Source organism: Crotalus tigris, unplaced genomic scaffold, assembly GCF_016545835.1.
Source record: "Crotalus tigris isolate CLP2741 ecotype Arizona unplaced genomic scaffold, ASM1654583v1 scf7180000018239.1010054, whole genome shotgun sequence".
Lineage (NCBI taxonomy): Eukaryota > Metazoa > Chordata > Lepidosauria > Squamata > Viperidae > Crotalus > Crotalus tigris.
Window position 1 is genome coordinate 767,330 of NW_024096901.1, and position 144,179 is coordinate 911,508.

The 144,179-nt window shown below is 37.3% G+C and overlaps 2 protein-coding genes across 4 annotated transcripts; both read left to right on the plus strand.

Annotated features, from left to right (window-relative positions):
• Positions 1-1,051: 1,051 nt before the first annotated feature.
• On the plus strand, positions 1,052-5,787 carry HNRNPA0 (heterogeneous nuclear ribonucleoprotein A0). Its single transcript, XM_039349268.1, has one exon. It carries the CDS (start codon positions 1,393-1,395, stop codon positions 2,317-2,319), a length of 927 nt encoding a protein of 308 aa, XP_039205202.1. The 5' UTR covers positions 1,052-1,392; the 3' UTR covers positions 2,320-5,787.
• A 2,783-nt stretch (positions 5,788-8,570) lies between these two features.
• KLHL3 (kelch like family member 3) lies at positions 8,571-63,536 on the plus strand. Of its 3 annotated transcripts, none has more exons than XM_039349269.1 (15): positions 8,571-11,597; positions 26,242-26,355; positions 31,926-32,032; positions 36,080-36,201; positions 39,023-39,185; positions 45,177-45,286; positions 46,611-46,727; positions 48,274-48,423; positions 49,528-49,645; positions 51,998-52,195; positions 52,791-52,892; positions 53,591-53,719; positions 55,042-55,182; positions 56,447-56,590; positions 59,733-63,536. In XM_039349269.1, exons 1-15 carry the CDS (start codon positions 11,245-11,247, stop codon positions 59,759-59,761), a joined length of 2,097 nt encoding a protein of 698 aa, XP_039205203.1. In that variant the 5' UTR covers positions 8,571-11,244; the 3' UTR covers positions 59,762-63,536. The 3 variants fall into 3 exon arrangements, with proteins under 3 accessions (XP_039205203.1, XP_039205204.1, XP_039205205.1); XM_039349270.1 differs by lacking the exon at positions 8,571-11,597 and adding an exon at positions 11,667-12,175; XM_039349271.1 differs by lacking the exon at positions 8,571-11,597 and adding an exon at positions 11,667-12,170.
• Positions 63,537-144,179: the final 80,643 nt, after the last annotated feature.

Here is a 144,179-nt window from a genome sequence, read left to right on the forward strand (position 1 = left end):
AACAAGAAACTTCCTTCACTATAATCTTAATCTGAAATATAAACTAATCTAATAATTTAGACAAATTTAATAACATTAATAATTTAGATAAATCACAGATAGACAAGTTAAACATTTATTACTACCTTTATTTCTTGACATGACTGACTGGAATGGAAAGTTAGCATAATCAGGTATCAGCCACATTTTTATAATATATCTACAATCTCAAGTATAAAATCTGTAGCAGTGAAATACCATTATTACACAAGCCATATTATCTTCAAAATTCTGAATAAGTACTGCGTAAAAGAAGTATATTTTTCAATATGGAATTTCCAAATAGAGAAACTTTTTTTTCTTTTTCTTTTCTCCCTCTAAGTTTTGAGTCTTTCTTTAACCCAAGTTTTGGGAGATTATTTCTTTACCCTTGGGAAAAGAATTTGTATCCTTCCCAACTAGAATGTGGTAGAATTTGACAATTCTAGCACTCTAGTTGGGAAGGATCCAACTCTATTCCTCCCGTCTTTTTTCTCTCGGAATTTTTTTTTCCTGAAAAATTGAACATTTGTACGTCATGTTATGTATTTTTAGCTGATATAATACAGGCACGGCTTTAATATGGATTTTTTGGCCAATGCAGGTGCCTTCGCTTTCATTCGTGTTCAAACTAGACTCTTGCTCGGAAGGAGGCTAGGGAAAGGCAGAGCGCGGCATCGTATAACGGCCAACGAGCTCAATCTTTCAAATAAACCTCTTTATCTTCATTGCGCTATCAACCCCTCCCAAGGGAGAAGGGGGATCTCCAAGAGAAAGCGCGCGCTTACAAGCGGGATAGCCTATTGGCTGCTGCCTTTGGCCATGGGCTTATCGGCGTGGCTTTTGTCTCCTTTAGACTTCGGCTCAGTACGTAAATTGCTTGTTTTATGCGCGACTGCTTCAAGCAGAACGTGATAAGTTCTTTCCTAACGTCAATTAAGGATTCGCTCCGCCTCCTACTTTTTTAAAATGCTCATCGTCGCTCGGATAAAAAAGGTGATTGGTTTTGAGATCTATCATTCAGTAGTGACGTTGGAAGGCAATGGCGGATGGTTGTTGGCTCAGTCGGCACTCCTGGAAAGGAGGTGTGTCTCGCACTGCCACGGAAGGCGGGCCCTTTGGCGTTTCCTTTGTGTGTGGGCACCACTGGCTGGCTGCGAGCGCGCCTGAGGAGGAGTAGAAGTCGCCGTCGCAGCCGCCATTTTGTACGTTTCCTTTCCCCACCCCCTTTCCCGTTCTCTGCCGGTGGAGCTGGGCCGAGCTGTCCCACGACGGAACATTGCCTCGTAGCGCCTGTCGATTTTTGTCCGGCAGCAGCTGCCCCCTACCGGCGGCAGCAGCAGCGAGGAGGCGTCTGACGGCCGCGGCTCCGGCATGGAAAACTCCCAGCTTTGTAAGCTGTTCATTGGCGGCCTGAATGTGCAGACGACGGAAGCTGGGCTGCGAGAATACTTCGAGGCCTACGGGACCCTAACCGACTGTGTGGTTGTGCTCAACCCGCAAACCAAGCGCTCCCGATGCTTCGGTTTTGTCACATACTCGGCTGTGGAAGAAGCCGATGCCGCCATGGCTGCCTCCCCGCACGCTGTCGACGGCAACGTGGTGGAGCTGAAGCGGGCCGTTTCCCGCGAGGATTCCGCCCGGCCCGGCGCCCACGCGAAAGTGAAGAAACTGTTTGTCGGGGGCCTCAAGGGGGATTTAGGGGAGAACGACCTAGTGGAGCACTTCAGTCAGTTCGGCCCCGTGGAAAAGGCCGAGATCATCTCCAACAAGCAGAGCGGCAAGAAGCGGGGCTTCGGCTTCGTCTACTTTCAGAACCACGATGCCGCTGACAAGGCGGCCGTGGTCAAATTCCACCCCATCCAGGGCCACCGGGTGGAGGTCAAGAAGGCCGTGCCGAGAGAAGACATCCAAGCAGGAGGCGGCGGCGGCTCTTCCAGGTCGAGTTGGGGCGGACGAGGAAGAGGAAGGGGCGGAGGTGCCGGCAACCGGGACCACAACGGGCTCTCCAAAGGAGGCGGCGGCGGCGGCTATAACAGTTACGGAGGCTACGGAGGAGGCGGAGGCTACGGCTCCGGCTCGTACGGTGGCGGCTCTTACGGCGGCGGTGGCGGCAGCGGCGGCGACTATGGCAACGGGTACGGCGGCTTCGGCAGCTACAGCCAGCACCAGTCCTCCTACGGCCCTATGAAGAGCGGCGGTGCGGGTGGAGGCGGTGGCGGCAGCTGGGGGCCCCGCAGTAACAGTGGACCATACAGAGGCGGTTATGGCGGGGGAGGTTATGGAGGCGGCTCTTTCTAAGCGGGAAATTCCCACCGATCCTTCTGGGGACGTTAGTTTTGTCTGCATGGAGTATGCTCTCCGTTTGTACCAGGCCAGGCTTTCAACACTTCCCCTACACTTCGCCTAAAGGCACCTTCATACAAAAGGTTCCAGTGATGCGAAGCAGATCTCGAATGTTCCTGGTGGGGTCGCTCTGCTGCCTGTGTCACTTTCTGAAGATGTACTGGGTCTTTCACACAACGATTTTGTGTTAGTCATTGATGGACTCTATTTTTTTATTGCTTGGACATTAGTCGTTTTTTATACTAGGAACGAGATATTGTTTTAATTTTGGTTTATTTGGGGTTGGGAGGGAAAGTCATGATTCTGAAGTAAAACTTGGGAGGGAAAGGGGATTAACTTTGTAAGGACTTGGAATATCTACACGTTTTTTTCTACAATGATTCCATGGCTGTAAAAGGGGTTAAATCGTTTTTACATTTTTATTTTTTAAATAAATCATTGTGTTCATTGACCTTTACATGTCTTTTTTCCTAGGGTTCATTCCGTACATTTCAAACAAAAGTTTTTTAAGTGGCTACATGTGTTAAGAAAAGATTGCTTTATTTCAAGCAAAGAGCCCAACTCTTGCTTCCCCATTACATTGATTTTCTTACTGCTAAAGAGTTTGTGCCAGTTTTTGAAATATGTTGGTGGATGAAGTTGGTTAAAATACCTTATTCTACATCCACAGTTTTGCAGTTGGGCATTTGCCTTGCAAACACAGTTGGTCTGGTTTTTTTTAATATAGGGAGTTATTCATAAAAATGTTCTAACTCATTTAAAGCATGTGCTTTTTATATATATATATACATGTTCAAAATGTCAGATTTCTTAGTTTCACATTGTGTTATTTATTGGCTTGTCTGTAACAATTCATTTTTAAAGGGGAGAATGCTTCCCCTTATAAATATTTTGTTTGCATAGTGAAGTCATTTCAACTGGATACTATCTTAATTGTTCTTATTAAAAAAGCCAAGTATTAAATAGAGTGCCATCTGCTGGCAGACTAGTTGACTTTTGTGTAAGTTTTATTAAAACAACAAATTGGCTCTCAGAACTGTAGACCACTAGATCTTTAGATGGCAAGGGTTAAATTAACATGCCAATAAAATATATTGGCTGAAATGAAATATTAAAATACAAGAAAGTAAAATTATTGATTGAGCAATTTAAGTATTCAATTTTTAAAATTTGTGCTCGGTGAACAATACATAAGCCAGTAACTTAGGCCAATTGTAAATCAAAATTTCTGTAGTCTGCTTGATGTATTTGTAGCCCTTTCACACAGTAGAATTAACGTTTGTTCTATTAACAATGTTCTAGAGAGAAACTGACTTCCTGACTAGAAATATAGGTTATGAATATTGCAAATAAAGAATTGAATTCTTCACATGCTTCAGTGAGTATGTATGTAATGATTAAAATATTGATTTTTTAACTATTTAGATTTCAACCAAAGTATTATTTTACTTGAGCTGCTTTATATTTCAACATTTGCTAAATCAAAATTTTACATAGCACTAAGGTGTTAAAGTTAAACTAGGTTATATTTAAAAGTTTATTTGACCCAGTAGATTTTGTTAAATAAAGATTGATAATTTTTAATAGGTGATAGTTATGGTTGAAGATAGGAGCTAGCTACTGAATGAGTATCCTGATGTGTCTTTGAACACACATTTTGTCATTTACTCTTGAAGGTCAGTTATATTAAATTGAAACAATAAATTGGCTTTCTTTTTATTTGATGCCTACACTTTTTATATGTACAGTTATCCACTTGACTTCCACAGCAAATATTCAGTGTGATATGGAAATTAATTAAATTATCTTTGTTCTACATAAACATTAGCAAAGTTCTAATTGAGCTAGAACTGTGCACATATTTTACCCATCAATATGTTCAATTTTTCTAGATTTAACAAAATGAAAATTTTTTATCGGCTTGAAAAGTTATGCTGACCAAAATCTTGGGTTAAAACAGTTTGAAACAAATTGGAACTTGGAGCAGGTGGCTTAACCATGTTGAATAAAAACTATTCTGATTCTTTAATTTCATTAAACTTGAGTAATTTACTGGTGCCTTTATCTTTTGGGGGAAGATAAGGTACTCCTTAAGTCAGATCTCTGGGACTGTTACCATTCCCTAGAACAAAAACTGGCTTCTATTTGCCTTGTAGCTATAACTTGTATAGTAACTTAACCTTATTTTTGACTTTTCAGGACCTTAAAAATGCTTTATTTTAGGCTTGATACAAACGTAGGCTGATTATGCCAAAATTAAATGCAAAAAAAAAAAAATCCAGTGAAAAAATAATGACATTGTCTTTTTGAAATACCTGTGTGGTTGGTTGCATCATTTTCTTTAGCTTCAGCATTAGAGCTTACATTTTTTTTTCGCACCTGAGTATGTTTGCCTAAAAGAACCAAGACTACACATAGCTCTCAATGATATATGTGAATACTCCCACCATAAGGAGTAAATAAAGCTGTATTAACAGATTTGGTAAAGATATGTAGTGATGTTCTTAAAAATTGTTATGTGTAGACCTTTGCAAGATATTTTTTTTTGGAAAGTAAAATTTAATTGCTGCTTATAATGCTTTTCTGTTTTCGAAAAGCACATCATGGTGATAAAACACTGTTATAATAGTAAAAACAGTTGCATATTACCTGTGATGCTGTCCTCTCATATTATGATCTTTCAAATCTCTTGTGAGGTAATAATCTCATATAATGAACTATAAACTTTTAATACATAGTGATTCTTAAATAACAGGTGCTATACACCCACACTGAGGTTGATTACTAGCAGGAAATATTTTTTTGAATCCTGAATGTATAAAATCTATGTATGTGGAAATGTGTACATGATTCAATCATACTGTTCATTACTGTTTGGTTAGATCAGAATATCTGGTTTGGTCTAGTTTTCGTATGACAAGAGGCAGTATTTGCCAACTTTTATACTTCATAATTTGCTCTTGAGTATTACAAAAATTAACAAAGACTAAAACATTTTAACAAATCATAAATTTAAATTCCACTATCTGAAGCTTCAATGATGTATTTTATTGCATATATTGTAATTATATAAGCCTACCTTGTTTTGTATTGTATGCAAGAAGCTTATCCTAATATTTTGTACTTTATGAAAGAATCAGTTAACATAGAACATTGAAGACCACCATTTGGCATTAATAATGGCAAATCTGAGAACTGTAGCTAACCTGAAACTTTTTAGTATGTGAACAGTATCATAGAATCCAGTGACACTTTGCTTATTTCTTTTTGCAAGTGTTTCAGGATAAGCTGTAGGCTGTTCATCATGTATTGAGTCTTCACTGAAATGAGGGGCTGTGTCTTTATTGCTCATAAATTTGAACTGTTGTCGTTTTGGAAAATAAGCCTGGTGATGTTGAAATAAATTTGCCAAATCAACCTTAATTCTATTTTTAGGCCCGTGACTGTTAATGTCTACCTGGTGAATTAACAGAATTATGTTTGCTTTCTCTGTATTTTATTTTAAAACTATGTTGAAAGAGTATGCAGATCTTTTCACAATTTTGTACTCTCCAGATGTTGTGGACTTAAGCTCCACTGATTTCCCAGCGTCGAAGTCCAACATATCTGAAGGCAGAAGGTTTAGGTAGTCTGGATGGCAAGCATAATTAAACTATAAAGATACCAGATTGAAATGCCTTATGTGTCTAAGTTCTATGGGCCTTTATAATCTCTGACCATATTTCTGCAGTTTTGGACACTTGTCTATTTTAGCAGACTGATCAGCCATAGAAGCACTATGTTTTCTTCTAGCTTGAAACCCCAAATTTGTAATCTGTATGATTGGGAGGGAGAGAGAGAGAGAGAGTACTTAAATTTCCTACCCAATGAGTTATGCAGAAAAAGGTTTTATTAACAGTTCATTGTGACACATTTCATACAAGATGATGTAATTTCAACATCCTGTCGTGGCATCCTGAAAGAAAGGTATAGTTTGAGTTCAAAAATTAAGTTAAAAATCCTACTTAAAACTTATCTATGCATTATGTGAAGTTGTATCTTTGAACTATTTATTATGTGTGATTATTAGCTTTCAGTATTTTTAAACCTTTTGATTTCAGATCTAACATAACCTGATAGCCTCAAAGAGCATTCGCAAGATTGGCAAGTTTCATTGCTCAAAATCCTATGAGTATATGTATATGTCGTTATAGTGTCTTCAGTTGAATTATTTATATGCTGCTTCTCAGAGGCTTGGTGAAATAGTCTTGGTGCTTGTTCATAAAGTTGTATTCTAAAATTCAGGCATCCTTTGGTTACATTGTATGTTTCAGTTAATCCCTAAGTGAAAAGTGACACAGTTAAATAGTACAAACAACAAATTTCTATAAACATGAACACAAATATCAGTGAAGAAAATTGAAGCCAAAAAAGTTTAGTAATAAATTATTTGAAGTATACATGCAAATAACCATGAAATATAAGAAAAGGCTTATCAGCGGGGAGATCTCATGCTCTTAATATTTCTAAGGGAGAATGCATCTGTAAGGAAGAGTGAAAAATTCCAAAAGCAATTATAGAGAGACTTAAATGCAGTGACATCTGGTTGTGTGAAGAGTGTTTAACAAAATCAAGATGATTGCAGTAGGCCCATCAAAGCCCAGTATAAAATACTGTTAAGTGTTGTGGTAAAGCATTAAGGTATGGCTTCATTTGTTTTGTGACTGTCACCTGGACTTTTATTTGTTTTATATTATCTCTATCAGACACTGCATCTTAACTAGCTACCAAAGACATTTTAATGAGTTTTTACTTTATAAGTAACTCAAGATGGTGAGCGTACTTAATACTCCTTCCTCCTACTTTCCTACAACCCTGAGAGATTGATTGGTCGGACAAAGTGACTGGCCCAAAGTCACCCCATCTGGCTTTCATGCCTAAAGTGGGATTAGAACTTAGTCTCCTGTATTCTTGAAGTTATTTCTGCCAAAGGAAGGTGTTAGAGACTACTATCTAAAAGGATGTCCAAACCTTTGCAGCGGACAAACTATTGATTGAAAAATTCATCTAAATAACAGTATTAATGCCTTCAAATTTACAGAATGATTTAACTCGACTTCATAGAGGTATTAGCTTCTATTCTAAGGATTCACTAAAACAATTTTATTATGGTGCCTAATTTTGCCTGCAACTACATATGAAATAGTTTAAAGTCATTTGATTCACTATCAAAGTGATTTATATGGATTTAAAGCTGCAGGTAATGGACATTTTAAAAGGAAGCAATATGGTCAATCAGGTTCCTGTAAAGGAATTCATTTAAGTTGTTTTACTAAAAATGTGAATGTATTGTAAAATTTATTAAACTATACAAAAGCAACTCATTACACAGGATAGTTATTGTTAAGTCTTCTGCTGTGCTTGTATAACAATTATTTTTAGTGCTACATAACCATATTCTAATGCTAGAACTTAATATAACCAGACAATATTTATTTATATCCTGCCTTTATTATTTTTATAAGTAACTCAAGGCAGTGAACATATCCAACACATCTTTTTCCTCCACCTTCTTCCTATAACAGCCCTGTGAGGTAGGTTGGACTGAGAGAGTGACTGGGCCAAGCTTACGCAGCTGGCTTTCCTAGCTAAGGCGGAACTTGAACTCACAGTCTCCTGCTTTTTAGCCTGGTTCCTTATCTTTTAGACCAAACTGGCTGTTTATGAAGACAATTCAGTAAACCTTTATTTCAGTTGTCCATTAGTAGTAATGATCTATTTTAAAAATGCAATATTACATAGAAAAATAGAGCAAATCAACATGCCTATAGCAGTGGTGGCGAACCTATGGCACGGGTGCCAGAGGCGGCACTCGGAGCCCTCTCTGTGGGCACATATGCCGTTGCCCCAGCCTTGCTTCCACCCGTGACCCCCTCACCAGCAACCTCCCTGGAGGAGAGTCGCTCCTGAGCGTGGCCCACATGGAGCAGCGCATCCAAGGACATGGCAGCCAGGCAGCGTAGAGAAGACTCTGCCCTCATGCCCCAATGCGCATAATTGATGATGGGGGTGGGCAGAGAGCGTGGCCACACCATGGTGCTGCTGGGTTGCCTGGGCGATCGGCGGGCCCTAGAGGCGGTGAGTGGCCCTGTGGGCAGGCAGGGTAAGGCGGAGTGGGGTCGGGGCCAGTTTTTGAGCACTGGATCTCTAAAAGGTTCACCATCACTGACCTATAGCCTTGCTTTGCTTTATAGATTTTATTACAGTATATGCATGTATGGAGCAAACTCTACTGGCAGCTCAGTATTACTACATTTGTAATCTTGACTGTTGGCCAGATGCTAGGTAACAAAATATCTTAAAGATGCTTCTGCAGGGAATAGAATATTTTTGTAATATCTGACAATTTGCAGAACAACAAATCTACCTACCTCATTAGAAAAAATGTTTTAATTTACATTTTAATTTAATTTAAAAATGTGAAATTCTTAGGATCCTAAGACAGCTTTATTTTATCTAAAGCTTTCCATAGGAACCAGTATGGTAAAAGTAGGGCATATGTATACTAAGCTTTTATTTTCCAAAGATCTGGGCTATTGATTATTCTATTGCTGAGTTTCACTATAATGCACCCCTCTGCCCATGTCAAACATGTTAATGAAGATTTTAAAGATTGAACACATAGGTCAGGATCACATACTGAATGAAGTTGAATGAATAATCTGTGAACTTAAACCAGGGTAGATAAACATTTTATACTGGTAGATATATATGTGACCTGTTTGTGGATAGTGTCTGGTTGTTGTTGTGAACCCGTTACCAGAAAGTTGGTGAGATTGCTCCCTGCCAGCCCACGTTCCCTTTGTTTTCTGGGCAGTTGAACACATAAAGCACTGGGTTGTGCTCATCTGTTATTTTTAAAGGGTATCTGTAGAGTACATGTGCTCTGTGGCATAATTGCAAATGAAGACGCCAGAGGGCAGATGATTGCAGTATGTCACCTTTCCTTAGTAAAAGAATAATCAGAACCTAGCAAATACTAAGGTTCATATTTATCTCTGTACTCAGTTATATATAAATATCAATTTTGGTTAATTCACTTGCTATGTTGCCAGAATGGCATGATCCATATACATATACATGTAATTGTCAGAAGGCTAGAAAGCAAAAGGTTGCAGAAATATAAATTAGTTAATTTGCCTGAGAGACATAAAGTATAAATTCCTTCAAAAACTAGTGAGTAAGCAGCCCCAAGTGGTATGGATTGTCATTTATTGGCAAGAGCAACAGGAGAAGACATTAGGCACATAAAGGTCACATTTGTGTACAGCTAGTCCTCACTTAACAGACTGCAACTAGGACTGGCAGCTTCATTGCTACTGTAGACAATGCAGTTGTAAAATGAAGCATCATGTGACCATGCCTGACTTACATTGTCACTTTAAGGTGTCATTAATCAAATCAGTGTTAAGTGCAATGTTACATGACCACAACTTGTGACTTCCTGTCAGCTTCTGCACTGATTTTGCCTGTTGGAAATCAGCTGTGAAGGTTGTAAATGGCAATCACATGATTGGGATGCTGCGATCATTGTAAATGTGCACTGGTTGTCAAGTGCCTGAATCACTGTCATGTGACTGCAGTTTCAAGGAGCCATCATAACTCACCCTTTTTCAGCACCACTCCAACTGAATGGTCACTGAATGAATGCATCCATATTTGAGCTGGTAATTAGTTGTATCTTTTCTAGTTTTATAACTGTTCAGCTAATAAATACACTAATATATAAGAATTGCATGAGATGGGATTATGAGTGATTATAACTCACTATGTGCTAATCCAGAAAAATAAGGTTGTTTTTTTTAAAGCACCTGGTTTGAGCGTGTCAAGTAAATACCAAGATGTAAGAATTGTAACATTTTTAAAGTATAGTTTCCAATATGAAAAGCATATACCAACTAGCAGTCTGGTTTATCATTTGTATTTGTATGATCAAAGCATTCAGTAAATATTTAAGCAAGATGTTTTTCAGTCTCCATTCTATTGCTTTAAATCAGCCTGAAGTATATCAAGGCATCTATATAATTTCAGTTGAACATGTGGCATTTAATCCCTGTTATGTCATGTCACTTGGAGAATAAAGGTATTAAATAGCCTATAAACCCCATTTTGATTCTGTGTCTTGGGCTTGTGATTTAGTTGAGCTTAAAATGCACACATCTAACTATTTTCTTTACTCCTCTGATCCTGACAGTCTATCCGAGATGTAAGTTACAGTATGTGTATGGAAGAGCAGAGAATAAATAAGATAGTTGGTACTTTAAAAAAACCATATGCTATTATTTCAGTTGTAAAGGAAGTCCCCTCCCTCCAATCCATGGTCTATATTTAACAATCTGTATACAGTGCTGACACTTACAAACACGAATGCCTTTATCTGGGTTGCCAAAAATGATTTACCTACTTTCACTTAAGCTGAAAACTGACCCTAGCGAGGGAAAATGGATGTGCGAAGCTAATCGTTACACTCACAAGAGAACACATTTTGCCTTAACAAATACCTGCAACAACCCTGCCGGTTTTTAAAACTAGATTTGTTCCAAAGAATGCTGGAATTTTTCCCCCCCTTTTAAACACATCTTTTAAACGTATGGGTTTTATAGGCTACCCTAGAGCTTTGGAATAGGGCGAGAACCAAATCCAAACAAGTGCGATGTAAGGAGCGTGCGTTCCGAAGCAGGCGTCCCTTTCCTAGACATAAACCACGGGACCAAGACAAAAATCGCTCCCTTCCTTTTCCGCCCTGGCTGCATTTACTTCGTCCCCTTTGTCGGTCTTTTTAAACGCGCAGAACCCCGCCAAAAAGATGCCTCGGGCAAATGCAGCAGCCGGGGCGGTGCAATGTACCTATCCGCACAGCTGGTGTTGCCAGGAGACCGAGTCGCATGCTCGGAGCAGGAGAAAGAAAAGCAGAAGGGAGTGGGCTGCCGAGGCTGGAGGCAGAGTAGCAGCGGCAGCGGGGACCTCTGGGAAGGGAGTGTTCTGGCTGCTGCAAAGTTAACCTGCCGCTGTTGCTTTAGGCGTGAGAGGAAGCGGCGCAGGGGCGAGAAGGAAGGCGTCCAGCTGAGCGCAGCCAAATCAGGGCGCCGAGCGGTTCGCTGCGGCAGCGCTGGAGAAGCGAGCGGGCAGGAGGCGAAGGGCGCATGCAGCAAGGCTCCAGCTCCGCTCCGGCGGCGCACAATGGACGACGAAAGGTTGGTGCGGCTCGCTCGGCGTGGCTCGGCGAAGAGGGCAGGCGCCTTTTTGCTTGCGTCGGGCGGTAGGGGTGGGCGCGTGGGCGCGGAAGCCTGGCGGAAGATGTCTCAGCCGGATTCGGTAGCATCCCCCGAAAGTTGGCTGCGGTAACCTGCAAGCGACGCCGTTTATTTGCGTCTCTTTCTGGGTCGCGGCCGCGGAGGTTGCCCCGCCGCCGCCCCTCGTTGGGAGACGGGTAGCTCTGGTGAATCTTCCCCCTTTTTAGGGGAGGCGGTGGCGTTTGCCCCGGGTGACTTTTTTTTAAATTTTATTTGAATCAAGGGTTCATTCATCGCGAATCTCTTTCATCAGTTTTACAAATCCCCTTACACACACACAAACACACGCACACACACTTCCTGTCTCGGGTGGCCCTTTGAAAGTGTCTCCCTCTCTCCTTCCGTTCCTCTGGAGAGCCTCAATTTCTAGGAGACCTTCGAAAGCGGTAGCCGATTGGGAAGCCGATTCCTTTTCGGTGGGGCAAAGCTTTTAACTTCGTGCTCCGAGTTTTAATAACGCTCGTCGGAAAGATGGTAAGGTGAGGAGTGCGTACGTGTATGGGTGTGTTTGACCTGTGAGTGAACATCCTAGGCATTAAGATACAAGAGCAGTGATTAGATTCAGTCCTGCCGATTCGTGCATGAATTCGGCTTTCCCTTTTGCCTCTGTTCCCTCTCTCCTCCCTTCTTTCCACTGTTGTTCTGCAATTCACTTTTTAATCCACATATATATGCCTGCTTAGTGGCTTGGCACGGCAATTACCTAGGGTGAAAGGTTAAATTGTTTGGGTTTAATGAATCTCAAGCTGCAGGAAATATGTGTGAGTGGGTGCCTTTGCCGTTACTATGGGAACATTCTTGTGCAGCTACACTGGGGAGATTCACACAATCTGCTTTCTTAGTGTGGGATGCTAGTGGCTGCTGTTCTTTAAGAGTTTTATCATGGTAGTTGCTGACTGAATAGTAGCTCCGAAGTGGGGAGCAATTTCCTATTACGGATTTCCAAGAGAAGCTTCCATATCATCCATTGGAGGCTCCCTAATATTTAACCATAACCATAAGGTATGACTTAAATACACTGTGCATCACAGTGAATGTTTTTGCTTTGCACACTACTCAAGGACAGTAAATTATGCAATTCATTACATAAGTAAAGAGCTGAACTCTTGTTTCCAGCTGTGTGCCAAATGATGCCTTCCAAAACATTGTAATTTTTCTACTTTTTTGATGTTTGGCATTTCTTTGATGTTTATTTTGGATCTTCTTAACCTGCACATTTTGAGAAATCTAAGAAAAGTACAGCGTGTTTATAAAGATATTATTGGAAACACAAAGCCAACACTAGCTGTGACTTGTAAGATGCCAGATGAAGAAGCATTAACATCTAATAAAAAGATGACTAATCTATACCTGAAGGCATGAGTTTTGGGCCCAAGGCCATGAGTTATGAACTCAGAGCTAACTCTAAAAGGTTGCTAGGGCCAGAACAATGACTAAATTTGATGTAATTTATGTTTATGTTTAATTACAATTAAATTTAATGAAAGTGTTCTTATGATGATTCCCTCTGCATTTAACGTGCCCTATCATGTTGCACCTTTGGAGGGAGTCTGAAGGATCCATTTAAAACTTTTGGGTCAGTATGCAATTGTGGGAACTTACATTACAGTGCTATTAAATGCTCAAGATGTAATGTATGAAATATGATGGGAAGTTATATTGTTATTTCCCAGTAGTCAAATTAGAAAAGTGGTTTTTTTTCTCACTATGGGAGAATTCAGATTGATGAAACAGATTACTATCCAATGCGAACTCAAAGCTTGCCTCTCTTGGAAAAAAACAGGATATGTCAAGCACTTCCTTTTTACATTGTTAACTTGGACTTGTTTAGGAAAAAATAACACATAGAGACCGCTGTGCAGTAAGGCAGAACAAAACTATTGAAGTTGGTAAAATGCAATCTCTTTTTATCTCTTTCCATGGCCTGGTTCACTAAGGGAGGGTAAAAATGTTTTGGGTGCAGTATATTTTGCAAACCTTTTGACTGATATAGTTTGTGACAAGGTACAGTGTGAGAACCCAATCAGTTGTGGTTTATTTGGCAAATTGTGATCTATAGTTTGACAGTGGAGTAGGCAATATTTAAACAATTTCAAAAGCATGTAATTAGGATAGTTCGCTACTTACAACCATTCATTTAGTGACAGTTTGAAGTTACAACAGCACTGAAAGTGACTTGTGACTAGTTTTCACACTTGCAAGCATTGCAGCATCTCCTTGGTCATGTGATCAAAATTCAGGTACTTGGCAACTGGCATGTATTTGTGTTAGTTACACTGTCCCGGGATCATGTGCTCACCATTTGTAACTTTCTCAGCTGGCTTCTGACAAGCAAAGTTAATGAGAAGCCAGATTCGCTTAACAACCACATGATTCACTGAACAACTGCAGTCATTCACTTAACAACTATGACAAGAAGGTAAAATGGGGCACAACTCACTTAACAACTATCTTGTTTAGAACAGAAATTTTGGGCTCAGTTATGGTCTTAAGTTGAGGATTACCTGTACTCATGAGACTGCTGTCATAACACATGTAGTCCATCACAAAATTCCCACTTACCAGAAGAGCCAATGGGGTATATTGGTTAAAGCACCAGAGTAGAGAGTGGGAAATTGAGTGCTAGTCCTGCCTTAGGCGCAAAGCTATCTGGGTGACCTTGTGTAGTCCCTCACTCTCAGCCCTAGAAAGGAGGCAGCGACAAGCCACTTACAAAAAATCTTTCCCCAAAAATGGCATGGACTTGTTTAGGCAATTGCTAGAAGCCAAAACTGATTCAAGGGTGTGCACTCATATACAGAAGGAAAACTGCCTTCCCAGAGAGATCACTCCTAGAGGACAATTAAACATTAAAATGAACAAAGATAGATAGATAGATAGATAGATAGATAGATAGATAGATAGATAGATAGATAGATCGATCAATGCCTAAACCCCCTAAAAACTTTTGTGAAATGACAGGTTCAGGATTTCAGATCCTGCTTCTGAGTGGGGAAGGGTGTTTATATTTATGGAATAGTCTTCCCTGGAAATAAGATGGACCACATATATTGGCTTTCTCTAAGCTTTTAAAAATCAAATTGTTTTGGAGATCCTAAGGAGGAAGAAATTATCTCAGCGATTTGTTCCATAATTGATTTTATTTTATAATTTTAAATTTTATGTTGTGATTTTGTTATTGTAAGTTTATTGTGTTATTGATTTTGTTAACTGCTGAAAGTTGAAATAGTGGCAGGTATAAATCGAATAAATCAATAAAAACCAACATTAAGTATTTTAGAACAAGCAGTGATTTTACAGATGTACCATAGTTAACTAATTACATAATTAACATGGAACAATAGGCATATGGGCACGTGAATAAAAAGCAGTTATTTACTTCTCCCTTCAAATTCAAATAACTAAATGGATTGCTCATTTCAGTGATTAAAATAACCTTTTGCATTAGAATGGTAACATTCATTTCCTTGAAAGTACAATAGAGGATAATTGTGTTTTAATCTGATAACTGAAAAACAGATTCCTGTCAGATTCTGCTATGAAAGGAAATCCATACTTTGGGTATGAGAATTGGAGAGGGGGAAGAATCTTATTGTTGTCCACTCATTTTTTTCTAGCTGGTGGCACTTTGAACCTACCCCCTCCAAAACTGGTGCTACTGTATATAAATGGGCAGCGAATCCCGTACTCATCTGGAATTAAAATGTTTCGTTATCAGGGTGCCCCTTTCTATGACTGGCAAGGTAAAACTATATAAACAGTCAGAAAAACCCTTACTCATATACACTGATGGCGTTAACCTAGTTGGGTAATGAAAATGATAAATAAATCCGAACACCGGGATGAAGTATAAACAAAAACTGTTGTAGATTAAACAGTTTTTGTTTATATTTTATCCAGGTGTTCGGATTTATTTATCATTTTCACGACATACATACATACATACATACATACATAATTACTATGATAATCCCTTGCCTCAAGAGCCTGCAGTTCATCTTCACCAACTGGATTTTCTGGTTTTGGTGGAATTGCTTTCTTGTTCTGGCAATTACTCTACTGACTGTTGACAACAATTACCGTAGCATGTTACACTTAATTTTATTTATTTATTTATTTATTTATTTATTTATTTATTTATTTTATGAGACTTATATACTGCTTTAAGTGCAAGCACTCTCTAAGCGGTGTACACCAGTAAGCAATGTATATATATATTTACATTGCCCCCAACAATCTGGGTCCTCATTTTACCTACCCCGGAGGGATGGAAGGCTGAGTCAACCTTGAGCCGGTGAGATTTGAACCGCTGACCTGCTCAACACAGTCAGCTAAAGTAGCTTGCAGTACAGCACTCTAACTGCTGCGCCACCTCGGCTCATATTAAGGCTTATATTAGCCTTCAGGTAGAGATGGATGACTTGTCTTCTAGAATTCACATTTTAAAATTAAAATAGCATATTTTGTAATAAAGAAAGCATTATTTGGATAGAAAAAAAAGGTTGCTCTTCAACATAGCTTGATTATCCATGCAGTTGTCATGGCAAGATAGGGAATGGCTTGCCATTGCTTTCTTCCAGGATGACCAGGGTGGGTGAGGTTGTTTTTTTTTATTTCCCACATTAACAACTCTGTACTATCACATTATTAATGCATCTTGTTCTGAGTGTCTTATATGGCCTCAGTATATTTACCACTTGAGAAGTGAAGCCACTTTTAGTGAAGCTACTTCTACAGCATTTAGGTAATTCCAAATGGATGTTTTTCTAAAATGTTTTGGAGGAGCTGAAAGAAGCTTGGTTAGAGAAGGAAGAACACACTTTTGTTTAATTTATCTGTTTTTTTTCTTCCTTGCCCGTTACGCATAACTCTTTTTTTAGTAAATAGACATGTATGCCGCTATGCTGCTCTCATTCTGGAGGGGAACAGTTTCCATTATAGATATATGATATAGATATAAATCTACATTTAATCAGTTCATGGCAAGAATCCTAAGCTTGTAGAAGGGTGATCCTCGTTGGCTTCTACCACCATTTCATGTTACTCTGAACTGACATTCCAGTGGAGTGTCTCTGTACATGGTTTATTCCAGTAGAAGTTATGCACGGCATGTAGATTGTTTTAACACATATGCTATCCTCGGAATGTGTTTAATAGCTATGCACACATGGATTCTACCCTTCATTGAAATGGATTTTTTGTTGATTATGCATTTTGTAGTCCAAGGTATATTTTAATGTTGCCAAAAATATTGGCAGGTTCCCTGCTTTTCAGTGTCGAAAGCTAGTTAATTTTGCTTCTAGCAATTTGGAAAACTGACCGGTGCCTAAAGCTGAGATTTCTCCTTTTCTGGTAATTAATAATATATTATCACAATTAGTGAATGCAGGAAAAAGAGGCAACTACCATAGTCTCCTTATTTGTAATGAAAACATTTTTTAAACTATTTAATGTAATTTTAAATTTATTTGTTAGATCTGCCTTTTGTTCAGCAGCTGAGAGTGGTAAAGTAGCACTGGATGAAAGTCCTTCCGATTCAGATATTTTAAAAAAATAATGTCTTCTCTCAACTTTTAATCTACCTTTCTAATAGCTTTTTGTTTTGTTTTGCAATCAGTTTTCCCTAACAATCTTTTCTGTTTCTTGATTAGCAAATGATTTACTGAATTATCCAGTTAATCAGTTATATATTCTTATTAAAAGCAAAGTCATTAATATAATGTAATTTATCATTTATAAATTATTTCTATGATTTTAGCAAGATTTAGGACAGTGGTTCTCAACCTTTTTAATGCCGTGACCCCCAACCGGTCGTAAGTCAAGGACTACTCAACCAGTCGTAAGTCAAGGACTACTCAATTGGTGCAGCACTGTTTGCAGAATGGGACTTTTGGCGGGCCCAGCAGGGCAGAGACAATCCTGACAATTCCTATTGGCTTTTGAAAGCCAATAGAATTAGACTCTATTCAAGAGAGTCTATTCTATTGGCTTTCAAAAGCCAATAGAATAAAAGGGAGTAGCACAGCTAAGGAAAAGGGGAAAAATGGCGGATTGCGTTGTTTGGCGACCCCCGTGAAATGGTCGTTCGACCCCAAATGGGGTCCCGACCCACAGGTTGAGAACCACTGATTTAGGACCTAGCCTATTGGAAGAATCTCTTTAGAGAATGCAAAGCACCTCCTGATAGAATAAGCACATACTGCTTTTTCTACATATCCAAATAACACAGCAGAGTACTCATAATTGTTAATTTCCTTTGATTGTTAGGATTTGTTTGCTAAAGCATTCCAGTCTATGACTATCTGCTGTCTGGGATATGTTTATTGTCATCCTATATTATGATATCTCCAAAAAACATATGTTTTCCATTGTCTTTTAGTCATGTTAGTTTGTTCAGGAGGAGGATATCTGAAAAATTGTTGTAAGATGATATTTCTATTAGAGCTGTTTTACAATACGAAGAAACTTTTCAAGTTCTTCAGAAGCACATGTGAAAGGAGAGGGAGAAAAATACTACATCGGAATTTTGTCCAAATTTTAGTCTGTAATACTATTCAAACAATGGATAAAGTCTTTTGCTTGGTGGATTGGTATAAATAGAGTTGTCTGTTTATTTTCAAAAGGTTATTAGTTATCAGTAAAATACGCTTTTTCAGGTAAGAGTATGTTTTTGGTGTTTAACAGGCTTTTAGTTTCTTTCTATGAGTTCATTATATTATTTATTTCTGAGTTTGGGAACTGAATGCTTCTTGCTTTTTAAATCCATTTCTAAATCAGCAGTGGTTTTGGTACACTAGCTATATTTTTTAATTCAAGTTATGGTTTTATTCTACTTCATTTCTTGCTGTGAGCCTTGAATGCATTGTTAGAAAGGTATTTAAAGTGTTTTGGTTCTTTGTTTTACTTTTATTTGAAATTCACATGAGCAGTATTTTGATTTACTTGTTGCTATCATTTTTACATTTTCCTAAAACATATTGAGAAAAAAATTAATCCTAATTAAGTCTAGGTGCCTTTGAGGCGATGAGATTGTCAGAATCCTGGAAGATCTGGACTATTTTAAAATTGGGTTATAGGAGGATTGGTACTTGGTAGCAGAAAAATGTCTGACTGCTGCTATAGGATACGGCAAGGATTGGCAACTATTTTGTGGCAGTCATGAGCTATTCTTTTAGTTAGTATTTTTCTGCTTACATCATGTTATGATGGAGTATATCATAAAAGAGTGTGAGGCTGATTCCCCCCCCCCCAACTTTTTATATGGTGTATGGAATCTTGGTTCTTGTTTTTCAACAGTTGAAGCTTAAATCTTAAAATATTGGAATAATATTCAAATGATGGACCACCACATTGCCAATTTTCAATATTTTCTAGTTGCATTTCAGTAGTGTTTGTGAGCTGCAGATTGATTGAGATTAAATGCTTCTACTCCAAAGAGGCATATTTCTATTTTAATACCCTTTGTAGCATTGCTTCAAATAAGCCTTGGGATGAAAAAGTGAATTGTTTCTGCAGTCGGTAATGGAGTTGAGCATCTATTATGATCTCGGCAGTATATACATTAGGGCTGTCTCTATTCCTGAGATTATAAATAGTAAAGCATAATTTATTTTTTCCATTGTTTCTTTTTGTGTTTTCGTCTTATTTTTGTATGTTGTGGATTCCTGCTGTGTAGATTGTGGACATAAGGTCAAGGTTTGGGTGGAATCTACGAATTTGAATCCCACCAAAAAAAAAAATTGCTTTGCTAGGAAATGAGTATACTCTATAAATCATTTCCTTTTTACTCATTAGGGGCTACAGTCTGATAGGGAATTATGAGAATTATGGGCTTAGAAAATATGTTTCTATCCAGGGTAGAACAAATTGCTTCTCAGTTAGTGTTCCAAAAATTAAAAATATAATGTTCATATTGTACTTGGCATTTCTTATTTTAGAACTCATCCTCATTTGCTTCCTTCCAATTAGTTCATCTGTTCAGTTCTCTTGCATTTTATTCTTGGCCCAGGATGGAAGCTGTTGGGTTTGTTATGGACAAAGCAGCACACTTTTAAAATATGTTTAAATTTGCATCATTTAAACTGAATCTAAGTTCCTAGCATTGAAATGGTCACAATTAATTGCAGGTAGTCCTTGACTTACGACTACAATTGAGTCCCAAGTTTCTGTTGCTAAGCAAGACAAGTTATTAAGTTTTGCCCCGTGTTTTGACTTTTCTTGCCACAGTTGTTAAGTGAATCACCACAGTTGTTAAGTTAGTAACATGGTTGTTAAGTGAATCTGACTTCCCCATTGACTTCTGCTTGTCAGAAGGTTGCAAAATGAGACCACAGGACCCCAGGACCCCTAATTAAATGCCGGTTGCCAAATGTCTGAATTTTGATCATGTGACCATGAGGATGTTGCAACGGTCATAAGTGTGAAAAACAATCAGAAGACATTTTTTTCAGTGCTATTGTAACTTTGAACAGTCACTAAATGAACTATGGAAGCCGAGGACTACCTGTAATGAGCAAACCTGTTAGGGAGATCAGTTGGAAGAAAAAGGCTTTATATGTTAGCTTTACTAAAACTTTTGATCTAATTAGAAAGGTGTTTTACTTGCCTTTCAGGAAAGTGCTATAAATAACCTGAAAGCACATAAATGTAACTTTAAAGCTTTCAAAACACAAATGTGGGGAAAAGAGCTGTTTTTCTACCTCTTGGCTAAGTGGTAACATTTTCCCCACTTTTCTTCCACAACAAGCAAAATGTTCAAAATGTTTTATGGGTTAGGCCAGGGGTAGGCAACCTTAGCTCTTTTATGACTCGTGGACTTCAACTCCCAGAATTCCTGAGCCAGCTTGGTTAGGCCCTACTGAAATATATCCCATTTCTTCTCATGCTTAGGTCCTGTGAATCAGTTGCTTTCAGGTCAATAGCTGTGATTGAAATTTCGCACTCAGCTCTGATAATCTGCTTTGAACATCTTGTCTGCTTTTGTTATTGGTGTTGGCTCACCAGCAAATAAGACCCAGATTGATCTACTGGTTAAAGTGCTGGCCTAGAAGCCACAGGGCTGTGAGTTCTAGTCCTGCCTTAGGCGTGAAAAATTGGCAGGATGACCTTAGGCCAGTCACTGTCTCAGCCCAATCCACTTCACAGGGTTGTTGTGGGAAAAATAAGAAGAGGAAGGAATATTAGGTAATTTTGCCACCTTGAATTACTTATAAAAATAATAAAGATGGGAAATAAACAAACAAGCAAACAAATATATCAATGCCTATTTTCTAAGGGCCTGAATGTCCAGCTGCACTTCCTTTTTCCCTCTAGTAACCATCACTCTTTTTTTGTAATATTTTATTGATTTTCTAATTTTACATTTAAGTATTTAAAAAGCAGCGTGGTGGCTGGGTTAATCGATAATTCAATAACATACAAAAATCTTTAGTACAAATCCTAAACTACCACATCAAATATTTCGTTTCTTTTTCCCTTAATATCTACTGTCTCATATTTAAGCTAATACATTTCTTATTATATCAACTAAGTAAAAACATGTTTATTACATTTATCAACATTTTTAGCTTATATATATCTTAATTACTTTTATATTCAATCTTTATAGACAATCAATATCCTATTTATTTGTTTTCCCCAATTTTTAATTTCCCATCAATATTCAAGTTTAACTTTTAATATTTATACTTCCAAGTTTTAAGTGACCAAAATTTTCTTTATCTCAATTCATAACAAAATCTAGTATTAAAAATACATACCTTGTCTATTTGAGTATATTCTATTTTAATTAGTAATCTTCTCTAATAAATCAAAACCCCAATTTTCTTCAGCTTTATTCTAGTTTTCTTTCTTTGCCAGCTCACCTTCCATGTCAGTGTCAAACTGCTGTCCCACGGGCCGGATGCAGCACCAGCAAACCACGCCCACCCCATTGCCAACAATGGGAAAAAAGCTCCGATACAGCACGTGATGTCACATGATGTCGCGAGTTTGACATGTCTGTTTTAAGTCATCAAATAGATCTCCCTCTGTTGTTATATATATTGAAATAAAAGAGACCATCCAGTCACCATTTTTTTGGAAGGGCTAGCGCACAGGTCGGCAACCTGCGGCTCCGGAGCCGCATGCGGCTCTTTGAGCCTTCCCCTGTGGTTCCCAGCCTCCTCTGCCTTTGCAGAGAGAGACAGAGACAGAGAGAGGCAATTGCGCTTCTCTCTCTCTCTCTCTCTCTCTCTCTCTCTCTCTCTCTGTGTGTGTGTGTGTGTGTGTGTGTGTGTCTCTCTCTCTCTCTCTCTCTCTCTCTCTCTGTGTGTGTGTGTGTAAAAGAGAGTGCACTCACAGTGTTCTCCGAGGAGCTGAAAAGCTTACTGGGCGGAGCTCCTCCCTTTGCTGCGTCTCTGCAGGAAGCAGGAAGCAGGATGGGCAGGAGAGAGCTAGCTAGCCCAGCTAGGCTGACTCAGGAATTCTGGGAGTTGAAGTCCATGAGTCATAAAAGAGATGAGGTTGCTTACCCCTGAGCTTGTTGGACAACAGCTTGAAGCTTGCCAGGTGAGCAGCAGATAGGAGGGGGGGAAGAAAGAGAGAGAGAGAAAGAGAGAGGGAGGGAGAGAGAGAGAAAGAGAGAGGGAGGGAGGGAGGGAGAGAGAGAGAGTGGGAAGAGGAGTGGCAGACCAAGGGCAGATAGAGAGGGAGGGATGGAGAGAGACAGAGAGAGAGAGACCCTTTTGACATCTAAAATGAAGATAACACTGCATATATCCTTTTTTTAACCTTTGTGTGTATGTAATTTTATTCTCTTAAAGCATTCTCTTGGTGATCATTGTTTTAATAGTATGGATATTCCCAAGAGTCATATTTTTACTTTTATTTTTAATGTGTGTGTGTGTGTGTGTATACACATACATACATACACACACACACACATGCGCGCACAAACACCTATAATAAAGGTAAAAAAGGATATATGCAGTGTTATCTTCATTTTAGATATCAAAAGGGTTTTGCGGCTCCCGGTGTTTTGTTTTTGGTGGGAAACGGGCCCAAGTGGCTCTTTGAGTGTTTTGGGTTGCCTACCCCTGGGCTAGCGAATCATCTCTCTATTATTCCAGATCCCCATAGTTGTTCTGATATGTTTGTCTTCTCTTCGGTCTGTTCTTTTTCTTGCTCCTCAAGTTTCTTCTGGTTTATATACAAAGTCTTTTTCATTTTCAGTGTTATCAGTCTCTTTTCTGGATTTTCCATTGACTGTATTTGTTTGTCAGTTGAATCCTCTATCATAGTATTTAATTGTTCCACTTTTTCTATTATCTTTTGCGTAGTTGATTCTTTAATTGTAATCAAAATTTGGGTTCATATATCTAGGCTGACATCTTGTTCTTTTCTGTAGCATCTTATTTCATCACAAGCTGAAAGAATGGTTTCATGTATTGCTTTCAACATAAAAAGAATCTGTTTCTAGTCTTCATTCATATTCTCTTAATGGTGTGTTAAATTGAGGGCTTTAAAGACAGAGAATGAAAATAATTTTATAACTGAGTATAGAACACAGCTGAGCTTCTCACAGCTGATATTTGTCAAGGTTGAAAAAGTCTTGTCTGTAGTCTGGGCTTCAAGCCAAGTCTCCTTTAGACAATAACAAGTTGTAATATCAAATTTGGCCACAAGATGTCACCAATGCCGTTTAAGGTTTTTTAAGTCCAAAATTTTTATAATCCTTTTCCCAATTTAATTCCTTTTTGTAAATAAAAACCAAAGTCTTCAGTAAAGATAAGAAATCTTTTGGTCCCCAAATTTTAGAAGCATATAAATCCAGTTAGATTAAGGTTATTCTTTCAGTGTTTTAACTCCCCTGGATAGTCAGTTGTCGCTATTCTTAGAGGGTGGGATATACGTTCCCTTCCCTCTCTCCTCACAGGGGGAAGATACTTTGGGCAGCTTTTACAGGAAAAGAAAATACTTAGGATTGAAGAGAGGTTCAGATCTCACCCAGTCTCATCCGCACTGCTTTAGAAGTGCCTGGTGGTAAGTTTGACTTTGGCTGTCTGCAGCCTAGTGACAAGCCATATTTCTTTGGCTGGTCTTTTGTCCACCAGTTTGGAGGGCTGCCGTGGATTGAGCAGAAGGGCTACCGCCCTCCTGCAATCAAACGGGGCTCCCCTCCTTTCTTGTCGCCCCTACAGGGTGACTCTCGATTCTTTCTAGGGTCTCCCAGCAGAGCAAAACCGAACGCGGAAGATGGAGCTTGCCTTCCAGTGGCTGCGGTGGCCGCGATGGCAAACCGGAAGTCCTAGTAACCATCACTTTTATTTGCCATTGTTGCCATCTCTTTTTTCTCCAATCCAAGATTATCATTCTAGTCCCACCAGCCAAAGTATATATCTTGATTGCTTTTCCCCCCATCCATTGAAGAAAGCCCCATTGTGGGACATTTTGCCTGGTAGCCTGTGCTAGTACGTTGTACAAGCCTAGGAAGGGTGAAGGGCGAGGTTTGGAAGATGCTGTAGAAGTTACCTGAATGCCAGACTCTTTTCTCCTGTTAAGGAGAAGCCTTGAAGGGAATGCCTGATTTTCTTTGGAGATAGGGGGAATTGAATACAGGTAGTCCTCAACTTACAACAGTTCATTTAGTGACAGTTCAAAGTTACAAAGGCATTGAAAAAAAGTGACTCCTGACTTTCATACTTACAACCGTTGCATCCCCGTGGTCATTTATTTATTTATTTATGAGACTTATATACCGCTTTAAGTGCAAGCACTCTCTAAGCGGTGTACACCAGTAAGCAATGTATATATATATTTACATTGCCCCCAACAATCTGGGTCCTTATTTTACCTACCCCGAAAGGATGGAAGGCTGAGTCAACCTTGAGCCGGTGAGATTTGAACCACTGACCTGCTGAACACAGTCAGCTAAAGTGGCCTGCAGTACTGCACTCTAACTGCTGCGCCACCTCGGCTCAATGTGATGTCATGTGATCAAAATTTGGGTGCTTGGCAACTGGCTCATATTCATCCTAGTTGTAGGGCCATGTAATCCCCTTTTGCGACCTTTTTACAACCAAAGTCAACGGGGAAGCCAGATTCACTTAACATGTTAATAATAATTGCAGTGACTCGCTTAACAAGTGTGGCAATAAAAGTCGTAAAAGGGGGCAAAATTCACTTAAGGAATGTTTCATTGAGCAACAGAAATTTTGGGCTTAATTGTGGTCGTACGTTGAGGACTAGCTGTATTAGAAGAGGGAGTCAACCAGTGGATTATTTCCAGGGAAGATTGGAGAGCTAACATGAAAATGTGTCTGAAAGGTAGGCTGGATAGGAATGAGGGCAAGGAGCAGTTTCTTTCCTTAAAAATCCCAGAGGAGCAGCAGGAAGGGTTCCAGTACCTTGCATACATAAGCAAAATCACCCAGTCTTCCCAGTTCTTAGTCTTTATTGATGGTGGCTGAGGGCCCAGTTTAAAAGTGAAAGCTGGATTTGTGAGAATGCCATGTGGATAGGTTTGCTGCTTCCCCAGGGTCATGTGGCAGCATCTCTAGGGACTGGTTCAATTAGCCTTTTGTCTTTTCAGGGAGTGTTTACCTAGAGCTGAAATCGCCAGCGCTGTGAGTGAATGTGTTTTTTTGTTTTGTTTTGATGGAACTGGTTTGGCAAGATCCTGTGTTTGTTTCTGGCCAGAGTGTAAGTAGAAATGGCCTTGCTTTAGAGCTATTAACAGATGCTTTTGAATTAGGTAGTACATTCATGCCACTAGTCCTCTCCATTTGACCTTGAGAGTGCACTAAAATATTGGGAGAAAATGTATGGACTGCTTTTTTATATCTGTGAATGAAGTACTGAATATTTTACTTCAGTTTGTGGCTACAGAGTGATTGTTGTTAACTGTATTGCCTTTCAGATTTGTGAGCCTGTGAGTGGTTTCAAACACTGGATGTGGGTATTTCATGGGAGAAAACAAAAACATTTCCTAATAGTGTCTTTTTTTTCAGGTTCAATAAATAGATCAGTTGTAATTCCAATGACTCTGACTTTCTACTTTTTAATCCGGATGACGTATTGTATTTACCAAAAAGGATGATAACTGCATTTTCCTCAGGAAGATTTAGACAGAAAAACTGATCTGCCTGCATTACCTTATTCTTAGTAAATCTAAGAGTCAGAGGGTTAGACACATTACTTTCCATGTGAATACTTTAAAAAAAATTACACATACATATGCATACTTCTTTTTAAAACCTCATGTATGCTATCCACAAATGCTTGTATTGATTAAGCAAAGAATTTGTGCATGTGTTCTGAGCACATATTTCACATAGTTACATCAAAAGCATTCGCTTTGGCCTACTTGTGATATTAAAATAGGATTCCAGTTATACTAGGCAGCCACAGTAGAGACAGCTGGTTGTACTGTATAAGCTAAACATTTGTGATCACTTACAATATGTGACAACCAATGAGATTAACGATTTCATGTTAAATTTTTAGGTGGTATTTTATCTTGTAAATTAAAAGGGAATGTTTATTTGCTTTTCTTTCTTGTCTTTAGCATCAAGAGGTGGCCCCAACCACCTGAGGCAGATGGAGATAAGGATCAGCGGACAGTGACCATCAACTCTTGTCACACGGGAAAGGCATTCAAAGTCATGAATGAATTAAGGAGGTACTTCTTCATGTTCAGTTTTGTATCTCTGTGCAATTTATTAGACACTTGCTGGCTGGAGTTGGAGGCATCTAACATGTAGAACACTTTTTTTTTGTATGGGGAAAAAAAGTTAATTCAAATCAGTTGCTGTACTTTGTATGAAGTTCCTCTTTGGAGCCCCCAAATCATATGGTGCTTCACATTTGCTAGTGCTGTTATATAAAATAACAGGATTGTTTAAGCAGTTTGTTGGACATTGTACCTTAGTAATATTAATATACCATATTTTCTGGCGTATAAGATGACTTTCTAAGCATGCAAATTGGCTCCGAAGTCAGGGGTCATCTTATACGTCGAGTCGTCTTATACGCTGGAAAATACGGTACTTTTTATTATATACAGTAGATTTTGTATGCTGCCTGAGTCACCAACATAACTTTGGGAATCTGCAAACCAGGACTTCTTTAGTTTTTACAGGGGCCTTGGTAGCCTTGTTTGCCTTCCGTCTCCGCTACTGGATTTCCTTCCTTCCCTACTTCCTCCTTGCTAGCCACATATTTGCTTCTTCTCTCCCTTCTCTATAGCTAGTTTGATGTTAGTTGTAATCAATTACAGAACTCTAGCAAAAGGGGCAGGGTGATGCTCATCTAGAATGTAACATGATGGCAGGAACAGGTGCTGAGGGTATGTGGACAGCAGCAAGCACTGACTTGGCTCAAGAGGATCTTGTGTCTGACTGGGAACATTCAAACAGTAGTGTGACGAAAGGCAAGAACTCTACAGCACTGCTTTCCATTCCGAGATAGTGCAGTTAAACTGCAATAGTGTACAATTGAATGGAGCAGGCAAGACAATTTGGTCAATAATGGCAAGGTGGTTACTCTGCAGCAATCACAGGTGGCTGCCTTTATAGTAAAGTACAATATTGTAGAATGGTACTAGCTGAATTACCACCTACTGTCCAAGAAGGGTCTATGACATCTTACTCCGGCAAAGTTGCCACGGGACAACTCTTAATGGCTAGACATTGTGGGACAACTTGCTACAGGACAAGAGTTAATACTAATATTGAAGAAATAGTGGGATAGAATCATTAAAGAAAGGATGCCAAAGCAGGGACAAAATGAAATGTGAATGGCAAAAATTAAAATATTTTTAAAATTATTTTAAATACTTAAATTGAATTGTTGAATTGTCCCACAGCGAATTGTCCCATGTGGTGAGTTGGCCGCAGCAAATTGGCCGTAGCGAGTTGGCTGCAGTGAGTTGTCCCATTCTGGTCCAAGAAAATGGCCAGGACATAGACCTAGTCCTTTCCAGAGATACCTCTGTTGCATTTGTCCCAAGGATGCTTTTTCACAAGGCAATTGGATTTTCTTTTTTCTCTTTGAAGATGTTTTGCTTCTCATCCAAGAAGCTTCTTCAGCTCTGACTGGATGGTGGGGAATGGAAGGATCCAGTCAGAGCTGAAGAAGCTTCTTTGAAACGTCTTCAAAGAGAAAAAAGAAAGTCCAATTGCCTTGTGAAAAAGCACCTTTGGGACAACCATGACCTGGATGACTGAGGATCTCCATCCATCAAACCACTGTCAGATGAGTTCAATAAAAGTCAGGAATCTAGCGTCCATACTTTAATAAACCTTGTTAGTTGGAAAAGGTACTACCAGGCTCCTTTTTTTCCCTCCCCCCAGCCATTGCTTAATAATACACAGTCCTTGCTTTATAACACAACAGCCATGCCATGGGATGAACACATGGAAAAGCATTTGTATGCCTTGTCTGGGAAGATGTCAGTCCTGAGTGAATTATCTTTCCTGTGTCCCTTGGTTTTGGTGTCAACTTGCTTTTGCCCCTTCTTTGATGGCATAGAACATGAAAGACTGGAGGACTGTGGATTGTTTGGTGCAAGGCAGATTAGTATGATAAAATACTAGATTATTCTATTTGTAATTTAATGCTGTGGGGAATAATGGGAGAAGACTGACAGCTTTCCTGTTAGAAGCACTAATAATATATGTTACCTGTGACGTCCTTCTAAGCAAGCTACACTGCAGCTGTCCTGAAACTCCTCTTATCTCTTCCCTTTCCTGCTTACTGCTGATTTATTCTTACTACTATTGCTTCTGCTGCTGAGACATCACAGAACTAAAATAGGGCACCTGTTGAATACTTTAAAGTGGTAGATGACAGCTGATTGCCATAGCAGGGTTATGCAGAACGGTGTTGAGGGGCCAATGAATCAGTGTGGGGACAGGAAAGCGAGAAAAGCCCATCTGCCTCTGGTAACATTATTTAAGAAAGGGATATACTGTACCAATAAAAGGAGGAAGAGTCTTAGCTGGTGAGAGTTGATCTTCCCATATAACTTGGGATTCCTTAGTGCTGGTGACATTAAAAGTCAGCTGCACTCTTGAGTCTTCCCTGTGAAACAAACTCGTCCAAGAATGGATGGTTGATTTGACCTGCCAGTTTATTAGTGCTGGAGATAGAAAATTCAGACACCATTAAATTATGTTTACTTATTGATTATCCTGATCTGACAATGTTTGTTTATCCCCAGATGAGCCCAGGTAAATGCAATATATATGGAACAAGTTTTTAAAAATGAAATCTATACTTTTGAGCCTTTATGTAGATAAATAAGAAACTTGATCTTTGTATCTTAAAAGTCCAGCATATGGGTAAATGGGCAATCGAAATAGGAACAATATTAATTGTGTTTTAAATGAAGAAACTGATGCTACTCAAGTCTTTTTTTTTTATTGAAAATTTTTAAAAAACTTTTACAAAGACAGAAAAAAAATAACAACTACAATAAGACAAAAAAACAAAAAACAAAACAATACAACCCTCCCCCAACCCCTCCCAAATCACCCCCTCCCTCCCCCCCCCGAGCTTCCCAGACCAGAATATAGGCTTAATTAAAAGAAATTAACAAAATTATAAGATAATTAAGAACAAAATATATATGAATAAAGAATTATAAACCTTAAAAAGAAAAAATATTTTAAAAAAAAGCAAAGCAAAGAAAAAAAAAGTAGAGTTTTTATACAAGTTATAAAAAAGCTAAATGGTATTTTTTCATATCCAATTTAAAGTGTATAAAATTTATCCATTTTTCCCATACAGCAAAAAATTTCTCTTGCATTTGCTCTTTTAAGAAAGCCGAAATCTTTGCCATTTCCGCCAAATAAGATACTTTAAAAAACCACTCTTGCAAAGTAGGCAAAGATTCCTTCTTCCAATATTGACCTACTAGCAGCCTTGCGGCTGTAATTAAATTCAACATCAATATAACCTCCTTAGCATCACAATCAGTAACAATACCAAGCAAAAATAATTGTGGAGTAAATTTTACCCTCTTTCTAAAAATTCTCTGAATATTCCACCATATCTTAATCCAAAAAGCTTTTATATTTTTACACGACCACCAAATATGATAATAAGTGGCATCCAAACAGCCACATCTCCAACATTTAGGCTGTAAGTCAGGATACATGAGAGACATCTTTTGTGGATCAAGGTGCCATCTATAAAACATTTTATAAAAATTCTCCCTTAAATTCTGGGCTTGTGTAAATTTAACATTTCTCACCCAGATAGTTTCCCAGGTATCGCTACTCAAGTCTTGTAGGTTGAGTAACAGTGTCATTGGGGGTCATCCATTTTAGCTTGCAGCACATATGCAATTCAAATTCAAAATAATATAAAAGTGGATGCTAAATATACTGATGGAAGTACAGGTAGTCCTCGATTTATAACAGTTCATTTAGCGACTGTTCAAAGTTACAACAGCATTGAAAAATACGACATGATTGTTTTTCATACTTATGACCTTCACAGCATCCCCATGATCATGTGATCAAAATTCAGGTGCTTGGCAACTGGTTCATATTTATGACCTTTGTTGTGTCCTGTCCTTCTGAGAAGCAAGGTCCATGGAAAAACTAAATTCACTTAACAACCTTGTTACTAACCTATCAACTTCAATGATTCACTTAACAATCGTAAAATGGACAAAATTTACTTAATGAATGTTTCATTGAGCGACAGAAATTTGGGCTCAGTTGTGGTTGTAAGTCAAGGACTACCTGTACAGTTTAAGGAGGGAAGACCATACAGTCATGGAATTGGATAATGCCGAAATTGGCTTCATCTTTATTTTTGGCCAATTGTCCTGCTCTAAACTAAGCTTTAAAAACAAAACTGGTAACTAGATAGTTTTTAGAGACAGATGAGGATGAGATAATGAAAAATTAATCCAGAAAGATAGAGATTGTAGGGATTGGGAAACTACCTATTTTGGATTGAGTTTTATACTAGATTTTAATCTGGATTGTACTTCTGATGGGCCATATACTAACTGGGAAGTCTAAGATAGCAGTTAGATTGATTTTAGCTGCCCATGCTTTATAGTGCAGCCTTCTCCAAACTTGCTAGGCAGTGGCCAGGCTGACCAAAGTGGCAGGTGGAGTGCTGGAGGCTTGGGGAGGGAGGGAGGTGAAGCGGGCGGGCGCCCTGCTGTCAGCACCCATGCTGGCTGCCCCTTCCCCGTGAAGCTGGAGAGTTTACCACACCACTGCACAGATACCCTTGCTTCCCCCAGGAATTTCATTTCTTTCCTTACCTGACTTCCAGCCCCGTTCCATTTTTCCTTCACATTTCTCCGCTGCCGTGTGCAGGGAAACAAATGAAGTTGTTTTGGGGAAAAAAGGTCAATCAATCAATTCCAACTTTGCAAGATCTTTTTCGCAAGAAGTTGGAAGTTGTAGGGGCTGACCTGGCACGGGAAGGGCATGCGCCCTGCCCGTACCGGTACCATAACTGGTCCGCCACCACACTCTCACCGTTGCATTGCTTCTTCACGCCATGCACAGGCCCTGCCCCATCCCTGCGCGCTCACTGCCTACTGATACTGGCAAAAAGGAAGCCGTCCCTGGAAGTAAATTCTAGTGCTTACTTCAGAATCCAAAAGAAAGTAAGACCCGGTCTTACTTTCGGGGAAACACTGTAGTTGGCACTGGAGGCCTGCTTTTGTGCTCATTATTCATTTCACCAGATTGAACAAGGGATTGCTATTTCTCAGTTGTGACTTGCTTGTAGCATTGCTTTCCATGTGATGTTTGTTAGACCTTATCTCTCTAGTCCTCTTAAACCTTACATGACTATCTTAGCCTGTAACTGAAACTGAATTTGGTGAAGGACACTGTTGTGCAGGTTCTGAGGTTTTGCTTGATAAAAAAAATACAGGAAACCAGAAGTTGCCTTTAAGCTTTACGTTTTTATTCAGCTGATACTTCCTATGCTGTCTCCTAATTCCGGGTCAACAACACTGCATACATGGCACTGACTCGTTTGAATTGGGGATTGGTGGGTTATTGTATAATTGTTTTTCTTATTACGGTGTTGTTATATTTTTGCAATTTTTATTATCTGGGAAGATTTATTCTAATAAGTGGCATATACTGTAGATCCTAATAAAAAGGTAAACAAGCATCGCAACTGTAGCCTACATTTACTTACTATTTATTTAATAGTTCTGTATTTGCCAGATTGGTTCTGAAACCATCACTGTTGATATGTTCACAGCAAGCGGCTTCTTTGCGATGTGGTAATCGTTGCTGAAGACATTGAAATTGAAGCCCACCGTATTGTCCTAGCAGCTTGCAGTCCATATTTCTGTGCAATGTTTACAGGTAACTTTGTTTTCCAAACAAATAACTACTGTTATTTCGGGAAGAGTAAAGAGAATGTTACTTGGTGATGTTACATGGGATGCTGTTATATGAATGTGTGATGAGAAATGGAGGCACAGCCTTTATTAAAAAGAAGGAAAAAGGGGCACAAAGTACATTGCTTACAGTATAAGCCAATATTCCTCATTGTTAGTGAATGTCTCATGGCTGTGGAGTTTCACATTATGGATTTTATTGTGGAGATAGTGTAAGTTAAAATCAATATACTCTTCTTAGTATAGGTTTTTTTTGTCCTTTGCATAAAGGCTGTCATTGGACTGGCTTTGATAGTAGAGCATGGGTGTCCAGCATTTTGGCTTGCCTGAGCTGCATTGACTGAAGAGGAATAAATAGTCCTTGACTTACAACAGTTTGTTTAGTGATTGTTCAAAGTTACAGTGGAACTGAAAAAAGTGACTTATGACTGTTTTTCACAGTTACGACCTTTGCAGAAGCCCCATGATCATGTCAACAAAATTCAGATGCTTAGCAGCTGGTTCATATTTATGACGGTTGCAGTGTCCCAAGATCATGGGATTACCTTTTGCGATCTTCTGACAAGCAAAATCAAAGAGGAAGCCAGATTCCCTTAACAACCGGGTTACTTACTAATCAACTGCAGCGATCCACTTAACAACTGTGGCAAGAAAGGTTGTAAAATGGGGCAAAACTCACTTAACAAATGTTTCACTTAACAACGGAAATTTGGGGCTCAATTATGATTGTAAGTCAAGGACTACCTGTAGTTAATGTATATAAATCACATAATATTAAAAGTTTACAATCTTGTAGGACCGCATTACTAGAAGTCTAGGCTACGGATTGGACAGACTGTGGTAGAGGGTAAGACCCTTATTTGAGCACAAAGGTGACAACCGGTACTTATCCATTTAAAACAAACACAAGCTCTGTGATCTTTTGTCTCTCTTCTCTCCATTTTTTTTGCCTTTCTTTATCGTTTATGGTAACTGGGGTTATGATTTTTACCTCAAAAATAGAAAAAAATCTTTCAGAGTGTAATATCACCCTTGGGGTGAATCCTCTGCAGACCACAATTCACTAAGTATCTTACTTGTGACTATGTTTCATCTGCATAATATTTTACAATTAATAATGAGCTCTTTTGACTTTTTGATCACAGTCATTAAAAACCCATGGTTTCTTTTTGCTTGAGCAAATGAAGAAATAGAAGTGTACTTGTGCATGTGTGTGACATTTAATAGATACAGTTCAGGTATTTTTAAAACATTTTACTTGTATGAAGTGATCTTTAAAACACTTAAGTATTTTTTAATGGCTGTAACATTGCAATTGTACAGACTGACTCGGTTGCCTGCAAAGCGCTAAATAAGAAACCAATCTCCATTTCTTTGTTGTTCAAAGTACATGAGTACAAAAGTGTTAATTGATCTACTGCTAATTAATCATACTTGTCCTATAAATTGTTACAATATTTTGCTACCAATGGGGGGGATGTGTATGAAAGATTATATTCTTGCTATTTAAGAAATATTGTCACTGATAATGCTTGTAGTTCTTTCCAAACAGTATGTGCCAATTTTATAAGGCCTTAAAAAAAAAACCCAAACCCTAGTTCCTCTTTTTTGTGCATATGCCCATAAAGACTGTGCAGATTCAAAGGGAAAAAAGCTCTGAAGCATGTTTGGTGCTCTTGTTCAGTTTGTCAGCAAGTCTTTAAAGCAGGTGTGTCTTTTCCCTCCCACCCACGTATATTCCCCATTGCCTTTTTCTCTTTCTCAAATCTACTGTGTACCATTCTTTGAAAATGAAAAAGCCTCCCCAGGTAATTACATTAGATAATAAATTGCCAATCTGCAGTTGTTGTTTTTTTCCAGATCAGGCAATGTTGCTAGATGTCACACATTACAGGTGACATCAGCCATGGAGCACAATAGTGAACAACAGTAAATAGTAAAATATCCAAACTGGAAAAAGTGTTTTCTCCCTTTAGGGGTAAAAAAGTTGAAATAATATAGACGATTCTCTTAATATGAATTATGATAAAGATTAATGAGTTAATTGAAGTATATATTATTCCCCACAGCAAAGAGAAGCAGAGATGGCCAAATTGATTCTTTTATTTAAAGAAGAGAAAATATATCTACCTTGTTTCTATTTTAAAATTGCTTCTGGATTTTGTGCTTGCAATAAAAAAAATGAAACTTTGATTTTGTTTTTGCTAATTAGATAGGTTTATTATTATAGAAATGGCTTGTACATACTGTTGTGTAAAAGTAAAAGTTGCAGTTGTAATCTTATCTTCTACTACTGTGCTAAAGAGAGTCAGAAGTTGGTGCCTTTTTCTTTTCTCTCTTTACACCATTTCCCCCTCTCCCTCCTCCTAGTTTTCTATTACTTTTTTGAATTTCTCTTTGTATTTTATATTTTGATAAACGAATAAACTATTACTAAAAAAATAGCAAACAACAGGGATAGTTTCTGTGCTGAAATGCTTTGCTATGACAAAGTACTGTATGATAATGCAGATTATTCAACTGCATGGGCAAATATTTTACTACTTGGTGAAAGATTTGCTACATATCTGAATGTGTGATAGAAAAAGAATAAAGTTCACACATCATATTTAAGTGATTTGGTAGAATATTTGCTGAGTAAATCCATTGCCAATGATAGGCTACTAGAATTATGTTGTCCTCCATGATTAAAACTCACTAGTGATAAATCCAAAGGAATTATCTACTGTCAGGAATGCAGGGATTTGTCCTCATTTTTAGTAATAGGCAGAATCACTTTTTGTGAAGAAAAGGCAAGAAAATATTTTTCTCCTTCCCAGGAACATCAAGCTAGAAATATATTTGGGAGAAAAAGGAAATAATTTAAGTAATGGATAAGTGTCCTGTCTTCTTTTTCAAGTCAGTTTATTTATTTATTTATTTATGAGACTTATATACCGCTTTAAGTGCAAGCACTCTCTAAGCGGTGTACACCAGTAAGCAATGTATATATATATTTACATTGCCCCCAACAATCTGGGTCCTCATTTTACCTACCCCGGAAGGATGGAAGGCTGAGTCAACCTTGAGCCGGTGAGATTTGAACCGGTGACCTGCTGAACACAGTCAGCTAAAGTGGCCTGCAGTACTGCACTCTAACTGCTGCGCCACCTCGGTTCTCCCAGTTAAATTTGAGATGAGGACTGTAAATAATAAAACTCTTCATTTATGAAACAGAAATTACAAAACTTGGCAATGTTCATATATAGCAATAAGAATGTATAATGGAAAGATACAGTTTGGATTTTCAGATTTAATCATACTCAGTGCTTTTTTTCTAAAAAAAGAAAAAAAAAAGGTGTCAGAACTCACACACGTCATACAACCTGCCTTGCCTACCCTACAAGGTTCCATCCAAAAAAGGTGCCGGAACTCCATTCTGGGCGTTCTATGAAAAAAAAAAGCCCTGATCATACTATCCTCAGTTCCCTTCTCCTAATTTTCCCCCTAATTAAAATCCATCTCCAAAGATATATGGAATATATCCCCAAATGCTGTATTCTTGTCCACTCTGGTTTTACTCAGACTATCTATTCTGAGGTTTGGCTATAAAGGAATACAGAAACGGAAGAACTTTTCACTATGACAGTCACAATCATTGTGTTCTTAATCAGAGGATAAGCACAGTTACCTAGTTTTGTAGGCATAAAAATACTCAATTTATCATTTTAGAAAAGAATCAAAAACATGTTGGTTTTGGCTTTTTGTTTTTGTACAAAATTATGTAGAACACTACAGATTGTAAGAGATGGAAGGGACTTGGGAGATTGTCTAGTCCTAACAGCTGACCATTCCATCATCCTCAAAACAATAGGTCCCTAATAATTGGTTCAAAAAGAGATTTGTTCACTTTCCCAAATGTATTTTTGGCTATGCAAAAGGTTGTTTTTAAAATAAAAGGGAACCTAATGGCAACTCTCCCAGCTCAGACTCATGACTGCCGCTTAAACTAATTTCTAAAATTGCATTTCAGGAGATATGACGGAAAGCAAAGCAAAGAAGATAGAAATCAAAGATGTTGATGGACTAACCTTAAGCAAGCTAATTGATTATATCTACACAGCAGAGGTAGAGGTCACAGAAGAGAATGTCCAGGTGAGGGAAGTTGGGAACGAACCTCTTGGTTCCTCTGTGGTGTTGGCAGATCATTGAAGCTTCCTGGCCTGCAAATTATTTTTTAATCGGCTGTAGAATGCTTTCCATCTTACAAGGCTTTTGATGATGATTTTCTGCTGGTTCTTAACTGTATTATTTAATTACAACAAATCAATGTATCACGTTTCCCCGAGTATGAAATATGACAATGTAAGAAAACAGTTAAATGTTTAAAAGTACATAAATTTGAAATCTTAAGAAATAGAGCCATTTTAAGCATCCATATTCAATATAACTATGCGAAATAGCAGGAAGCTTAAGAGGTAATATATTTTCAGTCTTGTGGATATAAGTAAAACACAGAGATTAATTTTGAACAAGCAATATTTATCGATAGCTAGGATTGAAATGAGGGTCCTTGGTGCACTCTGGACTTGGTTGTTTTCTTGCAGATGTTTCATTGCCCAAACTAGGTAACTTCATCAGAGAGTACCAAGGATGCCTCAAGCAACATTTAAAGAATGTTTGAGTTCTCTTTGTTTACTCTTGAAAAAAAACTCCTGCCGCCAGTGGTGTTTCTTGTGTTGTTCAAATCATTGATCTGAATACATGTTGCAGGATCCAATTTGGCCCCAGAGGATCAGATTGGATCCTGCAACATTATACTGGGACACATATATTCGCCTTCATTCCTGAATATATGTATATTTTAGTTCTGTAAAATTTTGCATAAAAAAATACTATGTGTAAATTATTGGGAACGGTGGTCAACAAACCTATGATAGAATTTATTAGCAGATATGCTTTTTATATTTTGTTTCTTCTCATTATTTTCTTGCTGTTAGTACCATTTACAGTATCATCTTGTACACATCTCAGTCAAAAGAGCCACTAATCATAGGAGGGTTTATCAAAAGTAGAGAAAAAGGATTATTGCTTTTTTTATGTAAGCCACTTTGGAAAGTTTTCATTTTTTAATGTTAGCTGTAAAAAAGTAGTAAAAGTACAGAATACGTTTTGGGTTGAAATTTAAAATGAACCATTGTCATTTGATTTATTATACTCATGTGTGCATGAATGTTCACACACAAAATTGGTACTGTCTTTTCGAGATTGAGCATCTCTGAAGAGATTAAAAATACAGAATGTACTTTTGGAACACTACATTTGACATGACAGTGAAAATACAATAGCTTGGTCTAGTGCAGTGTTTCCCAAACTTGACAATTTTAAGGCATGTGGATTTCAACTCCCAGAATTCCACAGCCAGCAATGCTGGCTGTGGAATTCTGGGAGTTGAAGTCCACATGCCTTAAAATTGTCAAGTTTGGGAAACACTGGTCTAGTGTGTTGTTTGTTGTTTCAGTTCAGGTGTCAGCTGTCCTCTGGCAGCTGCTGATAAACTCCAAACACAGAAGGAACAGGTGACCAGCAAACTTTAATGCAAAAGAAAAGTCAGCACTGGGAGTGAATTGTTCCAGTGCTTTACATAGTTGTGCTCCACCCACCAACCCCACCCCACTTAGCAAGCCAGCATCCGGTCCATATGGATAATAGGCGTAGTGTACCACCACCATAGAGTTTAATGAGGATAATGAAATCTAAAGATTTTAAATGAAATTTACAGTCCATTGCAGTGTGAGTTTGGATGCTCAAAGGTTAGTATTCAGTTCATATTTATCTGTTTTTGTACATCCCAACTCCTGGTGTTACATTCTAGTTGAGATCACTTTGAGGCCCTCTCCAGGCATTATAAAATAGGAAATATAGATATGAGCATGGTAACAACCCATCTCCATCTCTTCCTGATTGCTTGAATTGGCAGGGAAAATCTGCATTGAGCTGTAACTATCTTCACCTTCTCAGAGTCATTATTCTCCAGAGAGTCAGGAATTTGCAGCTTAGGGTTTCCAGTTCTGTGGAAAACGATGAACAAGAGATGAAACACTTTTAAACTTTTCCTCTCAGTCTGAGAAGATCTGTGAAGGGGTTTCTAAAGGATAGAGCAGGGGTCTCCAACCCCCGGTCCGTGACCTTTACCGGGCGACGGCATGCCAGCAACTGGGCCGCACAAACAAGAAAAGCCCCATCTGTGGGATGCAGGCAGCACACAAAACCACGCCCCCTCCGGTCCATGGAAAAACTTCTCTCCACGGAACTGGTCCCTGGTGCCCAAAAGGTTGATGACCTCTGGGATAGAATCTTGAGAGTCCAGTTTGCCAATTTTGAGAGTCCAGTTTGCCAATTTTGAAAGTGCTGGCTCTTGTTCTATGATACTCCAATAATTTAACCATTGAAATATAACATAGATGTGGATGTTCCCCTTCCTGGGAAGCATGCTGTTAATTATCTTTTCATTTTGTCCTTCATTATTTGAGAATATTAAAATCCTGAAAAACTGATGTTAGCTAAAAAAAACCCCAATTACTATTAGTTTCTCTTTACTAGGTGAGGGCTAATCTATTCTAAGAATCAAGGTATTGAGGCCTAGAAACTGATTGTTTAATTTTATTGATGCCTGTTGGGGTTAGTGCTCTCTAAAAAAGTTACTGATTTGTGATATTCCCGTGTGATCCAGCTGGGTTAGATTGTTCTTGCTGGAATAATAGAATGAATGCACCTCGGGGCATACTGCAATTTTATTGTTCTGTTTGGCTGAAGTATGTTGAAGAAGTAGAGAAATATAGTTCGTTTCTTGCTCTGGTGTGTTGTAGTTTGGTTAGTCTTTAATACTTTTTAGAATCGTGTTTCAATGCGGTATTTTTTGGAGGACCTAACATGGGACTTCAATTGTTAATTGCTTTTCTTTTTTGAATTTCAGGTTTTATTGCCAGCTGCCAGCTTGTTACAGCTGATGGATGTTCGACAGAACTGTTGTGACTTTCTTCAGTCTCAGCTCCATCCCACAAATTGCCTTGGAATTCGCGCATTTGCAGATGTGCACACCTGCACAGAATTATTGCAACAGGCCAATGCCTATGCAGGTGATTGTAACAACCTCAAGATGTTCCTGGTTTTCAAATATGAAAATATTGACATCTTGAATACTGGTACTCATCCTTCAATATAAAACAAAACAAAGGGGGAGGGGGGGGAGAACTAATTTGCGGCTTAAGCTTGTAGGTGATCCTGTTGCGTAATAAGAGAACTTTTAACATATAAAATGCTAATTCTAACCAGTAAAATTCAACTAAATATTTATATATTTTCATTTTTTAATGTATATTTTATTATTTTTTTACAGTAACAGTCTTTAGTATTTAATAAGCAACACATTGTCTGGGTTTATGTGTTTAACATTAATAGCAATACAATTTCTATTCCTACCCTTTATTTCATTTTTCTAATCATTTGTAAAAATTTTCCCATGTTTGAAAGTATTCTGAATCTTGCTTCCCCTTCATTTTCAGATGGTATTTCTTCATTTTTCCAGTATTGAACAAATGTAATTCTCACTGCTGTTAATATATGTAATATTAAGTATACACATTTCTTATCATAATTTTCTGAAATTATGCTTAAAAGAAACAATTCTGGTTTATAGTCTACATGTGCTCCTATCATGTTTTCTAGCCACCTATATATTTTTGACCAATAGTTCTTTGCTTTGGGGCATGTCCATCAAAGATGCTAATACGTGCATGGATTTTGTCTGCATTTCCAACAATTGCTAGACACATTTTTAAACATTTTTGCTAATTTTGCAGGTGATAATATATTTATATATTTTCAGTTGAATTTTACCGGTTAGAATTAGCATTTTATATAATCTAAATCACTCAAGTAGAGGAAGGCAGCATGGCATCTCATAGATATTTCAGGATGAATTTTCATAATTCTTGAATAATGATGATGTTGGATGAAGTATATCAAAAGTTGTAGTTTGGAGGTCAGTATGTTTCATACTCTTAAGCTAGAACAGCCACCCCAACCTAGGTGTCCTTCAGAAGAATGGACTTCAGCTCTCCAAATTCCTTGCCTGCATGCTCTTCAGGTCTGGAGGGACAAACATTGGAAAAAGCCACCATTAAGATATTATCTCATCTAAATAGACATCTGGTACTTTAAATACACCTTTTCATCCTAGATGTTCCAAACAGACAAGAGAATTACAAAATGCTTTCAATTTACAAGCAGGCAATTTTACAGAATTTTTACAAAAAAAATTATACCAATGTTTTGAAATGGCAGTGTTGAGTAAAATGACCATTGCATATTTAAGATATACTGAAACAACAATCAGCCTTATCCTTCCTAATAGTAATTGTCTGCTCCCTAGTCAACTCTAAGTTAATACATCATTAACTGGAAAAGGATATGGGGGAAGTTAGAAAAAAGATATGTGGCTAGGTAGAACGTTGAGGTTCTACTTGGGCGCATGTTTTTGCTTTCTTGGACGTACCCACTGAATTTAAAAATCAAAGAACATTTTATCTTTTGAGCCGAAGGTTGTGGAGTCAAGTTTGCATAGGAAAGAAACACCATGATGGGTTTTTAGAGAAAAACCAGAGAATGTTAAGAGAGCTATGGAGGAAAACAAATTTATAGTCAGGTTCTAATCTTACATTAGGAAGAAGAAAAGTACACAAAATCTAAAGAAAGAAAGAGAAGTAACAGAAAGACTAGATGTAAGTAGAGAGAGCAAGCTACAATGAAGAGCTTGTATCATGAATAAGCAGATATTTTGAGTTGAAGGAGTTACAAAGAAGAGGTTTTTATCATGTGTAATTGGTTGTTTGAGTAGAAGGAGTATTCGGAAAATATAAGGTCAGGTTGAAGGACAAGTTTTTGGTGAAAATGTACTGTTCTGTTTCTGCTGCAAGCTTGTCTCAGCTATTTCAGAATTGAGAAGGTAGTGGAAGAATAGGGAGAGGAAGTGGTTTTTGAGCCATTAGGGTGCCTCTTATTTGAACTTACAACTCTTGAAGCCAACTGGTAGCCTGCCATTGGCCTGTTATATGATTAAAATGTAGTATACAGCTATAATATTAAAGACTTTTTACTCTGTTCACTGGAAGTGAATATACAGTATTTGAGAGAAGTTGTAAAAATGTAGTCTTGTTCAATTTCCAATTGGCAGGTTTCTGATATGGGGAGTACTTAAACCACATGGTCTTGTTTCAGCTCTCAGAAGGATAAACAGTTATAGAAAGTTATAGGTAAAATAGCAAGAATACAGTAGTGAATCTTAAAGTATCCTCTCACTATTGTTATTTATCGGCTTTGAAGTCAAATACTTCAACAGATCTGCAGAAAATGCCTGACCACTGAAGCAAATTGTTTTTCTCCAGAGATTTCAGATCTATTCCCTAGTCCCATTGTAGCCTTTGTCATAATTGTCCTTACCATAAAGTGCCTTACCTGGAGCCTTTCCTAAAGGAATGGAAATGGTGTCCATATCAACGATAGAGTCTTCTTTCTTGATAGTAATAGCAATAGCACTAAGATTTATATACCCCTTTACAGCTTTACAGGCCTCTCTAAGCAGTTTATACAGTCAGGTATTGCCTCCAAAAATCTGGGTCCTCATTTTACTGACCTTGGAAGGATGGAAGGCTGAGTCAACCTCGAGCCAGTCAGGATCGAACTGCCAAACTATAGGCAGTTGGCAGTCAGCAGAAGTAACCTGCAATACTGCATTCTAACCACTGCGCCACCATGGCTCATGATGATGATGATGATGGTAACACAGTAGGATAATAAGATGATTCTATATAGCTGCAGCTCTATTTCTATCCTCCTTGTTGAAATAAACTGCACTTGACTGATAATTAGGACATTTTAAGTGTGAGTTAAATTAATTTGCAAATCCAGATACAAATCTTTTCTGCATGTTTTTAATTAATGAAGTGCAGCAGGCATGTGCTAAGAGGATAGATGCTCTGACATAATGGTAGCTAACTAAACTAACAGAAAATAGAGATAATTTTCATATGCCAGGTTGTCTTGAAGACTGACTAAAAAGGGGGATTTTTGAAACATGACAGATAGGGCTAGGCAAACATGGATGCATTCTGTGATATGTGTAGAAAAGAAAAGGCGTATTTCAGGCTTGGAGGCATTAGGAAAGGAAGAATTGAAAATGAAACAACTCATACAGGCATCCCTTATTAGCACAATTTATCTGCACGTTTGTATTGACATGGTCACTAAACAAACCAGATCTAAAGGTTTTGCATATCTGCAATGTTGATCTTGTATTTTGTTCCTTTACTTAAGTGCAGACGGCCTTTTTCACATGCATAAAATACATTTTTGTAAGGTCTTGTTACTGATGTAATGAAACGAGAACAGAAGCCCTATTGATAAGCAGTTCAACCAATATACCACTTCATAATATATCTTTGGTGATACTGCACTTAGAGTACGCATACAGGTATTCATCAAACCTTGGCCAATTTGAAAGCCGGGAAAGATATAAACAAGGGCAGTCAATATGATTATGGGGCTAGAGCAGCAGTCTTATGAAAAAAGCTACAGTGTTTAGATTGGTTAGCTTGCAGCAAAGGAAGTTAAAAGGAGACTTGTTAAAGTGGTGTTTTTAACCTGAGCAAATCCAGATCTGTAGACTTTCAACTCTCAGAATTCCCTGGCCAGCAAGGTCATTGCAGAGAATTCACATATCTGAACTTTAGCTAGGCTGACAGAACTGGGGGTCATTTAATATAGTGAGATTAAACCTAAGATGGAGAGATATAGGACTTGTGAAGAAAGCACTTGCTTAATAGCACCAGCAATAGCATCTAGACTTATATACCACTTCATAGTGCTTTACAGCCCTCTCTAAATGGTTTACAGAGTCAGCATATTGCCCCTAAACAACCTGGGTTCTCATTTTACCAACCTCGGAAGGACAGAAGGCTGAGTCAACCTCTAGCCGGTGAGAATTGAACTCCTGGCAATGGGAATGCATAGTCAGCCTGCAAATATACTACACTCTAACCCCTGCACCACCACGGCTCCTTAAACCTTGGGACCGGTGACGATGACTGTCAGTTTGGGTTGGCTGTAAGGCAGTCCTTGACTTACAACCATAATTGAGACCAGACTCTCTATCGTTAAGCCAGGCGGTTGTTAAGTGAGTAGTGTCCATGTTTGCAAAGCAAATCACTGTAGTTGTTAACCATGCTGCCGTTTAAGCAAATTCAATTTTCCCCATTGACTTTGCTTGTTGGAAGCTGGTTGGGAAGGCTGCAGATGGTGATCCTAGGATCCTGCGAGGGTTACAAATATATGCCCGTTGTGAAGCATTTGAATTTTGATCACGTCACTGGTGGGGATGCTATGTCGCTTGTAAGAGGGAGAACTGGTTGTAAGTCTTTTAAGGGCTGTAACTTTGAACGATCACCAAATGAATGATTGTAAGTTGAAGGTTACCTGTAAAAGTTTCCAGAGAAATTATGGGTTGTTATGATCAACAAAGATGTTTGCTATACCTGCTTTGAAAGTCAGCTGCTAAATGAAGCCTGTTGCTCTCTTATCCACATTTCTGAACTTCTTGAATGTAGGGCGTTCAGAGCTTTGCTTACTTTCTTATATCTGGGACAAATAATTACCTTTAAATATTTGATTTTTTTAGAACCATTTAATCTTTAACCAGACCAGCACTGAACAACATTTAATTTAAATCTGGTTTAAGTGCAAGAACTGCTCTTGAGGTTTTGTTGCCCTTCATGAGGAACATATTACTTTAACATCCCCCTGTGAAATGTTAATGAAAATATTCCAGAAATGCATTCAAGATTCCTTTGGCTATACATTAACTGTGTACATTGAAATAATTTGCATTTTAAAGCAGCAGAAAGCAACCAATGAGCTCATTGAATACCTTCTTTGAGAAATGCCTAAAGCTGATAACTTCTGTTAACACTATGATTTATTTGATTTTGGTTTAGTGTGTTGTATGGTCTACAGTCTAGTTACCACTAGAGTGTAAATGTTTGCCTTTATACAGTTTTAAATATTTCTTCAGAACATTATATTCTCATTTTAAATATTGCTTCCTATAATATTGAATAATATGTGATAGTTCATTATAATTATTAAAGTTGGGTTGAGATTTGTGTTCTCAAGAGCCATCTGCTGGCAAACAGAAGTGTTTACAGAGCCACTTTAAAGAAATACTCAGTAATAGCACTCAGCTGAGACTGTAAATGAAAAGAGCTGAAGATAATATCTGTATTGCAATCGTTATATTGCTTTTCATCTTGAAAAACAAGCTAGATCCCAATCTATTATGAAGTACTTGTCTGAAGAGAAATTCAGTTTCTTTGTGCAGTTTTTCACACTAATATCAGAAGCTGTCTTTCTTGGAACTGCCCTACATTATTCTACCAATGTACAGTTATTATTTTATATGTGTAAACAGTATTTACAATTACAGGCTTTATAGGCTTTTTCAGCCAAGCACTTCCCAAATGTGTTGGACAACAGTTCTATTACCTACAGCAGGGGTCTTCAAACTTGGCAACTTTAAGACTTGTGGACTTCAATTCCCAGAATTCCTCAGCCAGCCAGGGCTGGCTGAGGAATTCTGGGAGTTGAAGTCCACAAATCTTAAAGTTGCCAAATTTGAAGACCCCTGACCTACAGTCAATGACCTACAGCTTGTACATTGGTTGACAGATGCTTCCTGCAGGGTTTCAATTAGATGTTCCTTCTTGTTGTTTTCTGTACATGATTGAACCTGAAACCCCTTGCATGTCAAGCATGTTTTAAGCTGTGGCTCTTCTGCAGTATGACTGTGAAGTTCAGAATTTCACACACTCATAGCAGCAGGCTATATATACATTTCCTGATGTGACAGTGGAACTCATTTTCCTTTATTGGTGTCACTCCTCAGCATCTATCAGTCTGTTCTTCTTTATACCCTCCAATCCCATTGTTCAGCTATTGTTGCTAGTCCTTTGGGTTGAGTGAAAACTTGGATTTTCATTATGATCTTCCTTTTCTTAATTTCCAATTCTTTGGAACAGAGCAGCATTTTCCTGAAGTGATGCTTGGCGAAGAATTTCTTAGCTTAAGCTTGGACCAAGTTTGCAGCTTGATATCAAGTGACAAGCTCACAGTGTCATCAGAGGAAAAGGTATTCTTGATTTGTGTCTTCTGTAATTATGAAACTAGAGCAAAACCTGCTTCACTTTGTAAGAGAGAAGAGAAAGATCTTTCAGAGAAATGACAGCTTTTGCTGGCTGTCACAAGGATATGAAATAAATGCTCTTGTTTGAGAAGAGCCTTCCCTAAAGTTTGCAAGGCACAGATATGCTGCCATAAGGAGCAACGCTTCCGTAGGTATTTGGATCTCAAGCTAATGAGGGCTTTAAAGATTGGCACAATTGTGTTCTAAAGCAGAGATTCTCAACCTTTTGGGCACCAGGGACCAGTTATGTGGAGAGAGATTTTTCTGCGGACTGGAGGGGGCGTGGTTTTGTGTGTTGCCAGCATCTCACAGATGGGGCTTTGCTTGTTTGTGAGGCCCGGTTGCTGGCATGCTGCAGCCCAGTACCGGTCCCAGACCGGAGGTTGGGGACCTCTGTTGTAAAGTGTCTGCATGGTGCTGTCCAGAACTAAGACGGAAGTGGAATAAACTCCAGCAGGCTTTGCAATTCTCTAACCTAAAAAAAATTCAATGTACTTAAAAGCAGAAGACTTCTATGATCAGGAAAGGGATAGACCAAAATGGCCACTAATGAAGCTGAAAAGATGAGGAGGCATACAGATCAAGGCTCACAATTTAAAACATTGCTAAATGAGTATTTGATTAACCTTTTGTAGAAAGTATAACAAGCTGGATGGAATGCAATTAGTGCCACTTGCAATTTAATGTCCCATCTCTAATTTACACTGGCTGAAGGATTCGTTTTTTTAAGCAGCACAAGCGTACAAATGTGCACAAGAGCCATCGGCTCTTTAATCTGGACATCTCATTGGTGACTTCTTCCTACTGCACTTTCATTAATTGAAGCTCCTTTTTTCATCAACATTCTTTCTGATCCTGTCAGATAATATTTAGGTTTCCAGCCTGGAAGTTCCTTATCAGGCATAACTCCTGTACTGAAAGAAATTTGCAGTTGCTGGTGACTAGATGATTTCAAAACAAACCAAGATTTGGGGTGTACAGTTGTTATAGTTATGAGACCACATTTGCAACCTAAACTGTATTTGATTTTCTTTCCCTAACTCTCAAAATCTATTCTAAACTAAAAAGTAGAATTTTTAGTGGTATACATATTTGTTCTTTTCTTAGAACTTCTGACTTTTTTCCCCAAGTCTTATTCTGTTACCATCTTCTGCCTTTAAAAAAATGTTTAACTAGTTTCTGCAGACTTACTATTACACAACTTATGAAATCACTACTTTCAAATTTGGATTTTGTAACGACAAATTATGTCTCCAAATTATGTTTGCAGGTCTTTGAAGCTGTCATTTCGTGGATAAATTATGACAAAGAATCTCGCTTAGAACACATGGCAAAGCTGATGGAGCATGTTCGCCTTCCTCTCTTGCCCAGAGATTACCTTGTACAGGTTAGTAGTCATCAGATCTTTGCACAGTTAAAAATAATACAAGCCCCAGATGCTTCTTTATGACTTGACATCCATTCATTTAACTTCCTTAGGAATCATAATCTTTGCAGCCTTCTTGCTAGGTGAGCCCAATGCTTTTTTCACATGAAAAACTCAGTTGGATAGAATAGTGATTACATTTATCTACAATAAATGATGCAAGAAAGGCTGCCATTTTATATTCTAATGATACGTGAATTTGTAATTTTTAAAACCAACTTCACATTGTATAGGTTTTTTTTTAGTGGTGTAATAGATAGAATTATTTATTGGCCAAGTGTGGTTGGACACACAAGGAATTTGTCTCTTGTGCATATGCTCTCAGTGTAAGCAATAGTGATAAATCATGATCCTAATCAACATAAAAATACATTCATCATAAATCATAAGATACAACACATTCATCATAAATCGTAAGGTGCAACACTTAGTGATAGTCATAGGATACTAGCTAAGCAAACAACATAAATCATACTAGGATACTAAATAAACAATATAAATCATAAGATACAAGCAACAAAGTTATATTCATAAGAAGATAAGGATAGGTAATAGGAAAGATAAGGAGGAGAATAATAATACAGCTTTACTAAGTAGTTTGACAGTGTTGTAGTTGTTTAGCAGAGTGACAGCATGGGGGGGGGAAACTCCTTGTGTCTAATTGTTTTGGTGTGCAGTGCCCTATAACTCAAATACCTCTATGCATGTATGAATGTACAATATGTTACTATTGTTCTTGCTGCTGTTAGTTACTTTTCAGAGAAAAAAAAATTCCATGGCAATATATAGAATAAGATAATACAGATTTCAATGTTAATAAGGAGCAAGTTAATCTTTTCCCAAAATTTGAAACACCAAGCAAATGTTGTTAAAAAAATTAAGATTATAGATTACAAATTAAACTTTTATATCTTTATAAAGGCCTGTAGAGGTACTGTTTGAGAAACTTCCAATATAGGAGTACTGTTAAAAAAAAAAAATCCTTTCCCTTGTGCCTGCTATCTGGTTGCAGTTTACAATTTATGTAAATAGTCTTTGCACAGTTTATTTAGGTAGTCTTTTGAAGATAATTCAAATATTTCCTACTGTACACAATTCGGTGCTCCATGCCTTTTTTCTATCTCCCAAACAACTTGTGTATCCCATTTCAGTGTTTGCCACCCTTAACAACTTTTAAGATTTTTAGAATTCCCCTGGCCTGTGGAGTCCACACATCTTAAAAGTTGTTGAGATTGGCAAACACTTAACGAAATAAGACTGTAGCACAATTTCATGCATAGAATATCTATCAGTAATAACTTGAAAATAGAAGTAGTATTGGAAGGAATGAAACATGGGAATCACTTAATGAACTAGATGTTGAATAGGCAAAATGGCCTATAGCTTCATGCATCTAAATCTTTCAGAACAGATCCAGCAAACGTCTCTTGGCACATATTTTTTAATGTTTACCACCTATGTTCATCAGTGAAATGCAGCCATTGCACTAACCTGCTTTGACATTTAGACAGTTGAAGAAGAAGCTTTAATCAAGAATAATAATACATGTAAAGACTTCCTCATTGAAGCCATGAAATATCACTTACTTCCTCTGGATCAGAGACAGCTGATAAAAAATCCTAGAACCAAACCAAGGACACCAGTCAGTCTGCCAAAGGTAAACAATCCTACCTTGTTGAAAAAGGTAAATTTTTAGTTAAGAATTCTGGTATATACACAAACACTGGCAGTGATTTCAGCCCAAGCATAAAAATATGTTGGCCTTGTATTCCACTAATTAACACTTTTCCTATTCAAATGTTTTTCTATTTAGTATTGATTCGGTCTTAAATTACCCTAAGGAATTTAGGATATATTTACTCTAGTATAGAATATGAACAGTGCAAAGAAAGCACAAAGGGGAGGATTACATATAGCCTTCCTGTAGATCAGGGGTGTCAAACTGCCGGCCTGTGGGCTGGACATGTCATGAGAAAACCGCGCCCACCCCTTTTTCCTGGCAATGGGGAAAAAGCTTCGATACGTCGCGCGATGTCATGTGATGTCGTGAGTTCGACATGCCTGCTGTAGACTTTAAATGTTGGCATGTACTTGGGAGATCATGAATATCGGTTCAGATTAGCTAACTTGTGGAGGAACAGTTTACTTTTGGGCAAATGTGAGTTTTGGAACTTTTTTAGATAGGTTTATTATTTATTTATTTGATTTCTATAAGTGCCTATCTTAACAAGTGACTTGCATAAGAATGCAAACAAATATTAAACATAGATTTAAAATGTGGAAATACTGCTTTTTATTAGCATGATTTCATTCTGACTTTTTTTCACATTCTAAATTCCTCTGTGTTAAAAGTACTCTCTTCAGATGTTAATCTCCATGGCCAGGCATTCATAGAATTGTCATATGTTTCCGGGCTGCTAATAAAAACCTGTGTTTTGGATTTTAAATTACTGATCATTTAAAAAGCAATATAGTTGATTAAGTCAAAGCGCAGAGGCCTTAATCCAAAGATAACAGCAGCAACTTTCTGGCTGTACTTTTAATTTTAATATTTGGCAGATGTCAAAAGTCCCATGCTTCTGTTATAAAATATTTTTTTCTGGAGCAATTGTTTTTTACTCCGTTTAATGCACTCAGCTATTTTGGGAGACAAAGCAGTTTAAGAATCCTGTTTTCTAAATGTGTATTTCTATTGAAAAGGCCATGATTCTGTGGGATTTTTTTTTTTTTTTACAATAATTACCTTTTCTTTCTCACCAAGATAATGATTGTAGTGGGTGGGCAGGCACCAAAAGCCATTCGAAGTGTGGAGTGTTATGACTTTGAGGAGGAGCGATGGGATCAGATTGCTGAACTTCCTTCTCGGAGATGCAGAGCGGGTAAGTTTTTTTGTCTTTACGATGGTCTCAATCACTACTTAAATATTACCATATTTTCTGGCGTATAAGACGACTTTCTAAAGCATTCAAATTGGCGCCAAAGTTGGGGGTCGTCTTATACGCCAAGTCGTCTTATACGCCGGAAAATACGGTATTTGTTCTATTATTTATATATTCTGCCACCTATAGGTAGTTATGTATCATATCCGTCACCTTTCTGCTTTTCTGAGTAAGCAGTATTATGCAAAGGACAGAAAATAGTAAATTTTGTAAGGAAAGAAATTGGACACAAGACAATAAGAAACAGAGCTTATTCATTCTTTCCTGCAACTGAACCACTTTAACCTAATTACTTTGTTATGGTTACTCACTTTTATACTTCGTCTGCCTTCAATCAATGTTGTTTTACACACAGACTTCTTAAATAACCAATTCTCAGTGCATTCAACTTCTGTGTTGTTTGTGACACATCTAGCCATTGTTTCTTTATAACAAAACAATTTGCTCTTACAGATAGCAATTATTGGTTTTATCAACCATCTGCATATTACCTACACCTTCCCACTAGTATTTACACATCTTAAAAGGTCTCTGTTCATTTCCCCATAATTAGCATGCGAGGTACTCAGATTCATTTACTTACTGAAATGTTTTATTTTTGACTTCATGCTCTCTGTTGAGCTATCTTGACATTTAGTGCCTTAATTTTTGAGATTTATCAGTCAGCCCTAGAGTGGAGGGAAGCGTCTCCGTTCTGGAGCTGAAAATTGTCCGTGGCTGAAAATCCTTGGATTTCAGTAGGGAGTTCTTTCAGCCATCCCCAGAGTCAGGGGGCTTCCTTGTTATCTCTGAGGACGGGCTGAAAAAGCTGCTCATGGAATCCAGGCTTCTTAATCATATCCACCTTTAATAGTTTCATTTTACAAAAAGTCAAGTTGAAAAGCCAGGCTCAGAGGTTCCAGACCATTGTTAAAAAATAAAACAAGTGGTGCTTTATCTATTTATTCAAAGAATGTACGTGACTACTCACCTTAACCAAATAACTTTGGGCAAGTAACAAGTTCATAAATTATACATTATGTGAAACAATACAAAGCAATAGCAATAGCACTTAGACTTATATACGGCTTCACATGCTTTACAGCCCTCTCTAAGCAGTTTAGAGAATCAGCTTATTGCCCCCAACAATCTGGGTCCTCGTTTTACCGACCTCGGAAGGATGGGAAGCTGAGTCAACCTTGAGTCCTGTCAGGATCGAACTCCAGGCTGTGGGTAGACTTTGCCTGCAATCACTGTGCCACCAGGGCTTCTTAACATAATTACACAATTAAAAATAACCTTATAGCACAGAACACAGCAAAACACATACCAGGTTTCACTAACATCCTGGTCTCAGTGCCCGAAGGAAAGCCAGATCTTCAGGACCGTCCAGACTTTGGTGGAAGGCAGTTCCATAGGATGGGTGCTGTGACAGACAAGACAAGCCATTTGGGTCCCACTGGATGACATTGCTTCATAGAAGGGGTACTGACCCTGCCAGATCTGATGGGACAGGCTGAAACCAGGGAAAAGAGAGACCTTGCAAGTAACCTTCCCCTGAGCCATGCAGGTCATTAAAGGTGAGAACCAGCATTTTGAATTGCACTTGTGACCAGTGCAGCTCATTAGCGGTGGTATTGGGTGGTCATATCCACATACCCCTTTGTTAAGCCCCAGATTGTACATGCTGCTGCATTCTGGACTAGTCCTGGATTATCACCTATTTAGTGAGGATATGCTTTCCAAACTTGCCTGCTGCTCCCCCTCCCTCCCAATTTTGGGAATCACTGTAATGAACATTAATAATAATTAGAATTGAATTAGGTTCTACCAATAAGTTCTCTAAATACATTACAGCAGCTGCTAAAAGCTATTTAATACACTGTGGTAAAATCTTGCTGAGCATAACCAACAAATATGCAATTGCAGATGCTTGTACATTATTCAAGGAAAATTCATTAGAATTTACAGATGCTTCTTGAGAGTACTTGGGGTCCAGTCTAGATTCTTATTTGTATAATATTTGAAATCATATGGGTTGTTATCAAAGGTATCTGTTGACTGGTGAATTATACCTACTGAATATAGATCATGTCATTGATAAAAGCTGCCAGAAATTGATAACACACAGGTTAACATGGTGAATCATGCAATCAGAAGCAGTTAGATGAACAAACACCATCAATGTTGTTATTATTATTTTTAATGATCCTTATGCACCTTCCTGAATGTAAGAAGTTGGAATAGGAGTTTTGTGGTAGGCAAATGACAATTTGCTTAAAGTTTTGCTCTCTTTTAATTTATTTTTAACAGGGGTGGTATTCATGACAGGCAAAGTCTATGCGGTGGGAGGTTTCAATGGCTCTTTGCGTGTTCGGACGGTTGATGTGTATGATGCAGTGAAAGATCATTGGACATCTATAGCTAGCATGCAAGAAAGACGAAGCACTTTAGGAGCTGCTGTGCTCAATGAGCTCCTGTACGCTGTTGGCGGATTTGATGGAAGTACTGGTAAGCTAATTCACAAAAGACAGCCCAATGGAAGAATATTCAACTCTTTATTCCTAAGACTTTCTTCTGGAGAAAGTTCCTCTGTTCATAAATACAAACTTTGGCATTCTACAGCTACTTGTGTTATGCCCCCATTTATTTTAATAATGATCTCTCAGGAAAATGGATGGAACTGAAGCCTAATTTTTAAGGATGGTTAATTTTGGCATGCCCACAGGAAGAAAAACTAAATGTTTACTTAAGAAAATGCATTGCTTCAAATTGCCATCATAATGTAGTTAATCAGATTCTACAAAACCTCTCATTGAACTTCCCTTCCCTGTTAGGAGATGGTTTTAGAATGCCCCATTAAGCATAGATCAATAACAAGAACTGGGATGTTGTTCTCGGGGTGGCTTCTCATTGCAAACTCATGATGATTGCAGTAGGCAAGGGTAGTGTTAATGCTTGGAAAAGAAGCTTCCTGGTTAGCAAAGGAGCTCTGGCTTCTTTCCTTCCCTTTGTTTGCCTGGAAGGGAAATGATCATTATGAGATGAATTCTGTGATAGGAAAACCCTGTGCTATATGTTTCCCCTTTTCATGTTTTCAAACTAGGTCTAGCATCTGTGGAGGCTTATAATTACAAGATCAATGAATGGTTTTTTGTGGCGCCTATGAACACAAGAAGAAGCAGTGTTGGAGTTGGAGTTGTAGAGGGTAAGGATTCTCTGTTTTGAAGTCACTCATATTTTATTTACAGCCATGCAACATTGCAACTGTCAATATCACAAAAACACATCCAACAATTAAACAAGTCAGATGATGCTAGATGTTTTTTCTGTAAATACATCTCTGCCTGTTCTATAAGTACAACTGTGTCTGAAAGCTTAGTTGGTCACATTTTCCATGTTCCCATATTTTCTTATTATTAAGAGTGGCATATATATTTTTTATTCCCTGTTCTGGATAGAAATCAATAAATTAGTGAAGGAAAGAGTTTCTGAACTGGTTAATACATTTCATGTAGGTAGTTCTCAATTGAAAACCATTCATTCAACAACTATTTAAAGTTACAACAGCACTGAGGGAAGCTTAAAACAGGTCCTTGAGTTTCGGCCAATTTTAAAGTGTCAGTAATTAATACACTTCCATTCTCCATTTTATAATAACAAAAATATCTGAAATGATTGCTGCTTGTAGCTAGAGCTTTGTAAGAGTTTCTCGTTGCTTTGATGTTTCATTGGAAATGCTTAATAGAAGTCTGTTATATCTACTGCCACCAGATTTGTAGATCTTCAACAAATTTATGTCCACTATGTGATAATCAGATGAGCAGTGATTAAAACTGGTTATTAAATATTCACCATATATTTTTCTTTAATTGATCCTGTTGATGGCTGATGCTGAAATTCTAGGTAAACTGTACGCTGTTGGTGGATACGACGGAGCATCACGTCAGTGCCTTAGTACTGTGGAGCAGTATAATCCAGCTACAAATGAATGGTCTTATGTTTCTGATATGAGTACTCGGCGCAGTGGTGCAGGTATTCTATCCCAAATCATCATCATTTATTTATTTAAAGTATACCAATATTTCTTTTTACATTTTTTTTTCTCAGTTCTTTATGTCAGCCTCCTTATGATCAGATTGATAGGCATTCAGGTCAAAGCAGATAGCCTCATAACGGGCTGGAGTAGATAAATATGGACCATCTAAAGAAAAGTATTGACTAACAAGTTGGGATGTTCAGTGGATATAGTTCTATAAACTTCTGTCATGATTATTGATTAACCTGAAGTCTACTTCAGATTGACAATTCAGTCTAGACCAGGGGTGTCAAACTGCCGGCCTGTGGGCCGGATGCTTCATCAGGAAACTGCGCCCACCCCATTGCCAGCAATGTAGAAAAGGCTCCAATACGACGTCACCAAGTTTGACATGTTTGGTCTAGACAGTATTAGGTTCCGGTAGCAGCCAAGACTGAAATATTGACATTAGAATTGGAATATTTACAGCTACAGCAATTCCTTTTCACAAATGCCCTTACAGATGTCATGAACATGGCTAAGGCTGCTTCCAGAGAGTTTATTTTTTTTTATGTTATCTTCACTTTCCATGGTATACATAATGAAATGAATTACTAAGGGAAAACCTCTTGTTGGCCACTGAGAAGCACAGCAGTTACTGGCTACAACATCTCTTAACAGTTAAAAATAGTTAAAAAAAAGACAGGTTGTCATGCTGTTTTGCCTCTTAGTTCCTCCCAGATTGGAAACTTTGGCCCACTTTTGAGATGGTTTCGACAAGGATTAAAGCTGCTACCTCATCCTTTCAAATGCCTAAAATGGCCCCCAAAGAAAGAAATAAAAGAAAAAAGAGCCTAGAAATGTCAATTCCCGGAGGCTGGAAAAGGGTGCTAGGTAGTCTCAATTTTCCTCCCCATTCCAGGCCAATTTTGTCATCCTTTCAAGATGGATTAGACTAGAAATCCAAAGTTATGAATGCTAAGATTATTTTTATTATAAGGATACAATTATAGAATCCTGCAAGCCTGTATGTGCTCCCCCCTCCCTTTATCTTTATGAGAACTAGAGAGCGTTAAGTCAGACGCTTTCTCAGATTACATGTTTGCTGTGCACTCAGATTTTTTTTATCTGACCATTGTTTTGATTGTGGCTCTTCGTCCTGTTCCTCATGGTTATTGTTTCTGTCTCTTACAAACTCTTAATTTTATGTAATAGCTACTCCAATCGATACTGTACTGTTTAGTGCTCTGTCGGGGCTATGTTCTTGGCATGGCAATTTATTATCCCTGACAGGAAGTTGATTTACAATAGACCTTAAGCTCCTTGTTTGGCTTTTTAGGAGTTGGTGTTCTTAGCGGCCAGCTGTTTGCCACTGGAGGGCATGATGGTCCTTTGGTGAGGAAAAGCGTGGAAGTATATGATCCTGGAACAAATACATGGAAACAAGTAGCAGATATGAATATGTGTAGAAGAAATGCAGGTATTTCCCTCCCAAATTTCTAGATCACTATTCAGGTATAAACAAAGCAATTAAGGGTAATATTAATACCAAGGATATGCAATAATAAATATGTGCGTCTTTAAAGCTGTATAGCATTTTTAACGACTTTAGCAATAAAAAGGTCATAATGTCTTATTTTAAATTAATGTTTGATTAAGTCTACATTAAGTCCAGCAGATTTGAAAATATTTGTAAAAGCAGTGTCAAATAAGGGAGTCTTCTATGCATCTGTAACTTAGTGGGCAACCAAAGGGTTAGGAATCCAACAAGAGACCTGATTTGCAGGACATTTAATACATTTTTTAATTACAGGTTTCTATATCTTGGATTTGTAAAGAAATATGTTAAAATAAAAAGACAGAGAGAATATTAAAATATGTTAAAATCACACTTAAAAACGTTAGGATAGTCTGCAAGAAGTACAATTTAAATAGTGATAGAACTATGGAATTTACAGTAAAATGTAATTTACAAGCACATGTACAGAGCTTGGTAAGAGAAGGGATAAAGCTATAAGAATTAGTAAATTTATTTTAAAGGATTTCTAGATATCTGAAATTTGACACTGTTTGTCCTGTGAAGCTCATCATTTGCTGGGCCTCAGAACAAGCATTTTAAATAGGGTGTACTTGTTTATTTTTAATTAATTAAATGTTAAACTTAAGGGGTATATAGTTCAATTCATACTTATTGCAGAATGCCATCATAGATGCCATGATTAACAAATGAGTAATATGTGGGGCTTCATTCTGTGTTTATTTAATTCAATTTCAAGACTGTTTCAAACCTATTCTTACTAACTCTGGACAGTTTAGTTAGAAGAGTGAAAAAAATATAAAGGCTTTTGTTAATAGTTTGTTATTTTATTTCAGTGTTCCACTTATGAATAATTATAATTGTTATTGAGGTCTCATAGCTAACAATAATTTTTAGATCCATTTTTCATTTTTATTATTTTTCATTTTCATTTTTATTATGGATTATAAACACAACTATTAGTTGTCATCATTTGTTATGCCCTCGGGTTGGTTGGTTTTTCACAAATAATATTTTCTTAATGATTAGAAAAAAAAGTGCAAGCAGAAACCACTAGTATGACTGACAGAGTGTGTGTGAGTTCAGTAAATTGTGGGATAAAAGGTGTTAGTAATAAAAATCAATATTAAATTTGCCCTTCTGTCTTGCCATGACAGCAGCTATAAAAATTAGGACTTCTGCCATATTGTTTTTGTTCTCTCTGTAGGTGTGTGTGCAGTGAATGGACTTCTTTATGTGGTTGGGGGAGATGATGGCTCTTGCAATTTGGCCTCTGTAGAATATTATAATCCTGTCACTGACAAATGGACACTATTACCAAGCAACATGAGCACTGGAAGAAGTTATGCAGGTAAGCAGTGCATTGGTTTAGACTGGCATAGAATGACAGACAAATTGATTATATGTTGTTTAACTTCCTGCTATGGCTCTTGTTGATGACTGCTGATCATTTTCTTGACTGAATTGGATAGAATCCCAGATCTTCGCTAAGTGTTTGTGTTTTCATTAGATTTACCCATTGGCAATTTAGCATTGTGCCATTGGCATATACATAATTATATAATCTCCACTTCAGGTATATTGAATATTAAATTGTTCTGGGTAGCCTTATAATTTATATGCTTAAACTTTCAGTGGCACTCACAACCTTTAACTGAGCAGAATGATACCGCATAGGGCACCAATTTTTGAACCAAGGTATTTCAGATAGGCTAATTTACAGCCTCTAAAATCTGGGACTCATGACTCTTAAGGGAATGAAATATGGGAAAGTAGTGGCTCCTTCAGTTCTACTGGCTGCTGCAGTAATGTGATCTTCATTTTCAACATTAAGTGGCAGTTTCCCAGCCAGTCCCTCAATCCCCCTTTCCTCCCCCAAACAGCAGCAGGCATTTACCAATCCACTAGAAAAGGAAGGAGGGAGCAACAGGGAGGAAGGAACCCCTGCACACACTTCCCAGCCCATGCCACCTTCTTGTGCACTTCTCCAACCTGTGCCAGCCCTGATCCATGCCATCCTCACACACTATCCCTGACCCCATGTACCTCCCCAGACCCATGTGGTACCTCTTGTGTATCCCCACAAACTCTCCCCCCCAAGGCTGTCCTATATGCCTTCCCTGACATATGGAGCACCTCTTGGGTACACCCATACATCTTTCCCAACTCACATGACATCTCTTGTGCACCTCCACATACCATGTCTTTCTTGAATGCACCCCACATACTCTCTCCCTCCCTCATTGAGCAATAGCCACTTTCCTGCTTGCTGGCCTTGGGAGTTGCAACTTCCTGCTGACCACCTCATAGGCTTTCTTCCTGCAAGCTTCCCACAAGTAAAATAAATGTGAGGTTGGCAGGAATTGGAGGGAGGGAGAGAGGGAGATTTATGATGTACGCTGTCAGCTTCCCACAGGGAATGGGAAGTTGGCAGGAAGTTGGAATTGGTTCTTGTTCCTGCTGCGTTTTTGCCTACCCATGGTCATTCTGTTTCTCTGTTTAAGTAAGGAAATATCTCTGAAACAATGGCCCAACAGGGAATGGGTTGCCTAGTGTTTTAATAAAGATTGAAGTAGCCTTTAGTAAGAGTCAGAATAAATTTACAATATATTAGTTCTTTCACAGTCTCATCTGGTTCTTATGGGAAATCTTGAAGATTCTCTCTCTCTCAAAATAGATAGAAGGGAGAGACCATTAAGACAGGCTTTGGAAAATGCGTAAGAAACTTGGGATAAATAAGTGATCTGTTAACTTTTCAAGTCCTAATGGCAATCCTTATGGAAGAGGCCTATACCATCTGACCTATAATTATCCAGTAATATTAATTAAGAAGAGCCCAGTTGAAATCTACTAAATAAAATGACAAGCCAAACTATATCTTTGACTTTCAACAGTTCAGTTTCTGTGTCAGAATGTATTAGCGACACATCTAGGAGTAAAATAAAAGACATCAGAAAAAGACTGCCCTTTTTCAAAGGGAATGATGTTAGAATAAAGGCCTAAAAAAGAGATCTTAAAAAAGACTGTAGTTTTTCAAGGGGGATGAAGTTAAATAAAGCTCTAATTGTACCCCATGCAGTAATTACATGACAGCAATTGGAATGAATAATAATTTGATGGCAGCTGGAATAAAATTCTCTCCCTGCATCCACTAAAATTGCTGGGATGCTTTTGGGTGTCATGGAGAAGGTGTAATTCATTATAGAGGCTTGAAAAATATCTCCCACAATTTTTAAAACATCTCACCTGCTTAATGTCTTTAGACACAGTGAAAAGTGTATCTAGAATAATTTACCATTCAGGTCTGTCACTAACATATGGTGGAGATGTTTTTCAAGTCTTTACAATGAATTAGAACTTCTCCATGACCCCAAAAGATCATATTTTTCTATTTTTATTAAAATGCAAATTCTTATTTAAAACACAGTGTATTTTTTCTTAGCAGTAAAAGTATAATAGAGTTGGCCAGGGACCTTGGCTGCCCCAACCCAGCAGCATAGCCCAAAGGGGATTCATGGTGCACCATAGCTGTGGGGCTGCCAGAAGCCCCTGAGCTGCAATGAAAAGGCTAGTTCTGCCCAGTGCAAAACTGCACCCGGCCCAGGGATGCCACAGCTGCCACAGCCCAGCTGCAGTCAACATTGTTATCCTGCACTCGGAGGCCCCTGCTGCCCTACAGTCTGCCACCCCAGCTAACTTTCAGAGTCTTTTTATTCCTGCTGCTGCATGCCTGGCCTGGTCTTTCACAGGCAACTCTGGCCATATGAGGCCATCTTTCCCAGGTTTCATAAGGAAAATGCCATGCATGATCTGGAGAAAAAAGCCTCCTGTGGCCAGCAGCTGCCTCATGAAAGGCCAGGCCGAGCAAGAAGATGGTGAAGGTTGACTAAGGCAACAGGTCCTGCGAAGTGCAAGCAGCCAAAAGGGCATAGATGGCGGGAGAGAGGTGGATAGAGGGAGTTGAAGAATACAAATTCGTGAAGGGTTAGTATTAGGGATAGGATTAGTGTGGGTGAGCTTCCAAACACCTGAATTTTGATCACTGCAACAGCCATAATTTCAGGGACTGGTTTGTTAGCACTGCCGTAATTTTGACAGATCACCGAACAAATGTCTAGGACTACCTATATGATTGTTTTCATCGTTTTTCATTTATCATTTTATAACCAAACAATCTATTTCTTGAAGGAAGCGAGTTAGCAATTTCTAGCAATTACTCAGTGATTAATTTAAAAATGGTGACAATTTTTGTTAATTGCTTCAGGACAGTACAATATTATGCTTTCAGTCAATAATCAATGGTATACATGTGGCAGAATAATACGTCTGTTTGGAATCTATCTTTCTGCAACAATGATAAGCAAAGGAGACTTCATTTATGAAAGACTCACTAGTTGAAGACTCGAGATCTTGAACGTTTCTTGAAGTGAAAATTAGTCTCTAATCAGCTTGAATAGAATGCATTGAATACACATTTACTATCTCTCTTGCAGGTGTAGCTGTGATCCATAAACCATTGTGACACCTATTTGTGTGACTGCAACGCAAGAAATGATGTCCATCTAGCCTGAGGTGTTTTAGAAGAAACGGGGGATTTTTAATTGCCATACTAACACTTCTAGCCTGACAAGCATATATACTAAGAGCATCCCTTTCTGTTCAACATGCCACTGCTGGGAACAAATTCCAGAAATAAGGTGTTGCTTATTTTGTGGGTGTTCTGTTCTGTTCTTGTGTGAGCTGTTTTATGTACAGCCAGGATTGAGAAGTGAATTTCTCAAGAAAGAGGATATGTTTCTCTACAGCTTGTGACTGGGAGAAACTTTTTTAAAGAATTCTTTACTACTGACAGTGAATTGAGTATTAGATATAATTTTTTACTTGGTTATAAGTACTTAATTACATCCACAGAAACTAGAAATTTCAAAATACCCATAAAAACTCCCTGGGAAGCAGGCCCGAAGTTTATTTGCTGTATTGTGTCCAATCTGTGTACATATCCTACTTAACTACTGTAAATGTATAATTTTGGGTGCTGGAAGTATCCGCTGTATGATTTTTCTCTTGAGGAAAAACCCAAATTCATCAAATTGGCTTGATGAGCCAAATAGTATGTTTCTCTGAAGTTCAAATGCCCAAACACCAGAGATACCACTGAAATGTTGAGAGAGACCTACTGCTTTTTGAACAGACATTTTTCTTCAAAGTTGACTTTTTAATGGAATGATGGGGGAATGTAATATATTTGTTGTCAACAATTGAAAAACCAATCAGAAAAAGCAAGCTGGACCTGCAGTCTGTTTTTGGTACTGTGATATTGCTTCATCTTCAACAGTGTAGAATGATGGAAATATGCCACCAAATTCCAGAGAACTTTGCAACTTTTATGATGATTTGGGATTTTAGGTGGGACCATAAGCCACTTCAGGAACAGAAGCAGTAATGTGCCAGGATGATAAGGTACTACCAAGTACAAGGGCAGAGGGAATTTGGGGCGAGGTTTTCTGTGGAAATGCATCTTCAGAAGACCAAATGGGATATCAAGAAGACTGGAACAATCATCTAGGAAATCCCAGCTAAGCTTTGATTAGAAGGAACTGGATTCCTGCATATACTTCTCATGCATTTGACCATACATCATCAGTTGCCCAAGATATTTAGAACTTTTATGTGTCTTCCACTTCATCATTTAATTCTTCCAGCTAGAGCTATCCTTCTAAATGTTATCCATACTTTTACTGTTCTATGTGTAAAAAAAAGTTATTTGGAATTAATTTATTCTAAAAAGGAAAGGTAAGTAACTTCTCAGAATAGGGAAAATATCCAGCTATACAACTTGATCTGTATCCGATCCCATTCTAGTTATTTTTTTTTAAAAAAATCAAAATTATCATCACGTGGAAAATGATTCGGTTACTAAAAATATATTAGGTATTGACTTCCAATTTTTCATTCAGCTAATATTCCCTGAAGCACTATTTCCCTATTTTCCACTATCTTTTTCTTGAATACATTTTCTGTTTTATTTTGATTTAAGAAAAGCATTTAACTCATTTGTCTTTCAGTTTTTTGTCACTTAAAACAACTGTGAAACATTAAGCAGAAAATGCAATTGAACATAATTTTCAGTAGGTGTTTCTAAAGACAAGATTGGATTATTTTTTTTACAATTTCTTTTAAAAAACTCTCTACATCTTAGAGTTACTTTTTGTATATTGGAAGAAAGGGTATAGTATCAAAGGGCAAGAATGCACATGGAACCCTTGCTGCTGTTTAAAACTCTTTGAACAGTAAACTGATTATTGTCTGTTTAACACATACTTTAAGGTAGAATATATAGCATTTTCTTCATTTGAGTTTTCTTCCTTTTTACTAAGGTAGCCTGTCACTAAGGAATTGTTTTTCCGAAGCTGGGAACAAATACATTGCATCAATTGCATTTTCTATACAGAGTTTGAGGGTTAATGAAATACAGCTTCCTTTTCTCCACATAGGAGTTCCATCCAGAGTCATTGAATATGGACTTCCTGTGGCCAATCTCTAGTCTTTCTGAGGAAGATTTGGGAATACTGTGGAGATTTTGATAGGGCTTAGCCAGGCCTGGATGTTTATTGCTGAGCAATAATCAGTTGAATTGACATAGGTTAACTGAAAGCAAATAAGTTATATCCTGCCTGAAAATTAAATGTGAACTAGGACTTTGCATGTGATGGTAGTAAATTACACTCAATGCTTTGTAAACAAATAGACATGGAACAGGATTTAAACTTCATATTTTCCCCTCACTGCCCACACAAACCTCCCTAGAAAATCTACTGGACATCATAATTTTTGCTCAAAAATCTCCAGGATGTTGTCTGAGTACAAATCCGGCCGTCCCCACTGGGCAAACATCTGGGTATGTTTCTGTTAATCCTGCCTGTAGCACATGTGAATCACTCAACAGGTGGAAAATGCTTCCAAGAATCTGCACGTGAAGACCACAGTATGTAAACCAGTCAGGTTTTTCAAATAACAATGAGATTTTTTTTTCTGTTTTTGCTCTATGATGCTAATTGAGGCATTTGTGCAGTAGTAAGAGGCCATATTTATCTCCTTTGATGATGCAAGTATTTCTACAAATGTATATGCATTAAAATCCAATTTCTTATCAAAGCTATATGCATGCTACATTCCACCACTGATAGGCAATGTTTTTTGCTGTCTATAAAGGGGCCCCATGTTTGCATGTGACAAACTGCTGGTGGTGGTGGTGGGGAGGAATTAGAAACTCGTATGTTGGCTGTTCATAAATGGCATTGGTTTCAACTAAGAGCCACTTATCACTAGCAAATGGTATGTGTCACTCTTCTGTGGGTAAACTTGCAGGGTTAATGCAAGTCAAGTGACCTCATTTCTCAGCTATGCAATATTAATAATTGTGACACAACAACCAGCTGCAATTGCCCTTTCAAAGCGCTTTTGAAATAACTTTCATTTGCACCATGCCAATTCTGAGCCGCAGCTTTTCAAAGATTGCCTTTTTATAGGGCTTGAAAATACAGCTTTAGAGCTGGCAAATTTAAATGTAATTATTTTTGTAAGATAATTCTTAATGAGTTCTTGGATCTCTTTTGATGTTGGTGGCAATTATGATTAGTGTCTAATCCTTACACCATGGGCCCATTTCTCATTAGCCATTTATTTATGATGGCTTATGGAAAGGACACAATCCTCCTCAATGTTAATTAACAGTGGACTGTTACCTCTGTATTAGTAAGATTTTGAACCAAGGCACATAGCTATGCCTGCTTGTTTATTGGCTTTTTTTAAAAAATGGACATAATTTGTTGGCTTCATCTTGTATGTCAGGATTGCTTTATTTTTCTCTTTGGTTCTCTAGTAACAATGTGCTCTGCAGCTAAATGCTAGAGACAAATTTAGAAGTAAAGTTTCTTTCCAAGAGGGCTTTGAGAGAGCTAATCTTGTTCAAATATTACCGACTGAAGCTGTTTTACGATCTCCTGTCCAAAAACTGACTCATTTGATTGTGAAATGATCTTCCATAAAACTTGGGTCATAGATGAAAAACTTAAAAGCAAATGCAAAAGACTGTTTTTACATCTGTGCTCAATATATGCTCCTGCAAATTTTCCTTTTTGGAAGCTCCTGCCATATAATTCCCCCCCCCCAGTACTTTAAAGGAAATCTGTATATGCCAACTTAATTAGCATGGACACACTATTACCTCTTTAGTTTTTCCATTTTGGTTGCTGTTCTAGTTTCATTAGGTGATACATAAACGGGGTGCAAAAATCCAGAGTTTTCTGTGTGTGTCTCTGTTGCCATCTAGTTGCTGCCTGGATTTTTTTTTTTTTTTAACCAGAGATTAATGAACAGCCCAATTCCACTGATGTTTCAAACTTAAGAACATTCAGCAATTTAGAGGTTTGCAAGCAGTGAGCTCATTGGACCAGCTTATATCTAGATGTTAAAGCACAAAGTACTACTGTATTTAAAATGAATTCAGAAGCAAGTGCTGTATTTATGTGGCATCTGCAAATGGAGCTAGTTTCTCTGGCGTAGTATTACAAATTAGCTGCTAGTTTTATTTGAATTTGGGTATAAATTGGCTTAGATCAGGGGTGTCAAACTGCCAGCCCGTGGGCCGGATGCATCATAGCAAAACTGCGCCCACCCCATTGCCGGCAATGTCAAAAAAGTCACAATACGTCACGACACGTCACGTGATGCTACGAGTTTGACACCCCTGGCTTAGATAAATCTCAGACAGGTTAACTGAATTGCATTTGTATGTAACTAGCTTAACCAGATTCTGTTATATAGATATTCAGTACACCCTGAATAACACTGCATAATTAAGCAGTGAAAAGGGAATTATTATTTTTTTTGCACTATATATACTGAAGACTTGGGATATTATATTATTTACCTTTTCAATGAAATGAATGCACGTGTCCACTACTTTAATGAGCTTGTTTCCTATTTATGGGTAGGAATCAAGACTTAAAGGCACTGAAAAATAATTAAAAAAAACCTTTTAAAAGAATTCACATTTGGAGCATAACTCAAATTAACAGATTGGTGTAATATAAAGGCAGGTCACCAGTAGCTCTTGCACAATATTTGTTTCTGAAAACACTAAATGATTACTTTTTGGTTGAATTTTAGGCATTCAGAGATTGTCTTTTGCAATCCAGTTTCCAACTGGATTCCATAGTTTGTTCCTAAATTATCACTCCAAATTAGAGTTTAATCCTGGATTATGGATAGATGATGTTGCCATGCAAAATCAGGAGGGAGCCCAGCCTATAAGATGCTGCTGGTGCTTATAATGGTTTGGTTAAGGATGACATCTGAATATGCTTAATATGTGATAAGTACATAAGATAAGAATCCAAAACACTCTTTCCAATAGCCTAAATTATTTTTCTGTATGGTAGAAATAAATGCTAACAGGTTTAATTTATAAATATAATGTTTAAGATACAGTTTAACAGTTTAAGATTATAAAGGCAAAGCTTTTTTTTAAAAAAGAATAAACTAGACTGAGATACAATGTAGCTGTGATTCTATGCTATTTACAGCCCAATCCTCTGCATGTTTACTCAGAAGCAAGTTTCATTTTAAACCAGTGGTTCTCAACCTTTTTAATGCCGCGACCCCAACTAGTCGTAAGTTGAGGACTACTAAATCAGTCGTAAGTCGAAGACTATTCAACTGGTGCAGCATCGTTTGCAGAATGGGACTTTTGGCGGGCTCAGCAGGGCAGAGGCAGCCTGGACAATTCCTATTGGCTTTTGAAAGCCAATAGAATTAGACTCTATTCAAGAGAATCTATTCTATTGGCTTTCAAAAGCCAATAGAATAAAAGGGAGTAGCACAGCTAAGGAAAAGGGGAAAAAAATGGCGGACTGCGTTGTTTGGCGACCCCTGTGAAATGGTCGTTCGACCCCAAATGGGGTCCCGACCCACAGATTGAGAACCACTGTTTTAAACAATGGGAGTTAATTCAAAATAGACCTGCACAAGATTGCAGTTGTAATTAGCTTAATGGGTTGTCCCCTTCAATCACATTGGCACATGACATTGATTTGATGACTCTTTATACCTGATTACTGCTGTGGGAGGAACTGGTTGCTGGTGCAATTCTATTTTCCCCACTTGCCTTTCTTTCAGCTTCAAGATTTCATAAAACATGTTAGCCTGTCAATAGGAAATTATATGTACTTTCTAGCACATTGAATTTTGGTTGAATAAAGTTGAGCAAATGAAACTGATGTTTTATTTTTTCTGATCCTGTCAAGGATTTCAGTGAAAGAAAATGTGTGGAAGTGTATTTTTTTCTCCCAATGATAAAGCTTCAGTACTATCACTTTCTGCATCCATGCAATTACGACACGTGCACCTTATAACGTAGCTAGCTCTATGATTAAAAACTGCCTTTCCTGTTCATTCAGGTGGCCAATAGAAACATTTTTTTGGGGGGGTGAATTATAATTAAAGGCTTTGGTAAGGTGCTCATTGCTTGGAATGAGTAAAAAAAGGCAATGAAAAAGTGATTTTTGCCTGCAAGAGATGTTCAGGAGAAACTTCTTAAAGTTGTATGGAAAGTGGCACGCTATAACTGCACTGCTATGGGAATTGATGGTTGAGAAACATGAGAAAGTTTAAAAACCAATCTCTTGAGAGCTTTCATTGCTTGTGGAAGTTGATCTGCAGACTTCCGTAACTCCCTTTTGAGTACATACTAAATTGTCTATGGCAACAAAGAGCAATTGTGTGAATTAAGCATTTTATATATTTATTCATAACTGATACACACTCAATAGTTCTTATGCTCAAATGTGCATAGCGCTGTAATCTACATACACAGTTGTGGAAAAAAACGTGTCAGGAAATAGTTGAGGTGATCTCACTCTATATAGCTGTTTCTTGTATTAGCAGTTTCATTGACAATATGTGTACTACACAATATTCTTTGGGGAGAGGCTCACAAAACTACCCCAAAAAGAATATATGGAGGAATGTCCACCTGTTCACAGCGATCCTGTTTCCACTGTTGATTAAGATGAAGGTGGTTCTTTCAGAAAAAATTGAAGATACGTCCAAATGCCAAGATTCCCACACTTATGATTAAAATTCACCATCCAAACCCTTTTTTAATAATCCAATTTTTAAAGGATTTCACAAAACTATGGTTAAAATTAAAAAAAGGTCCTTCACCACAGATAATTTGAAAAGCACTGGGCTAAGACGCACTTATGGATAACAATATTTTTAAAACATCAGAATATATTCAATGAAAAAGTGATGTGTAGAATAGAACCTATCCTCCACTTTTCTTACTGAAATTTCATGATTCCTTGGAAATAATGTTCTCAAAGGATAATATAATTTAGTACAGATCTTCACAAAGGGGCAGTGCAGGTTCAAGTCAAATACTTCCCATATATTGTTTAAAATTCTTTTGCCATTTCTGTGAATCCAGCTTTGTGTAGCTAATTTTAGACAAGTTGTGTATCTTAACCTAATTTTGGCAATAAGTAACAATTAGAAGTCAACTGGACAATCAAGCAATCAATCAAAGATGGTTCACAAATAGCCTTTCTAATACATTTATATATATTTATGTTATAAAAATTATAATTCTCACTTTATAGTATGAGAGCCAGGAGAAGATTGCAGTACCGTAATTTAAGGAGAAAGAATTTGCAACCAGACACTAGAGGTCGCTAGAGCCAAATAGAACAATATGAAGCGTAGTGTTTGCAAACTGCTTTCTCAAAATACCTTGCACTATACAGTATTTGCAGAAATGTGAATGTTCTCTAATTGTGGGTTATCATTACAGCCTTAGTGCGAACTAGAACTATCATGTTCATGTTGGTTGCTGTTACTGTGTGTTTTCTCCAGCTAGTTCAAATGCCAGATAGTGAAAGTGTGAATTACGAAAGAAGCACTTGTTTCCATTCAGTTCTGTCTTCAGTGCCAGATTATGGTTTTCTAAAATTTCCTTGAGATCAATAGGAAGAAAACCTGTGCTTTCAATCATTTCACCTCTTTATTGGCAAATGAATGATTGAAAATCAGGAGTGTTGTCTCTTTAAAAGACTTCTGGTCAGTGTAGGCATGTATTTCATATCACAAAGGTGGTAGAAGTCCTTTTATAAAATATGATGGGTGTCTATACATAGTATGGCAACATGTGGAATTATGAAAGAAGATGGATGCAAGCCCTGTAGCTATCTCTCTTAATTCTACAAGTGTTACATTATGCAACCAGGATGTCTTTGACTCTTCATGTGTAGTTTTCTCATATTGAAATAGCACATAGCTTCCTCACCTATAAAAAAAGAAAAACACCAGCTAAATCAAAATTGGGAAAGTTTTGGATCCATTCAAAATATTCTAACTTATAGTAAATTTCTTCCAGCTGGAATATAAAACTTGGATGTAGGCTAGCTTGCCTTTAAGAAGGACAGCATTATACTATATTGAAAGTAATTTTTCCTTGATAAGAGAAGAGATAGAAATCCTTCTTGGCTGGCCACAGTTATTGAATATGATATGTTGCAATACTATGCCAGACTAAAATGGCTGGCTTTTGCTCTGTATTGGATTTCAATTACTGAATCATACCCTGTTCCATCATGGGCAGTAATTTCACTGCTATCAATGTTGGCTTGAATTTATTTTTAATACAGGACAAAAAGCAGAGAAAGAGAGACAAACAAAAGCCAAGAAAGATAAATTATAATCTAAAGGAAAAAAATGGTGGTAGGTGTTTTTGGGCTTTCATATTTTGACATGTTGCACCTTCTCTTCTCTCCCAAATGTAGAAGCAGGTTGGAACCAGGTTGCCACATTTGTTTTTTAAAAAGTACATCTAGCTTCTGTCTTCCAAATTGGGACTAATGAACTGCTTACTCTGATAAATGGACTATATACAGGAGCTGAAAGCATGACTGCATCAGTTTTTTATACAGTACCTGAGTTGAAAACAAAAGGAGGGAAGGCATTGCTTACTCAGTGGGTCAGATGGTTTCTCTCATCTGTTGCCCCCTCTAAGTATTGGAAATTCCGTTCCCAGGAAATTGTAACTAGACTGGAGTGGTTGTGTTAGGACTTCATAATATAAGCCTGAGTGCCAATTTGGTGCAGTGGTTAAGGCATCAGGTTAGAAACCGGGAGATTGTGAGTTCTAGTCCTCTTTAGGCATAAAGCCAACTAGGTGACCTTGGACCAGTCACTTTTTCTCAGTTCTGGAAAGAGAGCAACGGCAAACCACTTTTGTAAAAAACCTTGCCAAGAAAACTGCAAGGATTTGTCCAGGCAGTTTCCAAGAATCAAACACAGTTGAATAGAAGGAAACTATAATTCATCTCTCTCTCTTTTTCTCTCTCTTCTATCTACTGCCAAGTTGAGCAAGATCCATAGATGCTACTCTGGCATGTTCAGTTTCATGGCCCTGAGAAGTCAACGTTATTTGTTTCTGCCAGTTGGTGAAGGCTAGGTAAATGAATTTTCATTTAAAAGCAAGTATTTATATTTATATTTATTTGCAACATATTTATTCCAGAAATCCTTTACACTTCTGCTTTAAAAAATCTTTCTCTTTTAGAGCCGTTTTACTCCTATAAGGTAAGTACAGTAAACAGGCAGGAAGGTAAATATAGCTATTACCATTTACTTAAAGGGTAAGAGAAACATCTCTCAGTCAGAGATATCTGCAGACTATGGGGGGGGGGGGGATAGTCAAAAATGCCATTAAAGCATTTGCTTGACAGTCATTGCACCTCTTTTGCTACCACCTTCTCCTTTTTTAAAAAACATAACTTGCAGATGTCCCAAAGGTGCTTTTTCAGGAGGCAACTGGTCTTTCTTGTTTTTCTCTGAAGACATTTCACTTCTCATCCATGATGCTTCTTCAGCTCTGGATGGTGGGGAATGGAAAGATTTATATTCCTTGCAGACAGCTGGTCATTTGTCTTCTTTTAGATAGTCATTGAAAACACCCTGCAGCCAAGAAGACTCCACACACATTTGCACTACTCAAATGACCCTGAGGACCCAGGTAAACCTCCAAATGACCTCAGTGATTCTCTAACTGAATGCAAATGACCAGCTGTCTGCAGGGAATATAAGTCCTTCCATTCCCCACCATCCAGTCAGAGCTGAAGAAGCTTTTTCGATGAGAAGCAAAATGTCTTCAGAGAAAAACAAGAAAGTCCAGTTGTCTCTTGAAAAAGCACCTTTGGGACAACCATGACCTGGATGTCTGAGAATCTCCATAGACATATAACTTGCAGATATCTCTGTATTTCATGATGGGTGAAGAAAATGAGCTATTCTTTAAAAACAATAACGGGAACCTGTTTAAAAAAATGGAAAATAAGTCCTTTTGCCATGACTCAATCTCTACACAATTTTACTTGGATGACTGAACATCTTCATCGAAATAACAGGGGGGTCTATTCTGGTGAGCATAAGAAAAATCCTTAAACCTAAACCTACACATTTCCTTTGACATCTGAAGACAACAAGTACCATTTCAAGTGCAGATGTAAACAAGCAGCCCTCCAGGTAATTTTGGACTATGCCTTCCTCTCTCTAAAGATTGGTCACACTGACTAAGGTTCATGATCAGAACTTTGTTTTCACTGAACAAAAGGAACGTAAAGCTGCATTGCAGCAAATCTGCCCAGAGAGTAAAAGTATTTGGTGGCTCAGGTCATAAATGATATTATTCAAACATTTTGTCTCCCCTTCTTGGGAACTCATATGTCTCCAGCTTAGGGAACCTCAAATATTGTTTGGATCTATTAAATTTAATTGAAAAACATGGTTTCAAATGATTGATGTTATGTCCTAGAAATGTCTGCAGTCTGGTACTTGAAAGAACTAATGACTGAGAAGCCACTATGAGTGGATCGTTGTATCCTTTTTAAAAATTCGGTGAGTCTAGGAAACTCAGAATCTGTCTCCTTCTTCTCAGGGTACCTGTGACTAGGATAATTGAATATTGGTCCTGATCCTTTGCTTATTCATGGAGAACAACTTCAGAAATAATCTTACATTTCAATCTGGTGTGTGTGTGAAAAGCCTCTGCAGTGCTTTTCTCTACCTCTTCTACTTTCTAATGCAGAATTATTAATTTGCCAGCACCTGAAAACTGAATCTTGCAAGAAATAGCTCAGCAGGTAAAATGAGTTCTAAAATGGCCCTGCTTTGAAAGGGCTTTCAAAAAATGGCTTGGCTAATTCTGTCCAGCCATCTCTACAGAGCTTGGAACCAGCAGTGGTGCTGAAGAACCACTGTCCTGTTCACATGCAATCTATTCCCTTCCCAAAGATGGTCATGCTACTGAGGCCTTTGCTTCTTCTGAAAGTTAGACCATATTCAGGCCTAGAGCTCCATTGCTGTCATGCTTCAGTGAAATAAATTTTAGCTGTGGGTCGGACAACTTAAAAGGCAGGATGTCCCTTTTTTGGAATACAGGTATCTTTAACTTACAATCGTTCATTTAACAACTTTTCAAAGCTGAGCTGAAAAAAAGTGACTTACGATCTGCCTTTGCACTTACAAGCAATTGGTTGCTTCTTCGCATGACCCAAATTTGGGTGTTTGGCAACCAGACTGTATTTAATGATGGCCGCGGTGTCCCAGGTAATTTGATCACCATTTGCAACCTTCCCAGCTGGTCAACCAAAACAGTTGTAAAATTGAGTCCCAACTTACTTAACAAGCGCCTTGCTTAGTAACGAAAATTCTGGCCCCAACAGTGGTCATGAGTGAAGGACTACCTGTCTTTAGATATACTAAAAGCCTTGCACTTCATAGTTTTGCTTCCTGCTTCTGATAAAGCTTTTTATATTTTTAATAGTTGCATGATATGTAAAGGTTGAATAGGTGAGGCCATCTACATTTAATTTATTCAGTTTGCATTTCCTTGGGCCCACCCAAAATTCCTCCACAGGCTTCTCTGCAGGCAGAGCAGCATCAAAAAAGTGAAGAGGGCAGCTGCAGTTGCGCAATTAAAGCTCCACCCCTTTTTACACATACAGGTAGTCCTCGACTTACAACAGTTCATTTAGTGACTGTTCAAAGTTACAACGGCACTGAAAAAAGTGACGACCGTTTTTCATATTTGCAACCATTGCAGCATCTCTACGGTCATGCGAACAAAATTCAGATGTTTGGCAACTGACTCGTATTTATGACACTTGCAGTGTCCCGGGGTCATGTGATCATCTTTTGCGACCTTCTGACAAGCAAAGTCAATGGGAAAACCAGATTCACTTAAAAACTGCGTTACTAACTTAACAGCTGCAGTGATTCACTTAACAACTGTGGCAAGAAAGGTTATACAGTAAAATGGGGCAAAATTCACATAACAAATGTCTCGCTTAGCAACAGAAATTTTGGGCTCACTTGTGGTCGTAGGTCGAGGCCTACTTGTATTGTGTTGCATGTAAAATGGAGATGGAATTTCAATTGTGTCGCTAGAACCCCATGTTTCGTTTAACTTCCCATGGATGTCCCTGCTCTCCCCTCTTAGAGATCCTCTAAGATTACATTTTATTCTGTAGCTTTTACCATCAAAATTGAACAAGAGTGTTGAACAACTGGTAGTTTTAACAGACTTTTTAATAACAACTCCACGTTCAGAAAGAGCTAAAATAATTGTCCTTGCCCCTGTTAATATCACTGCATCATTACTATGTGCCCTGTAGCTTTTCAGAACAACAAATACATATACAAACTGAATTCACCATACTAGTAAATAGTGGTTGTAGGTCACAAAAGGTTGACTTAATCTTCTTGTAAAAGGCCATAACAACCATTTCTATTATTTGGATTCAGTACAAATAGGTTGGCCAAAATAAGCTGTATAGAGAGGGTACTCAACCTTCCCCAAAACAAACAAACAAAAAATGTCTTCACAAAATGTCCTTGTCTTTAAAAGTTAGCATTACAAGGGAGATTTTATTGTGTTGTCATAATGACCGAGAGTTGATCTGTGCTCCTCTTGCTTTTAAAGACACAACTCTATAAAATAACCAATCTGATTAAAGTGCATAATTGGCTTGATAGCATATAAATATATGAAAGGCTATTAAACAAGAAAGAGTTTTATGATGAGCAGGAAATTAGCTTAATGTTCTCCATTCATATGAAGTTGTGATTAACAGACTGCTGGGAGAGAAAGTGTGTGGCTGCAAGGTAAGAAAAACACCTAACAGCTGAGGAATGGAAAATTACTCTGGGGCATACAGACAAGATGCCCCAGGCAAGGAACTTTTGTGATAATGACAACTTCATCATCTGCAGATGTGAATATTAATCTTTTAAGTAAATGTCTATCCTATTACTAGAACAGCTTTGGTGGAAAAATGATCTGCCCTTCTGGTGTCTCTTTCTACATTATCTGCATTTGGATTTTAGATGGATCTCTTCCCATCTTCCTATCTGGCAGGAGAAGCTATTGCCATGACATCCAAGAATCTGGTAATGATTATTGGTCCAAATGCAGATGACACATCTGGATGCTAAGGGCAGTGAAGAAGGCAATCTGGTTAGGATATGTAAATTGGCAGGATAGAGTTGAAATTTTGCAAGCAGAATGGTTTGTAAATACCATTAGATCTGTTTGGACCAAGATGGCTGAATTTTAATACAGGAAAAATGGTTTTGAACTTGGAAGCTAACCTCAGTGAGAATCAACTAATATTTCTGCTAGAAGACATTATTGATTCATTGTGATAAATCACAAGAGACCTGAGCAGAATGCCTATACCAAGGTTGAAATTTCACAAAGGATCAGCCATGGGTATCTTCTGGTTTTTGTTTTGTTTTAAATGAACTTAATCATTGCCACAGGGTGGTTACTATCTTATTTAAGCTTCGGTTAACAAATATAGACAAGCCTAAGGGGAAAAAAAATATATCGACAGCTGGAATTATTGACATCACATCCCACCCATCAGCTACAATTACACATAATGCAGTTTGCTTCTTAAAAGGATCACAAAAGTCACAGATAATAACTTTACAGAGAGCTCTCCGCAACAGTATTTGAAAGAAACTTTTCTATTTACTAATGCAAATATTCAACCAAATATCTTTATAGCTCTATATTTTGCTACATACATGTCAAACACTTTGCAGCAGCTTGGAAAATGGCTAAGTGTACCTTGGTCAATGTTTACGAGTGAATATGACAGAGTGGGGATTGTGTACAGGTGGTCGTGGGCTTACAATAAATCATTTAGTTTGACGTTCCAGTGGCATTGAAAAAAGTAACTTATGACCAGACTTCCCATGATTCTCACAGCATCTCCATGGACAAGCAAAATCAATGGGGGAAAGTGGATTTGCTTAATGACTGTTTGATTCAATTAACAACTGTGGCGTAAAAAGTTATAAACTTGGATACAACTAACTTAGCAACCATCTTGCTTAGCAGTGGAAACCCTGGTCCCAGTTGTGGTTAGTGAGAACTACCATCCATTTTCATTCTCAGAAGATTCCATCATTAATGTACAGAAGTTGGTGTGGTTGGGGATTTGATTACATTTTTCCTTTTAGAGAACACTCTTTTTCCTTTTGTCTCCATATAATAGCACTGATTCAGAGTTTATATTCCTACACACACACCAAATTTTTAAGTAGTGTTTGTTTCAGCTGACACTGCTGTTAGGAACTGTATAAAAACTGCCTTGTTCTAAACCAGGGATAGGCAACCGTGGCTCTTTTATGACTTGTGGACTTCAATATCCAGAATTCCTGAACCAGTCATGCTGATTTAGGAATTCTGGGAATTGAATTGGACACAAGTCATAAAAGAGCTAAGGTTACTTACTCCTGTTCTAAACCGTTTTAAACCAGCAGATATTTGACATTTTAAAAAGGATGCAGAAGCATAAGAAAGTAATGAAATGAGAAGAGCTTAAGATGCTGACAGGAATGTCCTTCAATGGAACAAACTATAAGATATCTTTAGGGTGAAAAATAAATGGAGGTTATTGTGAGGATTGTTTTTTTTTTTTTGAAGGACTGGACACGGCACAGCATACCAGTTCTGCATACAATGCTTTATTGTGGGACACAGCTTAAGTAACAACAGGACCATTAACTCCATCTTTCTAGCCTTTGCAAGTTGATGTTGCCATGTAAAAACATGAGCTATGCTAAGTCTTGGGGAAGTGGGGACGAGAAGCATTTCTGCCTGGCTGCCCCTGTTTTTCCTAAATACAGATAGCAATCCCAGCTTCACTTCCTTTCAGACACATACGCACATACACAATATAGCTCAGAAGCACTACGTTGAAGAAGACCTTAGGTGTGGTCATTGACAACAATCTGCACATGAATCAGCAGTGGGAGATTGCTGCCAGAAGGGGTAACATAGTTTTGGGAAGCATCAGAAGCATGCCAAAGGTGTATGAAGTTTCTGTTCTGTTTCTGTTTATTCTGCCCTCCATGAGATCTGGAGAGTTATACACAAATCTAAGCACTACATTTCCGGAAGAATGTTGACCAGTTCAGAACGAAGCAACAAAGATAACTTAGGGACTTGAGGACATAGATGCCTTCTGAGGACAGTTGAGAGGAACCAGGGATGTTCCGTCTGGAGAAAAGAAGACCATAGGGAGATATCAGTGCTCAGGTACCTAAAAGAGTGTCATATGGAAGATGGTCATTGCTGCAGAAACAAAGGAACAATAGTAATGACTACAAATTACAGCTACTTAAATTTTATTTAAATATAAAGAAGAAGTGCTGGTAATACCTCCTCAGTACTTAAACAGTCTATCCACAAAGGTTGTGGAATCTCCATTTCTGGATATTTTTAAGACGAGGCTGGATAGCTGCCACTACAAGCATGATTTAACTGCTTTTTCTGCACATTTCAGAGTTGGACTAGATGTTCCTTTTGCTCTCTTCCAACTCTACAATTCTGTGATGCTGAAGAATGAAACTCTGTTGTTGGCAGCTAGTAGAGTGGCATGTTTCAGAACTGCATTGAAATCCCAGTTGAGGTTGCTGTGTTGCTCCACTGGCTCCTGTACCCAGCTTTCTCTTATAACTTAAAGTCAGTGAAAAAACTGCTGTAGGAAGGCACGTATTAGTTGCTTCCTTCAGTGATGTGCTGGAGTTTTTCAAAGGCTCTCCATACAAAGGAGAAAGACGTCATTTGCTTCTGATTTTCTTGACAGAAGCTCTGGGGTGACAGAAGCTGCAGAGCAGGTAGAAACTCACCAACTGCATCTGGTTACCAGATGGAGGCACAGCTCTGGATGGAATGGAAATTGGTGGGAACATTCTTTATTGGGAAGGCATATTGTAAACCAGAGATCCCCAAACATTTGGGCACCAGGGACTGGTTCTATGGAGAGAGGTTTTTCCATAGACCAGAGGTTTTGTGTGCTGCCTGCATCCTGCAGATGGGATTTTGCTTGTTTGTGCGGATCAGTTGCTGGCATGCCGCGGACCGGTACTGGTCCATGGACCGGGGGTTGGGGACCCCTGTTCTAAACTATTTATATGTTCATAAGACTAAGTTAAACAACTGCTCTGCATTCAGTTTCCAGCTTGTTCCTTCACAAGCTGGGCCACAGGCAATAAGAAATCCACAGAGATAGGAGATGCAAGGTATCTACTGTAAATGTACATAAAATTTTTTCATAAGATGAAGAAAACTCCTGAGTGGGTTTACTTTTGGAAAAAAAACCCCCACACATTTGTACTGAAGCAAATATACTTTTTCTTTTCTTTTCTTATCTTTTCTTTTCTTTTAAATGACTTGATACTTTCAAGGTTTCTCCACAATGGCTAAAAATTCTGTATTTTGTACATAATTCCATAAATTCTGTTTAATGAAGATTTGCATGCAAGCATGTTTTTTCTTGGCCCTCTTCTCTTATTGCTATGTTCAAGGATCAAGAACCACTTTAAATTAATCACAGTTTTCTGCTAACTATGGAACTATGGAATTGTGGCTTAATCTTGTTTAAGAGACTGGAACATTTTACTTTTCCTTTGTTAATCATTGTTAAATTAGAATTCCTCTGTTCACGTGTAATGGAAAAATCTGGCTTGATGCAAGCCAGGATTTCCACAACAGAAATCAGAGAAAAACATATGCCCATGGTTTGGATGACCATAGCTACAAACCATGCATTTCACAGGTATAAAATGAACACTCCTCTGACTGTAATTTTGATTACATTCTCAATGTCTATAACATGATATGTAGAGCAATTTGTAAACAATTCCTACTTCATTTTTATTGTCTATAACAGCCACTTACTGTATTTTTTTTTTCAAAAATACTTTACATGGTGGATATTTAAACTCAGTGCTGAAAGGAAAAGCCAGCGTCCAAAAGAGAATGACACTGAGCACATCTGAACGTATTTCATGACTGAGAAAGCACAGCAAGTGGTGTTGTTTCCCAAGTGGAATATGTTCAGCCTTGGTGGACTCTTGTGGTTTTTTAAAAAAGCTTATGGGATATTTGCTGAAAAATAAAAATCCAAATATCTTCTTGGTTTCTTAGAATTTGTTATAATATAGATTTTATATATCCAGCGAGTCAGCCAGTAATTTATGTGTTATCTCTAAATGTTATGGTTTAGAATTTTGCAGTATTATGAATATGAATAAAACTTAAGCTGTCAGGAAGACTGCCTAGATAGTTGCTTTACCTCTCAGGTATTTATTCTTATTGTCTGACAATTGCTATTATTTTTAGTCTGCCTTGCTATCAGTCCATCAAGAGAAGATATTATTGCTTCTGCTTCCTCACAGCATTTACTTCAAATGCAAAACATATTGCTTATATATATGCTTGTTATCTCATTTTGAATAGCTGACTAAAAGTGTACTTTATCATGACTACAGAATTATGCACAGTATGCAGAAAAAGAGTAGATCATGTCTGGAAAAACAGTCCTCTATTGCTGGGATAGATGTTCTTTTCTGTTTTATCTTTGAGCAAAACAAGTACAGGAAATCTACCCATTTTCTTAAGTGCTGCTTTCGGCCTTTCCTGCTATTTTACAAGTGAAGGTTGTGATTAATGACTCACCAGTAATAAAGGTATAAATAGCAAAATAACTGGTAGGGCTTCAGGCTGATGATCAAGCATTTCAAATATTGTCATGGTCTACTCCGGGATTCAGTGGCATTTTTAATACCCATATACAGTATAATGAAATGCATCTGTATGTAATTAATTAAACAATGCCTGCGTAAACTTTCATGAAGGCAGCATTAAAGTTAGATAGATAGATAGATAGATAATCTTTATTGTCATTTTTTACTGTGGGCACAATGACACACATTAAAAATAAAATTTAGTTGCTTGCTCTCAAAGTGTACACATACATAATACACATTTAAACATATTATATACAACATATGTATAGACCTACACCCTTACATATAAGTAAAATATAAATATTAATCACTGTCCAAATGAATACATAATGGAAGGAGGAAGGAAGGAGGAAAAAGTAGGGAAAGCATCTTTTATCAAAATCACTGTATATGAAACTGGTTTTGTTCTCTCACATTGGACTATTAGCAGCCTCCTGGTGGAGCAGATGAGAAGGAAAGACGGGCGCTACCATGGCTGAATTTTTCACATTTATCTTTGTCATGCAATTTATCTTTGTCTCCTATGAATGAAGTAACCATCACAATAGCTCCCTTGTGAAAGGCAACATACATAATGCTGGTAGTTTTGCTCCAGGAGAAATGCACAGATCTTAGTCATATGGGAAGGATAACTACTGAATAAAAAATTCAGCTCAAGTGAAATGCACCCAGGGACAGCACTTACTGCCTGCAAGCATCTCCTCCATGGCTTCCTTGAGCAAGGAATTGGTGTCTTGCATATGTGAACGATCAAGTGCAATAGGATAGGTGAAACGTGTATACACTGTATGCAATGCTTTTTAATGAAAACAATTCGTAAATTATATCAGGCTCCAAGAAAAACACATGGTGATTCTTCCAAGCAGTTTTTTTTATTGCTCCATACCTATAGATAGAAACATGCCAAACTGAAGCAACATGCTATCTACAAGCATATACTCTGACAACTATTAAGGAGGGGCTGCCTTCACCCTGTTTTTTTCACATAAACTTTCTGAACTCAGCTGCCTCTTACTCAGAATAACAGAACTGGAAGGGACCTTGGAGGTCTTCTAGTCTAACCCTTGCTCATTTCAGACAAATTGTTGCGCAATCCGTGGAATGCACCCTCTCTCTCCTTGGAATCCAAACTACGTTCCATCATAAATTGTTGATTAAGTGATGGTTAAATTAAGTGATGTTTAAGAGTCACAAATTCAGAATTTAAAAAAACCCATACGAGATCAAACCCAGGCTGTAACTAGTTCAGTGTTCCCCTTCCAAGTCCCTTCACACCCTCAAGTCCAGCCCACCTTGAATTCCATTGACTCTTATCTACTTTCCTGACTGTGAGAACAATTAATCAGTGGAACAAAGTTGTGAATGCTCCAACACTGGAAGTTTTTAAGAAGACATTGGACAGCCATTTGTCTGAAATGGTATAGGGTTTCTTGCCTGAGCAGGGGGTTGGATTAGAAGACCCCCAAGATCCCCTCCAACTCTGTTATCCTGTCCTTGCCAATTTGCTTTGCCCATTAGTAGTTCAGATTCTTGTAGAGAGCATAAGCTTACAATAAACCTTTATATTCATTTGACTTGTCTGGGCTTCCAATTTTCCCACGTTTGATAGGTTTTATATGTGTACTTTAGTTGATCTTTTTTTTGATAATGACAAATCTGTCATTCACATAATGGAGCCATATTTGGTCTGTATCTATGGGAATACTGTTTTTACCAGAACTGACTATGTTTCCTGATCTTACATATCAGTAGGGAAAATAGCAAACTAGAAACCAAAGTGTACTGCAGAACAAACCATACTGATCAAATACTTAATTATCACAGCAAAAGCCCAACCCAACAAAACATAAAAGAAACCGTGTAAGAACTTCAGAAAAGCAAAAACATATTGCAATAATAAAACTCCAAAAAGTTGACATACAGTAGATGCTCTATATAATATATTCTAATAGCATGGATATCCATGCAACTTCATCAAAAAATATCTTTTCCTGCAACCAACAACTATATAACCTATTCTACCCATGAAAAGGATAATTCTAACATATATGAAAAACATCTCTGAAACTACCAAGAGACTGCTACAATCCTCAGGCATCACAGTAGCTCATAAACCAACAAAATGTATCCAAAGCATGTTAAGCAAACCCAATAGCCAAAGAAGGACAAAACAGGAGTCATTTACAACACATAATAATAATACATAGACTAAATAGACATAAAACAACAAGAAGAAAAAATGCATCCGTGAACATCAACTACAGTGAGAAGACACATTGAAAATTACTTAATTTTCATAACAGAATAACCAATTCATCCACAGTTTTAATTGGGAAGATGTAAAAAAGTTAGAGTATGCCGGATTCAAAAAGGCAAGAGAGTTCTTACAGGCTTGGTACTCTGACAAATCAATTATTAACAGATTTATCTACAAATCAATAAAAAAATGAGGGTTCTTTGTGCTCTCTGTGCTTGGTTGTTTTCTTGCAGATGTTTCATTAACCAAACAATGTAACATCAGCCCAATTGGCAGTGGGGCTTGAGTGCAGCTTATACTCTTGTGGTTTGCCCTGTCGGTGTTGGTGAGAGTGGTTTTGGAGGTTCTTAGGTTGGGCTGTTTATGGTTGACTTCCATAATTGAGGAAGGTTTCAACTTCAGGATCTGGCCTTCTAAAGAGCAGTCGGGGTTGATCTTGATTGTTGGTCTGATGTTAATCTTGGTGTTAATCACTGCTCATCTGGGTGTTCATTGCTGGTGGGGAAGTGTTTTCGTCTACATCAAATAAAGTAAATAATAAAAGAATTTAGAAACCAACATTACAAAAGCTGTATTTTAGAAAGATACTTTGCTAGTGAGGATTGGTCACTGGACTAATAAAAACGTACTTGATCTACTGTACAATTAAATATCGCTCAAGCATTTAAAGTATTAATTAAATAATACATCAGTTAGTATCCAGATTTGGGTTAATTAACTGAAACTACAGTCCAAGCATAACTGCAGTCAATAATTGGCAACAGCTAACAACATCCATATAAATGTAGATGAGGGTAGAAAAAGCGATTTAAGAAAAAAATAGCTATAAATCTAAAATGAAATCAAATAATAACTCACATACTCAAGGATTCATTCCCATTTCCCCCTTTTTTGGCAGCATTTAATATATATGTTTATATTCTGGTCTCTTGTCTCTCCACCACATGATGGCACCAGCATACAGGAGCTATAGAAGTCTTTTTTTTTTTCATAAAAAGAAAATTGAAATAGGTGGTTTATTTATAACATGGATTTCTCTGTAAAACTGGTTTCTGGCCATGTTATTTTTAATGACATGTTTCAATTAAGAGTGTTTTTAAAAATCATATGATTCATGTTTGTCCAAACAGAATAGGGGTAGATAGCCTAGGAGCTATATAAAGACTCCTTGCTTTGAAACCAAGTACCCTGAATTTACAAATTTAGCAGAAAAAAAAAGAAAGGCAGAATTTAAAGTGAGGGGTTAATGACAACATGCCCCCTGCCATTCTCAGTCTTAAGGCCTCCAACTGCAAAAATATGGGATCCCAGTCACATCCTTTGGGGTGAGGATATCACATCTTGACATAGGCAGCTGTGCCCACCTTTGGAGTAGCTCATCCTACAATAGAATAGCAATAGGAGGAGCACTTAGACTTATATACTTATATACTTTACAGCCCTCTCTAAGCAGTTTACAGAACCAGCATATTACCCCCAACAACCTGGGCCCTCATTTTACTGACCTGAGAAGGAAAGAAGGCTGAGTCAACCTTGAGTCTGTGATTTTTGAACTGCCGGCTGCGATCAGCAGAAGTAGCCTGCAGTACTGCATTCTAACCACTGTGCCACCACAGCTCATTTGCTCTGCACTAAAGACCAGTTATGCATCTTGGAATCACAACTAAGTGACATGAATTGCTGGCTATTGCTTCAATATTATTTCAATAATATCTATTGGTACTGTTAAGATTGCTTCATAGTTTGACACTACGACTAGCTTCAGCAGGCATTTTTTCAAAATCATACCTGCTCATGGACAGGTGATGACACTAGGTTGACAACACTTATGCAAGAGAAGATTTTAGATTAATGAATGGCTATGAAAGCCAAGATTTTATATTTGTTTTTAGAAAGTCACTAGTCAAAGAAGCAACTATTTTTTTTTTGTCTTTCCTCAGCCTTCCTCAGCCTTCATCCAAAATGCTGAGGCTTTAGACCTTAGATTGCGATCTCTCAGTTTTCTTCCTAAAGATATTTTATTCTGGCTTCCTGGGTCTTAAGGAGGACTATTATCTTGGAAATGGTAAGAATTCTTTTAAACTTGTTTTACAGAGCCAGATTCTTACTGCGATACTGTTCCCTGTAATTAATCCTGCAGATGCTGAGAATCCATGAGGTATATTTACTGATTATCATGCCTCAAAATGTTTAGGCAATTTTGTGTTCATGCTATGAATGTAAATGTTTATTCATAAATATATGTACAGCATCGAAATAAGCTACTTTCATGAGCATGCTGTGCCTGCTTAATATGTCTATAAAAAACTTAAAGAACAGCTTCTTGAAGTCTGTATGCTTATGTTTTATTTGTATTAAGGTTAAAGCTATCAGAATGTCTCTTGGCAAATACTAAGTGTAAGATTATTCTTGAAAATAAAATACATCACACAATCCAGATATGTATAGAATGATATGGTACCTTCTAGATCAGTGGTGGCGAACCTATGGCACGTGTGCCAGAGGCGGCACTCAGAGCCCTCTCTGTGGGCATGCGCGCCATCGCCCCAGCCCTGCCTCCCCCTGTGGCCCCCTCATCAGCAGCCCCCCGCAGAGGAGAGTTGTCTCCCGGGCGTGGAGCAGCGCAGCCAAGTACATGGCAGCTGGGCAGCAGGTACAAGATTCCGCCCTCGTGCCCCGTTGTGCAGAGATGATGCGGGGCGCAAGTAGAGGGCATGGCCACCATGGCACTGCAGGCCCACCTGAGCGATCTGCAGTGGGCCGTGGAAGTGGTGGGTGGCCCGGCAGGTGAGGTGGGGGTGGGGTGGGGGCAGGGCAGGGCAGGGCAGGGGTGAAGCGGGCAGGGCAGAGCAATGGGGGCAGAGGTCAGGCGGTTTTTGGGCACTCAGTCTCTAAAAGGTTCGCCGTCACTGCTCTAGATGATATAGTACCTTCCTTTGCCTCCCTCCCCCTGGCCACCACATTGTGATCCAGCTCCAACCATGAAGTTAACAACATATTTATCAATGAAACTAGCTCTCCTCTGTATCAGGTCCACAAATCCTTATTGTCTCCCTTCCATATATATATTCTTTAGCTTTGCTTTGGGGCCTGCCATTTAGCTGGGGGGAGGAGGGATATTTTTTTTTTTGCTTGGGATAGCTTTCGCTTTCTGCTTTCCTTCTTTCACCTCTATCCACTTGAGAAAGATATGTGTCTCCCTTATCAGAGAGACGGTTACAGAGAAACGAAAGCTGGAGAAGACCTTGAGATACCAGTTACCCTCTCATTTTGTCATCTGTGGATTGGCTGAATTTCAAATGGACTTTATGACTTTGGTGGGAGGAGGAATATTGCTGGTTTAATTATACCGTTCAAGCGGGATTTTCTCCAGATCTCGCCTTGACTTTCCTACTGTCACTAACCCCCAATAAAAGTATCCTTTTGAGACAATGCCTGGTTTCAAGAGTTCTGCTTTCTTGGGTGGTTAGCTGAGGTTGGTCCTGGGTAAGGACACATCCGGTTAATCAAAGGAAATGGATAAAATTCTCCCCTGAGATAATTATCCAGTATCAGTTTTGGATCAAGGGGAACCCAGAATGCAAATCTCATCCTTTAGGAGGAGTGCAACCCCATTCAGGATAGCATATTCTCCAATCTCTGAACACCAGGCCATGGAACAGCAACAACACTGTTTGGTTGAATTCATCTTGCTCTGTCACTTCCATATTTGGCTCTTTACTTCCTGGAGGCCTAATCCTAAACTCTTATAGGTGATAAATAACACAATAGAAGGATAGACATGACAGAACCCACCAAGGCAATTCCCAAATAGATGTTTCTTCGGATCATCTCTTGTTGAGTCCAAAGAGAGACTGAAAAGGTATTCTAAAAGAATACTGGGGTCAATATTGTCAAAAGCTGCTAAGAGGTACAGGAGTTTGTCATATATCATTATAATTATTAAGACACAGCAGACTCTCTGTCCTCAGTTGATTGGTCAGAATAAGTTATATACCTAAAAATATGGAAGTTTCAAAGATGGAGCCTAGAAAGTGAGATGAATCCTTTATGGAACATTTGCACAGGGAAAAATAGTCATAGAAAAGAAAGTCTCAAGGATACAGGCTAGCCTTACAGTTTCTTCCCTTTCTTACAGCATTACATCATTTCTCATGGTTACAATTTTAAACATCTTTTAAGCTGAAAGGCAGATTTTAGATATCCAGATATGAAACTGTTTATCAGAGTTACTGTTATTTTAAAATAACTAATGGCCCTTTTAGCTCCATGATTCCACAATTGATTTGCCCTTCTTGCTAACGTTAAAAATTATGTTAAAGTTTTCAAATTACACAAATTGCTTCCCAAATATCTCCTTATAGGCCTCACACTTAGCTTACTTTGCAACAAAACAGGCAGAGAATATATGCTTCAATATGTGCATTCAATTTAGACTGTACATTTCTTGTAAAAAAAAAAAAAGCAAAAGCAAATCACTTCACAAAATTATCATTTGAACATTGGTTAAAGTCTGGTGTGCTCAAACTAATAAGCATTTTCTCCTCAGCCAGCAGCAGAACAACAGAATAATTGGCACCAGGAACAGCAGTGCTGTGCTAGCAAAAGGCACATGCTAACAGGTGATTCACCTGGTTCTGTTGTTGGCCAGAAAAGTATAAAGGAAGAGCTGTATCTTCCAGGTGCCTCCAGTTTGAATTATGACTCAGAAGCAGAATGCAAACAAGTAGATGGTGGCTTGGCCTTCCTGAAGCTAGCATATTCCAAATGCTTAGGGTTAGAACTATAAATTAGGGTTGCCACAAAGAAGAGGAAGTCAAGCTATTTTTCAAAGCACCTGAGGGCAGGACAAGATGCAATGGATGGAAACTAATCAAAGAGAGAAGCAACCTAGAACTAAGGAGAAATTTCCTGACAGTTAGAACAATTAATCAGTGGAACAACCTGCCTCCAGAAGTTGTGAATGTTCCAACACTGGAAGTTTTAAGAAGAGACTGGACAACCATTTGTCTGAAATGGTATAGGGTTTCCTGCCCGAGCAGGGGGTTGGACTAGATGACCTCCAAGGTCCCTTCCAACTCTGTTATTCTATTCTAAATCATTGGGGACCTTGTGACTCCCATCTGTTTTTTCTCTTTCCCTCTTAGATCATATAATAATATAAAATACAGGACATGACCCAATTTTCAAAGTTATTAATTTATTAATGGCTGTCAGTAAAATGGCAGAGACAGACGGGATACTTGTGATATGATCAAAAATCCTAGGGAGGACTACAGTTTAGTTCTCTTGTAACTGGTATGATTGTATTGGACATCCTCCTAAAGATAAAATTATCCAGAATGATAAGGAATTTGAGAAATGATTTTTTGTTCAACTGGAAAGAGGGGAAACCGCTCCTCAAATTTAACTTTTCCTGTGCATTATTTTGCTGATTGTCCTTTATGGCAAAATGGTGAGATATATCTTCTGGAATAAGTGCAAAAATTAGAGAATTGGTAGATGCACACACAAAATGCATATCTTTGATTTCTATAGCCAATTATTCTGGAGGCCTGTCCTGTGTTTTGTAGAATATCAATCTTCTAATGTAATGCATAAATTTCTTCATATGCACTCAAAACCATTCTCATCCCTTTGAAGTTAGTTGTCCCAAGTAAACAAATTTAGACAAACATAATTGTTTAAAAAGGGATTAGATGACAGAGATATTCTGTGTCCTCTCACCTGTTTTGTGTTCAAGCTGTTTGCTGGCCATTTCAGGGCAAGTGTCTTGAATCTGACAGCTTCATTTCAGCTCTGTCAGTATGTAGCAATTGGGTATGTAATTACACTGCTGGGATGCTATGATTTATCATACCATCTTAAATTGGGGGGGGCATGCTTTTCTATTGAAGATATATTGTATAGTATAGCCCTTTCTGGATGATACCATTTCAAACCATTTGGCAATGCCTCATATTTAAAGATGCTCAGAGAAATCAAATATAAAACTCTTAAATGACATTTCTAACCAAAGAAATTATTATAGGTTTGCCTTTAAAAAAGCAGAAAGAAAGTATTCTCTGTAAATTTTATGACGGTGTATTCTAGTTTGTCTAAAAACTAAGTGATGGTAAAAAGGATTAAGTGGCTAGAACAGAAGGAAATAATCAATATGAAACGTTGCTAAATGCCTGAATTCAATTAAGAGTAGTATTTTGATATTATATAGTTTGATACTAGAGAACAGTATATTCTGCTTTCTTAGCTCTGTATTTTCCCCTCTGGAAAAAAAATCCTTTTTCATACCATTTTAATATGCGTATGAACTGAAGTGGTTTGTTAGGAATGGACTTTAATTTCTCAACATTTTCCTCTCAGAGATCTAAACGCATTTGCATTAACTGAAATGGGCATATATAATGCTATTTTGCTCTTAAATATAGCATTTTATTATAATAATAATGAAGAACATTGTATGTCATTCCAAAGCCAGCTCATAAATCCAGCCGTATCTTTTACATAACCTATGAACTTATTTCTGCCACCATGAGACTCACATGACTATGTATCTGAGATAACAGAAAATGGTTTACTTTATTTAAAACCTTTAAATTTGATTCTTATATTTATTGTAACTTTTTGTGTGAACTTTATGCTTGAGTTGGTATATTTCTTCTTAATCGATTTATAGGTAATTAAAAAAGAATTGCTTGGGCTTCTGATTCCAGTTTGCGCCGTCCCTAGTCATACGAGAAGACTTGTCTCCTTGTCGGCTAGCCTTCCCTCCGCCAGTAGACCTTTATGCGGATCGAAAGTCGCCCTGGAGGGTGTGACTTCTGTCGAGGAGGCTTTGCTCGGCTAAAGAGGAGCAGCGGCTCCTCCAGCTGTCTGAGCTATCTTTGAGGGCCGACGGAGAAGAAGATCGGACAGTAAAATGGCCGATCACCCTGCCACTTCAAACTGCAAGTCAAAGAACATCTAAGCTGTAAGAACCCCCATGGTGAATCCGGGTGAGACTTTTCCTTGCTACTCTCTCTACTCTATTTTGTTTTTGTGTCTGTAAGAGCCTTGTTGGAATTATTTCCCTGGCCTGAAAAAGGAGCTTCTGCATGTTTGGGAAGAAAGGCGTTGTATAAAAATAGAACAAAAGTCTAAAGACTATATTTTATTTCCATATTTTTGGGGGGTACAGAATTTTTTTTTCTCTTTCTAAGAACTGTACTATCATCTTATGCTGAAAGATTATTTCTTTTTTCACATTATATTTTAAAAGACATTAAAAAGGAAATGGTGTCTGGAAAAGATCTTTTTTTAATCTACTGAGGACATCTAGTGGTGAAAACTTAATACTGTAACTTCTGGTTACTCTTTGTAGATGGAATAGACCTGACCTTCAAATTATTTTTGAAGAGAAAAGATAAGCTGTGCAGCTGTGGGAATTGTGGGGGTGGACACTGCCTAACTTTTATTAAATATAGCCTCTACAAAAAAGAAAAAAGAGACTCTTTTTAATTACTATCAAAATGGAGAAACCTCAGTTACAATTAAACTGTAAACTTTTATTGGAAAAGATTTATGAGGCTACTGCAGAAATATGTTCTGCAATGAAAGAGTTTACTACAGAATTAAGATCCAGAAATCTCACTTCAAACATTCAAACTGATGTCCAGACTACATCTAACGATTCTATAAATCAAAACATACTAGAAGAGGAATTAACAGAGATAAAAGAGGAACTTATTCTATCTTATAAACTTTCCATCTGTAACTTTGAAGAACAGAAGAAGCAAAGACTGAGATTTGAAACTACAAAGCAATGATGCTTTAAGGATGAGAGAAATAGATGCCTAATGCAGAGGATGGGACTCCCAGCCTTTCAAAGGCCACTGCAAGCAACAAAGATAGATTTACTGCCTGAAAGGGAAGCTTGGTTATGGAAACCTGCCTAGCACAGAAAAAAAGCCAGAATCAGACTGAAAAGAGAAATTTAAAATTGTGTAATGGATTAAAAGGCAATGTTGGATTTATGGACTGATTTAAGGATTAAGATTTAGAGTCAGAAGTAAGAAAAAAATATATAGGAGGGTGATTATTAAAATAGATATTTTAAATAGATTAAGAATGTATCTTTTGGAATAATAGGTTTATTTTGATGAAAATTATTATGCATTGGAAGTGAAAAAATGTTGGCTTTTTAGATTTGCATGGTTTCAATAATTAACTGAGTGTTTTAAATTAGTAAGATGACCTTTCTGTATGATAACATAGATGTGATAAGGCATGATAATCAACTGGATGAAATTTGAATTTTGTTTAATGAACTGAAATGATTTAAGGTTTAACATTATTTTGTTATCTTAAAGAGATTGATCAATTGTGGGATTATATATGTATAGGGTAGTTTAATATTTTATTTTAATTAAGATATCTATTGTGTAGTGGAAGAAGAAATAAATGAGATTGGTGATAAAATGAGGGATGTGAGAGATTAAGAATTAGAATATATCTGGAAGGGATACCTGAATTGATAACTTGTTAATTTAAAGTTAAATTTGATTATGGTAATTGTAAACTGACAAAGTTTTAAAACAGGTTTAGCAGTAATAGAAATTTAAATTAGAAATGGAATATTTTAAACGTATTATGCTATTTGAGGGAAATAGAGAAGGGACAGTGAATGTATTGAGTTGAGTTGTTTATATATGTTTTCACTTTTGAATGTTTAATTACTCAAACACCACGGTGTGTCCTGAGTACTTTTTCTTAAAAATTAAAAAACCAATAAAATGTTTTTTTTATATAAAAGAATTGTTTTACACAGTCTGGTTTTCTTTTGTGGATAAGAAATTTCCATATAAGAAAAATATATATTAAATGAAAAATTGATTTCTGTCATTATGAAAGCAGGGCAGTCGATAGATACAGAATTAGGAATTTGTTGTCTTCCAGATGTGGTCTTCCTATAGGGCCCCTCTTTGAGGCAGTTGGGTGGTTTAGAAATATGAACTATAAATAAAAAATATATATAGTTCCCAGAAATTCCAACCAGTTTCACTTATAATAAAGACATTGTATGCACACAGCAGACCATGGTTAAGTGTCTTGATTTTTAGATAGCCCCATAGAGATAAACTATTATAATGCAGTCTAAACTAACTTATATACACCATATGAGTCAACTATTTTATGGACAGTTTTTATGACACACTATTTGTACTAAAAAACAAAAGGATAAACATTTATTTGAAAATAAAACATCAGGTATATCTATGCATTTTTAAAACTTTGCATAATGACTTTTGTCCTTTTTACTGGCAGAGTTTCACTAAATCTATCCTATGGCAGATAGGGTACCTTAAATCATCACCTTCCATTTCTCTGCAATGAACCACATAAATCATTTACCAATCCGCTCCGGCATGGTCCAAATCATTTTCAAGTTTATTACTATTTCCTCTTAAATTGACAACCATTTGTCCCTCCAGTTCGTGCCATTATCCTGTTCTTTATCACCTTCCTACATAGTTTTTTCCAGACCAGTGATACAAAAAAATGAATAAAACTTGCCTTGATGGTAATCTTTATAACATTTTCCAAAAGAGCAACTTCCATCCCCAAAATGCACTGAAATGAATGTCAGTGAAATGGATTCTATCATACATTAAAATGCATTAGCCTTAGGTTTTACATGGCAATGTCACAGAAATTACAATGACATAATATTAGAGACACTCACAAAAAGGAAATATGGACAAAAACCCATTTATATTTTCTTGCTATGGTCAGTCTCTTCTGATCATAGATGATAGTGGGTTTTTCCTCGTCGGGGGAGTAGGCAAAATTCCATGGAAAATAGGAATTTTGTTGAGAATCAGGATGGCTGCAAAACAACAACAACAACAAACAACAACAACCCCTCACAGGTAGAGAGCTGTGCAAGAATATTGTAATATTACAAATTGCCCATTTCTGTCTTCCCGGGTGATGTTATCCTGCTAAAGGATCCGGACCTTGAGAGAAAAAATTAAAACTGTATGTAATACAAGGTATTGCAGTAGAATTGGGAAATGAATGAATTTGATGCAGATTAGTAGGGATTTGCCAGGTAAAAAGGTAGCCTGGCAAATATCTACCAACCTGCACCAAATTCATTCAGTTAAATAAAAATATAACTGGAGAGGTCAGTATTAGAACTCAGAAGTATAGGAAAGAGATTTTTCAGATACTAAAATAAATAGAAAAGAAAGATAACTACGGTAGGTCATAGGGAGGAGATAAGGTAGGACTTTAGTAGTTTGTGTGAAGTCTACAAGGTTATTAACATTTGGGAAACCCACAAAAGGTGGGGGATGTAGTCTTGAAGAATTGAGAAGAAAGAAATCAATTCAGGGTGAGGACATAAAAGTTGTACAGTTGTAAGTGCAAAATACCTTACTGTATGTTGACAGACACATTGGGGAGAAAGAAGAGAAGCACGCATTAACCAGGAAACAAGCATTAACCAGGATAAAACAGGAAACCATTAGCCTAGAAGAAGAGGCAAAGGTTCCACATTCAAGGAGAGACAGAAAATCTTACTTGTGAGTAAGAGAGAAAGGAGAGAAGACATGAGGGTTTGGTATGTAAGAAACTGCATTTTTCATCCCTGAGGGCACTCTGGACTTGTCATCTGGAGTGAATTGTGTCTGAAAGAGAGGAAGAAGAAGTGGAGCAGACTTGATTTGGATGGGCCTGCAAGTAGGAGGTTACAAGAAGAACTTAAAAGAGGAGTGTAAGATAAAAATTCTGAGGGACGTGGCAAGGGCATATGAATTAACAAGAAGAGGTGGAGGAGAAGTGAAAATTGAATTGTTTGGTTATGTACCAAACAACTGAATTGTACTGTCTCTTTACAGAACCTTTCTAGCTGTTGGGCAAGAGAGAAACTGCTATCCCTGTAGCAACCATCCTCAAGAATGGGTTTATCATTAATTCCCAGTTACTATTTGGTTAAAAAAAAATTCTAAAGCCTTGTTCAATAGACAAAACTGCAGTGAAAAAGAGGAGAGGAGATCGTGGAGGATGAATGAAAACTTATTTAGACAAGAAAAGAATGTCCAAAAATTAAAGGAGCATTTACAGGATTATTTTGTTTTAAATATGCATAAGGGAACTTCAATGTCTATGGTATGGGATGCAGGTAAAGCCTTCATGCGAGGGATTTTGATACAAATGAATAATGCTCACAGACAGAAACAGATTCAGAAACGTAAGGAATTGGAAAATGAGATTAAATTAAAAGAAAAAACTTTGATTTTAAATCCTACAGATGAGAAGGTTAAAGAATCTATAAAATTGCTTAAATCACAATTTAATATGCTGATGGCTGATCAAACTGCAACTAATTTATTGTATATGAAACAAAATACATTTTGTAATGCTAACAAACCAGGGAGATGGTTGGCATATCAATTGAGAAAGAAACAGAGACAGAGAATTATAGATAAAATAAATTATAATGGTAAATTGGTATATCAGAAGGAGTTGATTAAGAAATCTTTTTTAGATTATTACCAAAAATTATATAAGAGTACTAAAGTACAGGTTTTAGATATAGATAATTATTTAAATGAAGCCAACTTCCCTAAATTAACAGAAGATCAGAAACAAGAAATTAATGGTTTGATTACTAATGAGGAAATTGAGATGGTGATTAAAGAATTAAAATTAGGTAAAGCACCGGGTACGGATGGCTTGACATCTATTTATTATAAAACTTTGATACAAGAGATGGTTCAACCTTTAAGAGAACTTTTTAATAATATATTACAGGGCTCAGAGATTCCCCCGTCATGGGGTAGAGCCTTTATATCTTTAATTCCAAAAGAAGATCAAGACCTTACTTTACCAAAGAATTATAGACCTATATCTCTTTTAAATGTAGATTATAAGATTTTTGCGAAAATTTTAGCCAATAGGCTCATGAGGGTTTTGCATTATGTCATACACACAGACCAAACAGGTTTTATAACTGGAAGGTATATGAAGAATAATGTCAGACAAATCATTAATTTATTAGAATATTTAGATAAAAATAATCAAGTTTCTGCAGGATTGATATTTTTAGATGCTGAAAAAGCTTTTGATCAATTGAATTGGCAATTTATGTTAAGATTAATTGAGAAAATGAATTTTGGAGGAAAAATTCTACAAGCTCTTGGTGTTATTTATCAAAAACAAACGGCACAACTTATAGTTAATGGGGGTTTGTCAGAGGTTTTTACAATAGAAAAAGGGACTAGACAGGGATGTCCATTGTCACCACTGCTGTTTGTTTTAACTTTGGAAATATTGCTGATTAAAATTCGAGAATCACAGCAAATAAAAGGAATAGAAGTTAATAAAAAAGAATATAAATTAAGAGCCTTTGCAGATGACTTGGTGGTTACCTTATCACAACCTATTCATTCTGTAGTAGAGTTACTACAATTGATACATCAATATGGACGGGTTTCAGGTTTTAAAATTAACAATAATAAGACTAAAATATTACCCAAAAATATGACCAATCTTGATAAGCAGACTTTGGTTAATTTGACAGATTTTGAGGTCGTTGATAAGGTAAAATATTTGGAGGTTATTTTATCTGTCTCTAATGAAAAACTGTATAAAAATAATTATGAAAAGCTGTGGGTCAAGATACAAAGAGAGTTGAAAAATTGGGAGAAGTTGCAATTATCTCTTCTGGGAAGAATTGCGGCGATTAAAATGAATGTTCTGCCAAAGTTTCTTTTTTTATTTCAAATGATACCTATTTTAAAGAATGAGGTTAATCTAAATGAATGGCAGAAAGGTATCAATAAATTTATCTGGGCAGGGAAAAAACCAAGAGTAAAACTTAAAATTATACAAGATACTCGTGAGAGAGGTGGACTCAAGGTACCGAATTTGAAATTGTATTATGATGCTGTGGTTTTAACATTAACTTAACAAATGTAGAAATACTCCTCTTGGAGGGTTGGGATTTACTTTTTGGATGGCATGCCTATTTAATTTTTAATAATAAGGTTGACAGGGTTTTAAAATCTCCTATTATAAGGATTTCTTTACTTCGGGTCTGGAGGAAATATTATAGAACTGATTTTAAAATTCCATTATGGGCCATACCATGGCATGCGATAGAGGGGATAAGGAGAGGAGTTAAGATGGATAGTGTTTCTTATGCACAATTACTCAGATGGGATGGTAAAAATTGGCAGTTAAAATCTTTGGAAGATTTAGCACAAGAAAATATTATATACTCATGGTTTCAGTACAGACAAATTGTGGATAGATGGAAGGTAGATTGTAATGTGGGTTTGCTTAGAGAAGATGAGAATTTTTTTAAACAAGTAAAAGATCAAAGACGAACTCACATTAAGAGAATTTATGGGGTGTTAGTAGAATTGGATTCAGAAGCAGAATTAGTTAAAGAATGTATGATTAAATGGGCACAAAATTTTGGTGAACCAGTTTTATTAGATACTTGGGAAACTATTTGGGTGAGAAATGTTAAATTTACACAAGCCCAGAATTTAAGGGAGAATTTTTATAAAATGTTTTACAGATGGCACCTTGATCCACAAAAAATGTCTCGTATGTATCCTGACTTACAGCCTAAATGTTGGAGATGTGGATGTTTGGATGCTACTTATTATCATATCTGGTGGTCGTGTAAAAATATAAAAGCCTTTTGGATTAAGATATGGTGGAATATTCAAAGAATTTTTAGAAGGAGGGTAAAATTTACCCCACAATTGTTTTTGTTAGGTATCGTTATTGATTGTGATACTAAGGAGATTACATTGATGTTAAATTTAATGACAGCCGCAAGGTTGTTAGTAGGGCAATGTTGGAAGAAGGAATCTTTGCCTACTTTGCAAGAGTGGTTTCTCAAAGTTTCTTATTTGGCGGAAATGGCAAAGATTTCGGCTTTCTTGAAGGATCAATTGCAAGAGAAGTATGTTGCAGTATGGAGAAAATGGATAGATTTTATACAACATAAGCTGGATATAAAAAAATATTACTTAGTTTTTTAACAATTTATATTTAAAATGGAATATTTTTTTTCTCTTTTTTTGTTCTTTCTTCCTTTTTTTTCTTTCTTTATTCTTTTCTCTTATAAACATTTATTTTTTGTATCCATGTTTTTTTATATATATACTATTGTTAATTATTTTATAATTTTTCTAATTAATGTATTTAGATTTTTAACTAATGTTAGATTCATTTATGGTTTATATCTTTTTTTAAGACTTCTTGGTGAAATTTTAATTAAGCCTATATTCAGCTCTGGGAAGGTCGGGGGAGGGAATGGGAGGGTTGGGGAGGTTGGGGGAAAGATTGTTTTGTTTTTGTAAAATTTTAAAAATTTAATAAAAATTATCTTGGAAAAAAAAAATAGACAAAACTGCAGTGATGAAAACCCAGGCTGCGTTCAAATGAACATTTTGTTTATTTTGCTTTTAGTGTCTGATGGAACCCACTCAATTTTTTTGCAGTAAGCCCTAAGGTTCTTCAAAAGACAAATTGAAAACTCTGATTTAGACAGAACATCTCCATAGAAATCGGATTTAAATTATATATATCCTCCCTTTTTTTTGAGATTCTCCCCCTCCCGCTTTTATTATTTTTATAAATAACTCAAGGTGGCAAACATACCTAATACTCCTTCCTCCTCCTATTTCCCCCACAACAACAAGCCTGTGAGATGAGTTGGGCTGAGAGAGAGTAATTGGTTCAAAATCACCCAGTTGGCTTTCTTGCCAAAGGCAGGACTAGAATTCACCATCTCCTGGTTTCCAGCCTGATGCTTTCACCACTAGACCAATTTTGTTGTTTTGAGAAAACATTTTTTCCAGTTGCTGCAATACCTGCCCAAATTATTGCATCATACATGGATAAAGAGAACAGATTACTAATCTTATGATTAAGGATCTGAGATTATCCTCTGCTGATTTCATGGATGAAATTTAAACACTGAACATTATGCAATGGATAAATCATATCTAAAAATCCACACTAGGTGTAAGAAATATAATTTTGTTATTTATTTATTTATTAAACTTATATGCCTCTCATACCACTATCAAGCTACTCTAGGACTCTCTAATCATGCAATGGATATAATGTAATCAGTGATTAAATAATATCAGTTAGACTTTGTGAACTACTTTTTAATATGGTATTATTCAAATTTATGTCCAACTGTTGATGCATTAGAACAGGAATTGACAATTTTATAGTTAATTTCAGTGTGAAGTAGACAGAGCATGCACATAAGATGTATTGTCTGTATTGTCTGTATTGACTGGAATGCCAAAGTTGAAAATATTGTAGAGAACTACTTAACTGGATGGTATAAACTTACAAAGAGAAAATAAGCAGGATAATGGTTTGTTAGTTCTCTTGATAGGAAAGAAAAGAGGATGCCAGCAGCAAGGTGGATGGACTTGATTACAATGGCAATAGTCTATTATTGGAAGATCTGAAGGACCAGCTTTGGGATAGAGCATCTTGGAGATCTGTCTTCTTGGTTGTTAAGATTTATCCCCAAATTGATAGCATATAATTAATAAAATCTTATTTTGTTGGGGGGGGGGAGTGTTTTGTTATCACACAAGGGGGAAAATGGGGAACAGTAAGAAAAGAAGAGAAGGGGAATTAAATGTAAAAGAAAATACTAGTCTCTAGTGAACAACAAACCCATAGGTAGGTATTCATCATTCTATATTTTATTTTCCAATCAGTCCTATATGATTGCACAATTTGATTGCATAATTAGCTGAGAGAACAATAGAACAAGGGATGCATTCACAGATTCAGTTCAGCATAATTGTAAGGTTGGCAAATCAAAACCAAACAAAATAGCTCTTAAAGAGAGCTTGCATATTGACCATGATTTTGGCTGGAAATTTTTTTTATGATAAACTCATAGTGAGTGCTAAAATAAAGTTTCAAATAATTTAATTGCTAGTTTAGAAACATTATTACACAGTGGGCTGAGAATAACATTTCCAACTCTGCAGCTAAGCATAATATGCAAATTAAATTTATTGGAATAATTTGCAACATGTTTGCAAAGCAGATCATTGTTACACCTTATTACATATTGGGGCGGGTGTCATTCTGAAAGAGAGTAATTTACTCTGCCTTTAGATCTTTAGGTAGATCTTTAGGTAAATATTCTCCCACTACTGAACCTGTGAGATGACATCAATAGATTACATTTAAAAGTACATTTTAATTTTTTTAGCTCTTTCCAGGTCAAATCAAATTTTTAATTTAATGCTGCTTGGTACTCTACTTGGTGAAGCATATACTAGCTGTAAAACATTTATTTATTTATTTATTGCATATTATATATATTAAAGCTAGGATTCCTATTTATGATGCCAATTGTTTTCAAGCTCTTTTAGTCAGAGACCTGGGTTAGCAGCTTTAGGGAAAGCTGAAGACTTTTCAGAATTGCATGTTAGGAAATTTTTTGGGTGTGTGAGAGAGACAGCTATGAGAGTAAAATACTAAATGAGTATAGAATATTTCATGAGGACATGGAACACTGATGGTTGGGGAAAATCAGTTGTACTGTTTAGAAAAGGAAGTAGAATGTAGAACTGGAACATTGCAAGAAGCATAAGACGTTCCAAATTTTTGCTGCTGACCCCACAGACTTTTTACAACTGGTATCAGTCAAATATTAATGTTTGCTCAACTCCCAATCTGTCCACCCTACCGTTGTAAATAATTTTGCAGCTGTATGCATGCTGAGAAGTCGTTTTTCCATTTCTCAGTGTGTTGATGCAACAAAAATGATAATACATTCATTAGAGTCTATATGAAGTTTGTAGATGTCCATTCATGTTGGACATTCATTATGTATGAAGTGGTACTAATTGAATTAGTAAATGTGCCCTTATATAAAGTGAAATTGCATTTATTCAGTAAATTAAGAATACTCATGTCTTTATAACATTCTCATTTTTAAAACTGCAGGAAGAAAAAAGGTGGAAGTGGATTTGAATAATTCCCATTAAAGTTTCTTGCTTGGCTGTTCCTGTCAATATTGGAGCAGTTGTTTCTTATGCCAGCTGAAAGTTTCTGAATTCAGGGTGCTTTAAATCCTAAACAATGCATTTGTTAAAAGAAGGGTATTTGCATTTGTTAAAAAAAAAGTAAGATCTTCCCTGGTCTCATTCTATTTTTCTCCTTTTTCTTTTAGTTAAGAAAAATATTTTCCAGCTCGCTTCCTGAAACAAAATAAAACCACAAAAAATATAAGTCCTCTAATTTAAACATTTTCTTCTGCTACCCAAACATCTTTGATAGCAATTGATGATCTGAAATGCATTTCAACCACGCTACTGCTTAGGAAATAACATTTGCTTATAATGATAGTAAAAGGGATACAGCAAGCTTTGACATTTCACATAATGCTGAGCTAAGGAAATAGTTTATAATTATTTTAGAAAAAATAGGCTGTATGTGTTAGGAGAATATGTTAAAAGAGGAAGCTAAAGGCTAAAAATATTGAATCGGGAGGCAGTGTCAGAACAACAAGCAACAATAACCAAAACAATACAGACAATTATTTTATTTATATATTAAATTTAGAGCCTGTCCACCTCATTCACAGAGTGACTCTGAGTAGTGCATAATTACCCAGGTTATAGGAGACCTTGAAAAAAGCTAGCAGTTGTTAGGTTCCTAGTCATGTGCTCATTTTCAGAATGAATCTAATTCTTAGAATGAGGAAGTTGGTCAATCCTAAGAGCATTGCCACTGATAGACAGTGACAACTAAGAGATTGGGTAGAGGTAGCATAATTGTGATATGCCTGAAGAGATCATTCCAAAAAATAGCAAACGAAAGTTTAGGAATAGGTAAAATGTTTCAAAATCATTTTGGGCTGTTTAGACCACTTTGAATCGAAGCACTATTGAGTTTGACACTTTCCCAAAATGGCTGAAACAATGACTTTCATCTGGAAATACTTGGAATTCAGAATGTTTGCTCCACCCCTAAATATTATACAGAAGAAACACTATATTCTGTATTCTTCACACCCTTGAGTCCATCACCTATTAGATGGGTGGACATAAAAGATTTGTTGTTGTTCATGGAGTCTCAATTCTTTGCGACTCCATGGACCTTAGCATACCAAGACCCTGTCCTCCACTGTCTCCTCGATTTTGCCCAAATTCATGTTCATAGCGTTGATGACATTATCTAACCACATCATATTTTGCTGTCCTCCTTCTTTGCCTTCAATCTTTCCCAACATCAGGGTCTTTACCAATGGACCCTGTCTTCTCATTTAGTGGCCAAAGTATTTTAGCTTCAGCTTCAGAATCTGCCCTTCCAAAGAATAGTCAAGGTTGGTTGACTATTAATAGTCAAGGTTGGTTGACTATTAATCTTTAGGATTAATTGATTTGATCTCTTTGCAGTCCAAAGGATTCTCAAGAGCCTTCTCCAGCACCACAATTCAAAAGCATCAATTCTTTAGTGCTTAGCCTTCCTCACAGTCCAACTCTCACAGCCATACATTACTACTGGGAAAACCGTAGCTTTGACCATGTGGACCTTTGTCGGCAAGGTGATGTCTCTGCTTTTTAATATGCTGTTTAGGTTTGTCATAGCTTTCCTTCCAAGGAGCAAGTATCTTTTAATTTCATAGTTCCAGTTGCATAAAGGTTTACAGAGCAATATTAAATCATTTTGTTTATCATTTTGCATGTATTCTATAAGGTTATCAGTTACATTACTTGGAAAGTATGCAAACATACATTGGTGGTCTGTTTATTCCTCTGAAAATCTTTTAGCCATTATGCTAAAAAGAAGAGTGTTCATTTTTTTTCTCTCCTAGCTGTTCAGCGTAACCAGCACAGGGAAAACATAAACTATAGAGAATACAAAGGGAAAAATGCTATTTCACTCTATTCTGCAGATGAGTATCACCCTCATGGGATCACAACATTGTGGCTGGCAGATTTTACATGGAAACCCTCAAATGTACAAACAGACTTTTTGACAGTGGCATCCAAGTATTTGTGGGAGTAATGCTTTTTCCTCATTTTCCCCCTAGTCAATAACCTGCTTTAATATATCAAAGCTGATATATTTGCTTGAATATATTAAAGCTGATACATTTATCAGGTTTAAAATTCTGATTTTTTAAAAATGAAATATATCAAAAACAGTATTCAGGAAGGTAATTATTTCAAGTACATGATGTAACTCAGTGGTCTTAACCTGGGCGATATTGCCCCCCGGGGGGGGATTTCATTTTTCAGGGGGGCGATGGAACAAAAAGGGGCGACGCGGGGGGGGGGCGAAGGAACAAAAAGGGGGCGATATCGGGGCGATGGAGCGAGAAGTTTTGGGAACACTTTTGAGACTTTTTCGTACAGTGAATCGCTGTATATCTGTCGTACAAAACATCAGATCGCTGGCTATTAGTGGATTGAATTGTGTTTTCAAATGTTCCTCCAGCTAGCCTCAGTACAGAACGCCATACATATGTGAAGACGCATCGCTTATCTTCATGCGCATTGCGCAGCGGCCTCTACCCATACAGTGGTGCGCCATTGGCCAGAATATGGGAGATATGGGGAAAAGACTGGAAATAAATTATTTGCATCAATATGTCCTGATGACAATTTTAAAGAAAACAAAAAAAGGGTTTGCATAAATTGAAGAATTATTTCTTATGTTGTGATTGAGAGGTTGTGTTGGGGGAGGGGGGCGATGACAACTTCGTCATTGGCTCAAGGGGGCGATTCGTTCAAAAAGGTTAAGAACCGCTGATGTAACTCACTAGTTATAAAACCTCCCTTGAAAATTGAGTTTTTCCATTTCTAAATTGAAAAGACTAAGTATGCTGCAGTGCAAAATGGATTCATACAAAATTATTTATGTTTCAGAAGTAGTGTTATATAAAACAATATGGCCTTATGGCAATATTTAGATTGCTAAATTATCTAATGATAGTGCATAGTTCATTTTTGTGTTTCTTTATATAATATAATAATACTGTAATATAACAGCATGCACACTTCTTGGTGCAATTCAAAGCATACTCTGTTACTACATTTTAATCTACAATACTGTCAATGTTGTCTGTAAGATAAATGAACAATTTTCAGATCCTTTCTGTATCTTCAGACCTGAATGTGGATGCCAAAGGGAGTGGAGGAATATTTACCTTGGAGACTGGCAGTGTTTATGAAGTAAAATCACTTCTGCTACAATATGGGTTGGATCCAGACTTGGGCTGATCTGATTTAAACAAGTCTTTTAAAAAGTCTTTAAATCTATTTCCATTCAAACTGCATATCTGCTGAATTATTAAGTGTGATTCCAAATTAATTGTTACATGGCAGAGAAAAATGTGTGATCCACAGTTTTCACCAATACTAGTACCCCATAATCCAGAGTTAACTTGGATGAATCCTTGTGTCAGGAAGTTCTCTAAGTGAAGACATCAAAGCTAATAGACAGAACACCACCAATTTTCACATTCCTTTGATTCTGTTACCACAATACAAAAAAGATGTTGAGGGTCTAGAAAGAGTGCAGAGCAACAAAGATTAGGGGTCTGGAAGCTAAACCATACAATGAACAGTTGCAGGAACTAAGTATGTCTAGTTTAGCTGAAGAGAAGATGGAGTGACATGATAGCAGTCTTCCAATATTTGAGGGATTACCACAAAGAAGAGGGGGTAAACCTATTCTCCAACTCACCTGAGAGCAGGACAAGAAATATCAGGTGGAAACTTATCAAGGAGAAATCCAATCTAGAATTAAGAAGAAATTTCCTGACATTGAGAACAATTAATTATTGGAATGGCTTGCTTGCAGAAGTTATGGGTGCTCTATCACTGGAGATTTTTAAGAAGAGATTGGACAACCATTTGTCTGGAACGGTATAGGGTCTCCTGCTTAGCAGGGGTTGGACTAGAAGGCCTACCAAGTCCCTTCCAGCTCTGTTACTCTATGATTCTATGATATAGTATAGAGCAGGAGTGTCAAACTCACAACATCACGTGACATGTCGCGATGTATCACAACTTTTTTCCCATTGCCGGCAATGGAGTGTGTGCGGTTTCGCCATGACGCATCCGGCCCGTGGGCTGGCAGTTTGACACCCCTGCTATAGAGTATTTTGACTTGGCAGAAAGTCCTGGTAATTGTATAATGTTGCTATGGTCCCTTGATTCTTGGTATAAGGGATTGAAACATCTTCAATGTATCTAATTTCTTTCCTTTACAACTCAATTAAAGATAAAGTTGGAAGTATTGCATACCATAACATCAATATTCTTGTTAAACTTCAGCAGTTCCCTCATCCAAGGACTGTTTTTGTTATCTGTTTTCATTGCTATTTCTATTCTTGGCAGGAATCAGTCTCTTGAGATGTGCTGGGTGAAGCTAAAGGGAAAAGTGAGGGCTTCACAAAGAATATGTAGCCTGTTCAGACTGCATTGCATTATGCAGCTTAATGCTACGGTAGCTATTGTGTGGCTTGTTCTGCTTCAATATTGGCATACACGTACTGCATTGTAGGCCTCAGGGACAAGAAGACTGCTGGAGACTTGATAAAGATTTTATTTTCTCCAAAAGCAGAACGTATATAAACCCTGTATAGATCAGTCCCCATAGATCTGAAGAGTGTGGAATAAGCAACAGATGCTTGTGTAAAACTGAAACCTAATTAAGCCAAGAACAATCTCATATGCCCAGAAAACACAAATTCTGGATTGCCATAATCATGTGCTTTGGGTTTTAAAGTATGGAACACATTTGTGTTTAGTGTTATTTTTAACTTAAGATGAAAACACTGACCCTTTTTGACTTGTAGAACATAGACAAATGCCTTGCTTTATAAAACAGCTTCATTGCATTAACTTATTCCATCATGTTCCATTTGAAAAGCAAGTATGCGGACTTCCGGTGGTTAAAGCGGTGGAGATGGCGGCTACTTTGTAGCCGTCCTCCTGAGATGGTGTCAGATCCGCGGAGCACAGCGTTCATCAGCTGGCCCGCGGCTCGCAATCCCCTTCCCGGGCGAAGGGAAGGGGTAGAGATCGCAGGAATAGAGGTAGAACCTCTTAACCCTCCCTGGATTTTTATTTTAGGGGGGTAGAAAGAGTGCTCCCTCGGAGTTCATTGCCTTCTCCGCCTCTCAGCTGTCTTTGTTTCTTCGGAAACAAAGCGAAACGCCGCTACCATCTCCGTATTTAAAGTAACCGTGAGTAATCTTAAACCGGACAGAACTGTTTAAAGGATTTTATTTATAGATTAGTTTTATTTTATTTTTTTTTAGTTTATTTAGTTTATTTAGCATGTGTTGATTTTTTCTTATTTTTTGAGCTTTTTCTTTTTTTTTCCGAGCGGAAAAGTGAGAGTGAAAGTAAAATGGCGTTTTGAAAGTTTTTTTTTCTTTTGAAAGACGGACTGGCTAAACTGTTGTTTAATACTGCTTTCCTTTTTAAGTTTTTCTTTATCTTTTGGGAGCTTTTAAATTGATTCCATTTTATCCTATTTTACCTTATTTTTAACTTTTGGACTATTTACTTTTTATTGGTATTTTTATGAAGAAAGAAAGATAAATTGAAATGGCTTCAAAACGACAACCAGCTACTACAGCTCCTAAGGTAACTTCTTCTCCTGCTACCTCTACTGTGCAACAACAACTGAAAATAATACCCTCAGTGCAGCAACCTAAAACTACTCCACCCTCACCTCCCCCATCTGGCACATCAGCACAAGACATTAAAGAAATAATGGTAAGTGCCGTGTCACAGTTTAGGGAGGAAATGAAGCAACTTTTGGAACAGAATAAATCTGAAAGCAAGGAAGAAATGAAGAAAGAGATGAAGGAGATTTTAGAACAGAATAATACTATATTGAGGGATGATATACTTCTAGCTTTATCTGGAGTGGCCTCAGTGGTTGTGAAGCTGGACTCTAGAGTGGAGGAAATTGAAGAAACATTAGAACTTTTGGACTATAAATTCCAAGATATGGAGAAAAAAGTGGAAACTTCACAAGATGATATTCTTATGTTCCAGTATAGACAGATGGAATATGCTTTGAGAATAAGGGGCCTGAAAGAAGATAAAACTCAAGATCTGAGGGAAATGGTGATTAATGACTTGGCTGTTATTTTGAATATAGACAAAGATGAGTTACGTGGGGAAGTGGAAAGAATTTATAGAGTTAATTCTTGGATTGCAAAACAGAGGAATCTGCCTAGAGATGTGGTGATATATTTTGCTAAGAAGTCCTTGCGAAATCAGATTCTGCAAATTTTTTACAATAAAAGATTCCAGATTGCTGCTCAAGATATTATTATTTTAAAGGAAATTCCACCTAAAATTTTAAGAAGCAGAAAAGATTTTGCTTTTTTAGTAAATGAACTTAAAGCAAGACAAATGCCATTTAGATGGGAGATTCAGATGGGCATTGTTTTGAGCCATGCGGGGACACGTTATAGACTTAACACAGTTGCTAAAGCTAAGGAATTTTATAAAACGGTCCTGGGTGCAGGCTCACCTTTGCCCATGATGCACAAAGTTCTGAGTGATAAAGAGATGGAACAGAAATCTGAAGATACAGGTGCGATGACTGCTGGACAGGTGGTATGGATGTCTCAAGTAGAGGTTAAAGAACAGAGAATGACCCGTGCAGCACACAAACGTAAAGAAAAAGAACAACAGAAAAAAGAAAAAGAAATTAAAGAATCTACTCAGCAAATTGTTTCAGTGCCGGTGGGAGGAGCAAGACCCAAAAGCTCTGCAACATATTCTTCAGTAGCAGAATTTGAGGGGATCTTCTCCAGGCTTAAGGCCAAGGGAGATGGCAAAGCTCCTGACCTGGAATGTTAATGGATTAAATATTCCTCAAAAGAGAAAAAAAATCTACCACTATTTGAAACAACACAATAATGATGTTATCTGTTTGCAAGAAACTCATATTACATCTAAAGACCAAAAATACTTAAACAATCCTCGTTTGGGATCTCATTTTGTATCTCCCGCCCCTGGGAAAAAAGGGGGTGTGGTAATTTATGTTAAACAGAACTTATCTGCTACCCTGTTAGAATCAGATCCTCATGGAAGATATGTTATGCTTGAACTTGGTTTATATGGCAAGAAAATTCTTATTGTGGGGTTGTATGCACCAAACCAGCAACAGGAGCAATTCTATAGGTTGCTACATCAGAAAATAACTTTGTTGGATTATAGATCTGTGATTTTAATGGGAGACTGGAATGGTGTCTTAGACATACAAAAGGACAAAAAAGGCTCTTCTACCTTTTTTAAACAGGCTAAACTACCTAAAGCCTTTTTTGACATGAAAGAAGATTGGGAATTGAGGGACTATTGGCGTGAACGCAACCTAGAAGAAAGGGATTTTACCTTCTTTTCAGATAGACACCAATCTTTTTCAAGAATTGATTTCTTTTTGATTACAACAGACTTATACAATAGGGTGAAGAATGTAAAAATTTTTCCTAGGACATTGTCTGACCATAGTCCACTATGGATGGAACTGTTTGCTGAGAAAGAAGACAGGAGATCCTGGAGGGTGAATGAGAATTTATTCAAACAAGAAAAAAATGTTCATAAATTAAAGGAATGTTTAAAGGAATATTTTGCTTTAAATATGAATAAGGGAACATCAATGTCAATGGTTTGGGATGCAAGTAAAGCTTTTATGCGTGGTATTTTGATAAAAATGAATAACTTGCATAGACAGAAACAGATTCAGAAACGTAAAGATTTAGAAGAGGAGATTAAATTAAAAGAGAAACTTTTAATTTCAAATCCTTTAGATGAAAAGGTGAAAGGAGCTTTAAAACTGTTAAAAACACAATTTAACATGTTGATGGCTGATCAAGCTGCAACCAATTTACTATTTATGAAACAAAATACATTTTGTAATGCTAATAAACCAGGGGGATGGTTGGCTTATCAGTTAAGAAAGAAACAGAAACAGAGGAATATAGATAAAATAAATTATAATGGTAAATTGGTTTATCAGAAAGAATTGATTAAGAAATCCTTTTTAGAATATTATCAAAAATTATACAAGAGTGCCAATATTCAAACTACAGATATAAACAATTATTTAGGTAAAGTTAACTTTCCTAAATTAACAGAAGAACAGGAAAAAGAGATTAATGGCTTAATTACTAAAGAAGAAATTGTTACAGCTATTAAACAATTGAAATTGGGCAAAGCGCCGGGTACGGATGGGTTGACATCTATTTATTATAAAACTCTAGTAGAAGAGATGACTCAACCGTTGTGTGAATTGTTTAATAACTTATTACAGGGGTTAGAGATCCCTCCATCTTGGCGTAATGCATTTATATCATTGATTCCAAAAGATAATCAAGATCTTACATTGCCTAAAAATTATAGGCCTATATCTCTTTTAAACGTGGATTACAAAATCTTTGCAAAAATTTTAGCTAATAGGTTTATGGGGATCTTGCAGCAGTTTATACATAAGGATCAATCGGGTTTTATAACTGGAAGGTATATGAAAAATAATGTTAGACAAATTATTAACTTATTAGAGTATCTAGAAAAGAATAACCAAGTCTCTGCAGGCCTGATATTTTTGGATGCTGAAAAAGCCTTTGACCAAGTGAATTGGCAGTTTATGTTATGTTTAATTAAGGAGATGAATTTTGGACAAAATATATTACAAGTATTATCTAATATATATCAAAAACAGACTGCTCAAATTATTGTAAATGGGGGTTTGTCAGAGGCTTTTGTAATAGAAAAAGGAACAAGACAGGGATGCCCGTTGTCTCCGTTATTGTTTGTTTTAACATTGGAAATTTTGTTGATTAAAATTCGGGAGTCTCAAGAAATAAAAGGAATAGAAATTAATAAAAAAGAATATAAATTAAGAGCCTTCGCAGATGACTTGGTTGTTACTTTGTCTCAACCTACCTGTTCGGTGGTAAAATTATTACAATTGATTCAACAATATGGATGTGTTTCTGGTTTTAAAATTAATAATAATAAGACCAAAATATTAGCTAAAAATATGACTAATGGTGATAAACAGGTTTTAGTTAACTTAATAGATTTTGAAATTGTTGATAAGGTAAAATATTTGGGGGTCACATTATCTGCTTCTAATGCAAAACTGTATAAAAATAATTATGAAAAGCTGTGGATGGAGGTACAGAAGGATTTAAAAAACTGGAACAATCTACAGTTATCCCTTATGGGTAGAATTGCAGTTATCAAAATGAATGTCCTGCCAAAGTTTATTTTTTTGTTTCAAATGTTACCTATTTTAAAGAATGAACGTAATTTAGATGAATGGCAAAAAGGTATTAATAAATTTGTTTGGGCAGGGAAAAAACCAAGGGTGAAACTTAAAATAATGCAAGATTTTCGTGAGAGAGGAGGACTCAAGGTACCAAATATGAAATTGTATTATGATGCTGTAGTATTAACATTGATCAGCGACTGGGTGAATTTAACAAATATAGAAATACTTCATTTGGAAGGTTGGGACTTACTTTTTGGATGGCATGCCTATTTAATATTTAATAAAAAAGTGGATTGGGTTTTTAAGTCTCATATTATAAGAATCTCTTTGCTTAGAGTGTGGAGAAAGTATTATAAAAGTGACTTCAAAATACCATTATGGGCTATACCTCGGCATGCCATAGAAGGCATAAGGAAAGGGGTTAATATGGATATGGTCTCTTATGCACAGTTACTTAGATGGGATGGCCAAGATTGGCAGTTAAAATCTTTGGAAGAATTAACGCATGAAAATTTAACTTATTCATGGTTCCAATACAGACAAATAGTGGACAGATGGAAGATGGATTGTAAAATGGGCTGGCTTAGAGAAGATGAAGCTCTTTTAAAACAAGTAAGAGATCAAAGGCCAACCCATATTAAGAGAGTTTATGGGGTTTTAGTGGAATTGGACTCAGAACCTGAATTAGTTAAAGATTGTATGATTAAATGGGCACAGAATATTGGTGAAACGATTTCAATGGATACCTGGGAACTTATTTGGATAAGAAATGTTAAATTCACACAAGCGCAAAATTTAAGAGAGAATTTTTATAAGATGTTTTATAGATGGCACCTTGATCCAAAGAAAATGTCCATTATGTACCCTAATCTGCAGCCGAAATGCTGGAGATGTGGACATTTGGATGCTACTTATTATCATACTTGGTGGACGTGTAAGCATATAAAAGCTTTTTGGATTAAGATATGGTGGAATATCCAAAGAATTTTTAAACGGAGGGTAAAATTTACTCCGCAATTATTTTTACTAGGTATTGTTACTGATTGTGATGCTAAGGAGGTTATATTGATGTTAAATTTGATTACAGCCGCTAGGCTGTTAATAGGGCAATATTGGAAGAAGGAATCCTTGCCTACTTTGCAAGAGTGGTTTCATAAAGTTTCGTATTTGGCAGAAATGGCAAAGATTTCGGCTTTTTTAAAGGAGCAATTTCAAGAGAAATTTTTTGCAGTATGGGAAAAATGGATAAATTTCATACAATATAATTTGGATATGGAAAAATATCATTTAGCTTTTTTATAACTTGTAATGATTGTTTTTTCCTTCTTTCTTTCTTCCTTTTTTTTTTACGTATTATTACTTATATATTTTTTTTATATATATGTTTTATTTTTCGTTTACTTTTTTCTTTTTTTTCTCTCTCTCTCTTTTCTTTTTCCTTTTTTTTTTCTCTTTCTTAGTACATATTATTCATTTTAAAGCTTATGTTATGCATATTATTATTATACATATTATTATATATATTATTATTATGATCTTTATTATTTTTGTTAATTATCTTATAAATTGTAAACGTTATTTTTTAAAATTTGTTAAATAATCCTATATTCAGTTCTGGGAAGTCGGGGGGGGAGGGTGGGGTGGTTTGGGAGGGGGGGGATGTTTATTTGTAAAATTTTTGAAAAATTTCAATAAAAAAAAAAAAAGCAAGTATGCTGCAAGCATAGAATCTGAGCTGCTTTGTTTAACAAATGTCAAACAGCTGCACTAAAAGAGAGCACAAATAAAATTCTGAGATATTTTTGTAGAAATCTGTCATATTTTTTACACTGATTTCTCTTAATGTGCAATTTCTTTCAGTTCTGTTACTATAGTCTATATCAGCGGTTCTCAACCTGTGGGTCGCGACCCCATTTGGGGTCGAACAACCATTTCACGGGGGTCACCAAACAAGGCTGTCCGCCATTTTCTTTAGCTGTGTTATTCCCTCTTATTCTATTGGCTTTTGCAAGCCAATAGAATATTCAAGAGACTCTATTCTATTGACAATAGAATCTATTGGCTTTCGAAAGCCAATAGAATTGATTATCTTGAATAGAGTCTAATTCTATTGGCTTTCAAAAGCCAATAGGAATTGTCCAGGCTGTCTCTGCCCTGCTGAGCCCGCCAAAAGCCCCAGTCTGCAAACGGTGCTGCAAGGCGAACTTTCTGGAAAGCTTCCCTCCCTGCTGAGCAACTACTAAAAGTAAGTAAAAGAGGGCCAGGGGGTGGGAGGTGGGAGGCTGGCGAGAGCAGGGAGGGTTGCTGGCACGCTTGGGGCCCAGCGGGTGCCTTACCTGCCTTGGGTTGGGACAGCTGGTGGCCCAGCCGGTGGTCGGCCTGTGCCGTCTCTGCCGCTTGCCAGCTATGCCTCGGCTGGCGCAGGGAGCGGCACCACGCATGTGTGGCGCTCCCGGGCAGGGAAATACAGGTAGTCCTCGACTTACGACCGGTTGCAGGGTCGTGGCATTAGGAAGGTTGAAGTAGAGATTAATATGGCATTTCCATATCCCATTCCATTCCATCTATTTCTAGTTTGTTCAATTTGCACATACCTACAAGAAAGTGAATTTGCTTTCTCTGGTTGAAAATAGTCTACTCACAACTTGAGATAGGCTCTATGTATTTGGATGAGAAAAAAAATTACTTTTTTTCCCACTAATCTCTTATTGAAATTTAGTTGTTCATTCAATAATATAGAGTATGTAAACAACAAAGTAATTTGTGGCTTCTTGGCTTCAAAAATGTTAACTTCAATAATTCTCACTATCTAAAATTATTATACCATAAAAAGAGCATTATTTTGTTATTTATTTAAGTGTTATTTTGAATAGATTAATAAAGAAGCACAAATATTACTGCAGTGTCATATTTGATAACTGCATTTGACTATAGGGATGCTGCAACGGTCATAAATGTGAAAAATGGTCACAAGTCACTTTTTTCAGAGTCATTGTAACTTTGAACAGTCATTAAGCAAACAGTTACAAGTTGAGGACTACCTGTATTGAACTGAAAAGAACTCAAATAAATAAGAGCTTCTGTTTGTATTTCTATCTTAGCAGATGGCAGCATCTTTCTGATTTACTTTAGGCTGATAGCTCATAGTTAAGGTGTGACCGATTAATGCTTGCATGACAGACTGTAAGAGAATATTAAAGCTGTATGCTAATCTGGGAAGCCAAAAAAACAAAACAAAAAAAAACCCCAAAGCCAAACAAACCCCAAAATCATCTTGGAAGAAAGCAATGGCAAACTGATTCCTTCACTGATGCCAAGACAACTTCATGTCCAGGTCCACCAGGAGTCAATATTGACTCACAGAGTTGAGGTTTGGTTACTGAACATTTAACGAGGATAGTTAGCAAGTTTGAAAAAGCAGAGGTACAGATGGTTTTGATATAAGCCAGATTAACTATATTGTCTATTCTTTTGTATTGCCTTAGTTTCTTGGGGTTATTATCTCTTTCCTTTTTCCACTCCTTTGTACAATGTTGCTTACATTGACAACAAATAGCATGATGGGATATTTGTCTATCATCTATTTATCTATTGTATCTGTCTGCCTATCTATCCGTCTCTAACTATCATCTGTCTGTCTGTCTGTCTGTCTGTCTAGCTAGCTAGCTAGCTAGCTAATCTATCCACCCATCCATCTATCCCTCCCACTCTTCTGTTTGTTATCTCTCTCTCCTCCTCCTCCTCCTCCTCCTCCTCCTCCTCCTCCTCCTCCTCCTCCTCATCATCATCATCATCATCTCCTATTATGTTGCATTCAAATATATATGTTGTAAAGATTGGCTTATATATTTTTTATAAACATATGACATAAAGTCAAAGATAGTGGGAAAAATTTATTCCTGTATAATAATATATTAAATATTCTGGGAAATTAAAAACACCTAACCTTAGTACTTGGTAATAAAATAAATGCTAGGAGTGTTTTTCTAAGTGGCTGCCATTGAGATGGTCCTACCCTGGTTTGACATTTATCATAGCTCATTCTTGGAGAGAAATTAATACAAGTCTTCTGATGATGTTCAGAGGGTGCAAGTAGAAACATTTGAGAAGTCTTCAGAAAATCTCTCCAAGCAATGCTTTGGAGATCTCTACTAACTGAACTACTAATTAATATAACATCAAATGTATGACAAATACAACTGATTTTATCCTAGAAGTATATTATGATCTTGTCTCAACATGGTACTGAGCATTCTCACTTAGACCTTGGTAGAAGAACACCAGCTATATTATGTCTAGTTTGAAAGAATCACTAGATTCAGTGCATTCTCATCAATTTAGATAAGAAATAGAGAATATTGTTTCTCAGCTTAATTGTGAGGTCAGTTGCATTTATAGTACAATTAAAAGTTATGCTGAGAAGTCATAGGGGATCTTTTCTCCAAGCCCAGAATTAAACATATTTGTTTTGCTCTTCAATTTTATATCCCAATAACCCTATGAGTTGATTAGGCTGAATATAATGACTGACCTTCAGTCAATGGTGAATTTCACAACTGAGTTTGTGTTTGAATCTGGTTTATCAGTCTTAGTCCAGCTCTTTAAGTATCAGATCACATTGACCTTAGACTACTGGACTCAGGGAGCTTTAAATTCCCCAAATAAAGATATTTAGTGTTCTTATCAGGAAAGACTATGCTGAGAACTGTAGTTCATTATTCAAATAACTTCACAGATGCAGATTCCTACCTAACAAGTTATTTTCTTCTCTGCTACTTTCAAATTATTTGAATTGTATTTCCTTCAATAGAATTGTGAGGTGAGCTATATTGAAGCTGGCTACTTTTTTCGCAGATGGCATTAAAAGATGAATGAAAAAGACCTTGTTTCTTGATGCAAGTTGTTCTTACACTCATAGCGCAGAACTGAGAACTAATTCAATCATCTAACTGGCTTGAGCTTTTTAATGAAACTACAGAATAATTACAGAAAAGGGTAAAGCCATCAAATAAACTAATTAGTGGATCTATGAGCCAAGCAGTTCAAATTGATTGGGCTGACGAAGCAAATTCCTGTTTGCAAAGCAAGCCACTAAGTCACAATTACTCATTCTGTTTTTCCTCAACTGTGCAAAGCATATGTTGAATTGAACTTGGTGAAATCAATTATTCCTATTAGCAAAATGAGAAAGAAAGCTTCCCTCCTTTCTGGAATCCATGCATGGCCAGATGCCACCAGGACAAGGACCTGTAAACCGTAACTGACTCATCAGCTGAGAGGCAATAAGGAAACCCATTTTTTTGTTGGCAAACATCTCTTCTCAAACCATTGAAGTGAATAAAACATAATGTTAGAAATGTCAGAATAGCAGTAAGTTGATACAAATGAAATATTCTAAGTTCATTTTATTTAACCAACACTTGGACAACAAATAACTCAATTTTCTTTGGAGGGATACCCATAGATTAATTATATTTCTCAGTAGCATATATTGGAAGTACCTAAGAAAATGTCCTCTTCACAATTTAGCAGATCCATGATTTAAAATAGGTTGTATAATGAAGGAACACATGCACATACATCTGCTATTGTTTGACATAGCATAGGCAGTATTCTTTTATGCCTCACTGCAAGTCCATAGATTGGATAGTTCAGTCCATCTGTGTTCCTTGCGGCTTAATGTCAGACTGCTGTCAGGTAAGATTATAGTGAAAACTTTAACAAACTTTTTGAGAAAACCCTTAGTGGATGCCCACATTCCTTGAGTGCATATGGAGAACTAAGCCATTTCTTTAACATATATTTAAGATGTCTATACTCAGTGAAATTAATTCATATTTCCTTTCTCTAGAGATAACAACATCATAGGATGGAAAGGGATCTGGTTCAACCCATTACCCAAGGCAGGAGTCCCCATAATATCCCAAACAAGTGACTGTCCAATCTTTGCTTGAAAATCCCTAGGCATGGAGCCCCTTGATCCCAGGACCCAGGCTGTTCCATTGCTTATTTGCTCTCACACTCAAGAAATTTCTCTTTTTTCCAGTTTTAGATCTCTCTCTCTCTCTGTAAAGCTTCCACCCATTGGTTCTTGCCTTACCCTTGGGTGCTCTGCAGAAGAACGTGATACTCTCTTACCCGTGACCTTCAAATACTGGAAGATTACTATTCTCTGCTGACTGTGTGATTTCTAAAGTCTAAACCTTTCAGTAGAGAAGAAGTTTGTGCAGCAAAAAATAGTAAAGAAAAATAATTTAATATTGTAATTTAAAGAGTTAGAGCATATATATATGTATGTATGTATGTATGTATGTATGTATGTATGTATGTATGTATATGTATATATATAGGTCTTTGGTTATTTGGGTTTTCTCCCGCATAAAATTGGAAGTGTCTTGGCGACATTTCGACGCAGTCCCATTTGTCATCTTCAGGCTGGTGTTTTCAGCTTCGTGCTCCTTGAAGCTGATTAGAAATTAATTAGAAATAAAAACAAAAATGCGACTCTTGGGAGTATTCATATTGTCAAAATAATGATCACCAAGAGAATATCTATCAAAAATAGAATTTAATCCACCAAGCTTTCATCAAATATATTTGACATCGTCAGGGTTAAAAGGCAAATGCCAGGGGAAGTCTTATATATAGTTGTTTAATGCCTGTTTCCGGCTCCTGGAAGAGCCCCGTACGGGGTGAGAATGGAGAATTGGGGATGAGTGGGAATGGTGCTTACCGACAATGGATGGAACAACAAGGCACTGACAATGGGACAATGGCAGAAAACATCCTGAGCGTGCGCGAGGGAGAGAGCGTGGAAATGAACAGTAGATCATTCAGGAGAACTCACGGGAAGGAGGAGGGGAGGAGGAATAGCATGGGCTGTGACTATGAGCCTGCGTTACAACCCCAAGGGATAGATAAACAAGATCAAAGTGGTCTTGGGGCTTGCAGGGATATTGGAAGTAATTTAAATAATTGCCCACCCCCGCTCCCTAAGGGAAGCCGTGTGTGGGATGGTGGGGGAGTTATGAGCAGGGGAGGAGAAAAGATCCTGACCCCCAACCTGACCAACCCTGAAACAGCTAACGGAGTAACGTATGACAGAATGCAAATTAGCAATGGAAAGAGGATAGGTGCTGATGTGGGGCGTGTGCTTGGGACTCAACTCGATCAGCTGGGGCCGATGATACGCTCCAGGAGCCAGGAAACAGGCATTAAACAACTGTATATAAGACTTCCCCCGGCGTTTGCCTTTTAACCCTGATGATGTCAAATGTATTTGACGAAAGCTTGGTAGATTAAATTCTATTTTTGATAGATATTCTCTTGGTGATCATTATTTTGACTATATATATATATATATATATATATATATATATATATATATATATATATATGTTTTCTGAAGTTTTCGCGGGTGTTTGTATGTAGGTCTTCCACGTAAAATTGGAAGTGTCTTGGCGACGTTTCGACGAAGTCTCATTCGTCATCTTCAGGCTGGTGCTTTCGGCTTCGTGCTTCTAGGAGCAATGTGTGGTTGTAGCTGTTTCCTCCTTTTAACTGCCAGTGTGGGTATGAACTGATTGGATGAGAGCTTGGCTGTGTTCTGATTGGATGGAGGTGTGTTCTGATTGGTTAGGAGTTTGGCTGTGCTCTGATTGGCTGGGGGGTTGGCTGTGCTCTGATTGGCTGGGGGTTGGCTGTGCTCTGATTGGCTGGGGGAGTGTTCTGTTTGGGTGGGGGCTTTGTTCTCAGGTTAGTCTGAGTTGCAGGGGGGTTTAAAATGGTGAGCTGCATTGCTAATTTTTGGCTTCACGTTCGTGGTCGTGCCTCATCTTCATGGTGGGTGTCAGTTTGCTTCATGTATGGATTGGAGGGGTTTAAAGTGGCTAATGATGCAGCTGTGGTCTGGCTTCTGGTTTGTGGTCGTGCCTCATCATCGGTGTGGCTTTGGGTTTGCTTTTTGCGTGGATGTGTGGTGGTGACATCCTGTGTGGTTACCACTGGCAGTTAAAAGGAGGAAACAGCTACAACCACACATTGCTCCTAGAAGCACGAAGACAAAAGCACCAGCCTGAAGATGACGAATGAGACTTCGTTGAAACGTCGCCAAGACACTTCCAATTTTACGTGGGAGAAAACCCGAATAACCAAAGACCTACATATATATATATGTTAGGTTACTAACGCCTCTAAAGACCAATAGTGGAGGGATAGGGAAGGGCATCCGAAGAAAAGAACATAATGTTATAGACACATCTTGGCTCTTAGCTGGCCAATCAGGGCCAGTAATACGATCTAAGAGCCGTGCGCAAACGTTACTTGAACCTACTTAAACCACCTTTATTGCAATGGCCTTTTAGCCCTGACGATGCTGGGGAGTTCCCCCAGCGAAAGCTTGGCAACTTTTTAGTATTAATATACTTTTAGTACTTCAACTCTCCCGGTGATCGTGTTTTATTCTTTTATATATATATATGGCCTATACTGCTAAAAACAAGAGCTTCATGCTCTAAGAGTTTTTTTTATAATTGCTAAAGTGTGTAGTTCCTGATTAGAAATAGAAATAGAATCAGTTCTTTTGTCTCTGTCCAAAGCCATAGCATTATAATTCATTAATAGCACTGAAATTTGGTCATCACAGTATTGGCTTTCACAATTTGTGAAGATCAGAGCTTTGATTTATTTATTGGCTATACATTTTAGGCAACACAAGTCACTTAGCTTTTGTTTTCTACTCCCCTTCATGTATTCACATTTGAGATTTATTGTAATCAAAATGTTGGCTTGCAAAATCTTTTTTCAGCCTCAGACATGAACATTTCAGTAGAAGACAGCAACTTTTAATGGCTTTGCTCCACTGAAGTCAAAATAAACAAAGGGTGCAATTCAGTACAAATGAATGACTAGGAATGGCCAATTCCCTTTTGATAAAGCCAAACTGAGACAGTCAAAGAACATAGCAAAGAATGAGAATTTTCTTTGCGGCCAGTAAATGGTGGACTAGATTTTTGCAGCCCATTTCTGATTGACCAGATTTAACTCTTCATTTTGAAGTCAGACGCAGAATCCCACAAAATTCCGTAACAAACTTGTAATTTGCAATAATAGAGAGAAACATCTTTAGCAAAGTAGCCATTGTATGAATGTGTAAAAGCCTCCAATAATGGAGATGCTGTTGGTTTCCTGTTCCAACTGCCTATAAATTAGATTTTAGTTTCAAGGCTTTGTTGATCACTGGCTTGCTTCTTCTATGCTATCACTAATAGTGTTGTTTGGCTAAATATTTAATCATTTGCAAAGGCTGACTGATGTCAAATGACCTTCTGTTGATTGGTGTCTGTCATGTATCCTAATTTTTATGTAACATCTCATTATGTGAGATTGTTGTGTAATCATGCTTAATTTTGATTTACCCATGGTGGAGAAATCTAGCTGCAAGCTTTTATTTATGCTTCATAGTCCTAAGCTTTTGATTCTGTCTAGATTTCCACTGAACCCTCTTTTGCTTGCATAACTTTTGATTAGCGTTTGTGCAGTAGAATCGGGCATGCCGTTGTCAAGAGCTTGCCCTCCATTAGATCTGTTGATCCTCTGTTGATCTTGAACAGAAAGAGGAAGGGATGGGAACTATGATAAAAAGCAGTGATCAGGATAAACATAGGGTTATAAAAAACAAACTTGGATATTTGATTTGGAACCAGTTAGGGTTAATATTTGGAATGATTTGGGATTGAAGCAGTGGTAAATTTTCTATGAGCTGATTTAAAAAAAAAAATAGAGGGTTTTGGAATTTCAATCTTGTCTTTCTCTTATTGTTCACATTTTTATTACTTTTATACAAGATTTTTATTGTTATTGTTTTTTTCTGTTAACTATTTTGTTATTAATATAGTTTATAGATGACAGGTTAACAATTTGTAAATAGATTTAGTAGTTTAATAGTTTAAAATACTTTTGGCCCGTTTTGTAAGGGGCAGGAAACCGACATTGCTGTATTATATTAATCAGCATTCACCTAGGGAGGATGTTATGTATATATGTATTAGTCTTTGTTGTTGTTTTTTTAAAGACACTTTTTCTTTTTAATGTCTTCTTTGCTCTGTTTTTTATTCTTTTATCCTTTTTTTTAAGAAAACATTTTCGCATTTTGTATTTTAATCTTTTTTGAATAAACTAAAAAAATCCCAGAAAAAAAAGAATAATGAACATAGGATAAGCACACATATGCAGACACACTCTTTTGTATTATTGAATGAATGAAAGGGAATAGCAATAGCACTTAAGACTTATATACTGCTTCACAGTGCTTTACAGCCCTCAGAAGGCTGGGAGGCTGAGTCAACCTTGAGCCCGTGAGAATCGAACTGTCGAACTGCTGGCAGCCAGCAGTCAGCAGAAATAGCCTGCAGTACTGCATTCTTATCCCTGCGCCATCACGACTCTTATAAAATATATGTAATATAAAGGTTTTACTCATACTCATTCCTCAGCATAAGCAAAAGTTTTAAATTTATGTCATTATAACATTCTGATTGCCACTTGTGAAAGTTCCCCCCCCAAAATTGATTTTTTTAAAAAAATAGAGTTAAATACCATGCTTTGAAGGAGATGGTGCGAGAGAGGAAACTTGGATTCAATATTCCTGACTTTCTGGAATAGTGCCCCTCCCTCCTGAGATTTCTATGGCTGAAACCCTGTTGATGTTCCAAAAAGGATTAAAAATGCAGTTATTTTCCCAGGTTTGGGAGAAGGATGGTGATGAGTTCTTATAAGATTTAATGTGCTTGATACCATTCCTTTTTTTAAATGCACAACTCTTCATTCTCTTACTTTATTTTTCTGGCTACTATAATGGTGTAAAAGACCCATGGTCACTATGAGTCAGATATTTCTTAAATTTATGTAAATAATATATAAAACATAATCAGGTTAGAATGACTGCTGTGATCTGCACATTCTAATCAACCCCTTATGAGGAGTTAGGAGAACTTGTCTTTTGATAACAAACTTGTTTTGCATTTGTTAAATATTGTTTTTCAATTTCCATTCGAATTAGTTAGTTCAACTGTTTATTCTATCCCAACTCTACACACAGAAAATTTAAAGGCATTTTATCCTAGGATGGGAGAGGGGCTGGCAAAGCTCCAGTTTTCCAAATCCTGCATTTGACTTACAGAGGAAAATTAACTGGACTTTCATCAGGCTGACTCAACGCAAATCAATACTTTTTGGAATTCTGTATCTCCCTTCAAGCAGTTCAAATGGTTTCTGTACATAATATCTTTGTCTGAAATTTATATTTTGTTATCGACAGTCAGTACATTTTGTGTAAATTGATACAGATAAAACTAAGGACCTCCCAGCCTATGTGTCTTCAGATTTTACCTCAGTTTGGAAATTACTTCCAAAATGAATCCCAGAAATTCTTAAAAATAAAGACATGAATGATTAGTGATACAGTGAAATAACACCACAGAATTTTTCTGTTCATCTAAATCTGAATTCTGTATTAAGCAATTTGTTTCCAGATTTAATATTGTTCAACTCTTTCTGTGTCAGTCATTATGACTTTGTAAATGTGGAAGCTGGATTCACTTGATGACCACAGCAGAAAAGTAGTAAAGTCATGTGTGACACACATGATGACACAATTATTGCATTGCTTAGTGATGGAGCTTCTGGTCCAAATTCTGGTCATAAGAGCTCTGGTGGCCCAGTGGTTAGAATGCAGTATTGCAGGCTAATTCTGCTGACTGCCGACTGCCAGCATTTTGGTAGTTTGATTCTCACTGTCTCAAGGTTGACTGAGCCTTCCATCCTTCCGAGGTCAGTAAAATGAGGACCCAGATTGTTGGGGGCAATATGCTCACTCTATAAACCACTTAGAGAGGGCTGTAAAGCACTGTGAAGTGGTATATAAGTCTAAGTGCTATTGCTATCAGTCAAGGACCATGTGTATAGCTTTTTTAACATAGTTATGTTACTGTTTGAATCTAACTGATTCCTATTAAGTTCTTGGGTCAGAGGTAGTCCTATTGTGTTGTATTCTTCTTTAAGCTGTATACATGTGTGTCCATTGCCATGAAAGGAGGAAATGCTCCTTTTCTCGGCCATTATTTTGACAACTTTATTTACACAGTATTATGTGCATTGCTTAGAAGTATGACACGCAGAAACAAGTAATATCCAACTATTTGATCTCAACTTGTAATCTACTACAAGAGGTTCATTAGTTTTCCCTCTCCATTGTTCATTCTCTCCTGGAAAGCAAGCTCTTCATTTTTTTCTTTGACATTAACAAATTCCTTTCAAAAAAGGAGCCCCCCAAATTCATTGGGAGTGAAACTTTTAAACAATCTTCTTGGAAACTTCATCCTCTCTGCAACCGCATGTAGTTACTTTTTCTGTTAACTGTCATTGATTTTCCCTGATTTATGGGAATGTTGCATCAGTGTTCTCCTCCAATTGACAAATTGCTGTCTTTCAGAAAATTCATTTTCAACATTTTTCTTTGGTGCCACAATCTTCTCTTTCCTCTTATCCAATCTTTAATCAAACCCTTTGCAATCTTACACACAGTCTCTTTGCTAAACCCATCCCCAAATTTCTCCTCAGTTTGAATTTTATAGTCCAAGTCAACATCTCTTTCATCTACACAGATAGACCAACCCTGAATGGGCAACTGTTTGATTGTTGTGCACATTATTTTTTTCCATATAGCTTTTCCCATTCTTGGACAATGCTATCAATTCACTTTTCCTCTCTAAATGGGTCTTTGCTGATTGAGAATACTTTACAGTGATAGATAGCTCCATCATAACTCCTACTGCTTAAGGCCTGATAATATGCTTTAACATTTGACTCCAAAATATGATGTAGTGTAAGATAATTCTGTTTTGTTATTGCTCCAGAGGCTACATAAATCGTAAATGTAGACCATTTCTAACAGCCTGCTTTAAAAGTAGCAGTGATGTGTTTTACAGCAGTTAAAGGAACCTATTAAATTTGAAAGGGATGGTACAATGCAACTTTGTCTTATATGCATTTTTTCCACACGCATCTAAGCCTGATACTTTGGACTATAAGGATTTAGGACTCCCTAAGAATAGGATGTTAAAGTTGTTCAGTGAATTTTTGCACAAGAGGTTGTGCAAAAACAGCTGTGTTTTCCATAAGAGGTCTCACAACAAAGATATTGTGTAGTACAGTATCTCAGTATGCCAGAAGTTGGGCTCCAGTGCAAGAATAATCAACCAAAAATATGCCTTTTCCCAGCCACTTCTAGGCAATTAAAGTGAACATAATCAGAACTTTCAGAAGTGGGCCTGGATTGGGGAAAATGAATATAGTTATTCCCCCTCCCACCCCATGACATTCAAATTTGGGGTAGAGGGATAAAATTGATTGAAAGAAGATTCAGGACAATCAAATGAAAGTATTTCATTATATTCTACATAATACGATCAGGAATGGGATTTGTATTTAAATAAAAATGAATTAATGTATTTATAGAATTTATTTGAATGAGAATATGGTGTTACTATCTTATCAATTGACAAATCAATTTATGGAAAATAAATGTGCAATGACTACTTTGCTTCTGGGCTTTGTGGAAATATTTTGTTTACTTTTTAAAAATGATGTAACTGTCTATTATAGGGCACTTACTTGCAATGTGGTATTTATTCAGGTACCTATTTCAGATTCAGAAACTTCTTTCACATGACATCTAGCTATTACTTCAAAATCATCTGGAGCTACACAAGAACAGAGCAATAAATCCTAATCACAGGTACAAATCTTCCTTCAGTATTTTCTGAGCACTAAATCAACTCTCTATCTTTTCCTTTATTATTTTTCAGAACAGACTCAGAAGCAGAAAGCAAGACAGAGATAGAAATACTCTGACACAATCTACTGTAAACATATTTGTCCATTTAAAGATTAAAATTTTGTCTGAAAAAAATGTCCTTAAAGTTAATCTGAACTTACCTTTTTCAAAACTTTAAAATGGTTTAGTGATAGCACCAAAGCACTGTAGCCAAGAATATAAGGTTAATTTACATCCTCTGTGTTCCATCTTTTTATTCTAATTAGATGCAACAAAAAATTTCAATTAATAGGCATCTTTGATTTGGGGCTTGCTTTTTATATTTGGGGTAGAAATCAGCAACCGATGGATACAAGTCCACTGATACAGGATAAAGCCTCTAGAATAGGGGTATAAAACTGCCCACCCATGGCCTTTTGCATCATATGGAGGCTGTCTCTATAGCTTCTGAACCTGCGCAATAAATCTCTCTGCTAAACCCTCTGGAATTCGTAAGAGTTCTTTCAATTTCCATAAGAATTCAACTATGCCTATTTTCAACCAAAATGTTGAGAAAATAATTATTTCTCTTTTCAAATCAAATCTTTATTGAGGTCTTTGACTGACTTGAAAAGGCTTCAAAAAGGAATAAAAAAACAGTATCAGTAAAGAGTTACAAACTATGAAATTAAGGTCAATTGCACAAATATTGAGATCATATATAGAACAGAATGCATGGAATACAGATCCATACAAAGAGCCAGTTTTGTCTAGTGCAGTGGTTCTCAACCTTTTTAATGCTGCAACCCCCAACCGGTCGTAAGTCGAGGACTACTCAACCGGTCGTAAGTCGAGGACTACTCAACTGGTGCAGCACCGTTTGCAGAATGGGACTTTTGGCGGGCTCAGCAGGGCAGAGACATCCTGGACAATTCCTATTGGCTTTTGAAAGTCAATAGAATTAGACTCTATTCAAGAGAGTCTATTCTATTGGCTTTCAAAAGCCAATAGAATAAAAGGGAGTAGCACAGCTAAGGAAAAGGGGAAAAAAATGGCGGACTGCGTTGTTTGGTGACCCCCATGAAATGGTCATTCGACCCCAAATGGGGTCCCGACCCACAGGTTGAGAACCACTGGTCTAGTGGTTAAGGTTAAGGCTGGAAACCAGGAGCCAGTGAATTCTAGTCCCACCTTAGAATGCTGGTTGTGACTATGGGCCAGTCAATCTCTCCCAGTCCAACCTACCTAACAGATTTGTTTTTGAAATCAAGGTAGGGGTGTTAGGTATGTTTTGGTGCCTTGAATTGATCAAATATTTTTTATAAAAAGGGGGATAAAAATCAAATAATAAGACTATAGCATTCATCCAGTTACATATTTACCTTGATACAGAACTATATAAACCAGAGATGAACCTCAAAGGACTGTCTACAGAAATATCTTCGAGAAGAGTCTCTGAAATAAAATCAGTTAAGGAACAAGAACTCCAGTACAATCCTGCAGCACAACACTGGCTTCATTGCAAACAGAATTGGATTTTCCAAACTTTCATAAGGAACAACCTCAAAAAAGTCTCAGCGAACCTGAGAGGACCAGAATCTTATGAAGCTTGCAAATCAAGCAATGGAAGCAGAGGTTCTAGAAAGAAGAAGCTTCTCTTTTTATCAACAGGGTTGATAAAGAAGAGGTATTTTCTTAAAAGCTTGATGCTTTAAAGGAGAGTGCCTAAATTTTTGTCTTTTGTCAGTTGTTTAATTTTTTTTTTTTTGGGTATCTATTTTGGACAAAATCTCACCCCTATATCTTGCATGCAAAGGAGAGCTTCACAACTTACAGCTTTCTGGAATTAGGCTAGTATTTAAACAATGGGGTAAAGAATTTTATGAAATAAATTTAATGAAGGAGGAGGTGGTATATTATAGTGATATTTCCCTAATTTATGCTTCTCTTTTGCCTTTGGCTCTCCGTTGAAAGCTTTTCCAAACCTCACTGTGGCCAAGGAAGCAAACCTTGGAAATTTGAGTAGTGCTTTGAGTCCCATTAAGAGGCAATGGAGGAGTCTCGTTTAGAGAAATAGAAATCACTTTCAGTATTTGTCTCAGGACTATGAATGAAAAATTGACCACTTAGCAGGATACACATATTAAATTTGAAATTGCCTTGCATAGGCTGAATGGGCACAAAACTTGGCAGAATACTTTGCTATACACTGTAATTAGTCATGGTTACTGTTATGTCCTAGGCCTGCTGAATGACTCATCAGGCTCAGGAGGCTGTAGAAGGCCCGGGCAGACCATGTGGTTGCCTGGGACCAGACAGGCTGTCTCCAGCCTTGTGAATATGTGCAAGGTGGGAGACTAGCCTTGCGTTGATAGGCTGATACTGTCCCTGCAAAAGGGAGTATAAAAGGGCCAGCACCATTTTGTTTGCTGTTCTGTTTGTGATCTCAATAAAGAAGTTGTGTTTTGTTACTCCTGCCTTGCTTTGATGTCTCTGATTCTAAAACAGAACAGTTACTTTAAGCATTTTGATGAATTTGGAAAGTGGCCCGCTGATGAATTTAGAGTCTTTATTAGAGCAGAGGTCACACTATATAACTATCTGAGAAAGCAGCCTAGCTTTATCCAGACCAAACTGCAGCCAGAAAAAAAAATACAGCATGCTCTGAAGAGAGGCTACATCACTGATGTAATGTTTTCTCTATTAGATTTCTACTTGTCACTAAGGTGATGGCCACCTTCTCAGTCAAACGAAGAAAGCAAACAATTGCAGAATATCCTGAAACAATGTTTGAAGACCTGAAATATGAGAACTTAAGGAAGAACATTTGATTTCATCTTGATGCGATGGTTGGAAAGACAGCTTGTTTAGGATTTTAATTCCTCAGACCTTTTGTATACTGTAGGTTAATTTTTCCAACAACTCTGAGACTATTCTGAACGATCTTTGAATCCAGATGAATTATCAATAAAGGAAGAACTGAGAAAACAATGCAAACATAAATCATGATCTAGAATTGATATTATATGGACATCTTCGGAATTGAAAAGGATGATGCAAGAAGCGGAGATAGAAACTAATGTGGGGGCAGACCATAACCCAATAAAAATGACTTGGAAAGGAATTAAGAAAAAAACAAGATGGTCCCTGAATAAAACTATATTGAAAGAAAAAGAATTTCTACAATTAGTGACAAAGGAAATGGAATTTTTCTTTAAAATAAATAAGAAGGAAGAAACATTGCTTCAAAATGTATGGGACATGGCTAAAGCATATTTCAGAGGATTGGCTATAATTTACATTGCTAAAAAGAATAAAGAAAAGAAACAACTACAGTTAAAGCTGAGGGAAGAACTCAGAAAGGTAGAATCAGAACTACAAACAGATCCACAAAAGAAAATACTCAAGAAACAAATGGAGATAATAAAGCATAAATTAAATCTGGCCGAGATGGAAATAATGGCTCAACAGATTAAACGGACTAAACAGAATTTCTTTGAAAATGCCAATAAGCTGGTGAGATGGTTAGTATATAGACTGAAAAAAAAAAAGATAAATAAGCTACAAGATCCAAAAGGACAATTACAGTTCCAAAATGACACAATGAAAAAAAATCATTAAAGATTACTACGAGATAGATTTACACAGAATTATATTTACTACAGCACAGATCTGCCTGGCCGTGATGTCCATTGCAGTTCATAAAGAATCTAGGTTTTCATCTTATTCTATAGTGCTAAAAAGAATCAGAAGTCAATGTTTTTTTTTTTCCTTTTCCCTCTTCATCCTACATTTCTTTCTCTTCCCTTTTCCATCCCCTCTTTTCCCATTATTTTTATTTTCTTTTATATTTTATATTGTGATAAGCTTAATACAATTTATTTTTTTTAAAAGAAAGAATCTAGGATTTCTCAGAACTCTGGCTTAGAAGATCAGTCCCTGGTGTGCAATTAAAAATGAAATCAGTAATAAGTCAAAATCATACTGTTTTTCAACTGATGGATTTATGTATGAATAAATCCTTAAGAAACCCTGAACAGAATGTGATAGATTGTTTTTAAAATATGGAAGTTAGTGAGCCCACATTTTCAGAATGTTTCTTGTGAATATCAAAAATATAAAGCAATATATATGCAGTAGCATATTCATCTTCAGCAGGACCAGCTAACTCAGATGCAGGAAAACTGGATTTGATGCTTCTGTCTCTCTCTAAAAACCATTGAGATAGACAGCACAGGTAGTAAAATAAATGCAATTTGACTGATATTTTACCTTATGCCAAAGAAGGAGTGTCATCTCTTATTTTGCTGGGATCAATATTTAATAATTGAGTAATGAACTGATATTGCCTGAAAAATATAATACAGCGTATGTAGCTTTTGCATGCCTGCATATATACTTGGTGTTTGGTAGAATAACTCTTTTCTTTAGATAAGAATGACAATATCCTTTATGTTGTTATTCCATGCTCTCAGTGGACTGAAGGAAATTACTTTGTGATGATGCATGCATATAATGATTCCTTTCCAGCATATGATCTGACTTGGTTGATCACTGTGATTTAGAACTCACTATTATTATTATTATTATTTTTTTTGATAGAAATGGATTTAGGAGAGACAAGGCTGAGTGGTAATGTTTCTTGCATGCTGATTGTTAATGAGAATGATGTATTTGGGACAATAGATTGTATGACACTCAATGAGTACGAATGACAAAATTATGTGGATTCAGCATTAGGAGGAGAGTTTGCAACAGATTCCCTTGAGTAAGCTTGAATTTATAATGTGTAGTTATTTAACTACAAGTAAATAAATCCTCTTATGTCATTGGTGCTGTACCAATTTGGGATCATGGATTTTTCAACTGGGAAACTCCAAACAGATCGTGTAATCTTCATCAATAGTTTTACTTAGCTTCAGATTATGCTAATTGTATGATACCTCCCCAATTATATAAATAGTAATAATAACAACATTCCATTAATAACAACACCAACTGCTTTTCATTGAAGACAGGAGGGGAGTAACAGAGCACCCCCTGAAAAATTTAATTTGCATGACAATATTAGTGAATCAAATAAGGAAACTAAGAAAAAGCATCTGCGTACAGAGACCAATATAATGAAAAAGATTCTGGGGATAGCATACATTTATAGAGGGAATTACAGAATAATTATTGAAGAAAACACTGTACAGATATTCTAGCTATGGGCAGCATTTTTTCTTTGGTACTCTATTTTGTAAATATGCAGTATATTCCAAAGATTTAATAGAAAAACATGTTCAGGTTTAACAGAGAAGACAGCATTATCTCAAGGAACCTGCTCATAAATATCTGTCAAATGTGAGACATGAACTCTTAAGTAAATATGAGATTAGGAGAAATGTAAATGGAAAACTAATGCGGAAACCATTTTAGTTACCCTAACTGGATAGTTCAATTCCTTTTTATTCACACTTTAAATTGACTGTGTAAACAAGTCAGAATGAAACAAGGAAAAATGACATAAGAAAAGGTATAGCATGATTTTGTAAAGCAGCTTCCATCAAAAGCCTTTATTTATTTCTTTTCAACCCTATTTTTTTTCATTTGAGAATTCAAAGGAATCTGTGCAAAAACACCCCAGTCAAGATCCTCTTGCTTTGTGGATTACTTCCTCAAACTTTGGGGTCAGGTAGATATAGCTTCTGTGGGGTAGCGTGGGAAAGACCGTTTCTAGTTTTCTTAATATGGTTTAGTAATTTCACTCCACACACTAATCTCTAATAAAAAATATACAGTCTGCCTCATTGCATGATATAAACAGGGAGGGAAATAATTCTCTGAATTCATCTGAAAGCGACTGAATTGCTTTTCTAAAAAAAAAAAAAACAACCCTAAAAGAAATGTAAATTCGTTCCTCTGCATGCATTCAACCTTGCCACTCAGCCTTATTTCTACAGGGAAAGATTATCACACAAAGTTCCCTCTTTCCTTGAGATAACTCAGATTACCAAGATCATTTTCTTTTCTTTGATAAAGCATGCCTGCAACAAGTAAAGCTTATTTAATCTAGATTCCCGAGCACATTGCTATAAAAATGTGGGAGGTTTTATTTACAAAGCAATGCAACATTTTTAGACTTGCTCACTTTCGTCTTAGCTGTGCTCTGCAGTTCTAATGGCTTCCCTAATTGATTTTTTACTGGCATTCTACTTATCATTGTGATTCATATTGTAACAGGGTCTAAGAACCTCCAGTATTAGAAGAGAGACTATCAGTTAACACAACCCGCATGCCCATCATCTCCTAAGGCTAATTTTCTCAAAAATATGTTTAATAATAGGTTCAGGAAAGAAACAAAATGCGCTGTGTTGTGCATTGCAAATCTGAAAAGGGTTACAGGACCAATTCATCTAGGTCTTTCACCAGTTCCAAATAACACCAAAATAGTGATTTCTTTTTTTCAGATATGCCTACTCACTGGATTTCTCTGAATGTGTATGTACGTGCTTTTTTATACAGAGGCAGATGAGTAAATTGGAGGCTTGAAATGGACAATGGAATTCCTTAGCTATTTTCCACTTCATCACGTTCAGCAGATGTAGCTGTCGTAGTAAAAAAATAAATAAAATTCAGGAGTTGCTTCATGAGGGAAGTCAATCTCTGTGTCATATGTAATGAATGCATCAGGAAAAGATGGAAATGGACTTTAATCCATATCAGCACACAACTCTTCGACACAGAAACAATAGGATAATATTTTGTAGTTACCCTGGAATCAAATCTAAATATGTGATCTATGCGTCCATCCAAAGTTTTATGCCTTGGGGCAAATCAAGGAACATTACATCCCACATTTTTTATGAGTACTTGTTCCTCTAAGACAATGGTTCTCAACCTTTTTAATGCCGTGACCCCCAACTGGTCGTAAGTCAAGGACTAAACCGGTTGTAAGTTGAGGACTAAACCGGTCGTAAATCGAGGACTATCCAACCGGTCGTAAGTTGAGGACTTTCCCTGCCCGGGAGTGCCGCGCATGCGTAGTGCCGCCCCCTGCACCGGCCGAGGCGTAGCTGGCAAGTGGCAGAGACGGAGCAGGCCGACCACCGGTTGGGCCACCAGCTGGCCCAGCCCAAGGGAGGTAAAGCACCCGCCGGAAAAGGGGAAAAAATGGCGGACAGCCCTGCTTGGCGACCCCCGTGAAATGGTCGATCGACCCCAAATGGGGTCCTGACCCATAGGTTGAGAACCGTTGCTCTAAGAGCTGAGCAAATATAGTTTTGCTGAGGTATTGGATGGAAATATGAGCACCATGATGTTTCTTCAGGCCCAGGACACTTACATATTTTCACTTATATTCTTCCCCTGTGTTCCAGTAATGACAACATGAAGCTGCTGACAAAATAGTTTGGCTCATTGCCACCTTTTTTTCTCCTAAATGAATATCGTACACTCCTTTGACAAAAAGGATGACAAAATTCTTGATATTTGGAGTAGGAAGATTTCATTAATTTGTGCATAATTCTCATTACTAAGCTGGTAAAACCAGTATCTGGGATATTTCAATAACTGTTTTAATAGAGTATGAAGTTACTTTATTTATTTATTTATTTGTTTTTTGTTTGACTGAACTTCCTTTTGCATAGCATTTAAAGATGTAACAGACCAATATTTAGTTTTATCACAAGTGCCTATTGACACTCCTAGTAAACTCAGTTGTAAACATAAGCTTTCTCCTCCTTTTGTACCAAGCACCCAACAATTGATCAGAATGCTGCCTGTCAAAGCTTTCATAGTCACGTTCAGCATATACTGAATGGACAACCAAGTAGTGGCATTGTATACAGGAACATCTGTACAATGTAGGGGCTAGACCCTCCCAAATCCAGATGGAAGGTTCCACAGAAAGTCATGGCGAACTTCAGAGCTAAGATCCTATGGGACTTCCTGATTCAGATGGACAGGTAGGTACTAGTCGATCAACCAGGCATTCTGGTAGTAGACAAGGACCAGACGACAGATGACAGATGTAGCAGTTCCAAGTGACAGCAATATCTGGAAGAGGGAGTATGAGAAGAACCAGGATTGGAAGGAGGAACTAGAGAGCCTGTGGAAAGTAAAGGTAAAAGTGGTCCCAGTGATGAAGAAGTTGAGGCTATGACTCCTAAGCTGAGAGGGTGGCTCCAACAGATCTCTCTCTCTCTCTCTCTCTCTCTCTCTCTCTCTCTCTCTCATCTATCTAATCTATCCTCTCTCTCTCTGTCATCTATCTCTATCCATCTGTATGTCTCTGTCTGTCTATTTCTCCATCTCTCTCTCTCTCTCTCTCTGTCTGTCTTTCATCTATAATCTATCTATTCTCTCTCTCTGTCATCTATCTCTATCCATTTGTATGTCTCTGTCTATCTGTCTATTTCTCTCTCTCTCTCTCTCTCTCTCTCTCTCTCTCTCTCTCTCTCTCTCTCTCTCACACACACACACACACACACACACACACACACACACACACAGACATGTATCTATCATCTATTTATCTATATCTCATAACCAGTGGTGGGATTCAGCCAGTTCGCACCACTTGGCAGAGCTGGTAGCTAATTTTTTGTTCAGGCCCAGAATGGACTTCCAGAAGCAGCATCCACACAGAGAACCAGTTGTTCACATATTTGAATCCCACCATTGCTCATAACCATATATATGTATATCCCCTATAGCTTTTGAATGTTTCAAGTTTCAAACCCTGATTGCAATAATAAGAAAAGCCATATCAGGCCAAAGCCTATCTTATTCCAGAAGTGATCTTTCTATCTTATAGTGATCTTTTTGTGATGATTACAAACAAGCGTTGGAGTCATATCCCTCTCCTATCTTTATTGCCCTGTTAGTGTTATCTGGAGGCATGCCTTAGCTAATTTGGGGGAAACACAAAATCTTCAAAACAAACAGCTCTCAACAGATCTCCCCTCCATGAACTTATTCAATCCAGTTTTCACATCATGAAGAACCTGTTAGAGAAGTGAACAATTTATGACTTGAGATCCTTGTACTAAAATCCACTAAGTGATTGATAGTTTACAAATTAGTTTATAAAGTCCTTGTGAATTTATTATATAAACAAATGATAAAGTCTTCCTAATTTTAGTAAGTTTCTTTAGTAAGTTTTTTTGAGGAAAACGTCATGTTGACAATAAAACCACGCAATAAACCAATATATAGCAAGATTGCCCTCTCCACAGTTATCCCCTCTCCTCCATCATCCCCAATGGTTTTGATTTTTACTTTAAATCTGAATGTTTCTACTTATGCAAATTTTTAAAAATGCTTCTTTATCCACCGTAAAACTTTCAAAATATATTCTTTTCTATAACCATCATCACATAGGAGCAACTAACTCTTGAATATGCAAGTCTGGAGGAAACTGGGCAGCATAAAATCCATCAGTTCTTCAAGAAAATCCACCTTATTTCAAAGCCCTTTATAAACTACTGAGGAAGCTATATGAAAAAAGATATGCCCAGAACTAAGGAAGTCAAATTATTTCCTGTGCTTTGATAGCTATATATAGTTTGCACTGTAGAACTCTTGTGAAATTTAGAAAGAAAAGCTAGAAGAATTGATAACTGCTGCTTAGATAATCTGGAAAGATGGAATGGTAGAAATGGCTCTTTGAACTCAGAATGTATTTATTCTTTTTTTTTTTTTAAAAAGAAAAGAAATGGAGTTCCATTTATACGTTTAAAATGAGGTATCTTTATAAAATGTACTTTTCACACAAAATATAATATGCCAAAGAAGAGTGGAAATAAATAAGTTTTTGGTATGCTTTTAGACTTGCTACACCTCGGATACACATTTTAATTCAGAGGCAGAAGTTTTCCATGTGTTTTTTTTCATCCTGTAATTCATCCAAAGGGCATAGGACAAAGGCACAGTTCTTTTCCCTTTTATCCTGGTAGGAATCCTGTGAAATAGCTAACAACTAAAAGAGATTGATGCATTCTCAATTTTTATTTTCACGGTATTTTAAAATCTTCACAGGCTGCTTGTTCCTGAACTATTAAATGCTAAGGACAAGTACCTGGATCTTTTCAAATGACAGAGTTTTGTCTAGATGAACACATCTACTGCCGTGCACAAATATGTTTATAATTGACTTGCTCCTCTCTTATAAACATTTTATTATTATTTTTAGAAAAAATTATACATTACCTTTGTTACCTTGCAAGCAACCTCTTTTCTAAACAAAAAAGTTAAGTAAAATTTCCCTCTTGCCCCTTCTTTTTTGTAATCACTCTGCCTACTCCTTTGGCATCATGACATTCTACTTTGGCTTACCACATTTTAGCTGATAAAAGCAAATGCAGAAAAGTTTGAATTGTCATATTAATTGCTGTAAATTGGAATCTGGGTGAATTAAGCTGCTGCATTAAGGCTAATGCTGAATCTGACTAGTCAGAGATACTGCAGATAGATGGTTTTCAGATCTGTGAATCTAACTAGGCTGAGACTGCATTCTCCTTGAAACAATAAGCTTGCAATGCCTGTATCAAGTTTAACATAGGAGGTTTTGTGACCTCAGCCTCAGAGTCATTTTACCACTAGCTGGCTCACCAGCCAGCACGCCTGAAGAGGGATCAACAGATTCTGGTAAACCATGCTCTTATAACCTTCCATCTTATTATTATTATTTTTTAAAAAACACTCTATGTGTGGGAAAGCTTTTGAAGATGTCGCAGATACTTCAATTAGTGGAGAATACACCTGAAAAATTGTTGAATTTTTGACAGACTAATTCTGGGGCACCATGTCAATTGCAAGAGAACTGTGTTGGCAGCGTATTTATTTCTGATATCAACTTCTGACACCATTTTTTTAATATCACCAATGGCAAAGAATCTGAATCCTTCACGGAGTATCCCTTTCTATAGCAGTTAGGTCGGCACGATCTATCCCTTCTCCATGATATCAATTTATTTTGCATCTATAAAGTCAAAAGCTTTTTTCAGCATGGGGGAATTCTCAGTCTTCTCAGTCTTATTCTGATGGTAGAGATGGAACTACCCAGATTTTGGCTGCCACAAATATGGATGACCACATGAGGGCAGCAGAGTTAGTGTTCTTTATTTTACCTGGTGGTCCTCCAGATCTTTGCTGCTCAAAAGGGATAGCTCTAATCTACATTAAGATTATAAATTTTCCTCATTATATTTTTGGTGCCATTTTACAACATTTTTATTTGGCTGAGCATTTTAATCTGTATTTGCATCTTGGGGATGCCTTGTGCTTTCTAGTTGCCACTCTTACCACCATCATCAATCCTACTGCAATCTGCTCTAAATCTTGCATTATTTATATTTTGTAACACTTGCCCTGAAATCCAAATGGGATAAAAGACAGTATGTGAATGTATTAAATAGTAAATACATGCAATTATAGTGGCTCAATTGGGCTGATAGTTCAACACTGTGAAATGTCTGAAAGAAGCACTGAATCATAGAATCATAAAGGATCTTGGAGGGTAGTTAAAAGTCCCCCCACTACCACATTGGTGTGCTTCCTGGACACCTCAGCTAACTGATTTACAAAAAGTTCATCTATATACAAGGTCCTTTTGGGCATCTGGGTATATTTCAGAGACATTTTGGAAATTTTTTGTCATAAAGCCGAAGAAATAAAACCACAAATAAAATTATTCTGCTGGATTTTTTAATCTAGAAGAGTGAGCTAAAAGGAGTTGTCTTTTTTTGGTCTGAACTTGGTAGCAGCTCTTTCTCTTGTCCTTCAATACCATCCCCTCTGCACTCTACAAAACCCAAACAGGGTCCATTAGGTATCTGGAGTGGACCGAGTGAATAGGTCCCACCTTCCTGTGCCAGTGTGAAGCTTAATTGTACTCCAGAGCACTCATAAAATATTCCACTTTTAATAAAATAACAGAATAAGGGAGGGGACTTTGGAGGTCTTCTGGTACAACTTCCTGCTTTGGCAGAAAACCCTATACCATTTCAGATAAATGGTTGTTCAATTTCAAATTTCCTGGCAGTGAGAACAGAGGAAGGCTTGTCTTCAGAAGTTGTAGTTGCTCCATCACTGGAGGCTTTTAAGAAGAGACTGGGCAGCCACTTATCTCCTGCTTGAGCTGGGGGTTGGACTAGATGACCTCCAAGGTCCCTTCCAACCCTATAGCTCTGTGATTCTTCTTAAAAATCTCCAGTGTTGGAACATTCACAACTTCTGGAGGCAAGTTGTTCCACTGATTAATTGTTCTAACTGTCAGGAAATTTCTCCTTAGTTCTAGGTTGCCTCTCTCCTTGATTAGTTTCCATCCATTGTTTATTCTCATGTATATTTTGCTTCCATCATTCACCATTGTCACAGCATTCAGCTATCAATCATCAGTTCCACATGAGCCCATTCACTTTCTCATAGCTTTACTTTAAAGAATAATGGTACAATAAACTTTATTTCTCACATGTATACAATACTCAATTGCCTACAGAAGGCCAAACATCTGTTTGGCACACACACACTTATATCAGATATAAGTGACAATGTATTTCCCACATTTGGCTCATTGTTTCTTTGCAAGGTTCTGCCAAACATCTTCCCAGGTGCACATATTTAACAAAGCAGTTCTCCCATAGTTTTTGCATGCACCCTTGGTACTTTTTCTTTGTATAGGAACAATAACAGCATTCTTCTAATCATCAGGCACAGATGTGGTTTCTCACACACTCACTAAACAAAACCCACAGCTATTCCATAATAATAATATTATTATAAAAACTTATGCAGTTAAAGAGCTAAGTCTTGAGGACAATGACTGGTGATGGCTTAATTTATATCTAAAATTAGTCTCCTTGGAGGCTAGAAATAAGCCCTTATTGTAATTAAGTATTAGCTTTCTAAATGCACCGAGTTACAAAGTTTTATGATAATAAGCTAGTAGGACTTGCCAAAACCCTATTTTGCCAAAAAGTCATTAGCAACAATAGAGCGTTATTAGCAGACTCTTCTTTGACTCTGAGTGAGAAAAGAGGAATCAAATATTGCCTCCTCCCAACAAACACATCTGAGACAAAGAGGAGTTTTTATTTTTTATAAATGGAAAAACATTTATGTTAATACTGTGGAAGTACTTGGCATTAAACAGGTGGACAAATCACAGGGAAATGTTCTTTCTGTTCTTTTGTTCAGGTATGCTTGAACAATGCTTCTTGCTTGTGCCTTCCATGCCCCCATCCCCCCAGGGTTTGTGAGTGAGGTGTGACCATGGTAAATAATATTTAATATAGGCTGCTCTGTCTAGCTTCCCAGAACACATGACTCTACCAATCTCTGTACAAAGTAGAGACATTGAAATTACCGCTGGCATTTGGATGGACTCCCAAGAGCCCAATCTAAAGCTTATGCTTGCACACCAAGCCTGCAAACCAGCACTGTCCTGAATCTCAAGTGAGGATTTTTTTTTTTGCATGAACAGATATAGTTTGTTCTCCTCTGAAATACTTCAAGTTTCTAAACAAGCATCCTATAACAAATCAGCTCCCAAATGAGCTGTTCCAGCCTTTGGATAAAGACTCAAACCCACCTGCTGAATGCAAATGCTTCTACTGGGCAAAGGTGGTCAAGAGAATTGTCAGGACAAATGAACATCAGATATGTTCAAAAGCGGCATTCTTACTGGGGTCTGCAAAAATGGTCTGTGCCAAAGTGATAGAAGTTTGAAAAGGGAAAAATTGTCTTCTGGGTGAGGGAAGGAGGAGAGGCAGGTTGCAAGATTGAAAAAAATGATCACAATATTGTAAAAAAAATGGATTTGCCTTTCTGTTCCTTTGGAAAGAAGAATGAGGGTAGCTAACATTTTGTCTTAAAAGTCTGTGTTTAATGCTCCTTAATTCCTCTAGAGGAAAAAAAAAGATAGATTAAGGAGAGAGAAGACAGTCCTTCTAGATCTGGTAATTTCTTCTCAACTCTATTAAGGAAAAAGAGTTTTCTTCTTCTCCAGACTTGAGCACTAGTTCGCTCATTCAGAGCCACAGTCATTTGCAAGTGGGAGTCAGCTTCAATAAAATCATTTGTTTCATTTGTTCCTTAATTTCTTCCGCCCATGTAATTTCAGTCTGATATATTTTTTCTTTATTTTTTATATGTTTTTTAGTGCTGAATAAGTAGTTGAAAACTCTGTACCTAGAAATGAACTGTGTGACTATTGAGGTTGAAAGCCTCATGTACGGTACATTGGAAATAAATAAATCTGGGCTACTGAACTGCAGTATTGGCTCCATCCACACAGCTGGATCATAGTTCACCACTTTGTTCTCTTGGAAGACATGTTCAACCATACAGGAAATACATACTGTACATCCAAGTCTAACCAGCTACCCTTTTACATGATATCATAGGACAAGGATCATCAGCCTACAGTTGGTGGGATAGACGTTGTCCACCATCCAAAATCATTTAGCTCATGGTCACAAAATGGCCCATCATTTTGAAAGCTTCTCTAGTTGCCTTGGGAGTAGTGGAACAAAAGTGCTCCAGAAAGGAGGATGGCAACAGGATGTCTCTGGCTTCTGTGTAGGAGAAGACTCTCAACCTCTACTGTAGGGGAAAGCTGTGTTAGTCTATGCAGAACAATTTTACAGGGTGTCAGGACTTCCCATTGGCTAATACCACTTTCTCATTAGTGTGGTGCATGATGAAAGCACCGGACTAAAAACCAGGAGACCAGGCGTTCTTGTCCCTCCTTAGGCACAAATCCAAATGGGTGATTTGGCTCACCTCACACTCTCTCTTGTCTAAGAAGAAGGCAAGAGCCAAGCAGTCTATGCACTAGGGATGATGGTGGAAGAGAGGAAGTTGCTTCATGTAAGCTTCTATAGCTTCCAGAATGAAAAGCAGGATACAAATCTAACATGTAAATGAATACATGTATGGAAATTTAGCCCATGTGTGTCATTTTCAAGGAAGGTCACATTTCTAGACTCAGGGCACTTTATAGCCTATGTGGAAAAATAAAGAAATAAATATTTTTGAATGTTTTTTTTTCTTTTCTTAAAAGATTCAATATTTTTGTTTTCTTCTTCCTTTTAACTGCATAATTGTGCTTCATTCCCTACCATGAGTTTATTCACAGGAAAAATGCACAGATACTGCTTTTGGGGCTCAGCAAAAGGATGTGTCCATTTCTTGCTTGAAAGTATGCTAAGTCAGCTGAGAGCAATTGCTAATCAGTTACTCAGTTGACTAGAGAGCTGAAGCAAAATACTTCTTGGTATTCTCTCATACTAGCTGGGGAATTCTGGGAGTTGAAGTTCATACCTTTTAAAGTTGTTGAGAAACATGGCTCATGGATTCTCACAGTAGCTGTGATAGTAGAACAATTGCATTGAACAATGCTATCTGTAGCCATGGGCAAATAAGGACAGACTTTCACAGTGTTTACCTGTACTAATTAGTAATTAAACCTATTTTCCTCAACAACTATTTTTTGAGGTAGGTTGGGTTGAGGGTGAGTGCCTGGCTCAGATAGTGATGATGATGACAATAACAACAACAACAACAACAATACACATTAGAGAATAAGTTACACTGAATAAGTGGTAGATATTTGGCAAAGGAGAGTCAAAATGTTCCATCATTGCAACTTTGCTCAGTCACTCATAAAGTTATACAATCAGTCCATCCACTTATCTCTAAGTATATATGTAAGAATGATCATTAATGTTCACTCATGTAGAATAGTCACACTACATTAGTTGCAGTCCTATAAATACAGCAGGCTCTCCACACATATCACATGAATTATGGCCCCATAAACAAATAGTCATTGATTTCTGTAATGCCCCCTACACAAAAGACATTGCAATATAAAAGGAAAGTCCCAGTGTTTTCCCTTCTCGTGTCTGATTATGGAAGATAAAGCCGTATATATGAGTGCCGGTTTATTGAGAGTGATTTTATTTAAGAAACACCCATACCTTTATATACAATGAGATTGATTTTTTGTGTTGCTGGGTTTAAATATCCTGAATCTCTGCATAGAGTTTGAAGCATGGCATTGAAAAATAAGTCCAAATAAATAAACTTCAGTCGCACCAGCACATCTGAATTATTAGCTCCTGCTTTGCAATTATTCTTCTCAAGGAAAAAATGGCATCATTTTGGAATCGCACTGCATTACATTTGTTTACACTCTAAATATCCTGAATGCTTTACAAACCAAATACAAGTCAGTTGCAATAACAACTGGAAAGCTTTACAGAGTTTGGAGGCTATAAAGCCAAATCTCTCCTGAGACTTTGACGTGTTGTTTTCAGCATCCCAATCTACCTACTGGTTTCCTGTTGGTCCTCTATCTGAGGACAGGGGCACCAGTGGTGTTCTTCTTTTTATGTGATTAGAAAAATCAAAGTGGCGGTTGTGACTGTGGGATTGAAACCCTGCCTGTTCGCATATGCATTGAAAATTTGAAAGAGTTGGAGTTTGCAGTATGATGTCACATGCTACTTTTGTCATCCTGATAAAAGCTCTTTTGTCATCCTGATAAAATACCCATGACTGCCTTAAAGTAAACAGAACTGCTGGTCTTCTCACATAAAACAACACACACACATACACATCCATACACACAACCATAGCCCCCCCCTTTAAATATTATGTGCCATCAAGTCATACAAAGAATTTATCCAGGAGCATTTGGCCCCCAATCTGATCAAACAATCCTTCAACGTTGTTCCCATCACTGCTATAATTGAGTCCATTCACCTTGCTGTGGTTGTCCTCTAATTCTCCTTACTTCTGCCTTTCTCAGCATTATAGACTTCTCCAGAGAGCCAAGTCTTTGCATAATATTATGGGAATATAATAATTTAAATCTGGTCATTCTCAATGAGAATTCTGGGTTGATTTGTTCAATGATCTTTTTTTCTTGGCTATCCACGGTATTCTGAAGAGCCTTCTCCAACTCTAGAGTCCAAAAACATCATACTCTTTCCATTCCATTTCTTCAAGGTTTACCTTCATTAAGAGGAATATGCTGTATATAGTACCTATAAAACAAATAAACCAAGTTTAGAAGTCTGTAGTTATGTCCTTCATTGGAGAATGCTATCATGGAGGGCAGAGATAACTCCTATCATTTTGTACCATTGTAGCTATAACACTCATTGTGGTTGTTGTCTGTTAGCTCTCATGCCAAGGTCCATTAAGACATGATATTGAATAGGGCAGGAGAATACGCAACCCTGTCAGTGTGAGGCAGTGAACCAACTGGTTAATTCATCTCATTAAAAAATATAGCAAGGGATTGCTATATACAGTATGAAATATTTTGCTGATCTAGAACATGGTCTGTTTGTGAATATGGTCCTATCACAAACAAATATTAATGATGATGGAAAGGAGTGTTTGAGCGAAATAGCAGAAAATATGAGGAGAATCTGTGTGACAATAACCCTTTCCACTCCAAATTGTCTGAGGTCTTTTCACAGATACACATAGGCTACAAATATACTCCTAAGTGGGCAAGTTATTTTTAGACTCCCTTGAAAGATAATAGTAGTCCAAGTCACCTAACTGAGTTTGAGAAATATCTGAAAATTGAATAGATCACACATGTCAAAGTACAGGTAATGTTTGATTCAGAACAGAACCAACATTCCATACTGCAACAAACTATGTTGTGTGTGGCACAGAAAATTGATGTGCCTTCAGACATGAATTTGGGATAGTACAGTACTTCTCAAAATATGTCTCTACACTTGCGGAATACAATCTTAGTTTGCCAGGTGAAGTTCAATTCCCTCCACAGCAAAAGGTATCAGTGTTACTTACAGAACATGACACCTTTCTTCTTAATAATGAATAATAGTGGTGGAACCAGCATCAATAACTCTTTATTCCTGCTTTTCTACTAGCTGCTTTTTAAGATTAATATATATGGTAGACCTTCTTCTTCAGAGCTCAAAGGTAACTGAACTCTGATGAAAAGATAGTCACTTCAAACACTATTTTCCACTAACAAAAAGTGGTTTTTATAGAGCCAAGTAATCGTATAAGCAAAGCATATGGAGATCTTTAAAGATTTCACTATAAATTTATCCAACCTCCCCTTCTTTGGGAAAGTGATTGAAAAGCCAGTTGTGCAACAGCTTCAGAGGTTTTTGGATGAAATGGATTATCTGTATTCTTATCAGTTGGGATTCAGGCCTGAACATGGAATCGGAACAGCAATGGTCATGCTTTTGGAAAACCTCTGGCATGGATGGAACAGAGGGTGTGCATCCATCCTTCCTTTATTTGTCCTCTCAGCTACTTTTGATAGCATCAACCATGGTATCCTTCTAGATCGGATCAGAAGATGGGAGATGGGTGACACAGTGTTGTGCTGGTTTTCATCCTTTCTCTGGGATTGATTCCAGTTGGTGGTGATTAGGGAAGAGAGACCCCACCTCAGCATTTACTATGCAGAGTGCCAGAGGGATTCTTTCTTGTCACATTCAACATTTACATGATATTGCTGGGTAAGCCCATCCATTACCATGTATGCTGATGATGTCCAAGTATAAATTTCTCGCACTCATTCCTAGATTAAAGGGCTCTACTCATGGTGACTCCTGCCTTGGCCACAATGAAGTTGTACTATTGCAAGGCACTCTGCATGTGGCTGCCTTTGAAGACTGTTTAATTTTTGGAGAATTATCCTACAGATAAATAAACTATCCTGATATCTTTACATTATTTTCAAACAAAACAAAGCTAGGTTGGATAGAATAAAAAGAAGAAAATGTACTACTTTATAAAGCCCTAGTAAGACCACACCTAGAATACTGCAGCCGATTTTGGTCACCATACCACAAAAAAGATGTTGAGTGTTTGGAAAATAATTCAAAGAAGAGCAACTAAGATGATCAGGGGACTGGAGACTAAAACATATGAAGAATGGTTATGGAATTTGGGTCTGGCTAGTCTAAGGAAAAGAAGAAATAGGAGAGACATGATAGCAGTGTTCCAGTATCTCAGGGGCTGCCACAAGGCAGAGGGGGCCAGATTGTTCACCAAAGTACCAGATGGAAGGACGAGAAACAATAATTGGAAACTGACCAAAGAGAGAAGTAACCTGGAACTAAGGAGAAATTTCCTGACAGTGAGGACAATCAACCAGTGGAACAGCTTAGGTCCGGAAATCATGGGCACTCCATCACTGGAGATTTTTAAGAGGATACTGGACATCCACCTATCTGAGATGATATAGGTTCTCCTGCTCAAGCAGGGGGCTGGACTAGAAGACCTCCAAAGTCCCTTCCAGCTTCTATTCTATTCTGTTCTGTTCTGTTCTATTGCAGACTATTGTTGACTTCTCCATAGTATACATAAATAGCTGTTATGTGTACAACTCTGGATGGAGCATGAGAGGCTGAAAAAACAGCAATGATGATCTGTATAATTCCACTCCAATTCTTTGCATATAATTCTTGTTTCTCTTTTTGTTACAGCTTCTCCTGCAAACCAGTACTTGTAATGCCACATATACAAATTCATTAGCAATATTGGCTTGTTAGTTTCTTTTACCTGCCTTTCTCAAAACCATAAAATTAAACCAAAATTAATTGCTCCATTAACTAAGGACTTTATTTGGAACTGAACAATGTTTCAACTTTCACAAATTTACTGTGCCTTAAATCAGGCTGTCCTTATATTTTCTATAATTGGCACAATTTCTTAGATACAATGTTGGGCAACAGAGCAAGACCAGACAACCTTTGAATAGTCAGGACTGCAGCCACTGAGTTTTCTTACTTTTTGAAGGGATTCAGCAGAGGGCACAGTTACAGGAGGTTGACTTTCTTTGTGCACATATGAGATTAGATTCCTGCTCAAAAGGAAAGGAAAGGATTAGTGAAGCACAGTTTACAACTATAATGGCAGGAGGATTTATTTGCAGAATTAGGATAAGCAAAATAGCTGTTATGTGTACAACTTGGATTCTCATTCTGATCCTATCAGAATGAGAATCCAAGACCACGTATTTCCACAAATGTTCTTTGAAAGGAAAGCAGAAGGAAATTACTTCAGACTAGCAATCCCTGAGATAAAGAGCAGACAGAGTGCTAGAAAAGAGTCAGGATGATGTGATGGCTAGGCACCAAGCTAGAAATTGAGAAACTGTGAGTTGTAGTCCTGCCTTAGGCACAAAGACAGTTGGGTGGCCTTGTCCAGTCTCTCTCTCTCAACCTTGAAAAGAAAGCAAGGGCAAATCAAGGCAGTTGCCAGGAGTTAACACTGACTCAAAGAAATACACCCCCCCCCAAATTAAGAATCCTTAATTCTTTGTTTATACCCTACTGTCACCTTGTGGTCAGTAGGATTTAATACCATTAGATTCAGTTTGCCAACAACTGTGATCAGTGCAATGAGAATGGCCAAACTTTTTAAACAAGATTGTTGACACTCTGCTAAAAAGAAGTTCCCTGAGGATGGGCTCCAGCTCGGCAGACTAAACCTCTGGTCCTGGTAACTGACCCATATTGGATCTTGCAAGGTTGTTGATTGTTTTGAGATGGAAGGGGTAAAGTGTGGAAATGGGAGTTGGGGATCTCTGAAACATAAACTGTTAATATGCTTAGCTGTAATCTTTTCCCATCCCCCCTGCCCTCAATTGCTTAAAATTACATTGTTGGAACTTGGGCTTTGGTCACCAAATTTCAATGGTGCAATTTAAGGATACTTGTGGGGTTGATGAGGGTTACATATAGGCCACTGGGATATACTAAAAGCTGCTGATTTAAGAGTTATGATGATTTTTTTTTAAAAAAATCCCATTTCTTTTTCCCATGCTAAGATTTAACAACCTTAACAATGAAAATAGGCTTTTGAAAACTCATGCCATGATTTATGTTTGATAATATTGAAGAATATTATTTATTCTTTACACATCTAGGCAAGGGCACAGGAAGAACTTCATCCATTACTAAAGTAAGAAAAAGGTGGAAAATGTTCCTCTTGTCCCAAAGAGATTAATGTTTAGCCTGTTCGATGCCATGGAGACAAGACAAAGGTGCACAAATTTAACCCTTGATTTCACTACATTTTAAACTTTTATTTAATGCAGCTCCAAAATATCTGAACAAGGATGTATGAAACAAACAGAAAGGAAGGAAGAATCTGAAGAATATAAAATAATTAAATTATGTAAACGTTATTACAGCTTAGTTTTTTCACTAGCTGAGAAATGACACAATTCATCAAGCCAAACTTTGACATTGGATACACAAGTGTCTTATCATGAACATATCACAATCTTTTTGGCAAGGTCCCAGGCATAGTTGATCCAAATCTTTTCAGAGATATATTGCAAATTTGAAGGATGTACATTTAACAATGTAGGAATATCTTTAAATTTAGCCAGGGGGATGGAAGGTGCCAAGTCCAGATCCAGAATGACTCAAAGAGTGGGCAGGCTTTAGGACCCTTTGTTGATTTACAAATCTGGTGGCTATCAATAGGATTGGTAGGTTTTCCAAATGCTCAGGTCTAGCCTTCTTTGACTGTCTTCTATTGACATTTCTTCTTTCATCCTTAACCATTTGGTTTCCTCTTATCTATCTCCTGAAAGAACCTTTTTGAAAAGATTCCTGGCTTTTGTTCTCTTGGCATCCATGCCTGCTCCATTTTTAGTTATAGCAATGTTAGCCTGGTTTCAACCCCAGGATTGATTTATTTTTCATACCACACTATGTTACGCAAACATTTTTGAGTTTAAATAAAAATAATTAGAATCCATTGAGATCATAATATTTTCAAATGAGCTATACTGTGGTCAGGGCTTCAATGAAAAAATATAATTGTGATTCTATGTACCACTAGATGAAGCAGTTAGTTGTTTCTTCAGTTTGGTGCTCTCCTTCTTTAGCATATCATAAATTAGTGGGGAAAATGTTTTGCCAGTTGTGCAGCTGCAGCAGTCCAGTGTGACTACAGGATTGTGCCCAACATCTTCATATCCTTCACACATTCCTACTGCCCCGTCTGACTATAACCTAAATTACACACATATAAAAAAATATCAGGTTGAAATCATAACGTGCTGAGTCACAAACAACCCTTTATATTCAGGATTTCAATTTGTCCAGCACAGTACCACTGAAAAAGAAAAACAAGAAATTCAGGAAGAAACCAGCATGGTTGCACAAAGATCTCTCTGATAAACCGAAAGACAAAAGGGATAAGTACAAATAATGGAAAGAGGGACACCTAACTAAGGCAGAATATCAGCAGATAGCCCAAATCTGCAAAGATGAAGTCAGGAAAGCAAAGGCTTAAAATTAACAAAGACTTGCAACAAAAGTAAAAGATAATAAAAGAAGTTTCTTTCAACATATAACTAACAAGAAAAAAGTCAAGGAAACAGCCAGTCCACTAAAGAGAGAAGATGGCAAGGACGTAACAGGCAGTAGAGAAAAAGCAGAGTTGTTTAACTCATTCTTTGCATAAGTCTTCACGAAAAAGAAACTATAGCCCAACCTACCAAAAACATAACTGTAAAAGACAGACTAGAAACAAAAATTAAAATAAGCAAGAAAATGGTAAAAGAACAGCTGTCTGATCTTGATGATTATAAATCACCAGATTACATCCCAGCATTCTAAAGGAGCTGGCAGATGTTATCTCAGAACCATTGCATCATATATTTCAAAAATCCTGGAGCATCGGGGAACTACCAGAGGATTGAAAAAGAGCTGATGTAGTTCCCATCTTCAAAAAAGGAAAAAAAATCAGACACAGGAAGCTACAGACCAATCAGCCTAACATCAATAACTGGGAAGATACTTGAAAAGATCATCCAGAAATAGATCTGCGCACATCTAGAAACAAATAAAGTTATAACTAATAGCCAGCATGGGTTTGTTAAAAACAGATCATGCCAAATCAATCTTATTTCATTCTTTGACATAGTGACTAAATTAGTAGACCAGTGAAATCCTGTTGACATAGTATACTTAAACTTCAGTAAGGCATTCGACATTTACATGAAAGCTGGGACCGTTGAAGTAAAGACAAGGATAGAAAAAGCTCGAACAGCATTCTTCAAAACGAAAAAGGTCTTCTGCAGTCACGACATAAGCCTAAGACTGAAAATCAGGCTTGTCAGATGCTATATTTTTTCTATCCTGCTCTATGGAGTAGAGAGTTGGTCTCTGACAGAAGGCCACCTGAAGAGACTAGAAGCATTTGAAATGTGGATTTACAGGTGGCTGTTATGTATAAGCTGGGTTGACAAGATCAGAAATGAGGAGATGATAAGCCGCCTGGGAAAGCCAAGGGAAATCATCAAAACAATTAAAAAACGAAAGTTAGAATATTTTGTTCATGTGATGCGACACCCAGAAAAATACGGCATACTCCATTTAATCTTCTAGGGAAAGATTGAAGGCAAATGAGATCCAGGCAGAAGAAAAACATCATGGCTTCAAAATCTAAGGGATTGGTTTGGACAAAACTCAGCAGTACTTTTTCATGCGGCTGCTGATAAAAACAGGATCACCAACATGATCACCAATGTTCGATAACGGATATGACACAAGAAGAAGAAGGCATTCAACAAAGTAGACCACAATCTACTGCTTGATAAGTTAGAAAAAAGTGGGATAGATAGCATCACCACCAGATCGATTTCTAACTGGCTGACAAACTCTACTCAACGAGTACTCCTTAATAGTACTACATCTACATGGAGTGGGGTACCATAAGGTTCCAACTTAGGCCCAGTACTTTCAATATTTTCATAAATGACTTGGATGAGGGAATAAAAGGGGAACTCAAATTTGCACTTAGGGGGACTCAAATGATACTAAGCTGGCAGGAATAGCCAACACCCTAGATGATAGGCTCAAGATCCAGGTGGATCTCGACAGACTTGAACACTGAGCCCTATCTAACAACATGAAATTCAATATAGAGAAAAGTAAAGTCTTACATTTAGGCAAGAAAAACCAAAAGTACACATACAGATTAGGTGAAACCTGGCTTAATAGCAGTAACTGTGAGAGGGATCTTGGAGCCCCAGTGGATAATCAATTAAATATGAGCCAGCAGTGTGTGTCAGCAGCCAAAAAAGCCAATGCAATCCTAAATTGCATTAACAGAGGGATTGAATCAAGATCACATGAGATAATAGTATTGCTCTATAAAGCCTTAGTAAAGCCACACCTAGAATACTGCACCCAATTTTGGTCACCACACTATAAAAAAAGATGTTGAGACTCTAGAAAGAGTGTAGAGAAGAACAACAAAGATGATTAGGGGCCTGGAGGCTAAAACATATGAAGAATGGTTACAAGAATTAGGCATGGCTAGTCTAGTGAAGAGAACGACCAGGGATGACATGATAACAGTGTTCTAATA

What these genes read in the sequence shown, in the direction of transcription:
- HNRNPA0 (XM_039349268.1), top strand. Translation starts at nt 1,393, where the DNA reads ATGGAAAACTCCCAGCTTTGTAAGCTGTTCATTGGCGGCCTGAATGTG.
- KLHL3 (XM_039349269.1), top strand. Translation starts at nt 11,245, where the DNA reads ATGTACCTATCCGCACAGCTGGTGTTGCCAGGAGACCGAGTCGCATGC. An exon ending in GTCATGAATGAATTAAGGAG is followed by an intron (nt 26,356 to 31,925) that starts GTACTTCTTCAT and finishes ATATGTTCACAG; the next exon opens with CAAGCGGCTTCTTTGCGATG. An exon ending in TCACAGAAGAGAATGTCCAG is followed by an intron (nt 36,202 to 39,022) that starts GTGAGGGAAGTT and finishes TTTGAATTTCAG; the next exon opens with GTTTTATTGCCAGCTGCCAG.